The sequence below is a fragment of the Lissotriton vulgaris genome, chromosome 7 (genome assembly GCF_964263255.1).
Source record: "Lissotriton vulgaris chromosome 7, aLisVul1.2, whole genome shotgun sequence".
In the NCBI taxonomy this organism is placed as follows: Eukaryota; Metazoa; Chordata; class Amphibia; order Caudata; family Salamandridae; genus Lissotriton; species Lissotriton vulgaris.
Window position 1 is genome coordinate 1,156,156,965 of NC_141695.1, and position 144,179 is coordinate 1,156,301,143.

At 43.9% G+C, this 144,179-nt stretch overlaps 1 protein-coding gene across 1 annotated transcript; it reads left to right on the forward strand.

Moving 5' to 3' along the window:
• Window positions 1-1,241: 1,241 nt before the first annotated feature.
• LOC147703076 (sulfate transporter-like) lies at window positions 1,242-96,612 on the forward strand. Its single transcript, XM_086928872.1, has 2 exons — window positions 1,242-1,853; window positions 94,990-96,612. Exons 1-2 carry the CDS (start codon window positions 1,242-1,244, stop codon window positions 96,610-96,612), a joined length of 2,235 nt encoding a protein of 744 aa, XP_086784998.1.
• Window positions 96,613-144,179: the final 47,567 nt, after the last annotated feature.

Below are 144,179 nucleotides of genomic sequence, written 5' to 3' on the forward strand. Positions count from 1 at the left end.
ACTCAAGTAGAGAGACAGAGGCTCTAATGTGTAGTGGGAGGTCGTTCCATGCTATAGGAGTGACGTATGAGAAAGCTTGACCTCCAGCTCTTTTCTGTGTGTGGGTGGGATGTGTGCCATTAAGGGTCTGGAAGAGTGGAGGTATCTAGCTGGGTGATGGAAGGAGATGCATCTGTTCAGGTAATCCAGGCTGGTCTTGTGTAGTGCTTTCAATGTGAGGGTAAGGAGTCTGAAATGCACTTAGAGCACACACCTATTGTGGGAGGTTACATGCTGGATACATCATTCCTTAATCTACTTATCTTGTTGGGGACATTCCCCATGATTGACCAGAGATTGATATAATCTAAATTCAAGGGTCTCCCAATTCTGTTCTTATTAGTGACATCTTTACACGTTGGATGATACAAACCTTTTGGATCGACAGTTTTGTACATATAAGCCATGAAGAAGTTACAATTGTAACAAAACACGTGTCAGCTGTGTCCATCATTGCCAACAGGAAGGTTTCAAGAATAGGACCTCTGTGGAATAGCTAGCAATAATAGCATTTTATGTAAAACAATATATGTCTCTGTTTTGGGTTGTATCTTAAGTGTTGGGCATTCACAACTTGAATGAAACATTGCCACTTGTAATTAAATAGAATTTTGCAGAATTGATTTCTGAGGAGTACTCTGCTAGGCTAACCATTGCAGTTCTTTCCATCAGAAAGGAGCAGATCTAGCGGAGAGCGGATTCTTGAATGCTAATTCTCTTGTAGGCATCTGATGATAGTGGGGTGTGATACCATGTCGGAGGCTGCCTAGAGGTCCAGAAGGATGCGGTTGCAATACATCCGTACATCAGCGTCATTTACAATTCTGGTCTATGACTGTTGCTGTCACTGTAGCACTATCTCTGGCATGCATCCTTAGTGTCTTGCATTGTGATGGTACTGTATGCCTACCCTCTACCTGAAGTTTCAAGCAGACTTGTATCATCAATGGGTAAATTGAAAGATCAATGAGAAATTTTCATAATAGTCTAGGACTTAAGAAATCTGTGTTTTCACAATAGTAAATGTGGCTTCACACTGCTGGATTGTCACTAGTGAATACGGGCATCAGCAAATGTCTGGTTGAAGACGAAATACATTATCACTGCTTTAGAAGGTCTGGATGCTTGGAATAATATGGTAGAACTGACTTTATTCCTCATGATGCTCTCCTTTCCTTCCTTTATTTAGTTGACACCACAAGATGACATCCCAGCAAAAAGAGTTCTCTGAGCAGGACGCAGATTTCCCGTCTTTTCATCGCACGCCCTTAGCTTACATGCAAGTCCGTCTGGAGGAGCATGAGCAATGCAAGCCCAGCACTAAGGAGTTGATCCTCAAGAAGGCCAAGGAGATCTGCACGTGCACCCCAAAAATGATCACAAAATCCCTCATTCAGACCCTTCCTGTGCTGGAATGGGTCCCTCGTTATAAGATCAAACAGCAGCTCCTGAATGACATTGTGTCAGGGCTTATCGTTGGAGTTGTCACCATTCCGCAGTCTATTGCATATGCCCTCTTAGCCAACGTGGATCCTATTTATGGACTATACACAAACTTCTTTTGCTGCCTTGTTTACATTGCCTTTGGCACATCACGCCATAACTGTGTTGGGACCTATGGGGTGCTTGGCCTGATGATTGGCCAGTCAGTTAGCAAACAGTTGAAAGCTGCTGGATATGCGACAGATGGAGGAACTGTTGCTGGGGCATTTATAAACTCATCCGTACCAATCAATGCCACTGACTTCTGTGACAAAAGCTGTTTTGAGATCAAGGTTGCCACATCCTTGACTTTTCTTGTTGGGGTTTACCAGGTAAATTGCAAGAATTAATTCTGTTGGCATAGTCTAGTCACCAGTGGTGAAGGAAAGCTGCCATAGTCCAGTAAGTGATCGAAGAAATTGGTCCCTTTTCTCCTGTTGAGCATTAAAAGTCATCAATAATTAAGCTTCTGTGGGTCCAGCAAACCAATAGTCCCTTGCACCTGCTGCACTCATGATAGATAACCCCCAGAAAGTCACTGGCCGCTCATATGTTCTTACCAATATCACCATTTGAGTATTACCCTGCATCAGAATGGGCTGGAACCGGCAGTCCAGGACATTTGGCAGTTCTCAAAGGGTAATGTATTATAACCTCTTCTAATTAATTAATGGTATTTCTTTCAGACGAATAGCAAAGCATCTCCTTTTAGAAGCATCAGTTTCTTGTAACATAATATTTTGTTCTTTCAAGTTCAGTGTGCCCCCTTTTTATTGTAGGCCTCCGAACTTGATTAAAGTTATCCTCCCTTAACCACAGGGACTTTGACCTCCACCGAAAGTGATTTTAACCTAATATTCTGGCTATCCACTGTACTGAAGCTCAGACCCAGTAGTAAGTGGAGAAATGAGCGTAAATAAGCTTGGCTTCAATTATTTGAAATGAGGTTTAGGGGAGTGCCCTGACACGTACAGCGAGGAAAGGCCAATACCTCGCCTTTTCCAAGAATATGACAGGGAGAGTGTCTTCTTGACATTAATAGTGAGCACTTATTTATCAAGTTTTGTGCCCTAATGATTGTCTGGTTATTAATTTACATGTCATATGGGGGCTGGTAAAAGCTGCTCAAGAGCTTGTGGGATGAAATAACTAATTGGAAAGGTGCCTAGTGTTTACCTCAGAAATGTAAAGGGATCACCTGTGATATAGTTGCCTAATCAGAGGGTCTAAGAAGTTGGCACAGATCCACTACATTTAAATGCTTGTTCAGTGAAGTCAAGCTTGTGAGAAGTGACTTCCAGTATAGCCTCTGTCAGGATTTCTCTCAGATTCTGAGGTTGTAAGTACCACCCTAGCAGCACAAAAATGAGGCTTCATGTGCTAAATTCTTATAGAAGTACTAGATTCTTTATCTGTGATTTAAATCCACATGCCTCCTTAAACTTTCTGGTTACCTTGGTGCTCAATGCCACTGATGGGAGGTGTTGTGATTGTTAAGCAAGACACAGTATAGTGCAATGAATCGTTTAAGTGATATGCATTCCCCCACCAGCTCTCCTTGTTCCAAGACTGTTTTTACATTTGGGAAATTTCAATCTTACAATCTTAGATCTTGATAGGTTTTATTACACAAATGATAGCCAAGCCAAGTTGCAGCATTTTTTCAAACAAGTTGGAAATTGTAAAGATACCCAGGGATTGTGATTTTCCTTTTAGCAGTCTAAGAGAACAGTACAAATCTGGTCCAATTTAGTTTTAAAAAAAAAATCAAAAATAAGTGCTGTGCAAGAAAGTGCCAGGACAGTTCCTTGCAAGATGGGAATAGAAACAACGCCATCTCCGTTTGAGCCTACTAAGGCGTTATCAGTGAGGTATAGCTTACGACCAATGTTACATTGCTCTTTGGATCAATGTCTGAGCAACCATCACACGTGGGGTGTCTACCCATACCGTGCAGCTGGAGATTGTGCACGACATGGAATACAGGGAATTATTTTTTCTTTTGGTGATTTAAGGCTGCCCTGATGGGGATAAACCACAGCTGCTGGTTAGCAGCCATATTCTTTATGCCCCGCTGAGAGAGGTCAAGCCCTAGGTATACTGGAAGCGGAAATGGGATCTATACAACACTACAAAAGTAGGCAGAAGATATGTGGCTGCTTAGTGGTATGATCTTGGACCTGTGAGGCACTAAGATTAGTCACACTACATAGGAGAGTACCTTTATTGCCTCTCCCCCAATTTGTTTAAAGTTTTCTGGCTTATTGCTTCGCACATCTAGCAAAGTTTAAAACATGTTTGTGAGGATTCATGCTTCAGAACTTTATACAACACTCCCTAAAATTGTACTCTTTCTACCTCATTGGACCAGGCTGAGAAGAAAAGGGGGTTTCAGTCTTATTTTTGAATATCTAGTAGTGGTAAGTGGTAGTCTATACTTCCTATTTTTGTGGATTTTGCATGCTTGTAGTTTGTAGGAAATATAAGTATGAACCCCAGAGGTGAACCCAGAGAGCTATGCAGGTCTGAAAACTTGACAATAGTTAAGGGTTTCCCAAACTAATCTCTCATTGAAAATACAAAACAGTGAATGTACATTTTACCCATTTTTCAAAGTTAGACACCCTGAGGAAAATGAGGATGGCTAATCTAACAAACAAAATGTCCTCAGAATAATGTGAAAGAATATAGAGAAATGTATGACCAATTCAAAAGAATCCACTTTCCACAATTCTACCAATAAAATCCAATCATGTTGATTGGCATATTTTACAGGAGGAGATTAGGACACAATTGTAACCATGTCAAGTCCATATCTTGAAAATGGACTTTGTGTGTCACCTATGTGTTATGTTATGTTACTATATTTTGTAGAGCATGCACATACCAAAAGGGGCATCTTGCTGGTGTGTCTGAACGGTATCTGACTGAAAAATAAAGAAAAGTAAAAAAGACTTACTTTAAAGATACTCAAGATCATCCAGGTCTTTAATTGCTTTCTAAAACTAGTCATAATAGTCTGTGCTCTAACGTGATCTGGCAGTGCATTCCACCATTTAGAGGTAGTGTGGGAGAAACTTCTCCCTCCTCAAGGGGCCTTCTTGATTTTAGGAACCACTACCTTGTTGGCAGTTGAGGATTGAAACTGGAGGTAAAGAGGGTCAACCTTGTGAAGGGTCTCCCCAGAATAGGTCTTTGGATTTAATTCACTCCCTGACAGGTAACCAATGCAAATTGCAAATGACATGAGAGATAGAAATGAATTTTGAAGATTCAATAGAATTCGGGCTGCTGCGTTTTGGAACATTAGCAACTTACTGAGTAGGCACTGCTGAGAGCCCACATACAGAGCATTAAAGTAATCAAGTCTCGAGGTTACCAGGGCCACAATTAGTTTTCTTTAGCTCAAGGAAAAGAAAACAAATACTTTTTTCAGCACCTTCAAAGTAAAAAACAGGCAGAAGCTACCTGATTTACATGATCAGAAAACACCAACTTGGTGTCAAACATGACCCCTACGTGTCTCAGTTTTTGAATCGCCACTGGGAGAAAGCCCAAATTGGCGGGCCACCAAGTTGTACTCCAGAAGGAGGTATCATTGCCAAAGATTGTTAGCTCTGTTTTTGAAGCAGATTCTTTTGCATCTGTTCCACAACAGTTCTCATACAAAGATTACTTTGAGGCGCAACCATTTTGGGATTATATATATCTAGATCACTGATTTTATCAGGAGAACTGGTAAAATACTAAATGATGAGAATTTTGCAATTGACAGCAAATATTGGTCTTTTACAGCACATGGTACCATAAAATAGTTTTTTCTCTGCCCTAGTTTGACATTTGTAGGGTGGCATAAGTAAGAGAAGCTTGTGCTTTCCAGGTAAGGAACATTATCTTAGTTTCTTTCTGGTTTCTAATTTTGAAGATTGTGTTCGGCTGGCAAGTTTCTATGTGTGTCAAACAAAAAATCATCCAGTAGAGTAGTCACATTTGTCCTTGGCCCTAGAGTAAGGCATGGAAATGGGCCCCTGTTTGAATTATAAAGTACAGCATTAATCAGGGTACAGTGGGGTCCTCAGGGCTGCACCTGCTGCACCAATGGAAGCTACACCCATTAACACACCGCCATAAAGGACAGACGTCACACACGCCCCAATTTAAAAAAAAAGATCCTCCAAAAGCAGCTGACATTCCATATTTTCAGGCCAGATAATCTTCTATGAGGTACGTTTATTTACATACATGAGGTTCCATTTTTAACATTCTCAAAGGCAAGCTTTTGCAATTCAGGCAAGTCAAATCTCTTTAGTTTTTCCTAGTTTGATTGTCCATAAAAATGTCTGAAATTAGCAGGACTCCCGGGATACAATGTTCTGGAAACTGCAAACATAGTACATCTGAAATCTTAATGCCAAATCATATATACAAAAATGATCTACACATGGGTGCAGTTGTGAATTAAAAAAAAAGCGCTTGCATTCATCGAGGCTATATAGAATGCAAAAAGAAACTAATGTTGCATGGCTATGATTGGGATATAACAAAATTCTTGGGATATAGCTGTAACAAATCTATGTTTTACCCTGTGTTCCTCTGAACTTGGGCTTGTCAAAGTATATATATATATATATATATATATATATATATATATATATATATATATATATATATATATATATATATATATATATATATTACCTACTGGCGATAGCCAGTAGGTATATATAGTTAGGATTAGCTACCATAGGAAATCCGCAACATTCTATTGGGAATAACTTTGGCGCCGGTTGAGGAATTTGCGTGTCATTTTTCAAAATTTTTGCCAGCTCCGCTCCGCTACTTCCCTGAAAGTTTCGGGGGATTCGTGAAGTGGGGGCTGAGAAAAAAGGGGGGTCCCAAAACATGTTTTCCCCATGTTAATTTCCATAGGACGGTCTGACAAGTCTAGAGCCCGAACAGCTGAACGGAATAACGCCAAACTTTGCAAAATTGTAGGGACTGGTACGCAGATGTGCCTTTGCTATGTTTGGTGAAAATTGCTCCAGTGGTTTTTATGAATATTAACTTCAAAAACACATATATCTGGGCTGAGCCTAACCACACATCTGATCTGATTGGCTGTCAGCACTTCATCCAAGAAGTGTTGGCAGCCATCTTGGGACCAATATACATGATAGCACCTCATTAAAAAGCATTGTAGTTAATAGAGGGTTTTAGGACTTTAGTTACATTATAAATCATTTTTTGATGGTACCATACTCATTTTAGGAATTGTGGTGTTTTCTAAGGTGATTTTACCATGTGAAAAAGCCTTCTGCTGTGATATCATGAATCATGTTTGAGAGAAAACTATTATCTCATGCTTTTCCGACAGTAGTTTGGAAGGGGATCTATAAGCTAAACTGAAAGCATATTTTCTGTAAATTCACATTATCTTTCTCAGTCATTTGAGAATGAAGTCTGACATTCTCAGTAAAACATGTACATCCAACAAGGACAGAGACTGTCAGTTGATTCCTTTGTGTTCTACTGCAGCCTCCTAGAGTGTTCTAAAGAACAACTAGAGCGCTAACAGTCCTACTTATTACAAAGGTGTAGCACACCTGAAGCCATCTTGATTGGAATAAAGTGGTAACTCTTAAAACATTTAATTTAAAAAGGAACAAAATGAGGGGGTATATTTTGCCATAGAAAGTATTATTAGTGCTGCAGAAAGAAAAATTAAGGCACATTTTGAGTGATTTCTCAAATCCTCTTCTATTTCATTAAAAAATTCTGACATGCAGTCTCCCAAGATGGCCACCAGAGACAAAAGAGCCCAAATGTAGCCCAAATATCACCCAGATGTAGCCCAAGTATAGCCCAATGACAGAATGTCCCAGAGTGTTCTAAAGAACAACTAGAGCGCTAACAGTCCTACTTATTACAAAGGTATGGCACACCAGAAGCCATCTTGATTGGAATGAAGTGGTAAGTCTGAAAACATTTAATTTAAAAAGGAACAAAATGAGGGGGTTCATTTTGCCATAGAAAGTATGATTAGTGCTTCTTAAAGAAAAATTAGGGCACATTTTGAGTGACTTCTCAAATCCTCTTCTATTTCATTAAAAAAATTCTGACATGCAGACTGAAACATTCACTTTGAATAACAGCAGCAGACTTCCCTGGTGAGCAGTAGCTTTACTACAGTGATCTAATGAGCAACTAGAGTGCTAACATTCAGAATTTTTGGCAAATGTGTGACACATCTGAATGCCTTCTTGATGAAACCAAAGTAAACAAGCATTGAAAATGCAATAGATCTCGCCCTCGTTTGAGTTAAAGCCATTCTGTTTGTAATGAGGTGGCTTTTTAGCTTTGCTTTTATTAGTATTTTCCAAACTTTCATGTAAATAACATGCATATGTATGCATATATTTATATGTATGCATGCATTTATATTTGTATTTATATAGATATACAGATTATATATGTTTATATATGTATGTATATATATATTTATATATACACATACATATATATAAATGCATATGCATAAATATATATATGTGTATATGTGTGCGTGTATAGAGAGGTAGAGGTGTAGAGGTAGAGGAAGAGAGGTAGCGGTAGAGAGGTAGAGACTAGTAGAGAGAGAAGTAGATAGAGGTAGAGAGTAGAGAGTGAGTAATAGAGAGTAGAGAGTGAGTAGTAGAGAGTAGTAGAGAGCAGTAGAGAGAGTAGCAGAGAGTGAGTAGTAGAGAGTAGTAGAGTGAATAGTAGAGTGAGTAGTAGAGAGTAGTAGAGAGTGAGTAGTAGAGAGTGAGTAGTAGAGAGTAGTAGAGAGTAAGTAGTAGAGTGAGTAGTAGAGAGCAGTAGAGAGTGAGTAGTAGAGAGTAGTAAAGAGTGAGTAGTAGAGAGTAGTAGAGAGTGAGTAGTAGAGAGTGAGTAGTAGAGAGTAGTAGAGAGTGAGTAGTAGAGAGAGAGAATAGTAGAGAGTAGTAGAGAGTGAGTAGTAGAGTGAGTAGTAGAGACTAGTAGAGAGAGAGTAGTAGAGAGTGAGTAGTAGAGAGTAGTAGAGTGAGAAGTAGAGTGAGTAGTAGAGAGTGAGTAGTAGAGAGTAGTAGAGAGAGAGTAGTAGAGAGTGAGTAGTAGAGAGTAGTAGAGAGTGAGAAGCAGAGAGTGAGTAGTAGAGTGTAGCAGAGAGTGAGTAGAAAAGAGTGAGTAGTATAGAGAGAGTAGTAGAGAGTGAGTAGTAGAGAGTAGAGAGTAGTAGAGAGTGAGTAGTAGAGAGTAGTAGATAGTGAGTAGTAGGGAGTGAGTTGTAGAGAGAGAGTAGTAGAGTAGTAGAGAATGAGTAGTAGAGATTGAGTATTAGAGAGTAGTGGAGTAGGAGAGAGTAAGTAGTAGAGAGTAGTGGAGAATATTCCAAAGTTTGGCACAGCACCACTTGCACAATAAGTCCAATCAAATCATATCACTTAGAGTCCTTATTGAAGCACTGAATCTTGGTGTATATTCAAATGCTTTTATTTTCTTTGAGTTTATGTACCACAGCCAGCCGAAACGTTTCGTTCTGTACAACAGAACTTCTTCAGGGCGTTCTTATTTCCTTCAAGATATGTCGGTATCCTGTTGTCATATAACTAGATATTTCTTCCAAATGTTAGACGAAACGTAAGTACATTCTTATTCAAAGTGACTAGGTATCAATTTTACCCACACAATTCGGGCAGACTTGAGTAATTTATAGCATCCTCAAAGTCAGTCTTTCAAAAATTCCAAAGTATAGGACATGATAATGCAAATCCAAATGTTTCTCAAGAAAAGTAATTTTCAATCGTTCGGAATATCGATGTTTGGGCAGATATGACCCAGGGACCCCCAGTATGCAAGGGGAATTAGTCCCCCCTCTGCAAACACACCAGTGGCCTGCGTTGCAGAGAGGTGTAAAAAGGGGCATAGCCTCATTACACTTCTGTGTAATGCAGCCCCCTGGTGCATACTGGAGGTTCCAGGTGGGCTAGTTGGCCCCCAGGGACCCCTAGTATGCAAGAGGAATTAGTTCCCCCTCGTCAAATATGCACCGGGGCTGCGTTGCAGAGAGGTGTAAAAAAGGGTGTGGCCTCATTACACCTCTCTGCAATGCAGCCCCCTGGCGCATACTGGAGGCTCCTGGTGGGCTAGTTGGCCCCCAGGGACCCCAAGTATGCAAGGGGAATTAGTTCCCCCTCTGCAAACGCGGCAGGGGGCTGCGTTGCAGAGAGGTGTAACAAGGGGCATAGCCTCATTACACCTCTGCAATGCAGCCGCCTGGCGCATACTGGAGGTTCCAGGTGGGCTAGTTGGCCCCCAGGGGCCCCCAGTATGCAAGGGGAATTAGTTCCCCCTCTTCAAACATGCACGGGGGCTGCGTTGCAGAGAGGTGTAAAAAGGGGTGTGGCTTCATTACACCTCTCTGCAATGCAGTCCCCTGGCGCATACTGGAGATTCCTGGTGGACTTTCAGGTCTTATATAGTTAGGAATTAGCATTAAAAAAAACTTTGAAATTCACTGAAAAAAACATAGGTTTCAGGCCTCATATAGTTAGGAATGAGCATTTAAAAAAAACTTGCAAATTCACTGAAAAAAACCATAGGTTTCAGGCCTTATATAGTTAGAAATTAGCATTTAAAAAACCTTTGAAATTCACTGAAAAAACCATAGGTTTCAGGCCTTATATAGTTAGGAATTAGCATTTAAAAAACCTTTAAAATTCACTCAAAAAACTATACGTTTTAGGGGTGTTATAGTTAGCTGGACATTTCACTCATACAAAAACATTGAAATTGCTCCTATATAGTTAGTTGTACTAACTATATTTCGCGCATCCGCAATCCACTGTTGATGATGTCACATATTACATCATTCATGACAAGGTCAGTGACATCACTGATGACATCTCAAATGATATCACTGATGACATCATCCATGTGACAATCACATGCACCTTTTCATACACTAGTAAAATCTTTCATCACTCTTTGTAAAATACAGAGTATGATGTATGATACAGCACACATCCTATTCGCATATGAAGTCATCCTACTCACTTATGCAAACAATGGATCATACTTACATATTTACTTAGCTACACACTTATACAAACACAACTTCATCTATTCATTTAGATAATAAGTCATACTTAGTGAATTATAAAATCATTATTACAAGTATAAAGTTATCCATACAGTCACTCACACAATCATTGAGTCTTATGTATACTTATTTATATACAACAACTGACACATACACTGCCTTTTATTTTTCTAGTTTGTTGGACATGTACCATTGAGAAATATATTTGCTCATCACCACACCCATAAAGATATTCACTCACCCAAACAACTGTTAGAACATGTAGTTTTAACTTCATATATCTAGTGCATCAACTATTCACACATCTTTGGGCAGTCACACACCCCCACCGTACCACACACACATTCACTCTCCCATACAAATACTCAGTTAACTAATCAATAACTAATACAGACTTTCACATAGCTAGTTACCAACTGGAGTACCTGTTTACACAACAACTGACAAAGTGATACAGATATTCAAACAGTTTAGTCACTATCCACTATATTTAGTGAGACACTATAAATTGGTCAATAAAACAGTCAATTACACTGCTACTAAATCCTCCATCCAAATATTTATTTTAATATTTCCACTCATTCTTCAATGCAAATTGCTATATATATAATGCATCTTTAAATAACGAAGCAAACCACTTTCACTGGATGATGTCATCAGTGATGTCATTTGAGATGTCATCAGTGATGTCACTGACCTTGTCATGAATGATGTAATATGTGACATCATCAGCAGTGGATTGCGGGTTCGCGAAATATAGTTAGTATAACTAACTATATAGGAGCAATTTCAATGGTTTTGTATGAGTGAAATGTCCAGCTAACTATAACACCCCTAAAACGTATAGTTTTTTGAGTGAATTTTAAAGGTTTTTTAAATGCTAATTCCTAACTATATAAGGCCTAAAACCTATGGTTTTTTCAGTGAATATATAAATATATCCATTTTTTTAGCTCTTTCTGTTCACTTCTTATAGATAATGTGTTTTTGAATATATGTTTATTTTGATGGATTATAGATAAGGCATAATAAATCGCACAGTTAGCTATATCTCATACAGGTATGAATTTTTAATACTGTATATTTTAGCATCGACTTACTTTTTTTGTACAGCACTCAGCACTTTATTTGATATTGGAATTGAAGTGAGCTCTTTTTAACAACTGGGATCAGTTGTTAGGAATTTAAGATAATTGAATCTAGTAATGTTTTGCACATGGATATATGTATATGGATATTTTTGCACATTTTTACTTATTTGCACATGTGTAACTGCATTTACGCAGGAGATTTGCACAAAAGGTAGTACCGGCTAGAGCACTACAGAATACAAAATAGTGAAGTTTACAGATTGGCATAATTTTGCACATATTTAAAATAGCATTCATGCTGTTAGAATTCATAATTATTTATAATTAGGTGTAATAGATGTGCATATATTTTTCTATAAATAGTATAAATTTTCTATATAGATATATATATTTTTATACAGTTTTTAAGGTGTACATAGTAAATGGTTTTAGATTTCCATTTTAGATGATTTACAATGTAATAACATATGCCAAATTAATTCATTCATGTAAATTTATATAAATTGAGTCCAGGTTTACCGCAAATGCATTTATGCTGTTATTATGTGTATAAGCTTGAAACAACAAAGGTTTAAAAAGAAATATATTACATAATGTGCTTTAAAATTAATGAAGTAGCCACTTACCCTATTTTTTTAAAAGTGTGTTTTCACTTTCCATTAATCACGTGGTGTGCCTAGCCAAAAAGTTAAAAAAATGAGTATTTAAAGGTTCTCTGTACCAATGTACCGTTATGTGATCAAGGGTAGTTTCTACCCGAAACGCGTCATGCCATATAGAAACAGAAGGAGATGATAAACTGACCTTTTGAACTGGGAAAACTGTGTGGTGGTCCTTGTGTCCTGCATGCCGAGCTTGGAGAAGTAGGAAGGAGTGGAATATATATATATATAACATCAACGTAACGTTTCGCGTAGCCGTGTCCGCGTGATATGCACGGCGTAAGCGCACCCGGAAGCACCCTCGCGCATACGAACGCGCAACGTAAGCGCCGCTGGGCGTGCCCCGGTGCGCGCCCCCGGGCGCGCACCGAGGCGCGTAGCGTAAGCGCGTCGGGTCATGTGACCTGAAAATAACACTTTTCACGTGAATGGGATTCTGGCTGATCATCTCGCCAAAGCCAACATCTTGGATCCCACTCAAAATGGATTTCGTGCAGGCCACAGCACGGAGACTGCTTTGTTGTTTATGGTTGAACATCTGCGCTCCGTGCTGGATACCGGACGAACAGCGGCACTCCTGTTATTAGATCTGAGTGCCACGTTCGATACAGTGTCTCACGAGATCCTGTTGCGGCGGCTAGAGGAAGCAGGCGTTAGGGGGTCTGCTTTGTGTTGGTTCCGGTCCTTCCTCTCTGACAAATCATTCCAGGTCGCGATCCCACCCGGTAAATCTACCTCTTACCCGCTGACACTGGGGGTCCCACAGGGATCATCTTTGAGCCCCACTTTATTCAACCTATACGTCAGACCGCTGGCTGTGGTAGTCAAACGCTGGGGCCAGACAATGGTATCCTATGCGGATGACACGCAGCTGGGGGTCACGTTGAGTGGGGACTCAGCTGTGGAGGCCCTCAAGTTTTGCGAGGGGCTACGTGCGGTGGCCAATTGGATGAATCAGAACTGTCTCCAATTGAACACTAAGAAGACAGAGGTCATGGTGGTCGGAAAGCAGACAGGATGGTGGAATGATAACTGGTGGCCTCCCGAATTAGGAATGACCCCTTCTCCTGTAATGGAGATAAAAAATCTTGGGGTCTGGCTGGATCCTACCCTTAGTTTCACCTGCCATACTAAGAGGGTGGCAGCCTCTTGTTTTGGCATCATCAGGGGCATCAGACCTGTACTTAAATTCTTCGATGCCCCCACCAGACAGCTTGTGGTCCAAGCCTCAGTACTATCTAGGATAGACTATGCCAGTGCGCTGCTAGCAGGAACAAACTAGGCTGAACTCACGCGGCTGCAGCGAGTGCAGAACGCCGCAGCCAGAGCGGTGGTAGGACTGCCTAGGCGTTGTTCGGTTTCAAGAACACTGCAAGCGCTCCACTGGCTGCCTGTTGCTTGGAGGATCGAGTTTAAGGTGCTTTGCCTGGCTTTTAAAATTTTAAAAGGCACGGCCCCCCCTGTACTGATGAACTTACTGACCCCTTATGTCCCCTCTCGATCCCTGAGATCAATGGGTCAGAACCTGTCTGTTGTCCCACGTTTCTTGTTGAGTAGGACTGGCGGCCGCTCCTTTCGAGTAGTGGCCGCAAAACTGTGGAACTCTCTTCTTGTTGAAATTCGAGCACTGGACGACTTACTCCAGTTCAGACGTGCCATTAAAACCTTTCTTTTTAATAAAAATCTCTGATTCAGCGTCTTTATTGCGGTGTTGTGTATACCTTCTTTTGGCGCCAGGACGCCCCTTTGCTGGGGCAGCTGTGCGCGGTACAAAAAAAGTTAACATAACATAACATAACATAACATAACATAACATAACATAACATTGGTTCAGAACAGTTTTGGTTTCCAAATGGTGAAAGCCCGGCTCATGTGACCTGAAAATAACACTTTTCATTGGTTCAGAACAGTTTTGTTTTCCAAATGATGAAAGCCCCCACCTTTTTTCCTCATTCTCACTTTATTCTTTGAGTGAGGAAGACCTGCTTTTTTCTTACAGATATGGCTACAGTACTATCAGCAGCTGGAGCATCTGCCCCACCACCACCACCCCCACCACCACAAGGACCACCAGAAGATCACATTGGTGGTCAAGAAGAAGAGGAGGAGGAGGAGGAAGAGGAGGAAGGGACAAGGCCGTTCCTGCAGGAAGACAATCCCCCATACAAACCAAAAGAGCACTTCATATGGGAGTTTTTCAAAATCCCAAGGGGTTCCAAAAAAGTAAACGCTGCAAAGGTGACTTGTCTCATCTGTAAAGCTGTGCTATCCAGGGGGAACCCTGCTAAAAAATGTTCCTTTGGGAATCATACTATGATACGACACATGCAGCGTTTACACCCTGCTAACTATTCTGCAGCAGAGGTGAGGGAAATCTGCAGTAACCTACCCCAATCATCATCCAGAACCTCTACAACTAAAGAACCCACACCATCGGGTCCAGAAGCAAGTGAGGTGATTTCAAATATACAAACAAAGTTTGGGGATACAAAATTGTTTGTATTTATTGTAACAAAACCATTAGTTATGGTGAAAAAAGCATTACACTAATCTCTGTTGCTATGGATCACCACAAATGCCCGAGGAAACCATAATTTTTCCTGTATTTTTTTGTGCTCCAGTTGAGACATTTTCAATTCCCTTTTTTTTGTTTCTCCCCATAAAAAATACAAAAAAATATAAAACTGTTCAGAAAAAACAAAAAAGAAAAAAATGTTCAAAAAAACACTAAAAAAATTATAAAACAACAAAAAGAATAAAAAAACAGTTCTTTTTAGAACTACCTCCAATTTATAAAAAAAGGCTTCATTTTTAAAAAACATTCTTTTTTCATCATGGTGCGCTCCCCGGTCCGCTCCCCGATGCGCGTACTGGGCGCTCCCCCCGCAAAAATCGGGGGGGTCTACTCTACCCCCTTATGGTCAATTCCCCCTTTGATTTTAGGACCGAGACACAAGATGGCGGCCGCTCCGGACTGTTAAGAATGTTTACAGACACCCGAGAGCCAATCATCTTTCCGCGCGCAAGTCGCGTACCGCGCCCGGAGCGCTCCCAGCCATAGATATATATATATTTTTTTACCTAAATTACTCAAAATCCACTGCAGCACATATCTTGAGACATAGCAAAGGCACATCGGGCTACCAGTCCCTACAATTTTGCCAAGTTTGGTGGAAATCCATTCAGCCGTTCGGGCTAAAAGTGAGGTTGACCGCCCCATGGAAATTAACATGGGGAAAACATGTTTTGGGACCCCCCTTTTATCTCAGCCCCCACTTGACGAATCCCCCCCAAACTTTCAGGGAAGGACCGGGGCGCCGCGAGGCAAATTTGAGGAAATGTTCAGGCAGGTTCCTCATCCGACGCCAAAGTTATTCACAATAGAATGTTGAGATTTTGCATAGAAAATAATCCTAACTATAACTACCTACTGGCAACCGCCAGTAGGTAATATATATATATATATTGGACGTGGAGATCTATGTGTCTGATGCCAAGCTTTGTACTACACTCCATAGGAAGGCCACTGCTGGTAATATGACCTTACACACTGCCAGTATGCACCCCAAAGATACCATCATGGGAATACCCTATGGAGAGATATTAAGATTAAAGAGAATCTGCAGTTCCCCAACTGACTTTGAACAATGTTTAGATGAATTGCTGGCACGATTAAAAGTCAGGGGTTATTCTGACAAGATTCTCAGGGAAGCAGTGGAAAAATCTAAACTTAGATCTAGAGAAAGTCTATTTCCTTCCCCCCAGACACAGTCAGAAATTAGCGAAATTCCTGAGACTCAACAAGATGGCCCAAGAATGATCACAGCTTTTAGCAGCGAAGACAGGAAATTAAAAGCAATTTTTAAAAAGAATTGGCCTATAGTATTAAGTGACCACATATTAAATACCAGGTTACCAGCCAATCCCATCATCACTTTCAGACGGGCGAAAAGTATGGGGTCCGCATTGGACAAACCTGCCCCTGAATTGAAAACTAAAACCCCTTGGTTGAAACCTTCAAGAGGTTTTTTCAAATGCTCCAGCTGCCGCGCTTGTAGATTTGGCATCAACACCTCACAATATTTAACTCCTTTTGCTACAGAGCCAAAAAAGATCACAGGCAATTTTAATTGCAAAACAGACTTTGCCGTGTATGTCCTGACGTGTACCTGCGGTTTACAATATGTTGGTAGTACCAAGCTGCAGGTGCACGTCAGGATCCTACAACATTTGCGCGCGATTTTGCACAGTGACCCTGCCTATCCGGTGGCCCGACATTTTAAAAGAGTACACAACAAAGATCTATCGTGCTTAAAGTACTTTGTTATCGGTGCCATACCACCCCTGAAAAGAGGAGGAGACAGGGAATCACTTTTAAGACAGCTGGAGACTAGGATGATACTAGAGCTTGACACACGTTGGCCGAACAGATTGAACAATATTGATGAGATGCATCACTTTTTGTAATATATATTATTGTTCTTCCGCCTATATTTCCTGTATATTGCCCCAGACCCATACCCACTATCCTTACCTCCCTCTGAGTTAGGTTCCCTATTTTGAGGTTGAGGATGGGTCTGAGTATATTTCTTGCTGCTTGTTGTAAATAATCACATGAAACCTTTCCTTTTTGTAAATATGATCATGTAGATATCTCATATATATATATATATATATATATATATATATATTTTTTTTTTTTTATATATATGTATATTTGTATTTTTCTACTTTTCTACTTTTCTACATCGTTTACTACTTGATAAGATGACAGATATCTCAGATATAGACATGAAATTACCACATATAAATTGTTGTGGGTTGTAAATATGTAATATAGAGGTGTATATATATGCTATTTAAACTTGTGTGTATATATATCATCAATTGATTATCACAAACCTAGGTGTATTTATTGATGTTCATTGTGTTTTAACTATTTGTGCTATTTATTATTATTAAGGTACGAAATATGCACATAGAATGTTGTGGTAATAAGTTATACCCATATGAAACTGAGGTGTGCTTAGATATATTCCTTCGTACTAGAGCTAATGAATGGTATTGCACTTTATCTCGTACAGCTTTCTCTTCCTGCACACTTTTTTCATAACCTTGCACTTTATTTTTAATCTTCACTTAGCACTTTATCATAACTGCCATGGTTATGTGATCAGACACACTACTTGTACATTTGTTGATGAGGGAGTTTCCCAGCATTTACAGCTTGTCAATATTCTCCCAGAGAAAGTAGGTTGGGTCATATTTAGATATGATATGATGTAAAATTGTTGAAATATATTGACAGCCTTAAAATGTACATTTACATTTATGGATTTGGATTTAACCAGTGATGTATCTTTATGGTATATTACCATCAGATGTACTCACACTTACTGTGGCAGCATGTTTTCTATATTTATTAAGTCACATGACTCACCACGTCACTGTGAAGGGGGGGTCACTGTTTGAAACTGCATTTAAAAAAGCATTGAGTCTTATGTACATGTTGCAGCGTGAACAAGGGCATACCTTGCCAGAAACGCGTAGCTGCTTTCTGTGTACCGAATAAAACAACGATATGCTGAGGTTACGTGGTCCGTCTCCTTTCTGTTTGCTGGTGTGCTGAATGTGCTGAGCAGGCGCTGGAAACACCGAGCAATCCAGAGGAGTCACGTGGTTCATATATATATATATATATATATATATATATATATATATATATATGTATATATATATATGTATTAACTTGAAAAACCATAGGTTTCAGGCCTTATATAGTTAGGAATTAGCATTTAAAAAACCATTGAAATTGGAGTAATCTGTGCTGCTGGTCTTTCAAATTAAACTGCCACGAATCCGGAACTGGGCCTCTGTGTTCTTTTCTTGTGATTGATGGGCTTCTCCGTGCCCATTGTTTTAAGAGGCCGCCCTGAAGGGTTGGGGGCTCCTTGCTCGGAGGATGTTGTGTGAATATATATATATATATATATATATATATATATATATATATATATATATATATATATATATATATATATATATATATATATGTATTCACTTGAAAAACCATAGGTTTCAGGCCTTATATAGTTAGGAATTAGCATTTAAAAAACCATTGAAATTGCTCCAATATAGTTAGTTGTACTAACTATATTTCGCGCACCCGCAATTCACTGCTGATGATGTCACATATTACATCATTCATGACATGGTCAGTGACATCAGTGGTGTGGCTCACTGGTTAGAGGCGGCAGACCCGGAAGCAGAGAACAGCCCGGGACCAGGGTTCAATTCCCGACGCGGCAGGGTCGTGGACCAGGGTCCGCGGACTTGATAATTCTCGCCTCGGTGCCTACTCTAACCAGGGATCACACTCGGCAACTCTGGGCATTAGCTTGCCTCATCTCTACAACGGCCCCCCACATTCGCCGGGGATGCCTGGTTTCACCTTGGATATACCCAGTAGGGACCATCTCACAGGGATAGCCAGGATGGGTTCCCCAGCGGTCTACAGCGCCACAACGCCTCAGGGCAGCAGTGAGCTTTACAAGACACATTACATTACATTACACATTACATCACTGATGACATCTCAAATGACATCACTGATGACATCACTGATGACATCTCATCTGACATCAATGATGACATCACTGATGACATCATCCAGTGACTGTGTGTTTCTGTAAAGTTTAAATATGTTTTACATATTGAAGAATGAGTGGATGTATAAGTGTCTGGATGAAGGATTTAGTAGGTGCGTGACTGACTGTATGAGTGAGTGATTAAATGTGACTTACTAAATGCATGGGTTAGTGACTAAACTGTCTGAATGTGTGCATCAGTATGTCTGTTGTTGAGTAAGCTGCTGCATGTGTTGATCAGTAGCTATATGAGTGGCTATATGGGTTATTGATTGTTGCCCAAGTATTTGAATGGGAGACTGAGTGTGTGTGTGGGTGGCTGGGAGGTTTGTGACTCTGTGCATAGATGTGTGAGCAGTTGATTCACTAGGTGTATGAATTCAAGAGTGCATGTGGAAACAGCTATATGGGCGGATGATTGTGTGCATGGGTGTGTTGGTGAGTGAATGGATATCTCAGTGCTACATGTCCAAGTAAGTACATATGTAAAACACAGTGCACGTGAGAGTTGGCATATATAAATGACTATACATGAGAGCCAGTGAATGTGCGAGTGGCTGTATGGATCATTGTGTACTTGTATCAATGATTGTATAAGAAAATAAGGATGTGTTAGTATATGTTTGAATAAGTAAGGTGTTGTGTGTATAACTGTATAGTTGAGGAAATGGAAGTGTGATTGATTCTTTGCATGACTGACTAGGTGTGTGAGTAACTCCATGGATGAGTAGCAGTGTGTGAGTGTCTGTATAGGTGTATGAGTGCATATGATAGTGTTGTATTGATGAGTGACTGTATGTATGAGTGATTCTATGGGTGATTGAGTGAATGTGTGTGTAGACCTAGGAATCAGTGAGTGCGTCTGTAGTTTCTGGTATTGGTGTGTCATTGGTTTCAAGAATGGAAGTCTGTATTTAACACTGGGTGTATCAAAGGTTATATTAGAGTGTGAGGAGGTGCATCATATTATCACATGAATGATATCATCAGTGATGTGATCAGTGATGTCAAATGAGATGTCATCAGTGATGTCATCAGTTATGTCATTTGAGATGTCATCAGTGATGTCATCAGTGATATCACTGACCATGTCATGAATGATGTAATATGTGACATCATCAGCAGTGGATTGCGGGTGCGCAAAATATAGTTAGTACAACTAACTATATAGAAGCAATTTCAATGGTTTTTTAAATGCTAATTCCTAACTATATAAGGCCTGAAACCTATGGTTTTTTAAGTGAATTTACAAGGTTTTTAAAATGCTAATTCCTAACTATAAAAGGCCTGAAACCTATGTTTTTTTAAGCGAATTTGCAAGGTTTTTTAAATGCTAATTCCTACCTATATAAGGCCTGAAACCTATGGTTTTTTAAGTGAATTTGCAAGGTTTTTTAAATGCTAATTCCTAACTATATAAGGCTTGAAACCTATGGTTTTTTCAGTGAATTTGCAAGGTTTTTTAAATGCTTATTCCTAACTATATCAGGCGTGAAACCTATATTTTTTTTCAATAAATTTCAAAGGTTTTGTAAATGCTAATTCTATTAGCGGATAACGTTTATATATGTTATTATCCTTCTGGGACCACCTGAGCAGCCATCTTGTTTCTCAGGAGAAGTGAGGTACAAGAGAGCACAAAACAAGAGTGGAAAACTCGAAAAGGGGGCAGGGTTGAGACCCCCTGACCCCCTAGCCCTTCTCAGGGGGTCTCAGAAGGACCACCAAGTGCAAAAATGTTTTTTTTTTTTTTTAAATAGCGGGGTATGCACACGGTACGCGTACCGTATGCATACGGTGCGCGTACCCCACAATTTTTTTTTTTTGCCCTTGGGGGTCCTTTTGGGACCCCCTGAGAAGGGCTAGAGGGTTGAGTGGTCTCTACCCGGCCCCCTTTGCGTGTTTTCCACTCTTGTTTTGGGCTCTCTTGTGCCTCAGTTCTCCTGAAAGACAAGATGGTGGCCAACACGTACTGGTTTGGACAGTTTGGAATGTTGACAGTCGACTGCCAGCCAATCAGAAACTCGCTCGCACACAAAAGGGTACGCGCAGGTACTCGTACGGTACGTGTACCGTACACGTACGGTCCGCGTACTGTGAGCGCATACGCCACGGCGGACACGCCCACCTCAGCTGGCCACACCCCCATGACGCCCATTCCCACAGACATAAATTATGTGTCTCGCTAGGAAGCGCAGCGGACGGGCGCAGCGGGCGCGCCGTCAGCGCGCCGTCAGCGCGCCGAAGGCGCGCCAAAGGCAAGCCCGTCTGGGCCCGTCCGGGCCTGGACCGGGCCCAGGGCCAGACCCCCTGCCTTTTCCACTGACTCTGTCCGTACGTGTTGGACCAACACCCAACTACACCTACTAAACCCCCTCCCTTGCTCGACTATCACTCGCTGCATCCCAAACCACCATGAGTCTGCTCATTTCCATTGCCCGCAGTGCAACTTCACTCTCCCGCCCTACCAACCCTGTCTCCCTTCTCGTCCCCCTTCGCAGCCTCCCTCCTCTAATTACCGGACCCTGAAAGCTGGCTTGATCAATTGCCGCTCTCTCCCCCGTCATGCCAATGACATCTGGATGTCTATCTCCTCAGACGAATGGGATATTTTATTCCTCACTGAGTCCTGGATCACTGACTCCTCCTCTCCGGATCTCTATCTGGCCATACCCCCAGGATATGATATAAAATGCTTGAACCGGGCTGGTGGTAAATCTGGAGGCGGTCTAGCCGTCATTCTCAAATCCTATCTCCAGTTGACCTTTACCAAACTTACTAATATTGGTATAATTGAAGCCATGTACTTCTCTATATCTGACTCCGCGGCAGTTATACTGGCTGGCACATTAGTTTACAACCCCCCTACCGCCACCTCCCCTTCTCTCACTGCCCTCTCCCACCAACTGGCTGATCTATCCCTCAAACACCAATATTTCTTAGTCCTTGGTGATTTTAACCTCCACGTAGACAACCCTCTCTGCGTGAAGGCGAACAATCTGTTGGAAACTATGGAAAGCCTGAATCTCAAACAATTAGTCGCAGGTCCCACTCATGTGGCTGGTCACACTTTGGACCTCATATTCGCCAATTTTTCGAATATCACTGTCCTCCCACCCCTCCCTCTCACCTGGTCTGACCATTACCTCATCCCCTTCTCTCTTGCCCTCGGACGAAAAACTGCCCCCGTGGCCCCTAGGAAGGAGTTGGGAAGAAAGTGGCACAAGGTTACATGTGCCACCTTGGACCCGGTATTCCACTTTCAGACGGAGTACCTCTCCTCTGATATAGATGGAAATGTTTCTAGGCTAAATGCTGCTCTTGTCAATGCTATTGACTCCATTGCTCCTCAGAAAATCATTACCTCCACTAGATCGCGACCCTCCGCTCCCTGGTTCTCTACCTCCCTCCGTGAGGAGAAAAGCAGATGCAAAGCTCTCGAACGTAAGTGGAGACTAAAATACGACCCTGAAGCCAAACTTTTATACAGATCTGCCCTGAAAAAATTCCTCAAACAAAAAAAAATCGCTATGAAAGATCATTTTTCCTCTCAAATTACCAAGGCCAAAAACTCATCTAAAACCCTTTTCACCATTGTTAAAGACTTTATTAATCCTCCGGCCAGGGCCCCTCAGAACACTGCGAGTCAGGCTCTATGCGAGGGACTTTCAGACTACTTCCTCGAAAAGATAAATAAACTCTGTGTCTCCTTCCCTATAGGGCTAGTCCCCCTGCCTACCCCCACTAGTCCCCCAGATTCTCCCTCCTTTCTCTCTTTTAATAAACTCAACCGGGATGATGCTATTAGGTTACTCACCCATTGCAAATCCGGCGCCCCCTCTGATCCTGTCCCTGCGAAACTCATGGGAGAACTGGCGTCTTCGCTAGCCTGCCCCTTCCTTTCCATCTGGAACGCCTCCCTCCACCATGGCTTCTTCCCTACCACCTGGAAGGAGGCCTTGGTGATTCCCATCCTAAAAAAAGCGGATGCAGATCCCACTGTTTTTGCCAACTATCGCCCCATCTCCCTTCTCCCTAAACCCGCAAAGGTCCTGGAAAAGGCCGTGCAGCTGCAACTCACGGAATATCTGGAAAACCACTCTCTACTGCACGAATCACAATCCGGATTTAGAGCTGGATTCAGCACTGAGACGGCATTGTTGGAAGTATCGGAGACTATTCGGGAATGCGTGGACAGGGGCGAGGAGGCCATGCTGGTCCTCCTCGACCTGTCCGCAGCTTTCGATACGGTCTCCCACCCCATCCTCCTTGACCGACTTAAACAGATAGGCATTGGCGGCACCGCTTTCAGCTGGATCGAGTCCTTCCTCTCGACAAGAAGTCAGAGGGTTTTGTTGCGGCCTTTCAAGTCGGAGAAAAAACCCCTGTCATGCGGTGTGCCACAAGGTTCCGCCCTCAGCCCCCTGTTTTTCAACGTCTATCTTGCCCCACTGGCCGACGTTGTGGAGTCCTACGGAGTCAGGGTGGTCTCTTATGCTGACGACACTCAGCTGGTGTTTTCCTTCAGAGACCACTCGGACTCCGCATTCACCAACTTCCGCCAGTGCCTCAACAACATCAGTGCCTGGATGACCGCTAACCACCTCAGACTGAATGCAGACAAAACGGAGGTACTGTTTTTCAATCAGAAAGCTTCCATCCCCTCTTCTTGGTGGTGGCCCACGGCGCTTGATCCCGCCCCCTCTCCCGTTCACTCTGCTCGGAATCTGGGTTTCCAGTTTGATGACTCCCTCTCATGCAAAACTCAGGTCAATAAAGTGACCTCTGCCTGTTTCCTGAAGTTGCGCATGATCAAAAAAATTCTTCCCTATCTCCCTCTGGATTCCCGCCGTACAGTTACCCAAGCCCTCATCACGTCCCACCTGGACTATGCTAACAGCCTCTATGCTGGTGCCCCCCAGTATCTGGTAGGCCGGCTGCAGATTGTCCAGAATGCTGCGGCCAGATTGATTGGTAATATCCCCTACCGCCAATCTGTTTCTGCGTATCGTAAGGAACTCCACTGGCTACCAGTGGCTAGCCGTATTCAGTTCAAGGTCCTTACCCTCACCTATCGAGCCGTCAATGACCGCGGACCCAACTACCTGAAAAAACGTGTCTCGATATCCCGCTCCATCAGATCCTTGAGATCCAATGACCTCCGCCTCCTGATCTCCCCCCGTTTTAGATTATCTAGAATGGGTGGCAGAGGGTTCAGTATCATTGCTGCTAAACTATGGAACTCTCTGCCAATCGAGTTGAGATTCTGTCCCTCCGAACCCATCTTCCGAGCCAAACTCAAAACCTGGCTCTTCTCCGGACTCTGATTCACCCTACTGTTTCTCCTTGCTCTATGCTCTCTCTTCTCCCATGGAGGCTCAGGTTTTTAGCGCCGGGACACCCCTTCGGGGGTAGCTGTGCGCTCTATAAACTACATAAAATAAATAAATAAATTTGCTCAAATTCAATTTTCTCAACAACTACTGGAGGGATTTTCACCAAATATAGAAAAGGCACTACTGCATACCTTTCCCTACCATTTTGCCAAGTTTGGTGTAATTCCTTTCAGCCGTTCGGGCTGTAGCCGTGTCTAAAGGTCCCATAGAAAAAGCCATTTGAAAAATTTCAAATTCAATTTTCTCAAGAACTACTGGAGGGATTTTCACCAAGCATAGCAAAGGCACGTCTGCATACCAGGCCCTACCGTTTTGACAAGTTTGGTGTAATTCCATTCAGCCGTTCGGGCTATAGCTGTGTCTAAAGGTCCCTATGGAAATTAACATGGGGAAAACACGTTTTGGGACCCCCCTTTCGGCCCCTGCTTGATGAATCCCCCGAAACTTGCAGGGAAGGAGCGGAGCGGAGCTGGCCAAAATTCTGGAAAATTACACACAGATTCCTCAATCGGCGCCAAAGGTATTCCCAATAGAATGTTGAGCGCATACAGATATATAATTTGCTCAAATTCAATTTTCCCAACAACTACTGGAGGGATTTTCACCAAATATAGCAAAGGCACTACTGCATACCTGTCCCTAGCATTTTGCCAGGTTTGGTGTAATTCCATTCAGCCGTTCGGGCTGCAGCCGTGTCTAAAGGTCCCATAGAAAATGCCATTTGAAAATTTTCAAATTCAATTTTCTCAAGATCTCAAGAACTACTGGAGGGATTTTGTACCACACATAGCAAAGGCACATCTGCATACCAGGCCCTACCATTTTGCAAAGTTTGGTGTAATTCCATTCAGCCGTTCGGGCTGTAGCCGTGTCTAAAGGTCCCTATGGAAATTAACATGGGGAAAACACGTTTTGGGACCCCCCTTTTTTCTCGGCCCCGCTTGACGAATCCCCCCGAAACTTTCAGGGAAGGAGCGGAGCGAAGTGAAGCAATTTTAAGGAAAATTACATGCAGATTCCTCAATCGGCACCAAAGTTATTCCCAATAGAATGTTGGGGATTTCCTATGGTAACTAGGTCCTAACTATATGTACCTACTGGCGACCGCCAGTAGGTTATGTATATATATGTATATATATATCCAAGAGATCCACACACGATTTCCAAAAGGTGAGGCGTCCTCCCACACCTTAGAAAGACGCAGACACGGTCCAAATGTGTGCAGATCAATTTATTTCGAGCAGGCACATCGCATGACGTTTCGGCTCCTGGGAGCCTTGTTCACATGACAGTGTCATTCATCATGAGCCGTTCTTTTAAAGCAACAGCCACTGGTTGAAAAAAGGTTTTTGATCACATGCTCTGTTTAAACATAGACATGGAAGAAATATTTTCCGCTTTGACTTGCATGACAAAATATCACATTTGTGTAATGGATGGCAAATCAGAAGCACAATTAATTCATGATATCATGGTAAAATACTCTTTGGTATATAATGGGTAAAATTATCTGAATTTGATAGTTATGGGTCAAATACAAAAATATAAATCACTCTATAATAGAAAAATGCCTCATGATACTTCTATATACAAAAATAGAATAAATACTATTATTATACATCCATATTTTTACATCTTTACATAGTTACATTATTAACAACAAAGTGCTTGTGCTTCAAGGCTTCAACGCTTGATTTAAATTTCTGCATTTATGCAAAAATAAATAACCATCTATGTGATAACTATCCGTCGATAGGTTATAACATCAGTAGTGCAAATCAAAGCAAGCTTATAATGTAAATGTAACTGTGTTTTAATCCTGAGGCGCTTCATTTAATTAATTTTTCGCAACCCACTAGAAAATCATTCAATACCCATTAAATCATTTTCCAATTGTTACACATTTATATACTCCCATGTCAATAATAAAGTGAAAATATAGTGCAAAACAAATCAGAACAAGTCTAACTGAATTAGATCAGCGCCAGGAATAAGGACCTGTTAGCTGGATCATTCAGATACTTGTATTTATTGTAATTTATTGTTTACTTTTTTTGTATCTGTTTTTTTACTTTTTTTCTATTTTTCTTTTCTTATCTCATTGTTATCTTTCTATTTGGTAGCAGCTACAGTTTCATTTTGCAGTACCTGAATAGTTAATGCCAGACGCTACCTATTATCCTATAGAAGCAATTGGGGCAGATTTCTGTCCCAGCCCAGATAATCCCTCATTGCCATAGGGGGGTGATGTAATATCCTAGGTGTCAGAGTGTTAGATTAATTATAATAAACATGTATACAGATCTTCAGTGATGTTCAATCCTGTTGGGGCCTTAGTATTTAGCATGAGGATATACTTAGTTTCAAGTTTTCTCAAATTCGTTTCTCTGTCTCCTCCCCGTCTATTTGTATTTACACTATCTATCACAAAGTACGACAATGTTTTGTTGTTACTCTGGTGTACTTCTCGATAGTGGCGGGCAACATGGATAAGTATTGTCTCCATTTGAGATCTCCCTCAAATGCTGGAGAATTCGCTGATGTACGGGGAGTTTTGTACTTCCTACGTACATCAGAGGACAAGGGCATTGTAATATGTACACCACATGGTCGGTCTTGCACGTCAATACTTGTGATATTAGGTGAACTGTGTCACTAAACCCATCTTTGTAGCATTTAGTATTGACACCATGGGTGCAGGCTTTGCATGTTTTACATTTATAGAAGCCTCTGCCTGTTTGTCACCAGCTACTGCCTCTGATTGGTTCAGGATTGGTGTCCACAATTTGGTCCCTCAGGGAAGGCGCCCTGCTGTAAGTGAGAGAGACCCTAGTAGGCAAATCCTTGCCTATAATAGGATCTTTCATAACCAGTGGCCAATGTTTATTAACAATCCGATAGATCTCCTTTGATTGTCTACTAAATCCTGTAATTATTCTGAACTCATTTTTATTGGGATCAGTTTGTTTTTGTCTTTTTTGGTGATTGCCTGTTAGCAACTCATCCCTGGGTATTAAATCAGATTTAGCAATAGCCGTGTCCACAATTTTAGCTGAATATCCTCTGTCTAGAAATCTTTTTTTACTTTCTTGTTGTGCCAGTTTTAATTCCACAGGGTCACTGCATCCTCTTTTCATCCTCAGCATCTCCCCATAGGGGATGCTTGCTATGAGGTGCCTGGGATGGCTACTCGCAGCGTGTAGACTGCTGTTTCCAGCAGTTTTTTTTTCGGAAAATCTTAGTGTGCAGTTCGTTGTTTTTAGTATATACCTCTGTGTCTAAAAAGGTAACATCACTTTGACTTAGTGTTGCAGTGAACTTTAGATTTAGTTTGTTTACATTGATTTCAGTGATGAATTTCTCGGCAGATTCCTTGCTACCCCGCCAAATAATAAACAAATCATCAATGAAACGAAACCAAACAATAACGTTGTCCCTCATCTCATTCAGGTAGGTGGTTTCAAGGACCAACTCCTCCCAAGCTCCCATGTGCAAACATGCAAAACTTGGAGAGAAGCTGGCCCCCATTGCCACCCCCTGTATTTGACTGTAAATCAAATGATTGAACATAAAAAATGTTATTAGATAAACAAAAATCCAGCATGTCTAACAACATAGCATGGTGGGCTTCACATTCTTCAGATCTCCTAGAGAGGTAGTATTTGACCGCTTCCATACCCTGAGTGTGAGATATGCTGGTATACAGCGATGTTACGTCCAAGGCCAAAAGCCAATCACCCTGTCTCCAATCTGCCTCTTTAAGTTTTAACAAAAAATCACTAGTATCACGTACATATGATTTTAATTTCTGTACATAACCCTGTAGGAAATAATCAATGTAATTTGATGTCCGTTCCAATAAACTTCCCCTGGCAGAGATGATTGGCCTGCCAGGCGGTTTGAGGGGGTCCTTGTGAATTTTTGGGATGAAATACATGATTGGTAGTACAGGATTGTTGACCTTGAGATACTTGTATTCATCTCCACCTATCAAGTTCGCTGATTTCCATCCAGACAATTTTTTATGGTAATCACTTTTGATTGTGGTCAATTTTTGTGGTGGAATACGTTCATAGCAGTTTCTGTCGTTGATCTGAGTATAAGCCTCTTTATCATAGTCTGATTTAGTCATTAGTACTATGTTGCCCCCTTTGTCACTCCCATGGATCACGATGTTTTTATCCTTGGTTAGGCGGGCAACCAGTGTCTTGTAGCCATGGGATAGTCTGTTGAATTTCCATTTAGGCATATTTGACTTAAGGTCTTTCAAGTCACTCACCACGTTCTCATGAAAGATATCTATTGAGTCTCGTGGGAGTATTGGTGTGAAGCTTGATGGGGGTTTGAATGGAGAAACCTTCACAGTACGATTACCACTTTCATCCATGTCCCTCTGACTTAGTGCCTCAATATTGTCACCATATCCTGCTCCATCCGTTTTCCAAAGCTCAGTGATATCACGTGTGCCCTGGCTCAACATAGATTCATGCTCACTTGTTGGGTCAACAGTAGTAGATAGTATTTTCTCTTTCTGTTTGGTTTTAGTTGCAAAGAACTTGCGTAATTTTAGTTTTCTCACTGCTTTGTACATGTCGCACCTGGTTGCTGGGTAGTTGAAGTTACATTGTGGTGCAAATGATAGGCCAAGTTGTAGTATCTTTTCCTCCTCTGATGTTAGTGTTACGGGAGTCAAATTCACTATAGTTTTATTATTAGTAGTGATTAATTGGACTGGTTTCCCGGGTTCCTGTTTTGGCCTTTCCCTCGCTTTTTCCCTTGATAACCTCTTTTTGCTGGCCCTTGCCCTCTGGCGCCTCCTGAAGTTTGCTCGCTGCTTATATGTTTTTGCTGCGTGCTTGCCCTCAGTGTTTGCAGTCTCTGCTGACATAAAAAAACCATCTCCTGCCCAGGTGACGGTTTAACGTTTCCAGCCTTTTGTGCCTGGTTTATGCGCTCTGATTCAGAACCTGAATCCGGGTCCGAACTGAATGTTGAGTTCGTGGTGTCATTTTGCTCCCTTAGTTGTTTATTGGGTTTGTGTTTGGGTTGAGACTGAGTTTTATTTCCTCCACCACGTAGGGCATCGTATTTTCTGGCAAAAGTAAATATTTGACCAAGTTCATAGTCATTACGATCCCTTTGGAATTTAAATGTCTTCCTTTCAATGATTTTAGCCTCCTCCTTTTTCAGGCGGGTCTGCATGGCCTTTAGAAGCTGTTCTTTCTCCTCACTCTCACCCAAACTCGTCAATTGTTCATTAATGTCATCTATTTCAACTAGCAATTTAGCGCGGTCTATGTCAGCATATTTAATTAAAATTAATACTTGGCGTCGAGAGGCATCAAGATTACACTCCGCCCACTCTTTCATTAACTCGGGGTTGGGGTCATCGTATGTGGGTGTTGTTAAAATGCGCAACCCCCGCGGGATTCGATTGACTTCCACATACCTTTGCAACGATTTCGACTCCCACCATTTGGATTGTTCGCTTCGGGACTTCTTTTCCAAGGTCTTGATCAGGTCCCGCAAGACGTTACTGCTGCTGCTACTGGCAGCAATGTCAGGTGTCTCCCTGTTGTCGGACGGGAGCGGAGAACTGTCGGAGAACATTGTAAGCGCCAATGCCTCCCGGTCTCGGACACTGTCAGCCGACATGCCTGCTAATGCTGTTAACAATATTTGCTGCGCTTCTGGAGTTCACAATTTCAATCGTTGTTTCTCTCCTCAGCGTCGCTGCACAAAGCCCCTTTCCTGATAAAATCCGCTTATCCGTTGATTAGGTTACACAGAGTCAATTGCATCGGCTTGTTACCGCAATTCAATGCGCAACTTGTGCTGTCTCTGTTTTCCGCTTCGAAGTTCAATGTAGTTTTTTTGGGCGGACTCAGGGGTCAGTTAGCCTAACTCCTTCCGGGGTACAATTCAAATCCAGGCACAGGGTCCAGAGATGTTTCCGATTAGGCGCCGACCAAGACAAGGGGGGTCCGTGTAAAAACCGGCTCGGAAGCTTGCCGGTTAAACATCCAAGAGATCCACGCACGATTTCCAAAAGGTGAGGCGTCCTCCCACACCTTAGAAAGACGCAGACACGGTCCAAATGTGTGCAGATCAATTTATTTCGAGCAGGCACATCGCATGACGTTTCGGCTCCTGGGAGCCTTGTTCACATGACAGTGTCATTCATCATGAGCCGTTCTTTTAAAGCAACAGCCACTGGTTGAAAAAAAGTTTTTGATCACATGCTCTGTTTAAACATAGACATGGAAGAAATATTTTCCGCTTTGACTTGCATGACAAAATATCACATTGTGTAATGGATGGCAAATCAGAAGCACAATTAATTCATGATATCATGGTAAAATACTCTTTGGTATATAATGGGTAAAATTATCTGAATTTATATATATATATATATCGTCAGTAGGTAGTAATAGTTAGGACCATGTTTCTATAAGTAAAGCGTTTTTTGATGCCGTTTGATGAATCTTCACAACATTTCCCAAAACAAGGGTCAAGTTAAGTCTTGTTGGGCTTGAAAAGTCTCAGGGTGATCCGACAAGTGTAGACCGAGAAAAATGGTGGGGTAAAATAGTGCATTTCCCATATTAATTCTCATAGAGTCTTTATACATGCCTGCAGCCTGAACCGCTGCAAGAAATTACACCACATTTGGCAGAAAGGTAGTTCCAGAGTTTACTCTTTTTAAGTCTCGCCTACGCGGCCCGCATGCGGTGTGTAGGCAAAAAGACCTTTTGGGATCGCTTTGGCTTTTCAGCCAAAAACGTGCACGCGTTTAATTGCCTTCGATGGCAACGCGTGCACATGTGGCTATTCACTTGCAGGAGCGTGGGGCCCCATAGGGGAGCAATTATCGCTCCTGGTGCTGCTCGCTTTCACAGGTGAAATGCTTTAACGCACTCGCTCCCACCTCTCGCCCCTCCCCCTGCTGCCTCCTTTCAGTGAGAAGAACACGCTTGCTTGTCTTTGCCAGAGAAGTTTTACATTGAGTAACATTATTATTTTTAAACACGTTTTTGTTTAATGCAGTTCATAGTGGATGAGTGGACTCATTTGACTGTTTTCAGTCATACACACTTGAGTGGTCGACTTCTTAAAAACAATTCCTCCTATCTGTCTTATTGTTAACACCACATACAAGCTCATAATTTCGGAATGTCGGAGGCATAACCTGACGGTTCTGTTTGGATATTATTTAGTCCTACAGCAGAATATATTTCCAGTTCATTTTCCTTGGATCTGTATTATACCTCCATATTTTAAAGATAGTTTGGCGGCATTAGGTAGAAAGATGGCATTATATGGTTAATGTCAATAACACATAAAGAAAGATGCAGAGTGATCATAACTAAAGCTGCCAGACTTGAGGTTTTGCACAGAACATGAGTTCACAACCTAATATTCTGGAAAACCTAGGCCACTTCCTACTTTTTGCATGTAGGTATGAGATACATCAGAGGTCTTTTCCAGATGACCTGTACCTTGTTACATGTTACAGCATGTTGTTTGGCTCTCCAGCTCACTTGTGAGTTGCTCACCCATCACATAGCAAATGCCTACCTAGAGTGCTTATTTGCTTATCCATCCTTGGTACCTGCCCCCCGCATGCTGCCCTTTTGGCTGTAAACCTCATTGCGTGTCCTTTGGCACCTCTGCCAAATCTTGCTTACATGTTGTTTGACCATTTGTCACATGTGCTTTGTTTGGCAACTCCCCCATACCTCACTTGTTGTTCTTCTTTTGATAAATAGAAGAGAATCGGGACTCCACAAAATGGTTGCATATAATCTGAAGGCTGGTGCCGTGGATTAAATCGGAGTCGGAATACGCTTAGAATTGGCCGGCTCTGAATGGCGCGATTTACCAGAACTCACTAGAAAGTTTATAATTGGTGTGAGAGGTGTGTCTGTCTGAACGATAAATGCCTGCTGGCACCAAAGTTACCTTTATGTGCACAATGGATAAACAACAGTCACTGAAAAAAGTTTTACGGCCCTAAACAAATGCATTTATTTTGCTGCTCAACGAGCTGTAATTAGTTCCAATCAAAACCTTCTGGCCCAATCGTTTTGTTGTCCTTACCAGTTGTCCCACCATCTCTGGTTGGGAGTAGGACGGTTTCTCCACTCGCTGCAGCAGACATGCGAGCCTGCAGCTGCATGCCTTAAAGGCCTCAGCTGTATGCAGATCTCAACACGTGTGTCTGATTCAGTTGTTCGAGTTGGAAAATGTCTGTGAAAAAGCATAACGGCCCGCCCTCCTTTGTGTTCCGAGCTTCATTTTAGGAGGCTAGCATCTTCAGAAGACTTCATGTTTGGACAACGAAGGGCATTGTTGACTTGGGGCGTTACCTGGACACAGAGATTTAAATGGGAAAATTAAGTGCACTTGGAGTCGGGCTGAGGGGCAAGGCTGCAAGCCTTTAATGGGATCAATAATTTCTCGCTATGGTGTGCAATTATGCGTAACGATGCAGTAAATCTTTACGTCAGGACAGTATTATATGTTTTCCCTTGCATGTCCAAAAATTTATATTTAATGTTATCTTTATTTCTCTTGTGTGGCTTCATTTATATGGTACATTAAAGAGATATGAATTTTCACGTTATACAAAAAAAATAAGTGTTTGCCAATTTTGAGAAAGAAATCTGTAAAATCTCTGTCCCTCTCTTCTAGCTCATCGCAGGCCTTCGCTCAGTGCTCTGGACCTCCCTCCGCTCTTTCGCCTGTTCCTCCTCTTGGTCTCTCACAGACCCATCAAAATCAGAGAGGTCTCTCCTGCTCGTGGGCTTTTGCAAACCTCGGCCTGCATTGGTCTTTCCTCTGGTCTAACCCTTAAGATGCAGGCTTCCTCGATCACAATTCAGTTTTTAGTGGATAGACAGCCTCATAGATATTAAACAATGGTTGTGACTTGTGTGCTAACACACTGTAGGCATTGACACAGTCTTTTAAAAATTGGGACAATGGGAAGGGAGAACAGTCATCCCCAAATACACACTAAGCAGAAAGATGCTGAGGTATGGAAACTGTAGAGTTGCACACATCAGGTCTTTATTAAAACAAGCACTGGTATAGCCAATAGGTCTCGCTTGGGACTTTATAAGTTTTTAGTTATCAAGCACAATATACTTGGCGCAACAACATCAATTAAGTGTTGCATGGCTAAACCTTATAAGGTCCCAAAGGCGAGACCTATTGGCTATGCCAATGCTTGTTTTATTTGGTATAAATCTGTTAAGTAGTTTTGGATATAATTAAGGAAAACCACATTTGTATATCTGGTCGGAGCCTAAATACAGATCACATGGTGGGATCTGATTGGCTGCCAACACTTCAACCAGGAAGTAGTGGCAGCCTTCTTGGGACCAATATACATGATAGTACCCTATTGAAATGCATTATAGTGAATGACAGGTTTTGAGGGTCACAAAAAGGAGAGTACGTAATGGGTGGTAACAGAGTTTAGTTGCAATATAAATCATTTGCTGATGGTGCCATACTAAAATTTAGGTATTGTGGTGTTTTCTAAAGTGATTTTACTCAGTGAAAAATCCTTCTACTGGAATTTTAATAATCATGTTTTAGAGGAAACTGTTTTCTCCATAGAGGTTATGGAAGGTGCTCCTGGGTCTAAAATGAGAGCATATTTTTTGTAAAAGAGACACTATCATTCTCAGCCATATGAGAATGAAGTCTGACATTCTCAGTAAAACATGTACTTACAACAGGAGCAGCCTGTCAGTTGATCCTCTTGTTTTCTACTGCAGCCTCCCAGAGTATTCTAAAGAACAACTAGAGCGCTAGTAGTCTTTATTATGAGAAAAACATGGGACTCCTGAAGCCATCTTGATTTAATCAAACTGGTAAAACATAATACTTTTAATTTAGAAAAGAACAAAATGAGTGAGTACATTTTGTCATAGAATTTATGGTTAGTGCTGTAAAAAGAAAAATTTGGACACCTTTTAAGTGAGTTTTTAAATATCTCAAATATGTTCTACTTCTAATTTATTAAAACATTCTGACATGCAGATTGAAACATGCTCTTTCAACATGAGCAGCAAACTGCCAGTTAACTCCTTGGAGATAAGCAGCTTTACTACAGTGTTCTAATGAGCAACTAGAGTGCTAACATTCTAAATTTAGTAAAAAGTGTAGCACTTCTGAACTCTATCTTGATGGAATCGAAGTGTAAAAACTGAAAGGATATTGCATTAAATGAGAAATTATGGAGCTTCATAACAAATAAGTCTCCCAAGATGGCCACCAAAGGACCAAATGACCAAATGTAGCACAAATATCACCCAAATGTAGCCCAAGAATAGCCCAATGAAAGCAGTGTGCAAAAGACATAGTTTTTTGTGTGCAGATTTCTAGAGTGCAGTCTTGACCTGAAGGTATTGGAGTTCTTTAAATGAGCATCAGTTATATTACACAAGGACACATTAATTTTGGTTTTAGGCATGGGAAGATTAAGTGATTGCCCAGAATCACAGGATGTCGGGCTGACGCAAAAACTCGACCAGGGTTCCCCAGTTTCAAAGTCGGTAGTTCTGGCCATAATGCCACAAACTTCTTTCCCCCTTCAGTGTACATATAATCAAGTGATCAAGTGGATAAAAAACATAAAGATAGCAAATAATTTAAATTGCTTTGTCGCTATTTGATAACTCAGAAAGCAAGCCTGCATTTCAGTTTTTTAGAGCACAAACTATAATTTCCATGGGAATAAGAACCTCTCATTTTTATAATTTCTAAAGGAAATGCTTTAAGTATTACCGTTTTGATTGCATCAAGATAACATCCGGTGTGTCACACTTTGGTAATATATACAGAGTGTTAAAACTCTAGATGTTCATTAGAATACTGTTGGGAGGCAGAGGTCAGGGGCACGATTTCGATAACTGAGTGCAGGGAAGAAGGTGCAAAGGCAACACGTTTTTGTTTTAAATAATATATCTTAATTTGCATTTTAATTCACATACTTCTTTGCATTTACAAGTGCAAGAGTCAAATGAGTAAATCCATAACATGTCATTATTCGTTGCTTATACATAATCATCTAGAATACATTTCTGTCACGTCTTCTTGTCAGCTGTTTGTGGGCTTTTGTTTTACTCCACTCCGTAACCACCGTATATTGCTATACAATCTACTAAACATATCGGGACCCTCAGGGAGTCACAAGTATTATCATCTTTTACAAACATAGTAATCAGGCAATATAAAATCCATGAATTCTGAACCTTTAAAAAACAAATTAACAGTGAGTTGTCCAGTGGGCCTACTTGTCATTTACTTCTGTAGGATCTTATCATTTCTCAGGGGGGATGCTTACAAATTACTATGATAAGGAGCTTTACATTTCTATTGGGAGGAAAGGGGGTTCCACACCTAGGCCCCTATCCTCACCAAATGCACCTAATGAGGTTGATGCACTCTGTCCACTTTGTTTCTACTATCCCAGGCTTGCAGTACCTTTGCCCACATTCCCACCTGTGGGCGGCGTCGAACCCCTAGGGCATTCTCCCTCATCAGAGCCCTCTCTTCTGCTTTGGCCCACATGTAAAAATAATTTCCCCGTGCTATCACTGTACAGTCCATCCCGGCCATCCATGTCAGTGCCATCAGCCTCCGTGATAGGACCAGGGCCATGTGCACCAACCTAGATCCTACCTTTCTGGCCTTGGGTATGGGAAACAGGCCCAACAGACAAACCTTCGCCAAGCAAAGGCGTGTGCGAGCCAGTACATTATTGGTGATGGCTATCACCGACTCCCAAAAGCCCTCCAACCCTGAACATTCCCATGTCATGTTTGCAAACCCAGCCTATGGCTCTCTAAGTCTAGGGCAGCAACAGTCCTCCCCCACGCCCATACATAACTCTCGATTTGTGGGGGGTCAAATAGGCCATGTGTAGATAGTTGTTTTGGATAAGCTTACATTTTGTGTTTTTAAGCACCTTTCTTTGGCTCCACAGTACTCAACTCTACTCCTTGTCCTTTAAATCCCTCCCTATTATTGTGACCCATTTTTCAGATGTCTAATCTAAGGATTTTGTGATCATCTCTAGCTGAGCCTTGTATAGCCATTTCATCATGTGTCGAGCAGCCGCTAGCGTCACTAGTGCCTTAAGTACCCCATGTGTCTTCGGTTCCTGCATCCACTCTTCCACAGATCACCAGATGTCCTCACTGAGGCATGATAGGTCAGTAACTGACCCTGGGTCAGAGCATTTTGGGTAAAAAAAATAAACCAGTGAGATGAGTTCTCCTTGTTGGAAGCAGTCACTCACCGTAATCACCCCGGCTAATGTCCAGTCTGACAACTGACCTCTTGTAAATGGGGAGAGGGTGTCACCATGCAGGAGCCCGACCAGGGGCTAATCTGGAGCATAGAGGGGAGTCCCGGCTGTGCGCTGGATGCACCTCCTCCAGCATTTCAGTGCTAAGCGCAGCAACACTCCTGGCTCCAGGATGGCTACCTGCGGTGTAGAGGTTTTTCCAATAACAGTCCCCGATTGTCTACCAAGTCTATGGGACACAGGGTCTCCTGGCTCCTCTTGTTCAGCAACTGAGCCAACCACTGGAGTTGGGTGGCTAGATAGTACAATTCAAAATCAGGGGTACAGTCCCCCTTCCTCTGGTGCCCTCTGCAACACCGCCAAGGATACTCTATTCCATCCCTCATCCCATATAACTCTCAGAGCAGTGTGTCTAGGCTCGCAAACCAAGAGGGTGGAACCACTACAGGGAGTTTCACAAAAAAGTACAAAAGCTTAGGGATCATGACCATTTTGGACAGCGGTATGTGGGCCATAAGGGGCAGTTTCAGGGAGTGCCAAAAAGGTACAATCGGCTTGAGGGATCTTACTACTGGTTTTAAATTGCCGTATTGAATATCCTCTGAAATGTATGAAATACTTGCACACCCAGGTCTTTAAAGGATTGGAGAGACCAGCCAAGGCCCCAGGGAGGCCGGCTGGGCACTGGCATCTGTATATTAATGGGGAAATATGAGTCTTTAATTTATTCAGTTTACGGCCAGCAAAACCAGAATTATCCTTCAGGTGGGCGAGGACCACAGTCACCCCTTGGCATCCATCACTCAAATACAGCAATAACCCATCAGCATAGAGAGATATGATATGGTCTTCTCCTTGAAAGTGCAAGCCGTGGCGCCCTCCCTATTGTCGAAAGAGTTCCACCAGAGGCTTAATGGCCAAAGCAAACATAAGTGGTGACAATGGGCACCCGTGTCTGGTACCCTTAGGTATGTTATGGAAGTCTAAGATCAATACACCTCTCTGGACCCTTGCTGTTGGGCGTGTGTATAATAAGCGTACCCATCTAATCCATTCTTCCCCTAATCCCATCTGGCTCATCATTGCATACAAAATGTCCCACCTCACAGAGATGAATGCCTTCTCTAATTCAACCAATGTTGTTAGAGCCTCTGGGTAAAGGACTTCGTCAGGGTGGTGCATGACATGCAAAAGTCTAAAAATGTTCTAGGAGGTTGACCTTGCTGGTAAGAGTCCATTTTGGTCATTAAATATGAAGTGTGCCTTGTGAGGTAAGAGCCTCATGGGCAGTATTTTGCTCAAAATCCTAGTGCATCTCTAGTGGAATCCAGCAACAGTCCCCTATTCAGTGCCTCTGCATACAGTGCCTCCAATTTAGGGGCTATGGTCTGTGCGAAGGCAGTGTAAATGTACGCCGGTAGGCCATCGGCTCCAGGGTCTTCCCAGTAACCATCTCCTTAATGGACGCTCACACTTATTGCACCGTCACCGTTCCCTCCAGTTCCTCCCGCATCTAGTGTCCTCATTGTCAGGGGTGTCAAGAACTCTGTTAGAATCTCTGGCTGCTGAGGCTGCGGTTCCTCACATAGAGTCCCATAATAAGCTCCAAAGACCACATTGATGGACTTAGGTGTATTACTGTGCCCACAACTGTCGTGATATTTTGTGAATGGGGAGCCCCTGGATTCAGGGCACACCAACTATGCCAGGAGTCTACTCGATTTGCCTCTCTCTGCGCACACTCTTGCTTGATATTCATGCAGGCATAAGCATCTTAGTAGGTTTTCGGCATTATTGCATTTACCCCCTGTGTCTTCAAGTTGTTTATGAGGAAACGTCGCGGCTGTCAAATTGGTGCCCTTGTCAAGTAGGCTTTTCACAAGTGTGTCGAGTTCCCCAAGCAGTTCTCTCCTCACCTCTACAACTTGTCCAGTACAGTGTCCTCTTATCACCACCTTAAAGGCCCCCACTCTATCACTGGGGAACTGGCTGTGCCAAGTTAGGCTGGAAATATTCTGAGATCATCATCTGTGGGTAATCCATAAAGCATGTGTCTTCGAGGAAGGCAGGGTTAAGTTGCCATTTAGGGGTCACCGTGGGCTCCTCAATAGGGTGGAGGCACAGCGGAAGTGGGTTGTGGTCTGACAGACTGCACCCTAGCTATTCAGTGTGTGTCACAGAGGGGCTCAGGTGAGTAGAACAGACAAACATATCCAGTCTAGTGTGCAGGCTATAAAGATAGGAGTAATAGAAGTAATCTCTCGATAGCCTATGTTGTACCCTCAAAATATCTTGCAAGTCCCAGTGTTCCCTCTAATCTTGGAATCCCATCGTTGTTTTAGACACCCATGTGCTATGAAATGAGGGAGTCAAACTATCTGGATCTACATTTGCTATGCAGTTGAAATCGCCCCCTAGGAGATCATTTGTACCCATGAATGAAAGGGGCGTGGAAAGATTCAGTAGATACTGAAGCTGGTCCTTGTTCAGGACATAAATACTTCCCAATTTAATCTCCTTTCCCTGTAGTCTGCCTTTCACTTGCACATAGCGGCTCTCTGGGTCAATACTTGAATGCTCTACCTAAAAAGGGGTCCCGGATCTGCTCCACAACAATGCTCCTCTCAAAAATGCAGAATAAGAGGTAGCATTCAACTGGCCTTGCCATCTCCAATGCAAACAAATACCCTCCTCCGCTCCGAGGTGGGTCTCCTGTAGCAATATTATATGTGCCCCTCGCGACTGATGTAGCTATGTATTTTATGACGTTTAACCTGGGTCCCCATCCCTCTCAATTTCGAGGACAAGAATTTCACCTCATGGTGTAATTGCTACGCATGCGTCATAAGGTTAAGTACTGGTCCACATGGCGCCCAAATCCCCTCCTTCCCATTGAAATCTCCCCTTGCCTGTAGCAGGACCCTCTGCGGCCCCCGGACAACTCCCAGGGCAGCTTCGCAACTGCTGGCCGTACCTGTAATAGAAAAAACATTAAGATTAGATAGCCATTTTAGTTTCCTAGTGGGGACAATCTGATCGGGGGTAGACTACGGAGTGTTGTGTGTGTTACCACCTCTAGCCCATTATACATCTGTATCGCCTGCTGGTTGTGTCCCATGCCCACAGTCTATTGTGTGTCCCCTCTCCAGTGTTAGTAGTCCCAGCATTCACAAATATGTTCACAGTACAACCCTGCTTGTACCTATCTGTTCTCCGCTCAATAAGCAGGTAAAGTCTTGCAGTACCCACGCACCACACCTCAAGGAGGTCCCAGGCCACCCAATGTGATAGTTAGATCCTTTGAAGCAGTTTGATTGCCTGTACTTGGATTTTGAAGGAGCGCGGTATCTCTGCTTGCCTTAGCAGAATGGACCCACGCCACCACTCCCTTCACAACTCGCCGGACCCGCTTCGCGGGTCCCGCAGCGCGTCATCTGTTCCTGGAGGCTGCTGGCTGCTGTGGGACTATCAGGAGGAGCACGGGGAAAGGCGAGTGAACCAGCGGGGCTGCGAGCATAGGCAGGGACTTCAGCGTCCAGGAGCCCCTGCGCGCCCAACCTGCAACACCTGGGCTGCTCTCCCCGCTGGCCACGCCCCCCGCCGACGGAGTGAAAAGCGGGCTTCACTCTCGCCCCTGTGGGACCCTTTGAAGCAGGTTGGTTGCCTGTACTTGGATTTTGAAGGAGCGCGGTATCTCTGCTTGCCTTAGCAGAACGGACCCACGCCACCACTCCCTTCACAACTCGCCGGACCCGCTTCGCGGGTCCCGCAGCGCGTCATCTGTTCCTGGAGGCTGCTGGCTGCTGTGGGACTATCAGGAGGAGCACGGGGAAAGGCGAGTGAACCAGCGGGGCTGCGAGCATAGGCAGGGACTCCAGCGTCCAGGAGCCCCTGCGCGCCCACCCTGCAACACCTGGGCTGCTCTCCCCGCTGGCCACGCCTCCCGCCTATCAGCTCACAAAACACACAGTTGTAGAGTTATAAGGAGAGCAGTGCCACCGCTTTGCGGGAGCGAGCGGGAGCGACCGGGAGAAGCCCGGGACAAGGGCGGGACCATCTGTGGCCGTCCGGGGCCGAAGGAGGCCGGGCAGGGCTCACTCCCTTATTCCCAGCCTCCAACACAAACAAGGCAATGCCCTCACCACCACCACGAGGAACTCCATCAAGGGAGGGGGCCTCCAGCACAGGGACTTTGGACAATTACTTTAAATCTGCTAAGGGAGATGTGGGTAAGGAAAGTTCACTAGAGAAACGTAGGGCGGAGCGTAGGCGCTCCATAGAATCCATGAAAAACAGACCCTTGACTGAGATTATCCCCTACCCTATCTCCCAAGAGGAAGGTACGCCCCCTAACAGCCCAAATCCCCCGACCCTTGAGGACTTTCCCCTTCTACTTAGGGATATACCCTCCACCCCAGGGAGAGTGCCCGGAAAGCACGCAGACCCAACCCCCCCATTGTTATCCGATACTCCTGTCAACTTGGTAACCCAAACTCCCCCTCTGCAAATAGCGAAGAAGAGTAAGCCCAAACCAAACGCTGTGGTGGAGGTGCATAGGCCTCCGCCTAGTAAACGCACTAGGAAGTCAATAGGGGGACGGGGGAAATCTAGATTATCTCATCTTGACTTCGGCAAGAAACACACTAACATACTCCTACCAGGGAAGGTTAATGAGATCGTGCCTACCATTCCACCCCCTAAGGCTCAAAGCCCCACCATAGCTGTCACTACCAAGGAACCAGAGGCTAATACATCGAATAAAATCCCTACACTGACAGCCACAGGGAGTATCGAATTTTTATTCCGCTCCCTCCTGCAGCCCATTAGCGATGGTTTGAAAAAAGTTGAGATTAGGCTCACTTTATTAGAAACATCTCTTACTACCCTGAACACCTTAGTTAGTAAGCAAACTAAGCTAGTGGGAACTCACCTTTCCGTAGGGGACCCTCCAAAAGTAGGAGCTTCAACAATTGCCAATAAGCCCCCCCCCCCAGATCACGCCATCTGCCCCCCCTCTGCAACCACTAATGGCTATCCAACTCCACGCACAGCATAACAACCACACTAATGGACCTACACAATCAGCAGACCGTGCCCCTCTTAGATCCCAGGCGGAGACTAATGCAAGATGCCAAGAAGACGGTAAAGCCCCCCCACACTCTCCCCAAGCCCCAAGACCACGGCGGCCAGACCTCCCGCCAGAAGCCAATAGCCTAACGGTGGTTTTAGCAGGTGCCCCCCATCTAAGATCAGGGGAAAATGAAGATTATCAATCCCTTAAGAAAAAGGTCATCAAATGGCTTAATTGGAACCGACCCCTACCATCCCATTTTAACAATGAGATTATAATGGTGAGAAGGGTCCCTTGGTTAGGGAAGACCAGAAAAACTATAATAGGGGACTGTATTCTGGTAACTTTTAAAGATCCGGGCACTGTTCTGCACATCTGTGAAGGAGTAAATAGATCACTGGATTCCACCATCCAGACCCTCCCAGTATCCTTCTTCTTCCCCCCCATTCGCATGCACCAGGCTCCAACGCATGATGAATGGACAAGGGTGGAACGCAGACGCAGACACAAGGACTATGCACAACGCCCGCATTTCCAACCACCGGACACACCCTATTTCCATTTTAATCGTTTTAACTGCTTGAACGGCTTGGACGGGGTTGACTGACTCACTGTACATAAGTCAGTGACCTGGGACAATGGCTCCTCCGGACTTTCTGAACTTCCCACCGTGGCTACTGGCATAACCCCTGGCCTATTGAACGATCCAGTGACCAACGATTATGGAATCAGTGGACCTCCCCAGCTATCCGCCAATAGTGTAGCCACAGCTGAGGGGATAGCCAATGACTTTTTGCCTGCGGACAACGGTTCGCCTAGACTCTCCGAGCCACCTGCACCCACTGCTGCCCTTGACTCTGGCCTTGCGACAGAAGTGGTGCCCGGAACTATCCCACCTAACCCCTATGGCATGACAACTGACACCCCTGAACATCTGAAGCTAATCTGCTGGAACATCGCGGGATTGGCCAACATACTGGGTGAGCCGGACTGGGCAAACTACATCGAGACTGGCGACGTATGTATGTTCCAGGAAACCTGGGCCAGAGAGGACTACGGGCATCAAGGCTTTACATCATTCTCCATCCCAGCAAGGTGGGAAGGCAAAGATCGTCCATCAGGGGGGCTCACGACGTGGGTTGCATCTCATTTGGGCTGCGTGGCCACACGGTGGCCGTTTAACTCTGATGATATCCTGGTGGTCTCACTATTATGGCCAAACAAAGTTAAACTCGTGCTGGTTAACATCTATTCCAGGCCGATGGGAATGGCAAAGGAATCACCAACCATTGATGAACTTTCGAATTTTTTATCTGAACTCCCGAATGATTCATATTATGTGGTGGGTGGGGATTTTAATTCTCATTTTGAGCCACTCCCCGGCCTTCTGGAAGGGTTCATATCGGAAGAAGAGGCTAGGTGGGCAGTACCCGCGGTGGAAGCTCCACCCCCGAAAGCCTGGACCCCACTAGCACTGCAAATTACTGCCCTCACTCTAAGGTTTGGACTCAGAGCCTGTAACGGGCGAACGAAATCTGACAAACCCAGTAAAAATACTTACAATAGACTGGGGAGAGAGTCCCATTTGGACTATGTCTTGGTCCAACTAGTGACGTGGCCGACAATCCAGGATTTTAGGGTGATGGAAAGGACCGATAGCGACCACAACGCCCTTGAGCTAGACCTTCTTCATCCAGGCCCCCAAGCTTCAGTGTCTAAAGTGGAAGGGAACAACCCCGCGCTTCTCCTGGATAATAGCAGGAGAAGAATCAGGTGGGAGCACCTGGTAACAAACAAGGATAAACTCCCTCTGCTTTATGCGGAGATTACTCCCATCTTGGAAATCATGGGGAGCCTTGACATCGAGGCAAACAATAGACTCACAGATCAAACTGTATAAAGCCCATGAGGAACCTATAAATGCTGCGGCACCTCACTTCACTTGTAGTTTACGAAAGCCAAGGGAGAGGCACCAAGGCAAAACACAGTGGTACAATACAGCATGTAGACGGGCCAAAACAGAACTTCTTGGAGTAATTAAGGAGGGTATAGGAGGGGAACGCCTTAAGCAAAGTAGGCGAGCCTACAAGAAGCTTCTTGTCCAGGCCAAAGCAGAATGGGAGGAAAACCAGTGGGAAGAACTCAGTAAGGCCTTAGCGACCCAAGATCAACGCTTGTTCTGGAGGACCGTGAATGGGGGATCAGGGAGTTTACATTCGGCACTAGAGCCTAATATAGCACCTGGGGTGTGGCAGGCCCATTTCGAGTCCCTATATAGCCCCGAGCCGGGAGAACTTCCTGCTCCTATTGAGGTGGATTGGCCGGGCTGCCAAGGGGATCCAATAACACTAGGTGAGGTTAATGCTGCTATCTCAGGTCTGGCCTCGGGGAAGGCGCCGGGACTGGACGGCTTACCGGGGGACTTGTTTAAACAGGAGCCCACTGTCTGGGCACCTTACCTTGTTGCCCTTTTCAACAGTGTTCTCGGTGGGAAGGAAATACCTAGTACTTGGCTGGGGGCAGAGGTGGTCCCCATCTTTAAAAAGGGCTCGCCCCTCCTCCCAGCCAACTACAGACCGATTAGCCTGATAGATGTGGCACAGAAGCTGTTCGGTAGGGTTTTGTTGAACAGGCTTCAGGATTGGATGGAGGAGGTGGGCGCCCTCAGTCCCTACCAGGCTGGATTTAGGAAGGGGGTATCCACAGTGGATCAGGTTTTTAGATTGAATTTGATCTATTGGAGGACAGCAAACTTCGAGGGCGGCAGTTTGTACACACTTTTTGTGGACCTATGGGCTGCCTTCGACTTGGTGCCCAGGGGGAAACTTTGGAGCGTCCTGGCAGAGATGGGTGTCCCCCCAGACATCCTAGTGATCTTGCAGAGGCTGCATCACAACAATTACGCCCGCGTGAGGTGTGGGAGGTCGGGGGAATTGACTGACAGATTCCCCGTTGGCCGAGGGGTAAGACAGGGCTGCGTGTTGGCGCCTACCCTGTTTTGCCTCTTTGTCAACGGGGTAATCGCCCATCTCAATGCCACTGACTATACTGACGCCCCCAAATTAAATGGCAGCAGGGTGCCCGCAATTATGTTTGCGGACGACACACTGTTGCTATCTAAAACCCCCATGGGTATACAAAGGATACTTGATTCCTTCGTGGCTTTCTGCCTTGATAGAGGGTTAGAAATTAATGCTACAAAAACCAAATTCATGGTTTTGAACCCGAGTCAGAAACAGCGCCCGAATCCACAACTGGGAGCTGAGCGGCTTGAGAGAGTAGCCACCTTTAAATATCTTGGTGTGACCCTCAACAAATCCATGACCTGGGGATCCCACCAGAGTAGGGCAAACCTTAAACTAATACAAACTACTGGGGGCATCTCCCGGATGATGACCGGCTCGTCATACCGCCCTTTGGGGGCTTTAATCCAGATATATAAGGCCCAGGCTAGGGGGGCGATTATGTACGGGGCTGAATTGTGGGGCCATATACCCTGCCGGAACCTGTCACTAACAGAAAATAAGTTCATAAGACAGATAGCTGCACTCCCACCTAGTACCCCGCTCCTCCCCTTGAGGCTTGATTTAGGGCTACGACCATTAGCTGACAAGATAAGTCTGAGACCCATAGCCTTTTGGCGTAGGCTGTGGAGCAGCAACGATCTCGCCGACTATAGGGCGGAACTGGTCGAAATACTGAATCATCCCAAGGCGCTTAGCATTCCCTGGGTCAAAAATATTCAAGTTATCTGTCTCGAACTGGGGCTCCCCGACTTGTGGACTGAGCCGGCGATTGCAGCATCAAACATCTCCAAGAGGTCCTTGGCGAATTTGTACCATGAACACAAATGGGCAGGGGCCCAAGCTACACAGCCAGATGGGTCCCTATCATCTGTGTTCCTGCAAAGCAAGGATCTCTATAGATTTGAGAAAGCATTGGATCCTATCTATCCCATACTTGCTAGGAAGCTGTTTCTCCAATGGAGATACGGCACATTGCCCTTTCGGTCCTTTACAAGCTCCTGGTCATCGCCTTCCTTCACAAAGTACTGTCCTGTTTGCGCTGACAAGGAGGAAAACGACTTGCACGTGGCCTTCTTTTGCCCAGCCTACAAGGCAGCTAGAAAATACTGGCTCCTCCCTCTGATAAGGAATTTGGGTGGCAGGGAATATGCACCAATGTACAGGATTTTAAAATCCGATGTTTCCGGCCCAACCGTTTTTGCACTTTCCAAATTCCTTACTAATGTTTGGTATACGCGTAATCGCTTTTTAAAAATGCTGGGTAGTACCTAGAAATTCTTCTCTTTTTTAAGATGTTTTAATTCTGTATAAGATCCTTTTTAATATATGTACTTAATATTTTACCTGTTTATGACAGAGTCACATGTGATTTTTATTTTGTACTGTGTATCTTTTATGACCGAATGGTCGAAATAAAGATTAAAAGAAGAAGAAGATAGTTAGATCAGTTCATCCACTAATTTTGAGGTATTGACAGGCTGTGCTGTGCTGCTTGGGTCTGACCCCCAGAGTATGAATTTCCTGATGTATGGTCTGAGGACTCATCCTTGCCCCCCCTCTCTGTCTGTGTCGACATGATCCCTGCCACAGCCTGTAGCGCTGCCATTCTCTCACATCTATCTCGGATGAAGTGGGTTTTTTCAGTGAGGCCCCAGTGCCAAGGGGTGCGATGGCACTTGGTGTGCCCTTTCCAGGGCAAAGAACTGTGTGAGCAACCCTGGACATGAATACATACAGTCACACTCACATAATATTTGTTAGAAATAGTATCACTCATTAGAAGTCCCCAAAGTATAACAATTTAACTTTTATAGTAGTTTAGTATATATGTTTAACACTCTTAAACTTTCAGAAAACACTCACAATCACTGGATGATGTCATCAATGATGTCATCAGTGATGTTACTGACCATGTCATGAGTGATGTAATATGTGAGGTCATAAGCAGTGAGTGCATTGTGGGAGTGTTAGTTATAGTTAACCCAGGTAACTATAAATCTGAATTTCACCAGTTTTTGTATGAGTGAATTTTGAACCGAACTATAATGTCCCTGTAACCTTTGTTTTTTTCAATGAATTTAACCATAATATATATATCTATATACTAGCAGCCCTTCCCGACCTTGTCCGGGAGCAATCAGGCTTCCCCGACCCCCGCCTGCCCCGACATTGCCCAGCAGCCCGGGCCCCCGGACGCCCCGTCCCCCGCCTGCCCCGACATTGTCCCCTGGAGGTCTACTCCTTTCTGCCCAGCATCTACTTTCAAATACCTTTCCAGCTTTAATAAAGCCGACCGCTGGTTTGCGTCCGTTTATATCCCCTCAGCGTGACATGCCTCGTTACCATGCTGATGAGAGGATAGTCTTTCTCCTCAAGAGCGCTTACTTCTCCGTGTCCGACAGCATTCACTGGCGAATAGCCTTGCCCACAGCAGCCTGTAGCCCACCTTCAGTCACCTCCCGCTTCCAGTCTAACGCCCGCCACCAGCCCTTCAAACATACCTCCAGTCTGCCTCTCCTTTCTAATACGTTTTACTCCTCAGTTCGAGACTTACTCCTCAGTTCGAGACTGCAGGGATACTCCCCGTCTCCCGCCTGGCCCGACACCCGCCTGCCCCGACATTGTCCCCGGAGCCTTACCTCAGCTGCCGCTCCTCAGTTCACCGGCTCTCGCCGCTCTGCTCCTCACCACCTGTCCGACGCCGCCGCTCTTCCCCCACGCCATGTCCGCCTCTCCGCTGCTCGCACAGCCGCTGGCCTGTCCACTGCTCCTCACGTCACCCATCCTCCCCGGTGCCATGTCCGCCGCTCCTTGTACGCCGCTCCTCCCCGTGCTCCTGACGTGAGCACGCAAATCGCGGCCGGCACTACTTTGGAGGGACTACTTTTTAAAAAATATATAAATATTGTAAATAATGTTTATTGTTTTAATTTATATAGCCTATAACCATCTACACACCCTGACAATTTCAACGGTGTATCAGGTGTGTAGATTGGCGCTGTGGTTCCCGAGTGTACCCACCTCAAAGCCTGAAAGTTCTTACTTTATTACAGTAGTATATATATATATATATATATTACCTACTGGCGGTCGCCAGTAGGTATATATAGTTAGGATTTTTTCTCTATGGGATTTTTGAAAATTCTATGTCTAATAACTTTGGCGTTTGTGGACGGAATCGGCTGAAATTTTCAGGAAAATTGCACATTTTGTTTCTGAGCAGCCCCTGAAAATTTGAGGGGGTTCGTCAAGGGGGGGCCGAGAAAAAAGGGGGGTCCTAAAACACGTTTTTCCCATGTTAATTTCCATAAGGCGGTTGGCCTCACTTTTAGCTCGAACGGCTGAATGGATTTGCATGAAACTTGGCAAAATTGTAGGGACTGTTAGCCCGATGTGCCTTTGCTAGGTCTCAATATATGTGCTCCAGTGGATTTTGATAAATTATTGTTCAAAAAAATATATATATCTGTGACAGCGCTCCGGGTAGCGCTCCGGTTCGCGTACTTGACGCGAAACGGAACTTCGCGAAGCGAAGCTGATTGGCTCTCCGGTGTCTGTCAACATTCTAAACAGTCCGGAGCGGCCGGCATCTTGTCTCTCGGTAGGATCGAGAGACAAGAGGAGGCCAAAACGAAGGGGGAAATTACCATAAGGGGGCATAGTAGATCCTCCCTGACACCCTAGGTTTGATGTGGAGGCTTTAAAAGGGCAACAAAAAAATTTTTTTTTTTTTGCGTGGGGAGCGCCCGGTATGCTTTTGTGCAATGGGCGGTGGTAATCTAAATGATGAGGAGGGGGGGCATCGTTCAAAGCACATCAGCGTGCATAAACACGAAAGTGTTTTTATCTACCACTTACTTGACTTATCTCTCTGAGATGCATTCCCTTGTGTTTCGGCAATGGTAGTCTGTTCATTACATAGATCGCCCGAGGGCGGTAGTACAGACCGCACGTAGGAAAGGGTCAAAAGCCAGGGGTATAGGAGTATGTAACAAGTTTCAGTGAAGGTTGATTTTATAATTGAAAGTATAATAGGATCAGTTACAATAAAATCGTCCATACACACACCATGGGCGAGTATCATGGGTAACATTATTTCGAAGCTTTATTAATACAATAATCAATAATGAAAAATCGACATCAATAGGGTTGTCTGTATTCACAGTCAGTACCCTTCCCCGCCCGCCATGTGCACAAAGACCGCATACATCCCCCATAACGTCAAGGCTAAGTATCTAGAACGTCATAAGGAGTTGCAAGTCGCTCCCATACTGGTGCCATTTTGGTCGAGGCCAGGCAGGTTCAGAGTATAGTTTAATGTCTCCAATAAGTAGCGGCAGGACCAGAATTACATTTATGAAGAATGTTGAAGAGTAGTATGTTGAAAATCTGAAGCCATCGCTCTACAAACTCTCAACCAGCCTTGGATAGAAAAATCCTGAAGAATGTACAAACTGAAAACCAGTTTTTGTCTGCATAGCATCAGCAGCAACACTTGAGTCAGCTTTGTGTGATGCCGCCATCTTGATCCAATCAATACCGTCCCCTTGCACACATTCAGGGACCAGGCCGCAGGACGTGTCTTCAGATCAAACGGATTGTGGGACAAGGTCCAGAATGGAAGAGTCACCAAAAGGCAAAAAGTTCTGCAGGACTCCAGGAGCCGGCCGCCTATGTCGGGAGCGATCTCAGGCCACACCAGGGCAACAAGACTTGGGGAGGGGGCAGGAGCCAAGCGCCCCCTCCAAGTCCCCGCTACCACACCGCCCCTCGGGGGCCTTTCTCAAGTAGTTCAGGGAGGCACCGCAGGCAGCTGTTCTTCAGATCAGTGGCTCTCACCGGCAAGGCTCCCCTCCTTTAGCAGCGATCGTTGGTGCTGTGGTTGCGGCCGGAGGCCCCGCCTAGTCAATGCCCCGGCCTCTCCATGTCGTAGGCCACAAGAGTGGTCGCAACTCCGCTGGCCGAGCGAGAAATACCATCCCCCTGCACACATTCAGGGACCAGGCCGCATTGCGAGGGCACCGCAGGACGTGTCTTCAGGTCAAAGGGATTGTGGGACAAGGTCCAGAATGGAAGAGTCTTTGTATCGCAAGAGTGGGTAAAATTTAGCCGGATGGCGGGTGAGACGCTGTAATAGCAAGAGCAGGCGCAACTCAGCTGGCCGAGAGAGACTTGGGGAGGGGGCAGGAGCTAAGCGCCCCCTCCCAGTCCAAACCAATGAAAAGTGTTATTTTTAGGTCACATGACCTAGTCTTACATCATTAGGAAACCAAAAGTGAAATGAACCAATGAAAAGTTTTATTAACAAGTCACATGACCTGTTATGCTTACGTTACGCGCTCCGCGCCGCGCCCCGGATCGCTTCCGGGAAGCTGCGCTTCGCGCCTCGCGCACCGGAGCACTTCCGGGTGCGCTAACGCGGTGCGTCATATGACAGAAGGGACAGGCAACAAGAACCATCAATCAAAGAGGGGAGGGCAAGTTCTTCTCTACCGGGTCACGTTGGGGCTCCACCGGAACTGATCGAATTGGTAGTCTACAGTGTTTCTGGATGTTTCAGACTGAAGCTGGCGTCAGCATGAGAGCATTCCGTGGCTACGTCGTGGCCATTCCACGAGCAATCATGGCAGTCGCTCCCCACCGGAAGTCTGCGGGAGTCGGGGGCCCCGGTGACTCTTGTAGAATCTTCAAGGCTGAGGGGACGCTTTTGGGAATGGGGCCCATGCCCTAGCAGTCAATCGTCCGAGTTCCAGGGTTGCCCAGAGCCATCCTTGCAGGCCAGGCCCAAGTCTGTGGAGCCGACCGCCATTTCCTGAGCTCCGTGGCAGCCGCCTGTCTCTGTACTGCAAGAGTGGGTGCAATTCATCCGGATGGCGGGTGAGACGCTGTAATAACAAGAGCAGGCGCAATTCAGCTGGCCGAGCGAGGCCCTGTGCCGCAGGAGCGGGCGCAACTCAGGTGGCCGAGTGAAGCGCTGGAGTGTAGCTGAGAAACCTCCACCTGGGGAGGTGGGGGAGGCTCGTTCGCGCCGCCTCTCCCTTCCAGTGCACCCCACGCCGTCTCCTGGCGCAGGTATATGTGATGGTTGGACCAGGGCACCGCAGGACGTGTCTTCAGGTCAAACGGATTGTGGGACAAGGTCCAGAATGGAAGAGTCACCAAAAGGCAACAAGTTCCGCCTGACCCCGGGAGCCGACCGCCTATGTCTGGGGCAATCTCAGGCCACACCAGGGCAACAAGACTTGGGGAGGGGGAAGGAGTCAAGCGCCCCCTCCGAGTCCTCGCCAGCACACCTCCCCTCGGGGGCCTCCGTCAGCGGCTCAGGGAGGCACCGCAGGCAGCGGTTCTTCAGATCAGTGGCTGTCACCGGCAAGGCTCCCCTCCGTCAGCAGCGATCGTTGGCGCTGTGGTTGCGGCCGGAGGCCCCGCCTAGTCAACGCCCCCTCCTCTCCATCTCGTAGGACGCAGAGTAGTCCGGGAGAAATCCCGGGAATGGCGGCATGCATTTAGATCGATGTTGCAGCAGGCTGCCATGTAAATAGTTATTTAATAAAACGTTTTACCCTGTTACTTTGCTGGTGTGTTGTATATATTTATAATATTTGCATAGGGTTTGTCTTTGTTTTGGGCGGAGTGGGCGGCGGAGCCGAGCTGTCTTGCAGCCATCATGGCGTCGAGCTCAGTTCCTCTCACTAGTTTCATATTTCTCATGAGGGGTTGTTCCTAATGTTTCTATTTTAGCGAGGTCAAAAAGAGATCCCATTAGTGGCCTACTGATTTTGCTTGATTCCTTTTGTTTTTTCTAACGATTTTTCACTATCTGCAAAGACTAAACAGAGTATTGCGACTCTGTGCTTGTTTGTAAATAGAGAATGAACCAAAGAGAACCAATTCCAAAACAGTAAATGCTTGGATAACAATCAATCAAATGGAGAGGGAAGCAGGCACGACGGATTACAACGGGGGCAAAGGCCTGCGTTACCTACCCTTCACTATCTGCAAAGAGAGAATACTCCTAAAAGAAAAGAGGGGGGGGGGCAGCGTTCAAAGCACATCAGCGTGCATAGACACGAAAATGTTTTTACCTACCACGTACTTGACATTTTAAAGCTTTTGATATTTGCTAATAAAAAACCATTGAAATTCACTGAAAAAACCATAGGTTATAGACCATATATAGTTAGGAATTAGCATTTACAAAACCTTGAAAATTCACTGAAAAAACCATGGGTTATAGACCATATATAGTTAGGAATTAGTGTTTACAAAACCTTATTTTACTCACACAAAACCATTGAAATTCCATATATAGTTAGTTGCACTAACTATATATCGCGCACCCGCAATCCACTGCTGATGATGTCACATATTACATCATTCATGACATGGTCAGTGACATCACTGATGACATCACTGATGACAACTCAAATGACATCACTGACAACATCACTGATAATATAATTCATGTGATAATACGATGAACCTCTTCAGACTCTAATATAACCTTAGATACAATCAGTGTAAACAGACACTCACAGATTGTCACTCATCCATGGAGTTACTCATACATCTAGTCAGTCATGCAAAGAATCAATCACACCTCCATTTCCTCAACTATACAGTTATACACACCTTACTAATTCAAACATATTCTAACACATATTTACTCTCCAATACAATCCCTGATACAAGTTCACAATGATCCACAGTTATTTATATATGTCAACTCTCACATGTACTGTGTTTTACATATGTACTTACTTTGACATGTAGGACTGAGATATCCATTCACTCACCAATACACTCATGCACACAGTCAACTGCCCATGCAGCTGTTTCCACATGCACTTTTGAACCCATACATCTAGTGAATCAACTGCTCACACATCTATGCACCTCCCAGCCACTCACACACATACTCAGTCTCCCATACAAATACTTGGGCAACCAATGAATAACCCATATAGTTACTCATATAGCTACTGATTAACACATTCAGCAGTTTACAGAACAGACATAATGATGAACAAATTAGGACAGTTTAATCACTAACCCATGCACTCAGTGAGACACATTTAATCACTCTCTCATACAGTCAGTCATGCACCTACTAACTCCTTCATCCAGACACTTATACATCCACTCATTCTTCAATATGTAAGACATATTTTAACTTTACAGAAACATACATTCATTGGATATTGTCATCAGTGATGTCATTTGAGTTGTCATCAGTGATGTCATCAGTGATGTCACTGACCATGTCATGAATGATGTAATATGTGACATCATCAGCAGTGGATTGAGGGTGCGCGATATATAGTTAGTGCAACTAACTATATATGGAATTTCAATGGTTTTGTGTGAGTAAAATAAGGTTTTGTAAATGCTAATTCCTAACTATATATGGACTATAACCCATGGTTTTTTCAGTGAATATATATTTATATATATATACATATACATATACATATACATATACATATATATATATATATATATATATATATATATATATATATATATATATATATATATATATATATATATATATATATATATATATATATATATATATATATATATATATATATATATATATATAACCTACTGGCGGTCGCCAGTAGGTAGTTATAGTTAGGATCTACTTTCCATAGGAAATCCGCAACATTCTATTGGGAATAACTTTGGCGCCGGTGGACGAATCTCCGCGAATTTCTCCAAGAAAATGGCCCGCTCCGCTCCTTCCCTGAAAGTTTGGGGGGGATTCGTCAAGCGGGGGCCGAGATAAAGGGGGGTCCCAAAACATGTTTTCTCCATGTTAATTTCCATAGGGCGGTCGAACTCACTTTTAGCCTGAACGGCTGAATGGATTTCCACCAAACTTGCCAAAATTGTAGGGATTGGTAGCCCGATGTGCCTTTGCTATGTCTCAAGATATGTGCTCCAGTGGATTTTGAGTAATTTAGGTTAAAAAAAATATATATATCTATAAGCGCGCCCCGGTACGCGCACCGGGGAGCGCACCGGGCGTGCTACGCGACTTGTGCAAGGAAAGCTGATTGCCTCTCAGGTGTCTATAAACATTCCAAACAGTCCGGAGCGGCCGCCATCTTGTGTCTTGGTAAAATCGAGACACAAGAGGTGGCAAAAACAAAGGAGGAAATGACCATAAGGGGGCAGAGTAGACCCCCCCTGACCCCCTAGGTTTGATGTGGGGGCCATAAAAGGGCCCAGCGGGGCAAAAAAAAATAATTTTTCTTTTTTCGATTTGCGCGGGGGGAGCGCCCGGTAATCGCACCGTGGAGCGTACCATAGGGAAAAAAGAATGACAGAGTTTTCAAAAAATGTAGCATTTTTTTTATAAATTGGAGGTAGTTCTAAAAAGAACTGTTTTTTTTCTTCTTTTTGTTGTTTTATATTTTTTTATTGTTTTTTGGAACATTTTTTACTTTTTTGGCTTTTCTGAACACTTTTATATTTTTTTTGTATTTTTTATGGGGAGAAACAAAAAACAGGGAATTGTAAATGGCTCAACTGGAGCAAAAAAAAAATCAGGAACAATTAGGGTTTTCTTGGACACTTATGGTTATCACCAGCAACCATAATAAGTTCGATACTTTGCTCACCATAGCAAAGTGTCTTGTTACAATATTTGCACACGATTTTGTAATCGACAAACTTAGGTTGAATAGTAGCCAATGTGTCTCTTGCCCCCGGACCCGATGGAGTGGGTTGTTTTGATGTTGAGGGTCTAGACGTTGATGGGGGTAGCTTACTGCAGAGGCCCCTTAACTCTGCATTAGAATAAATGTTTGGATGCCAACGCATTATGTGGCGAATCATTGTATGATTCCCGAAGGAATACTTTTTGTTAGGGTTCCCCCTGGACAACTCAGCATCACAAATTAAACAAGTCACCTTTGCAGCGTTGACTTTTTAAAAACCCCTTGGGATTTTGTAGAAATGCCAAATAAAGTGCTCTTTTGGTTGGTAGGGCTGTTTATTTTCAGGCAGGAATTCCCTTCTCTGTTCCTCCTCTTCATCATTCTCCTCCTCATCCTCTTGACCACCAATGTAATCTTCTGGTGGTCTTTTAGATGGTGGTGGTGGTGGTGGTGGTGGGGCAGATCCTCCAGCTGCTGCTGCTAATGTAGCCATTTCAAACTAGTAAAGAGTAGAGATAGAACTCCAAAAAGGTCTTCCTCAGTCAAAAGACAAAGTCAGAATAAGGAAAAAAGGTGGGGGCTTTCATCATTTGGAAAACAAAACTGTTCTGGACCAATGAAAAGTGTTATTTTCAAGTCACATGACACAGGCTTTCATCATTTGGAAACCAAAACTGATCTGCACCATTGAAAAGTGTTATTTTCAGATCACATGACCTGCCGCGCTTATCTTACGCGCCCCGGGGCGCGCCCCGGGGCGCGTGGCGTAAGCGCGTCGAGACGTTGCGCGATCGTATGCGATCACGTGCTGCCGGGTGCGCTTACGCAGTTCGTCATATGACGCATCACGCGACTGCGCGAAACGTCACGATGTTGTTTTCGTTCGCGGAAATAGCGCTAACGGGACGCTCCCCGGTACGCGCCCCTGGAGCGCTCCGGGGCAAAAAAAAAAAAGTAAAAATATAAAAAATATTATTACATAATTATACAATATAAAATTCGTTATAAAAAATATTACTTTTCATACCTATAGAGATTAGCTTTTAAAAAACCTTTGAAATTCACTGAAAAAAACAGGTTTCACACCAGTTATAGTTAGGAATTAGCATTTAAAAAACCTATTAAGTTCACTGAAAAAACCATAGGTTTCTCACCAGTTATAGTTAGCTGGAAATTTTACTGGCATAAAAAGATTGAAATTCCCACGTTATAGTTAGTTGGACTCACTATAACTTGCGCGTGCAATGCACTGCTGATTACATCACTCATGACATGGTCAGTGACATCACTCATGACATCACTGATGACACCATCCTTGCGACAGAGTGACAGATATCCTTTCACTGTAATGTAACTCTTGAAACACATATGTAATACAAAATGACCAGAAAGCTATCCTCATTCCGGTCAACATAAGAAAAACTATAACTATAAAACTTATGGAAAATCGACTGACAGCACGAGGTGATACAGTCATTTTCGTGATAGAGGCACACGAATATCGGCAGACAGAGATATTCTATTCATGGATAAACTTTCCAGCGGCAAACGCAACAACACACGAATTCCACTATTACAAAATAGAGGAACCACCGGAATAATATACTCCTTTCGAGGAGATTGAAATTCCATTAAAATACCAAGAGCACCTGCTCTGGTTTAAAGGCGCCCTAAAACATAATGATCACATTACCAGGCTCAGTCCACTAGGTAGACCAGGAGCAAAGTGGCCGGTTCTAGCCAGCTACACACCACATCCAGACATTGATAAAATGTCAAAAGAAGAACTTTTAGCACAGCTAAAATTACTAATTAAAATACACAGACAATATGTAATGCGGACCGCAACAGTCCAAACAGCTGTTAATATTCCACAGCTGACCCCTCATCAGGGGAACACAAATAAAATTACACCACAGGACATACAATCATGTCTTGGTAAAACACCCATAAAACGGGAACAAATTCCATTCTGGCTAGCACAGAAAATTACTCAAATAGAGGCAGTATTCCCGAATACTACCCCTATTGAGAAACACAGAATTCTGACTATCTGCCTTCCAATGGGGGTCGCACCACATGTGGAGGACTGTGACACTTGGGGCACAGTCTTTGCTTCCATATACACAAAAACACATGGTGTTCCGTCCATGGCGGTAATACCAGATGTGCTAAAACAAATTCAGAATGAATACGGTCCAGAACCCGCTTTAACTCTTGGTATGAAATTACTGAAAAACTTCAAGCAGGTCTCGGCTATATTATTAGCCAACATAAAAGGAGAAGCAGCATCTGTGGCGATCCACCAGAAATTGAAAGAAACAGATATAACAGATCAACCAATTGAACTTGCCAAAATCATAGAAAAATGCTATAAAGAATTAGGAAGAGATAGTTTGGGTGGGAATCCAGTGAAACCCCAACTACTTGAAAATCCTGAAAAATTATTTATTAAAAATAATCTAAACACTCCTAAAAAGAACTGGGATGGAAATAAAACAATCCACTCCCAAAGAAAACATTTTCCAGTCCAGAAGAAGGTCTCCTTGGCGGAGGGAAAGAACTCCGACTCGAGAACACCAGTCTCCCCAGAGGGAGCACTCTGAAAAAAGATATAACCTTAGAAATAGGGATAACTTGAAAAAGCCTGATAGATATCAAAGTATTGACACACGTCCCGCTCGATCTTTTCGCAGAAATCGGAAAGAAGAGGACGGTCAGACCCATGGGAAGAGCACGTCAAGTCCAAAGACAAGGAACCTGCTCAAAGTAAAAAATTACAATTCCCGAGGAAGAAGGTAGCCAGTATAAGAGTAATTGAACATGCCGAGAATACTGAGGACACAGCTGAAAAACGGAGAGTGGGCACAGACAATGCTAGACAGTGCAGCAGAAATCAGCATAGCTCGCAAGATCCTGATGAATCATCTGGAGACAGTGGACACGAATGAATACATTCAAGTGGAAACTGCAGATACCAGAGTTAGCGAACCTCATAAGATATACGAAATAACACTGCGTATAGAGGGAGATAAGACTAGGAAAATAAGGGGTATATTTTGGGATAACCTCTCAAAAGGCTATGACATCCTGTTAGCAGAAAAAGACTGGCCACCAGAGTTTGTCAGGGAGTGCCCTCATGGCGAAGAAATGATTATGCCTGCCTTCTCAAATCACATTCCAATTCACACTAAATATATATATGCAAGGAAATGGGAAGTAGCTCAAGCACCTGCATTATATAAGAATCATGTAGAATGGGATGAGGACTCTCCTCCTCACAAAATCCACTTAAAAAGTCAACCTACTGCACAAAGGCAGTATCCAATTAAGCAAGAAGCTAAAAAACAGGTCAGTGAGATTTCAGATCAACTTGAATACCAAGGGGTGATTGAAACATGCACCTCTCAAATGAACAATCCTTTGTTTCCTGTCTCCAAACCAGACAATTCATATCGTCTAGTCTTGGACTACAGACATCTTAACTCGTGTTTCAAAACATTTGTGGTACAGAACTCGCACAGTGCGGCACTGATGAATAACATAGTTCGCAAAAAATACAAAACAACATTAGACATTTCTAATGGATTCTTTTGTCAAAATATTGCACCTGAAAGCAGATATTTGACCGCTTTCTCAATAGTGGGTTCACAGAAAAATTTCTGTCGACTCCCACAGGGATTCAAGAACAGCCCAGGATTATTCTCAGCCAGAGTAACAGAGTTACTACAAATATATGATGATGAGGCATTATCTTATGTCGATGACATCTATCTCACAGACGACGACTGGGATACTCACTTGAAAAGAGTGAACACCATAATACTTGGGTTCGCAGCAGAGGGTTACAAATTTAACTTTAAAAAGTCACGAATTGCCCATCTGACAATCTTATTTTTAGGATACGAATTATCAAGTGAAGGAAAATGCCTAGCGGACAACTTCTTAGAGAAGTGTGCTGTACTCCAAGCACCGAAAACGTTGAAGAACTTACAATAGATTCTAGGCTTCCTGCATTTCGGAAGCACTAACATTCTAAACTATGCAGAGAGGATTAAACCTCTCTACGAATTATTAAAACCTGATTTTAAACCAATCAACTGGACTCAAAAACACACAGAAATTTTGAGATCACTACAAACAGACATGTTAGCTAAAACAAAATTAGAAACACGTGACAATACACGCAACCTTGTAATCCGGGTCATCCCAGGAAGATGCGGATTCACGTACCTGACCTCTAACGAGTGAGAAACGGTACCAGTAGCTTAGAAATCACATTTGTACACACAAGCGGAAAAAACATTCAGTCTAACAGAAAATACTATAAAGGCAGTTCAGACGGCTGTAGCAAGAGAAAGATCACAAGCACAAGGCAAAGGAATAACTGTTTTTACAGCAGAATCAGCCTTCGAGGCGCTATTCAGCCCAGTGGATCTAAAAACCGTGGCACTAGATCCGAAATGGCTACAGTGGGAAAATTCTCTCGAAACTGAAAGAGTGAAATACTATTATGTGCCGAACATGAAAAAACTGAATGATTTAAGATATAAAAAAGAATATCCTCTGCCAAAGGAAATTCTGCCTCTCCAACAGTACTCATGTATAATCTATACAGACAGATTTGTACAACACTACAATGTAGATGATAAATCCTACAATGCAGCCTGCGTGATTGTAAACGGTCGCTGGCTCTGCGGTAAATTCAGACCAAAAATAACAAAAACTGAATCACTGAGAAAATGTTCGGCTCAGCGAGCTGAAATCAGAGCTTTAAAGATGGCGCTTGAAAATGCAGAACGTGAATTCCCGACACTAATCGTTTGTAATTCGCATTTTTCCGTCAATTCTTACAATAATGATTTGCAGAACTGGATTCAAAATGATTACAAAGAGGACACAGGTGCCACAATCAAGCATAAAATGCTTTGGTACAAGTAGTTCTTTTACAGAAGGAACTACAAAAGACTCATGTGATACACACTCTGAGTAATCAACGTGATGGCGTTCACGTTGTTGGGAATTCATTGGCTAATACAGCCACAGCGGAAGCAACTAAACCGGCTTCCGTAGCCACAAAAAAGCGTTCAGAAAAATACATAGACGGGGAAACCATGCTGGCGGTAAAAACGTCTTTATCGTGCATGAAGCTATCTATGAGTAAAATCCAGCGTCCTATTAATTTCTTTTTAAGACTATATTCACTTAAAAATATGGCCCCAGCGCTCGGCTGACGCCAGAACTGTTATAAAAGATTTGTGAGTCTTTATCGGCACATAGGCAATTGCCATGCTTCATTCTGACCAGGGTCCTGCTTTTAGCTCTCGAGCTTATAAGGAGGCCATGACCAGCATGGGCATTGGATTGCGATTCTCTTGTCCCTTCCATCCTGAGGGAAATGGGTTAGTGGAAAGAAAAAACCGAGACATAAAGCAATCTATAACGGCAAAGGTATTAGGTTCGGGTGATGGGTGGCTCCAGCATTTAATAAGTGTCCAACGTAGTCTTAACAACTTGCCAAGAAAGTCTCTAAAAGGTTTCAGCCCGTACAAACTATTGTTCGGAACTAGAATGTATGTTCAGGATCTAGATAGTCTTGCTTCAGTGGTAGAAGATAAGAATAAAGACTTTGACATCAAAGATCGTTTGGCTGTTTTACAGGACTTAAATGAAACAAGAAAAGCCCTGAGCAACATAAAGTTAAAACAACAGCCAACAACCACTGAAGACACACCACCTGTCCCAGCAAGACCTGTCTGGATTCCAAAGATTGGGGATCTGGTCAGAGAAAAAATAGCGGTGAAGAAGGAATTTGGGCCTTCTTACAGAAAAGCAGTACCTGTCTTAGCAATCAACGGAACAAGGTCATTAGTACTACCGCCCCTTGCTGGTAAAAAGGAGAACCGAGTTGTATCCATCGACCTGGTAAAACCACAATCATGTGGCCTATAATAAATAGTAGGCCTAGTGGACTCCCAAGAAGTAACAGAATACCCAAATTTACTACAATCCAAGAGGTTCAAACTGAAAGACTAATCACATTTGATAAACCTGCAGTGAACAAAAAAGGACTATGCAACAATGCCATGAAACTTGTGCCTCTTGAAACACAAATTGAAACAGTTCGTCAAGAAACACCAGTCTACAACGATGTAGCATCAGAATGTGGTGATGAAAGACAAATTGGAAAAACAATCCCAACAATTGACAGAACTGCATCTGGCTACTTCATCAATTTCGACAACTTTTCTGAAGATGAAAGCAACCCTGAAGTGAGGCCAGAAACAAACACTTTTAAAGAAAAAGCAACGGAACTCTATCATCAACTCAAAGAAACATATCTTATTTCTCCATGGTTAGAATTTTGGTTTAGGCTAGGTGTATTTTTCCTCCTTCTTTGGCTCATCATGATACTTTGTTTGGGAATATTCATTGAAGATTTATTACAGTTCAATGGACACAGCAAGTCAGAACATCAACTTAGTTCTGAAGCTACACAAATCACCTCATGTTGAGAAAAGAGAACTTTCATCAGTGAATGTCACAGCCATTCCAATACCCGGCGGGGTAGTTTGGGACAAAACAGACTATGAAATATATGGACCGGTAGAAATCTTGAAATATCCTCACCAATTTAAGGGTTCATTAAGTGACTTTGTAAAACCAAGTAAATTCTCTGATGATTGGGATTTTGAAAGTATAAATAATATGATGTCGGATTTAGTGTTATCAGCAAAATTTACAGAACATGATTATTTACAAGGTTCATCTAATTATGAACAGATGTACTGTTTTACACATTACGCAGATCACTATTTACATAAATCTGCTCAACCTAGAAATATTTTTAAATATAACCAATGGGAACATTGTGCTACTCCACCTAAAAGCAGTTCAAAAACATTCTATGAGAAATTCCAATACTTCTCAGGGTTTAACTCAAGTGATGCTGAAACATTTTATTACAAACTGTTAGATAAAACAGGGACAAAAACAATGCTGACAAATGCTAAATTGATATATTCGGAAGCATTTTATGAAAAAATTATTACATTTCGTTTTGATTTCTGGAAAAATAACATTGAAACAAAAACCATCTGGGGTACAAAAGAGTGGCAGGTACAAGGCCTAGAAGCATTATTTCGAGCCTGCATGATCCCAGAACAAATAACGTTCTTGAATGACACAGTTCAACAAACAACCTGTCTTGGCTTAGCTAAGATTAAAGACCTTAACAAACCGTCTATACCAAAGCCAATACCTGATAATGCAACCACAGATATTGAAATAGACGTATCCCAAATTTTACATCAAAACAGAACACATCCTGATTGGGAAAAGTGGTTAATCTGGCCAACAGACACTAATACTGTCAAGATAGATTCCTGAATAAAATACAGGGGTTGAAAATGACCAGACCAGACCCTAGATACTCCCAGAGACAACATCCAGGGATAGTAACAACATACAGTGTAGGGAAACTATGCCTTGAATGGCTACAAACATCCACACTGGCAGAAATTAAGCAACACCTTTCTTTTCTTAAAGATGGTGCTGACTTGCGTGATTTCATTATGGGACCACGCAAACAGCGTCATAAACGTTTCATAGCGGCAAGTGTATATGCAGCATACAACGAGGCATGGAAAGCAATGCAAATTGAAACAGCAGAAAAAATAAGAGAAATTGATCGTATTAATTTGGAAAAATCACTTTCTGTTGTAGACAATGGGTTAATGACTCTGTCTTCCAGAATATATTCACTGGACAGTATTTTATCTTCTGCTATCGATATAATAGATCAGGACTTGCTAATGTTACAACATGGCCAGTCCAAATTGCGTTCTATTGTACAGCTAGGCTGGACGTTGCAAAATCTTTGTTCGGGCTATGTGCCATGGTGTTTAATCAACACTACGTCTTTGTTTTCTGTCTTTAACCTTACTGATAAACAAATCAGTTTGGCACAGAAAGGAGCAGACTATACAATTCTGAGCATTGAAAAACTTGAGAGATTACCATTGACAATGTCAGAAAGGCCTGTCATTGAATGGATAATACACGGGATTATCACAATTCTGATAACAACTTTCCAGTTTAAAAATTGTCTTGAGTATATACCAGCAGGCCAGTATGAAAGGTTGGGTAAAGGATACGTTAAGTCATCATGGAAATTACCTTATACGCACACATGTTACAGTGACAAGGACAAAAATGTATTTCTTAGTGGTAAGAATTGCAAACATTCACTAAGTGGTATACTTTTGTGCCAGAGTATTAATTTACATGGGGCCTGTGAAGGGACTTCAAACAACCTCTCATGCCACCAGCACGTCACACCTGCAATCCGGATAGAGCCTTTCTTTAGACAGCTTTCTAACGGGAGTTACATTCTAATAACGGACCACAGCTGTTGTGGCTTGGTGCCAGGGAAAGCATATCTCTTAAGCGTGAGTTCCATGGTCACTTGCTGTATGCAAGCATTGTATCCAAATGACCCTGGAGACTCAGAGACTCCGATTTGGCCTCCTTTGAATATCTCTTCTATACGAATTGATACTTTAAGCAGAATGAAGTCTGTGCTTTTGCAGACAACAGTGCCCATCATGTCCTCAAAAGAGACGTATGATCTCCAAGTTGCAAGGACGGCGGCAGAGATACATACACTTTAATCAACAAATTGCCCCGTGCATTTCACAGAAATGCTCAGCCAAATCCTAAATATGTCGAATGCCAGTGGTATCTCGAATGTATTTAAGACAATTTTTACGGGACTGTTAACACCCTTCAAAGCAGTCCTGGGCATTATTCCCAATTTTGCCCATTCGGTCTTTGGCGGCCTACCACTTCTTTTGGGACTCGTAGCAGGGATTTTATTTTTGACCCTTCTGCTCCGATATGGCAAGCCAAAACACAGACATGACTCCGGCAAGGATGGAAGAAACGATCCTAGCAATGCGCTACCGGGACCGCATAACTAAAGTCCTTGGATTAGCCCGGCTGAGAGATCTGAATATGACCTGTTTTCTTTCATTCAGACCTATATGGCAGACCTGCATCTTACCTGTGCTTCGATGTATGCTATACGGAGAAGAATGCATGTTAGACACCTGTCTGGCACTACAATCAGCAGTACCTATGGATATCGATACTTTGCTAAGTCCAGTAACGGCTCATGCATCGTGTTGTCCCCAGCGGTTACCAATCCTGAGGACGGCATTCGTTGAGACTCCTGCGCTACGATTAGGTGGTGGCAGTGAAGCAGGAAATGTAAGCAACATCACCCAGGTACGACCTTCAGTGAGCATTGCTGATACTGAGATCGATGATAGCAATCATTCTCACAACTGCCAAGTTACAGCATTATCGAACTTGGTTGAACTGTCACCTGAATATGTAGACCAATTTTTTGCGAGTCTGTGTGAAATGATGTTCTCCCCTGAACAGAAACAATAACTTTTTGGGAAAACAATCTGGCACATAGCGGTCCCATGAACTCTGAATTCGGCCTTCGGCTTTGATAAACAAAAGCTACTGAAAAACGTTTGGAACTATTTTTTCCTCCTTGATCATGAAATTATTTTTTTCCAAATTCCAAAATATTTACCTTTTTTCTGGCACGAATACTTTGCTTAAAGTAGAACTATTCATAAAGAACAGAGCTTCTATTTTTAGTGGATCTAGAGAGAATATTACCTCAGCCTCTAGCACATTTTACAGCAACTGTATTTCTATGTGATGAAATAGTCTTGCCCTTCTTTTCTGTATTAAGAGACATTTCATGTGTACTTTTTTCGCAAATCATTCAGTTGATATATATATGCAATTTTTCTGAATGATTATTACTGCTTAGAACGTACAGTACCTATTATCATTTTCATGTATTTCGTATACACCATTTCAAATGCAAAAAAAAAAAAAATGTTTTCTGAGATGGGTTTGGAATACACATGCATCTTGATTGCTTAAGTTTTTAGCAATTGATGGACATAAAACCATGGAGTGGGTGATGTGTTTTATCTAGGAACCCGATCAATATTATGACCTTATGCCCCTATACGGCTATAATCAATACATATACCTATAATGGCATAATAATCAGAAGCCATATTTCCAGCAAGTCGCCTCTGCAGTCCGTGACACAGCAGAAGCTACTTTCTCAGATTTCTAGAGAGCACACCGAGTTCTTACGACACACCAAACCACCAGCAACCTGGGAAAGCCGCACTTGCTTTGTTTTGATTTGTAATAGAACTCCTGCGAGCACTGTAAGAACGACCAGTTCTTAGTGATATCTTTATTGACGTCTTATGTCCAACACCTACGTCAAACTCGGCACCTTTCAGGTATAAATATACCAACGTTGCCTTAAGCAAACACACGGTGGTGGTGAATACTGGCGCAGAACAGCTGTCCCCTTGCAGAGAGCCCAGCAGATGCGAGAAGCCCATGGACGCTGCCCCTCCTCCTCTTTGACGCGCTGAGAAAGACACTGTCTTTTCTCCTGCTGAGAAAATCCAGCTCTGGCGCTTCCAGCCTACCCTTGCGGGTGACTGGGATATCGGGTCCTGAGAGGAGATACCCGACCTCCTACATTCTGTTCCAGAGGTACGGTGCTGACTAAACCCTTAGAGAGAATTCTTGAATCAGACTCTTGGCAAAACCAACTTAACTTAAACTGCTACTTACTTACTCCCTCCCACGTATTAGGCTTAGGTCAGGTACACCGGGGTAGGCGTAGTTAGAAGCACCAGTTGAGGTCGTTAGCCAATGTATATATGAATGTATATATTGTATATATTTTATTCATCTTAACAACCGTATGGCTAAGAAACCATATCAATGCTTTTACAGTATTACTTCGTGATACTCCTTTTACTGTACGCACTTTTCATTATAACACGTCTTGCAATTGTGGCAATTCCTTTCTCTTGCATGAGAAGTAAGACTGCTCAATAAATAATATCTTTTATTGAACACGCCTGTCTCTCTGTTCTCTGCACCCTGGTGAAATTAAATCTGCACAACTGACTGGGTGAAATAGCTGTATATTGTTTCACACGACTCTAGAGATTGACTCTTATTCTGAAGAGCAAAGTTGTCATGTTTATGCGGTTGTCGGAAGCTGAATTCCTTCTAGTCTGAGCAAGGGAAGCTGATCACTTCCTATTCAGTCAAGAAAGTTTCCAGTGACCTCTGAGCTAGCTGGCGCAAACCTAAATTAAGTCTAACATAGTCAGTAGAGATCTAGAAGACCTCAGTCCTACGTCTACACTGCTGTTTATGTTATGCCAATGCGCAGGGCCTATAGGGAAAATAGGAACTACACTACAACCTCAGCCATGAAAAAAGGCAAAACAACACACAAAGAGGCAGGGTAGGAATACCCTGACCCCTAGACCTTGAATTGGTGTACTAGATGGACGACTTGTTGGCCCAAAACATTTCGAATCTGTTTCAACTTTTGCCCTGACTTTGCAAAGGATCTTCAGCAAAATAAAGAAAAAAAACAAGTGTGGTGTTCTGTGCTTGTATTTTTTTAAACGGATTGAAGGTGTGCCAGGCCACGAACCGGGGGATAGATATATTTGGGGGACGGGTGCACATGTTGTCTAACTTCCTTTGCTGTTTTTGGTCCCAGGGGGAGGGGTGGCCCCCTCCCACGCCAATTTCAGCCCTGCGGACCCCATCTCATGGGGCCTGGCCATATCAAAAAAGAAGGAGGGACACACTGGTTGCTAAATAAAGGGGGATGGGGTATCCGGGTCCCATCCCTGGGTCGTGTTTGGCTCCCATCAGCGGGCCCCGTTCGACCCCTGGGGCCGCCTCCCCCATGGCCTGGCCGTGCATGAACTGGGGAGGGGCCCCCTCCCTGACCCATTAATGGCCAGGGGGACCGCATCCCCCAGGGCCAATTCAGGCATTGTCCCGGAGCATAGACATAGGCCTTCCGCAGGGAATAGCGGTTTCCCTGCCCCCATTTGTGTGGGCAGGAAAACCTGGTTGCTCTCGCTTGGGAAGAGAAATTCTAAACTCCCACCAAGTGGGAGCAAACACCAAGTCCGCTCAAAGTGGGCGGGAGCATGAAAAATAGTTCTTGCCGCTAGGAGCGGAGTTTTTATCTGTTTTCTGCGAGCAAGGAAACAGATGAAAAGATTTCTTCTGCCTGCATGGAGCGGCATCTTAGCTGCTCACTGCCAGCTGAGGCTGTAGGGTCCTCTACCCCTAAATAAAATGTAGTGGGTGCCCTGGGTGGGCACCAGGGCACCCCCCCTTTGTTGACTGGCCCCAAGGAATGGGGTTCCAGGGTCAAATTAAGCCTGGTAGGCGGGCTGCCTGCCCTCCTTCCAATTTAGTATGGTGCCAGACCCCGTGGGTGGGGTCCAAAAGCCTGAATTAGGCCTGAGGAGTGAAGCTGCATCTCACCTCCCTCCTGAAATATGTTGTTGGGCCCCAGAAGATGGGGTTACTGGGCCAAAAGTGGCCCAGGGAGGGAGTACCCATGCCACTTCCCCCTAAAGAATGTACCGGGCCCCCGGAGATGGGGACCCTGGGGCTAAAAGCAGTCTGGGGATAGTTGGCTTCCTTTGGGGGTTGGTCATAGGGTATGGCTACAGGCCAAGTCCTGTAGCCAACCCCCACAGCACACACTCAAAGCCTGAGCGCAGCATCGGATTGGCTGTATGTAGGGGTTGGCCACAGGACCATGCATGGCAGCGCTTAGATTAACGTATGGTAGTTAGATCTTACTTTACGTGAAAAAGAAACTAGACATTGTTCTAAAACAACCAAAGGAAACAGGGATGTTATAGTTAGGAATTAACTTTAAAAAACTGTAAAAATTCACACACAAAAAACACGGTTTACAGAGACATTATAGATAGTTTCAGATTTACATTGGTAAAACCATAGAAATTCAGCATTTTATAGTTATAGTTATCTCAAGAAAGTATAACTCGTGCCCTAACGTAATTATAACTCACGCCCTTGCTGTGCACTGCTAATTACTCCACAAACTGCATCAGTCATGTCTTCTAGAACATAATTGATAATATCACTGCAACTTTTGCAATAAAATTATTGATGAGAAAACTATGCATGGTGAGGGAGGGAGTTATAGTTCCCTGGGGGCATGAGTTATAGTTTCTTGAGATAACTATTACTGCTGCATTTCTATGGTTTTATGAGGGTAAAAGCTGAACCTAGCTATAATGACGCTGTAAACTTTGGTTTGTTAGTGAATTTCTAAGGTTTTTTACATTCTATTTCCTGATTATAACAGCAGATAAATACTTCAGTTAAATTAATCACTGTTGATGCATAGTGCTTGTAGAAATCAGCTTCATAATTATTTACAAGTGGAACAGGAAATCTAATCCCTCAAAATACTGATGTAAATTAAGCTTACCCATTCATAGGCATTATTTTGTGACAGATATACAAAAAATACTTTGGATCATTGTTCGTATGAAGCATATAAAAATCAATTAATATAAATTGATCATGATAAAATATAAACAGTGTTGTGTATCTAACCAGCATTATACTGATTAAACCATTTACATAATTTTCCACAATACCTTTATGTTTACATGTATTGCAATTTACTACTTGCTTGTTATAGAGCACTCAATCGAGGTATAGCAGCTGGGGAAAATCCTTTTGTCCCAATGCATAGCACATCATCATTAAGCCCCAGTAGCACCCTTGTGGCTTGTGAACATCTGATGACCCTAGTGGGTAGTAGGGACTTGATTTATGTGCAGGATACAATGAAGTTAATTACGAAAATAATACTTTCTTAAGCGGGCAAACTAACAAAACCACAATTATAATTATATTAGCCAGTGGGCATGTGAACTAATGGTTTGAAATCCAGTTAACTCTATTGACTCAAGAAGGGGAGAGAGGTTAACAGTGTCTGTTCAGTTTCCTTTTCGGTATTTGAGGGTATTGAATATATCACAAAATATTTCAGTTTTTGATCATTGCTTTTATGTTTCTTAAAAGTGTCTGGCAACAGAGTAACTCTGATCATTGTTTTTTAATAACCCGTACATGTTGTAATATTCTCTTGTGCACCTGGAGAATTGTCTCCCCACATACATTTTGGGACACGGTCACTGCAAGAAACATCATTCCTCCTCACTTTTACAGTGGATTGCCCCAAGTATTTTTATGGTGTTTTAGTGAGAGATGATGTCACCTCAGATTTATTGATGCCATCCCTTTAAGCCTTACAGTTATTACAGTTACGAAAACTCTTGCTTTCTGTTAGACAGTTTTTCATGATCGTCATCTCAGGGGTACTGCTGACAAGTTCCTACCTCATAGTCTTTGCTCCTCTGAAGGTCATTTGGGGCAGATTATGCATGATTTGGGCGATATCTGGATCACTTTTAATCAAATGACAATGTTTGGTCAGAATTTTTCTTATTGCCCAGTAGTCCATGCAATAGCCTGTGATCATTTTAATCTCTTGGCTCAGACCCTTCCCTTGGACTTTATTGGAGAACAACAAGTCTGTTTACATTTTGGTGTTAGGTTTTTCTTTAGTTGCTTGAATGGTCTCTACTCTATAGCCCCTTAAAATAAATCTGGTACTCAATTCTTTCTGTGCTCGTAACAATTCCTGCTCATCACTACAATTATGTCTTATGCGTATGTTTTTTGCATTAGGAATGCTGTTGTTTAGCTTCTGTGGATGGAATCTCTAAACATGTAGTATCGTATTGCCTGCTGTTGGCTTTTTTTATGCTTTCGTATTCAACCTTCCATTTTTTACATAAATGGTCAGATCTAAAAATAAACTTCATGGGTGCTGACTTAATGGCCAAATTGCAAGTTTAAACAAATATCATTGTTCTTTTTGACAAACTGTTCTGTGGAGCTTGTAGACCCCTCCAAATTATAAACAAAGGAGCTTTCTCTTTCTTTCGTTCCTGTGAGGCAACTGTCACTAACTCTTGTGGCTTCCTTGTCTGCCATCCAATGCAGATAGTCATCAACCAAATGGCTTCTATCATTTAATAACAATCTGAGCACCTACAGCTTTCCTGAGCCACCTCAATCAGACAGGCAATGCCCGAATATCTTCAAACGCATCCTTAAGTTTGTCTAAATAATTAGCCAGTGCTTCTCCCTCATTTTGCTTACATTTTGAATTTCTGGTCCGATCTCTGTCTTCACTGGACACACTTCAACAACCACATTCAACAATGCATCCTTCACTGCATTCAACTCTTCTTCACTTGCCACTTTCAACCTCAGAAACTGATTCACATCTGCCCAATCAGGTCGGTACATTTCAAGCTCACTCTGCAATTCCTCTCGAAATTGATTAGAATCTTTCTTTAAATTTGGGAACTGTTTCTCAGTGCAACGAGCACCACCACACTCCGCACCGCAACCCTTGTCTCACAAACGCTGCTGGACAACCATCACTGAGCCTTTGCCTGCACCACAACTTGAGGGTGCTGCATCGTGTGCTTCACATCTCAACAACAACGGTTGCCATGACCGGGCAGCACCGATGGGTTTGGCCGGAACCAAAGGTACTGTTTACGAGTGAGCTGACACTAAAGCCAGTCCGCAAAAACGCGGTCGGCCGGAACTGTTAAATTCTGTTGTTTTCAGCTCCGCAGTAGCCACAGACAATGCTACTGGCTTCAATGAACTGCATTTTAAAGTTATTCTTGCAAAGTGCATATTTTTGATTACTATATGTTGGTCCTTTATCATGTTGGTCTTGTTTGCACAGATAAATATTGGTTATTTTGCTAAAACTGGTGTGGTGTCCTTTTGTATTGTTTTCACTGTATCACTGTGGGTTATATGCAAATGCTTTAGACACTACCTCTGAGATAAGCCTGACTGCTCGTGCCAAGCTACCAAGGGGGTAAGCAGGGGTTAGTTCAGTAGAGTAACCCCTTATCCTGACTAGAAGGAAGGGACCCTATTTGAACAAAGATTCAAACCATTGCCAACTAGAGACTCCCATTTCTAACAACCCTAATCAGAAGACTACATGACACAGGCATACAAGGAACCACCATCAACTTTATCTGTTCCTTCCTCATGAACTTTCTACCTCAGAAACTGATACACATCTGCCCAATTAGGTCGGTACATTTCAAGCTCACTCTGCAATTCCTCTCGAAATTGATTAGAATCTTTCTTTAAATTTGGGAACTGTTTCTCAGTGCAACGAGCACCACCACACTCCGCACCGCAGCCCTTGTCTCACAAACGCTGCTGGACAACCATCACTGAGCCTTTGCCCGCACCACAACTTAAGGGTGCTGCATCGATGTGCTTCACATCCCAACAACAACGGTTGCCATGACCTGGCAGCACCGATGGGTTTGGCCGGAACCAAAGGAACTGTTTACGAGTGAGCTGACACTAAAGCCAGTCCGCAACAACGCGGTCGGCCGGAACTGTTAAATTCTGTTGTTTTCAGCTCCGCAGTAGCCACAGACAATGCTACTGGCTTCAAGGAACTGCATTTTAAAGTTATTCTTGCAAAGTGCATATTTTTGATTACTATATGTTGGTCCTTTATCATGTTGGTCTTGTTTGCACAGATAAATATTGGTTATTTTGCTAAAACTGGTGTGGTGTCCTTTTGTATTGTTTTCACTGTATCACTGTGGGTTATATGCAAATGCTTTAGACACTACCTCTGAGATAAGCCTGACTGCTTGTGCCAAGCTACCAAGTGGGTAAGCAGGGGTTAGTTCAGTAGAGTAACCCCTTATCCTGACTAGAAGGAAGGGACCCTATTTGAACAAAGATTCGAACCATTGCCAACTAGAGACTCCCATTTCTAACAACCCTAATCAGAAGACTACATGACACAGGCATACAAGGAACCACCATCAACTTTATCTGTTCCTTCCTCATGAAAAGGACACAGAGAATCAACCTACCACCCTACACATCAAAGGCCAAAAGATTAATCTGTGGAGGATCATCCGTTAGCCCAACACCATTCAATATTCACGAGATATCCACTGATGGAGCTCATCGGATCTTACAACATCAACATACTCTCCTACGCAGATGACACCCAGCTGACCTCAGTCGGACAAAGACTCCCATCACGAAAACCAACTCTGCCACATCCAGGATTGTCGTAATTCATGGATGAAAACAAACTGCATGAAACAACACAGACTAAACTGACGTAGTGATCTTTGGAAAGAAAACATTCCCCTGGGACTTCACATGGTGGCCTAGTAACCTGGGACATCCCAACCACATGCACTATAAAGTAAGAAATTTGAGACTCATTTTAGACGACAAGCTCGCCATGACAGCCAAAGTAAACACAGCGAGCTCCACCTGCTTCCACATCCTCAAGATGCTAGGAAGGATATTCAAGCAGCCTCTGTAAAACACTATATAAACATGCATCAGGCCTTGATCACCAGCAGACTGGACTACGGCAATACACTCTACGCAGGAAGCACTACAAAGGTACTAAACCAGCTCCAGTCCATTCAAAACACTGCAGCAAGTCTCATGCTTGACCTTCCTGGCCGAACACACATCAAACTACACCTCAGGGAACTACACGGACCCCCAATCCACAACCACATCCAATTCAAGTTGCTAACACACATACAAAGTCTTGGATAAAATCAGCCCTGCATAGCTGAACAGCAGCATACACTAATACGCACCTCCCAGAGACCACCAGTTAGCTGGGCTATCACTAACAAGCATACTACAACTCTAGCAAGCCACAGCCAGGAGCTGTGCCTTCTCTTATCTCACTCCTAAAGCTTGAAACAACCTCCCTCACCTCATCAGAGCCTCATCTTCGCTTTCTGATTTCTACAAAAAGCTGAAAACTTGGCTCTTTGACTAACCTCTCCAGGCGTCCGCTGCCTGGCCTCCTGCTAAAGCCTTGGATACCCTTAAGGGTGATTAGCATGCTCTGCAAATAACTATAACCTACCAACATAACTTAGTTGCAATTATTCGAAGTGACGCCATGCTTCTACTGAAATCTGCAATACTGGAGTCCGAAAACCCAGCATGTTTATTAAGACTCAAATTTCTTTAACACAATACAGAACAATCTAAATATTGTTACATAAAATGGAAGTGCATGATTCCACATACACGCATGAAGCATTAATATAGGAGTACATAATTATGTTTTTTTCACACAGGTTTGTTTATCCTAACCTGTATATATTAAATTGTTTGTTACTACATTGCCATCTTGTTCAGGAGAAACGTGTCTCCCACTTTCCTGAACCCAAGCTACTCTATTTCACACTGACACAAACAGGGGCTGATGCTCACGTAGAATGCCTTGATGACACATGTTCAGTCCCTATCATTCCCATCACGGGTGTCATAGAGAGATCATTCATATGCTGGTAAGTGCTGACATATGTTGAAAGCGCTGCAGACCTGAATATATAGTTGAAGAGACGGCTGCTTCCTTTTGAGTCAAAACATGAGGGCTGACCCACGGGTGGCTTTGCCATATGTAAACAAAGCACTCTGTAATGTTGTATATTTGTCCCCACAAAGCACATGAAGCATAGGTAGATGAACTGCTTACTTTATTCACTGTTAAACAAGATTCACTTTCTCATAGAGCGCCGAGCGTCTAACCCTATCTAGCTCCGGTCGCTTCTGCCTTTAGCCTAGCTCGCGCGCTTTCCTTATCCTCTACCCGCATGCGTCCGTCTCCCGCTCTAGCTCCTGCGCAGCACGTCATCGCGCTGGCCGCCGAAAGCTAGAGCGCAACACCACATATCTCCTCCTTTTACAAATCAAACAACAACAACAAGAGTCCCAACTCAATAGTCACTCATATCATAGTCTTTGAATCGAGGAGGCAAGATGACTGCTCTCCTGGTACGGGTGCGCCTTACCAGGTTGGACTCTTCACTGTTACTTCCACCGGGGAGACTCCTAGTGTCCATCTGGGTACCTTTCTCCATTTCCCCAGCAGGGGTTCCGTTGCTTCCTGCTTCTTCCAATGTCCGTGATTCTCCGTTCCCTTCATTGTCCTTCACCACAAGTCTTTCCTTCAGCTCTTCCTCACTTATCTCCATCTCACCCTCTCCACCGGGTTGCTGCTGCTCTTCAGCCTCCTCTACCTTGACCGCCGGCCACTGCATGATCCTGTTGACTCTTGCCATGCGGTCTTGGGACCACACTCTCCCATCGCTGAGTAAGGCCGCTCTTCCATAAACTTCTCAAACCTGCAAGGGTTTGCTGTACTTGCTTTCTCCCTTCTTTTGGAGAGTTGGGAGTTTGACTCTAACCCACTCCCCTTTTTCCAGAATGCCGTCCTTGGTGTTGTGCCGCTTGTTGTAATGTGCAGCATACACTTTTTGAGCTTTTTCCAGATTGTGCTGCACCACTGCCGGTGACCATTTACTAGTCACTGTCTTCTCTCTCCACACCACATTGTCCCTTGTGAAGGGGAACCTGCCTCTCAGGATTTGGAAAGGGCTGTATCCTAGCACCGTCGGAGTAATCCTGTATGCCCATAGCATGTTTTGGACTTCTACTTCCCACTCCTTCCCTTGCATTATGGTGGCTTGTATTGACCCCATCAGTACGCGGTTGAACCGCTCCACTTGCCCGTTACACGCTGGGTGATAGACTGCAGTGTGCTTAGACTTTATTCCATTTCTCTTCATGTACCTGGTCCATTTGTCCGAGGTGAACTGTGGCCCATTGTTACTCAATATTGTCTTTGGTATTCCTTCCCTCAAGAACAGTGAGGTGAGGAATTTCAACACCGTGTCCGTGTCCATGGATTCCTGCACATCTATCTCGGCATTTCGAGTATTTATCAATGACCACACACAGGTATTTGCCAATACCTCTGTTGTCGAGAACGGGTCCTAGAATGTCCACAGCAATATCTTCCCATGGGTTTCGGGGAAGGCCAAATTCCCCCAGCGCAGGTCTCAATGGTCTCAGTATTTTATCAGCTCCTTGGCACTGGACGCATTCCCTCACCTGCCTTTTCGATCTGACTGTCCATTCCGGGCCACCAGTACATCTGTTTCACCCTGACTTTCGTCTTCACAACGCCTAGGTGTCCGTCGTGAAGTTGGTTCAATAGCACTGGGATTATAGCCACCGGTGGTATCACTCTGTCACCTCGGTACATGAAGATTCCTGAGTCACTCAACGACAACTCTTCCCGAATCTCGTAATACTTCCTCAGGTCCGCTTTGAGATTCCGCTTTTCTGGCCATCCGGAGATGAGATATTGTTTGACTTCCACTATCTCACGGTCATTTTCATACGCCTCAGTCCATTCTTGCCTGCTTATCGTTGTCTCCATGTCAGCCATGTCTGCTACCATCTCGTCCGCATCTGGTAGGGTCACAGGTGCGTCTTCCATGGCGGAGGCTCTGCTTAGGTAGTCCGCTACCTTATTCTGTGTCCCTGGCAGGTATTCTACATCATACGTGTAGTCCAGCAGCTTAAGCGTCATCTTGGCAATGCGTGGTGTGGCCGTGTCGTGGCCGCAAGATGTCAGCACCTTGACCAACGGTTTGTGGTCAGTTTGTAGCTTGAAACGGGTGCCCCAGATGAATTGCCTAAATTTTCCCATGGCCCATGTGACCGCCAGCATTTCTTTTTCGATGACGCTATAATTCTGTTCAGTGGGGGATAGTGCCCGGGACGCAAAGCTGATAGTCTCTACTGTGCCATACCTCCTTTCTTGTGCGAGCACCGCCCCTAATCCTTTGTCACTGGCATCAGTTGTCAATATGGTGCTGCCTGTGGGGTCATATCCATGTAGGGGTACTGCCCCACTGATGTCTTTCTTCAATCCTTCAAACTCGCTTTTTGCCTCTGCATCCCACTTGAACATCGATTTGTCTCTGATGAGCTGACGAAGTTTATGAGTCTTGGTAGCAAAGTGCCTTACAAATTTGCTGTAGTATTCAGCCATCCAGAGGAATGACCGAACTTCCTCCTTGTTGACTGGGGCCCTGGCATCACAAATGGCTCTCACGTTCTGTCTTTTGAGTGATATGCCATGACTCCCGATCTCGTGGCCCAGGTATGTGACTGATGACATGCCTAGCTTGCACTTGCTCCACTCCGCCGTGAGACCCTTATCTTGGAGTACTGTTAGCATGTTTGTCAGTTTACTGTTGTGGTCTTCTTGGTTCGTTCCCATGATCAGGATGTCGTCCTGGAAATACTGGATCCCGGTAGATCCTTAAATAGACGATGCATCAGTTTCTGGAACACTGCAGCCGCAGAGGCCAGCCCAAAGGGCATGCGGCGAAACTGATAGCACCCGAAGGGTGTGATGAACGAGGTGTATTTTCTGCTCGATGGGTGCAGGTCGATCTGATGATACGCCGACGTGAGGTCGATAGTGGAAAACCATGACACTCCTTTCGTTCTCGCCAACATTTCCTCAATCCTCGGTAGGGGAAACTTCTCCACTATTAGGCACTTGTTGAGCTCATGGAGGTCCACACATAAACGACCTTGCCATTGGGTTTCCTGGCTACGACCAAGGGAGCCAACCATTCGGAAATGTCAATCGGTTCGATGATCCCCTGGTCTTCTAACCTTTGGAGTTCCAGCTGGACCGCTTCTTTAATGGCGATGGGGATGTTCCTGACCTTGTGGGACACCGGGCGGGCACCATCCTTGAGTAGTATCTTATGTACAAACTTTTCTAATTTTCCTACTGTGCCTCCGAAGACTTTCGGGAAGGCTTGCTTCAGTTCGTCTCGTTGGGGCGATTGGCCATCTTCTGTTAGTAGGATTTGCTCTTTGCCGCCGGGATCTAACTTAATTCCTAGGTCGCCTTGGTCTCTCCAGCCTAGTACAGAGGGCCCCTTCTCCGCCACGTATAGCTTGCAGGTGGCTGATCTACCTCTGAATTCGAACTTCAGTGCGCAGAAACCCACTATGGGGATTGCGTTGCTGGTGTATGAAATGGGACGGATATCTGGTGGGTGTAGCATCGGCCCCAGGGTGGGTACAAAGTCTTCTTCCCACACAGATCGCTGTACTATGGTCCACGGGGATCCTGAGTCGATTGCTATGTGCACCTTTACTCCACCGGTGAACATGTCCGTGCGCGGCTTGTCTGAGCGTTTGCCTGTCACATCCAGCACTTGATCATCTACACACAAGACCATGTCGTCGTCCTCCAGGTCTTCTTCCGTCAGGTCCTCCGACTGGGGTACCTCAATGCACTTCACCATGGCCTTCTTCCCCTTTTTGCGGCACACCTTTTCAAAATGGCCGACCAGGCCACAGAAGGTGCATCTGACGCGAAACGCCGGGCACCGTTTGTCCTGCGCCGAGTGGGCCGTACTTCCACACCTGTAGCATGAAAATTTGTTGTCCGTGGGCTGTCTTCCTGGTACCGTTTGCTTCCCTGTCCACCTCGAATCCTGCCTTCGTTCGCTTGTCGACCCCTTTTGCTTGTAGGCTGCAGGAGCCTCGTCGATCTTGTTGACCATCTGCTTCTGCGCGCTTTCTCTTTTAGCCGCGTCTGCACAGCGTCTCGCCAGTTCCGCCTTTTTCACCATGGCTATAACGTCTTTGAGCGACGCTTCTCCTTGTGCCCACAGCTTGTCCTGGACCGACTTGTTTGTTGTGTGCATGACTATCTGGTCCTTGATGTACTCGTCCTGTAGCTGCCCGTATTTGCATGTGATTGCAAGGCGTCTCAGGGCTGCTACGTAGTCATCTATCGACTCTCCTTCCTCCTGTTTCCTTTGCTAGAAGTTGTACCGGTCGATGGATACACACACCGCTGGGCGATAGTGGTTGTCTAGGTCTTCCAGAGCGTTCTTGAAGACATCAACGTCCGTGTCGGGCCTCTCTTTAGGTACAATGTTCGCAAATACTCGCACGCCCTCCGGGCCCTGGTTGTGCAGTAGCAGCCTTTTCTTCGGAGCACTGGGGAATGGCTCACCGTTCTCATCCTCTAAGGCCTCACGTAGTTCTTGAAGTACTCCCGCCAGTCCTCCCACTTCATCAGGGGTTCACCCGGTCTGGGTAGAAAGGGGACGGGAGCAGTTAGTGAAGTCGCCTGGTTGGCCATTCTGGGCTCTGTTCTGGGTCCCCCTGTCTGGTTCCCCGGGCTGCCTGGCGCACTTGGGGATCCTTCCCCAACTGAGACGTCTCCTCGGCCTCTGGGACTGCTCGGTGCGCTGTTGATAGCACCCTGTGTGGTGCTGGGGGGAAGTAGTCCCTCTTCCTCCGTCTCAGTGTCCCTTCTTTCAGCCAGGATCCTGGCTTAGGGCCCCTCTGCGCTCCGGGTCCGCACTGACCTTTTTTTTCTGTGGTCTGGTGCCACGTGTATGCCGGCTGCTCTGGATTCCCGCTGCTGCCACGCTCTATGGAGAAGAGCACTGCTGCACTGACCAGGTCGTCTCTGACCTGCTCCTGAGTTCTAGTGCTCCCGTTGCCGTTTCCCAGTGAAGCTGTGTGGAGACAGTGGGGTGCTCCCAGTCCTCGTCGCCACTGCAATGTTGTATATTTGTCCCCACAAAGCACATGAAGCATAGGTAGATTAACTGCTTACTTTATTCACTGTTAAACAAGATTCGCTTTCTCATAGAGCGCCGAGTGTCTAACCCTATCTAGCTCCGGTCGCTTCTGCCGTTAGCATTGCTTGCGCGCTTTCCTTATCCTCTACGTGCATGTGTCCGTCTCCCGCTCTAGCTCCTGCGCAGCACGTCATCGCGCTGGCCGCTGAAGGCTAGAGCACAACACCACACACTCTTGCATACATTACAGTAAATAGAATGAAGGGCAAGTCAGCAGCTGGGGTGTCTACTGTTTGGAATCGGAAACTCTCAGATTTGTGTAGTTTGACGTATAGTTGGGACGTTTATTTTGCCCAATGCCCAATTGCCTCGTTTGCAGGAGAAATAGGTTTTCGATGTTTCTTTAGGGTCTTAGCTTCCAGGCTGTCCAACTTATGAACAGACAACGCATGATGGCCTGCAAAAAAACTTTTGTATAACAAATCACTAACAACAACATAAATAACCGAATGTAGCAGATTGCAAAACCTGCTTTGAGGAGTGTCTTTCAAGCCTTTGCCAATCTTGTGTTAAAACCCTCCTGCAATTCCAAGATGCAGGTAAATAAAAACAGCATTTACTCATCAGGAAATGCTACAGCCGCAATCATTGATTAAGCCACAACTGGATTTGTCATAACAATAAGTTTTTTATGTGCAAAACTCTCGCAGATATACAAAGAAACAGGTATGTGCATAAACCACTTCTTTAGTTTATGTTTATTCCTACCACAGACGAATTTCAGAAGAACTTGAGAACAAATACAATTAGATTTAAAAAATATCTTTGAAGCTTTCAGTGATATGGAGCAACAGGCCTGAGAATACGCTTTGGTAATATGCCAAATTATATCATATTTTTTCAATTGTGTCAGTAAAACTGATAGTCTAAATAATAGATCACAGACTGTGTCACATTTATCAATTTTTTCATATATAGCTTTATTGGTTTTGCAATCAATATAACACATTTAGCATTACAAAAGTCTATGCATCAGGAATCAGAGCTCATTTGTTAGGTATCAGTTTATATCTGTGTCACTCGGAGTATTCCCAGCATTCATGCGCCTATAGTTAACATATGTACTTGAGACCCTCATGACACAATAACGCTTATTCAACATACAATCTGTCGAACGATAGTTCTGCATCCAATGAAGGACAATAAACACCAAGCATAACTTGTAACAAAAGTTTGCTCGATTTATTTCCCCGTAGGCGGTGTGCTGCAGGCAGGAGCAGTGTCTTCAGGTCTGTCTTTCATGTCATGTCAGTTAGAATGAGGCTAGTGACCAGTCAAGGGAGGGAAAAACCAGGACTATCAGTATGTGGGCCATCTTCTTACAAATGAGCGTAAACCTGTTTTGAGGTATTGGCACAGGGCAGTCCCACAAGGAATCTTGCTGCGCTGGCATGCGTCAAAACAAATGGGCAGGAATGTGCCGCATCTATGTGATACAGCGCATTCCTGTCCTTTTCCCGGGCGCTAGCGCAAAATGGGCTGCCATACATCAACACATGCACCTTTGAGCCATGGTGCAAGAGTGCCTTCTTTGCGGGGTTGGTTGATTTTGTGCAGGGAGGGACACCTTCTTGCACAAAATCAATCAACTCAGGCGATTTCCTCTTCCTATGTGTGCTGCAGAATGTTCCTTTCATGCAGTGTTCTGCGTGGTTCTGCTGAAAGTAGTACAGTGTTGTTGAGTGGAGTTGCATGCAGTGAAGTGGAGTGCTAGACAGTGGAGTGACATAGAGTGAAGTATAGTGCAGTTTTGTAGAGTCTTATAAAGTGTAGTAGAGTAGTGTAGAGGGGGTGCAATATACTGGAATGGGGTAGCAAAGAGTGGAGAAAAGTGTCAGAGTGGAGTGGCGTTTCATAGGAGTATAGTTGTTCAAAGTGGAGTGTCGCACTGAACAGTCAAGTACAGTGCCATATATTAGAGTACTGTGTTTAACACTACAGTACAGTACAGTTGTGTGTTCTATGGTATTGGAAAGAGTTGTAGACTACAGTAGAGTAGAGTGCCATAGAGCCTAGTAAAGGTTTGTGGAGTGGAGTGGTGTACAGTACAGTGCTGTAGTACGGATTGGCATTTATTGTTATAAAGTAGAATGGCATAGAGTGACATACAGTGTAGTAGCACATGGTGGAGTAGAGTGGACTAGACTGGAGTTCTGTGTCATAGAGTAGACTGGTGTAAAGTAGGGTGCAGTGGCATACAGAGAGTTGCATACATTGTTGTATAGTTAAAATTATTAAGGACCTCTCCTCCCCTACATGCATGGAAAACAAAGTGGCAGCATCCCAAAAATTATGTGATGAGATTGCTCTACATTTTCAGGATAAGATTGCAAAAATCGCGGATACTCTCCATGATAATGATAATGTTGGACAACTTCATCCTGAACAATTGATAGATGAAGCTCAACAACAGTCGGTATCTTTGGATAACTTCCAGACTTTAACAGAAGCGGCTTTTGATAGCTTGGTGGACAGCGTATTCTCAGGCTCCCCGCTTGATCCCTTCCCTCATAAAATATGGAAGTCACTTGGGGGAGACACCTTTTCCGGGCTGAGACAGATATGCAATCAGTCCTTGGAAGAAGGAATGGTCCCGGAAGGCTGGAAACTGGCGGTGGTGACTCCACTGATTAAAAAGCCTTCTCTGGATCCATCAATACCGGCAAATTTTAGGCCTATCTCACTCCTACCCTATCCGGTGAAAATTCTAGAAAAAGCAGTCAGTAGGTCACTGTCGTGCTTTTTGGAGGAGATCTCCCTACTTGATAAAGACCAGTTTGGTTTTCGCCCAGGTCATGGCACTGAGACTGCTCTGGTCACACAGCTGGATAATTTGCGTATGCGAGCCGACAACGGGAATGCCACTGTTTTAGTGCTTCTCAATATGTCGGCTGCATTCGACACGGTGAACCAGCTCATTTTATTGGAAAGACTTAAGAAGATAGGAGTGAAGGGTCAGGCACTGCAATGGCTTCAATCTTATCTATTAGGACGGCAACAGGTGGTAACATTAGCACCGTTCTCATCTAGTAAATCACCAGTAATCCATGGAGTGCCGAAGGGATCTGCGATTAGTCCTATCCTTTTTAATGTCTATCTGCAGCCCTTGCTCCCCATCATAAAGTCCTCCGGAGTCTGCCTTGTCAACTATGCCAATGATACGCAATTGGCTTTTTCTTTAGAAGGTGACCATGCGGTAGACAGACAAAATATCGAAATTAAAATATCGATATACAATAATATTGATGTTTTATTTCGATGGTATAGAATATCGATGTGCAAAATATCGACAGACAGAATATCGATTTTATGGTATGTATGTTACTAATGTCGAAATTTACTAATATCGAAATTTTGTTTAGTGTTATGTATTTTATTATATTGTTTATGTTTTTTTAATGTATGTTTGAAAATTAGTAAATTTGTTTACATTTTGCGTTTTAGTATCAGAGCAGGTTGTGGGTTTATAGGGGAATAGGGTGGGAAGTAATTTAATAATAATTAATTAATTAATATATTTTTTAAAATATTTTTAATTAATAATTAATTGGTAATTAATTAATATTAATTAGGTAATTACATTAATTAGAGTTAATGTGCTAATATATGTAAATTGTAGTTATTGTTAATTATTAATTAATTGGTAATTAATTAATATTAATTAGTTAATTACATTAATTACACTTAATATGCTAATCTATTTAAATTTTTGTTTTGTTAATTAATAATTAATTGGTAATTAATTAATAATAATTAGTTAATTAAAATTATTAGAGTTAATGTGCTAATATATTACATTTTTAGTTTTTGTTAATTAATAATTATTTAGTAATAAAAAAATATTAGTTAGTTAATTAAATTAATTAGAGTTAATGTGCTAATATATTTAATTTTTTGTTATTGGCAAATAATAATTAATTGGTAATTAAATAATAATAATAATTTAATTACATTAATTAGAGTTAATGTGCTAATATATTTACATTTTTGTTATTGTTAATTAATAATTATTTGGTAATTATTAATTATTAAGTGATTTAATGATGTGATGTGTTTATGTGTAGTGGGTTGTGTGTTTATAGGGGAATAGGGTGTGATATAATTAAATGTAATTAATTAAAGAGATTGTATTAATTTATTGGTATTTATTGTTAATTAATTGGTAATTAATATGTGTTAATTAGTTCATTTATAATTACATCAATTTAATAATATTAATTGTTATTAATTGATTAATTGATATTTATATTAATTGTGTTTTTTTGATTGTGTACTGTGTTGTGTGTTATAGGGGGAGTAGTGTGTGAAGTAATTTTTAGCCCCTATGCTATCCAGCGCTTTCCCTACTGTAGCACCCTTTTGAGTGGGAATAGTAATTTTTACCCCTACGCTATCCAACGCTTTCCCTACTGTTGCACTCTCTGGAGTGGGAATAGTAATGTTTACCCCTACGCTATCCAACGCTTTCCCTACTGTTGCACCCTCTGGAGTGGGAATAGTAATTTAAACTCCTACGCAATCCAACGCTTTCCCTACTGTTGCATCCTTTGGAGTGAGAATAGTAATTTTTACCCCTACGCTATCCAACGCTTTCCCTACTGTTGCACCCTCTGGAGTGGGAATAGTAATTTAAACCCCTACGCTATCCAACGCTTTCCCTACTGTTGCACCCTCTGGAGTGGGGATAGTAATTTTTGCCCCTACGCTATCCAACTATTTCCCTATTGTTGCACCCTCTGGAGTGGGAATAGTAATTTTTACCCCTACGCTATCCAACGCTTTCCATACTGTTGCATCCTCTGGAGTGGGAATAGTAATTTTTACCCCTACGCTATCCAACAGTTTTCCTACTGTTGCAATATGTGGAGTAAGTATATATATATCAATTTATATGTAGACTTTTTATTTATTTTAAATGTATATGTATTAGTTATAATTTTAAAAATATGTTTTAAAGTTTTTATTTAATATTTGTAAAATTATATGTATTTTAAAATTATTTTTACATTATTATTAATACATTTTAAAAAAACGATATATTAAATTTTGATATTTTTTTACTACGATATTTTTTTTTCCGATATTTTTGTACTTACCTTCATGTAGATATAACTCCGATATTTTTGATGTCGATATTTTTGTGTCGATAATTTTGTATGTAGATATTCTGTCTGTCGATATTATGTCATAGATCCCATACACTATCTCTGGACATGTTCCAGCAATGCATGCGGCGGACGTCTGACTGGCTTAGAAGAAACTCTTTGCAATTTGATAGTGGAAAGACCGAGGTGGTATATTGCTCCTCTGGTAGATGCCTAGACAATTTCCATCTGCGTTCAGGCTTACTCCAGAGGAGGAACCACTATCTCCGGCCAGTAAGGTACGTAACCTGGGGTTGCTGATCGATGATGATCTTCAGATGGAATCTCAGGCAAGCAAGACCGCCAGTGTATGCTTTGCCTTAATAGGTATGCTACGCAAAATACTCCCTCTACTACCTAAAGCGTTGTGCTCACTGGTGGTAAGAAGTACAGTGGGAAGCAGGGTAGACTATTGCAATTCTCTGTATCTGGGGGCCCCACTATACATCCTTCAGGGGTTGCAAAGAATCCAGTCTGCAGCAGCTAAACTGGCCCTTGGTAGGCAATGGAGTTCCTCTACAACTCAGGATTTGAGAGAGCTACACTGGTTGCCTCTAAGGGAAAGAGTTCACTTTAAGTCCCTCTGTCTGGTTTTTAGAGCGGTGCATGAGCTAGGTCCTTCCTGCAAAGATTGGAACTAATTTTATTTGAAGATGACCATGAAGGAAACACGGAGCAAAAGCAGCTTGGCAGCAGCGGGAGCTGCCAAAGGTACGATGGAAAATTATTTTGCTAAGGCTGGTTCACAACTGATCGATGAAATCACGGTCCTAGAGAGGCATATTTCACAAGAATTAGACTGGGCAAGGAGATCTTCTATGGGCCCTTTGGCACTTGCCAAGTCCCCTGCCAACAGAGATGATCATATATTGAACATTGAAAACATTGAGCCTAATAATGAGACATCTAGTGCTGTCAATTCTCCCGCGAACCGAGATACATTAAATTCGACCTCATTTAGTATTGCAAAGGACCTTAGCGAATATGTTGACTTGAGCATGCTAAATTTGCCTCCGATTCAACCGCACCCCTTTCCACCTCCCACAGTAGCCCTCGCTCCAGATGTCAATATTGACAAAGGCATAGTTAATAACCCATTGCAGGGGGCAAGGGAAGGAGCTATTCCCAAAAAGAAAGGAGAAGTCCAAAACAAAGGGAAAAAGAAGGCAAAAATTCCCAAGCTAAATCCCATCCCTGAGGTTAACAGACCTGGTTCAATCTGTACAAAGGATAGGCCCACTGATGCAACCGAGATAACATCTTCTGAGGTATTGCTTGTAGAGGCAATAGAACATAACAACATGAACCCCCTCGATACCTCTAGTGAGGATATTACGCTTGCAGATATAGGTGCTCTTATGAGGTCCCTACTAAGCCCTCTAGAAGCACGGTTAATTAAGATGGAAGCTAGGCTAGTGTCCATAGAGAAATCGACGGTTCAGCTAGCCGATAGCTTAAAAGTAGACAGTGGCGGTGGCAGAGGTGCCGCAGAGACAAAGAATAGGAGGGATCTCCTAGCTACTTCTAAAAAGGACAATAGGGTAGTACCTGTGGTCCAAAAGGCCAAACCAACCCCCCCCCCAAGCGCGATCAAGCATCCCAAGGCCAAGGTAGCCAATCCCAATCCACCCACAAACCAACAAGTATTGCATCCCCCCCCCCATACTAACCCCAACCAGACTAAGGATAATACACATGTTTCTAACGAGCCCCAGAAATCAACACTACCAACAGTTGAGGCACCTGTGAATCCTAAGAAGTTCAGAGCAGTGTATTTGCCTACGGAGGTGAGCCCTTATAAAGTAATTCTAGCAAGGGTTCCTGAGTTGAAAACCACCTTCAAGGAATCAACTCCTTCTCTAAAGAATAAGGTGGTTAGTTGGCTATCCATGTATAGACGTCTACCGCAAGGTATAGCCAGTGAAGTCCTGATGGTTAGAAGGGTTCCATGGGTAGGCAGCTCAAAGAAAACCATCCATGGAGATTGTGTCCTGATTAATTTTAGAGACCCCAGGACTGTCTCCCATATCTGTGGATGACTCCCGGATGACCAAGGGAGTAACATCAAGTCACTACCCCTTTCTTTCTTCTATCCCCCGTCGAACTGTGGAAGGGACGTGGAGAGATGGGGTAGCTTCCTAGAGAGGGGGGTTGGGTGGGATCATAGTGGGAGAGGAAATTTCAACTACCCCAGAATCCAACAACAAGCGATTCTCAGAACAAATTTGGAGGAGGAGGGTTGGGAAACTTACCATGGTAGGGGAGGCGTTTGGGGTGGAAGAAACAGAGGAGACTACCATCCTAGATTTCACCACCGTACATACTTTTCACCATTCAATAGATACAGCGAATTAGAAATGGTGGATTGACAGTTCCGGCCCCACGGCAACGAGTATTACCCTTGCCACAGAGAGGGTGTCGAGATAACTAGCACACCCCCTAGATCTATAAGTGAATCATTGACAGAGACAGGGCAGAATGAATAAATGAGCCATAGTAGGGAGCAAACAAAACTATCACTAAGTCCCCCAATAGTAGTAGGGAACCAGGAGAAGCACGAGGAGTTTTGACCATAGCAACAACGCCCATGGGTAACTTAAACGACTACGCTCCCTCTCCCATTCTATCTGCAAACCCCAGGCCACCATTCTTGAAAATAATATCATGGAATGTGGCAGGCCTGGGAAATAAGTTGGATCAACAGGATTGGATATCCTTTATTGACTCTAAAGACATATGTCTTTTTCAAGAAACCTGGGCGAGGGATGAGCACTCTCCCCTTGGTTTTGCGACATTTTAAATCCCTGCGAATTGGGGGGGGCCGGGTGCCTCCATCTGGAGGCCTTGCAGTATGGGTGGCAACCCACCTGGGATGCCAGGCCACACGACTCCCGCTGATTTCTGAAGACATATTAGTTGTGCTGCTTGAATGGACAAATTCCTGTAGACTCGCCTTGATAAATGTTCACTCCAGACCAGTAACTATATCAGGAGAATTGTCTACTATTGAGGAACTGTCAGCTTTCCTTAATGAATTACCCACCGAGATCCCAATTGTGGTGGGTGGGGATCTGAACTGACACTTTGAGCTTCTTGCAGGCCTCCTGGATGGGTCCTCACTAGAGGAGGATGCTAGATGGCTAGTTCCCCCTATGGAAGCTCCTCCCCTAGAGCATGGACCCCACTTGCTTTACAGATTACCGCCCTGACCCTCAAACACGGACTCAGGGCTTGTAATGGTCGCACTAAATCTGATAACCCCAGCAAATATACTTTTAATAGAGCGGGAAGGTAGTCAAGAATAGACTATGTCCTAGTCCAACTGTGCTCGTGGCAGTATATTATTGATTTTAGGGTCCTAGATGGAACAGATAGTGACCATAACGCCCTAGAATTGGACTACGCCGTCCCTGGCAAGGAGGGTAGGGACCATGCTACGGTGGCGGCAAATTCAGGCCTCCTTCTTGAAAACAATAGAAAGAGAGTAAGGTGGGAAAAATTGGCTACCAGTAGAGAAAAATTATCCAGCCTTTATACGAGACTTATTCCAATACTAGAAAAAGTCGGTTCCCTTAGTGTGGAACCCAGCTCCCGGGAAACTCACAAATCATTGTGGCTGGCACATGAGGAACTCGTTAGGACCTTGGCGATAGATCTCTTTTCCAAGGTTCATAGCAAAGGTGTTGCCTCCCACCGTTCCACATGGTACAATGCCACATGTCGCAAGACAAAGGGGGATCTCCTCTCTTCCATTAAGGAGGGCAAAAATAGACTAGAGATACAGACCAGAAGACGGGCATACAAGAAATTGGTCAATAATGCTAAGATGGAATGGGAGCAAAATAAATGGGAGGAACTTTCTAGTTCTTTAGCCGCTAGGGACTCCCGTAAGTTTTGGCGTATTGTCAACACGGGGTCCGAAGACTTAGCACCTGCTATAGTACCCAATATCGTACCAAGTGTATGGCAAGAACACCTTCAGTCCCTCTGTACAGAGGAAAATGGGGCCAAATGTTATTCATCTCCATCTGTCATTAATCATCTAGAGGGGGACCTCTTTACAGAAAAGGAGGTCAGAATTGCGTTTGCGCGCCTGCCATTGGGCAAAGCGCCGGGGTTGGACGGTATTCCAGGTGACCCGTTTAAACAGGAGCCTGATGTATGGGCCCCCTACCTATTGGTATTGTTCAATGCGGTTCTGAAGGGCATGGATGTGCCTTGCACTTGGCTGGGAGTGGAGGTTGTGCCTATATTTAAGAAGGGCTCGCCTTTGCTCCCAGCCAATTACAGGCCCATCAGCCTTATAGATGTGGCTCAGAAGCATTTTGGGCGGCTCATATTAGATCGGCTTCAGAATTGGCTTGAGGAAAGTGCTATTCTGAGCCCATATCAGGCGGGTTTTAGAAGGGGGGTATCCACAACTGACCAAATATTCCGTCTAAACCTCATTTATTGGAGAACTGCACTAATCGAGGGGGGCAGCTTGTACACTGTGTTTGTGGACTTGCGAGCCGCCTTCGATTTGGTGCCAAGATCAAAATAATGGAGTGTCTTGGCAGACATAGGTGTCCCGGCAGACATTCTATCCATCCTAATCAGATTACACCAGAATAACTTTGCACGTGTCAGGTGTGGCAGGAATGGGGACCTCACAGATAGATTCCCCGTTGACAGAGGGGTGAGACAGGGTTGTGTGCTCGCACCGACCCTGTTCTGCCTCTTTGTGAACGGGGTAATTGCCCACCTGACCAGGATCGGTGACATCGACGCCCCCAAATTGGATGGCAGCAGGGTGCCCGCTATTATGTTGCCGGACGACACCCTGCTGCTGTCGAAATCCCCTATGGGAATCCAAAGGGTACTGGATGGTTTTTTGGAATTCTGTACGGACAGGGGACTTGAGATCAACGCCTTAAAAACAAAATATATGATCCTAAACCCCACTCTCTCAGCACGTCCTAACCCCATGCTTGGCTCAGTCCGATTGGAGAGGGTCTCCACGTTCCAGTACCTGGGGGTAACTCTAAATGGGAAAATGACCTGGGCAACACATAAGACCAAAGTCAACATGAAACTGGTGAAGCTAGTGGGTGGTATCTCAAGGATGGTGGAGAACTCTACATACCGCCCAAATTTATAAATCACAGGCCCGGGGGGCAGTTTCATATGGGGGTAAACTGTGGGGTCACACCTCTGCCCAAAAACTGACGTGTACAGAAAATAAATTCATCAGGCAGATGGTAGCCCTCCCCTCAAGCACGCCGCTGTTTCATCTGAGACTCGACTTGGATATCAGGCCAATCTCAGATGAATTGGGACTCAAGCCATTAACTTTTTGGCGACGGCTCTGGAGCAGCAAAGAACTTATTAACTATAGGTCTGAGCTTCAGGAGTTTTTAAATGTACCAAATTTTACTTATATCCCATGGTTAAGTTATATAAAAAGGTCACTTGAGACCCTAGGTTTATCAGAACTTTGGACTGACCCGGCAAATGCAAGTATCAGGATCTCACGCAAAGTATTATCAAAAGCTTACTACGACCTAAAGCTTACTGCTGCCTTGGATGAGACGCGGGTGGGATCTCTACCAAACCTATTCATCCAAAGCAAAGACTACTATTCTTTCGAATGTGTTTTGGATGGTATGACTCCCCCGCTAACCATGAAGCTCTTTCTGCAGTGGCGGTATGGTACACTACCTTTAAGGTCATTCACAAGTTCCTGGACTTCGCCCCCGACCACTGAGTGCTGCCCGGCATGCGCGCATCCCCAAGAAAATGACTCACACCTGGTATTTTTCTGCAAACCCTACCGAAAAATCAGGAAATACTGGCTCATTCCCCTTCTTAAAAACATGGGCTTCAGACACTTTTTACCTGCGTATAGAATCCTGAAGACTGATCTCTCCCCCCAGATAGTGTTCGCAATGGCGAAGTATCTAACGGCAAAGTGGCATGCACGTTCACGCTTTCTCAAGCTGGACCCGGATTTTTAATTTCTTTTAACAACTTTAGTTCGTCAATTGGTTTTAGGTACCATTGAGGATAATCTGATTTATATCGTAAAGACCAAGTTTTATAATCACTGTTTTATTGTATTGTGTAAATTTCATATGATTGTGATGTATGTATCTCTTTTATGATCTTATTGGTCGAAATAAAGATTTAAAATGAAACGGAATAGTGCTGAGTGAAGTACAGTGGAGTGATAGAGTGGAAAATTATAGAATGAAATAGCATACAGTGAAATGGCATACAGTGGAGGGGCGTTCAGTGGAAGGGCATGGACCTGTGTGACAGAGTGGTGGGCATCCAATGGACTGGTGTAGAATGGAGTAGCGTATAGTGGAGTGGCATACATGGAAAGCAGCATACACTGCAGTCATAGAGTGGATTGCTATACAGTGGAACAGTTTAGAGTGGAGTGGCGTACAGGGGAGTGGTGTACATTGAAGTAGTGTAGACTGGAGTTGCATACACTGGAGTGGGATAGAGTGTAATAGTATACTGTGAAGTGGTGTACAGTGGAGTGACATCTGATGGAACAGTGTAAAATAGAGTGGCGTGGAGTGGCATAGAGTGGAATGGCATACAGTGGACCAGTGCAGAGTGGCATGGCGTACATGGGAGTGGTGTACATTGAAGTAGTGCAGACCAGAGTGGCATACACTGGAGTGGGATAAGAGTGTAATAGCATACAGTGAAGTGGTGTACAGTCGAATGACCTCTGATGGAACAGTGTAGAATAGACTGGCATAGAGTGGAGTGGCATCCAGTGGAGTGGCATACAGTGGTGAGGCGTACAGCGGAGTGGCGTGCAGTGGAATAGGGTGCAGTGGAGTGTTATAGAGCGAAGTGGCATACAGTGGAATAATGTAGAGGAGTTGTGTAGAGTAGAGTGGCATAGAGTGGAATAGTGTATAGAGAATTATTGTACAGGGGAGTGGCATACAGTGGAGTGGTGTAGACTGGAGGGACATTCAATGGAGTGGGGTAGAGTGTCATTGCATACAGAGGAGTGGCACAGAGTGGAGTGGCATCCAATGGAATAATGTTGAATGGAGTGTCAGAGTGGAGTGGCATACACTGGCGGGGCGTAGAGTGAGGTAGCGTACAGTGAGGTGGGATAGAGTACAGTGGAGTGTTGTAGAGTGGAGTGGCATTTTGTGGAATAGCTTAGAGTAGGATGGCGTAGAGTGGAATAGCATATAGTGGAGTAGCATACAGTGGAGTGGCGTACAGTGGATTGTCACAGACCAGAGTGGCAAAGAGTGGAGTTGCATACACTTAAATTGCGCAGAGTGGACTGGAGTACTGTGGTGTTGCATACAATGTAAAAGCATAGAGTGGAGTTTTGTACAGTGGAGTGGCGTAGGGTGGAATAATGTATATTTGAGTGGCGTTGAGTGAAGGGATTGGCGTGCTGTACACAAGAGTGGCGTATATAGGAATACCATAGAGAGATGTGGTGTATAGTCTAGTGGTATACAGTAAAGTGGCTGTACACAAGAGAGGCGTATACTGGAATACCATAGAATGAAGTGGTGTATAGTCTAGTGGCGTACAGTAGAGTGGCAGACTGAGCAACACAGGGCCATGCAAGGTGGTCTTACATTGCTATGCAAATTTGACATGCATGAGGGAAGTGTACCACATACAATAATTCAGCTAGGCCTTAGTCATATTTTGGGCCATGGTATACAGTGGTAACTTCAAGGTATACCATGGTTGATGGCAATGATAAGCCAGCATATTATTTTTTTGTCAGTCAGAAAACTTTGTTTCACCAACACAGTAGGCATAAAAAGTGTACTACATATAAAAGACAGTTCACAACATTTCAACACTCATGAGAAAAAATCGATAGTTTAAGAACACAGATAGAAGTTCATGATCATTTACACAATCATAAAATCATTTCATTTTATAGAAATATAGTTTCAGGTAGTTATAGATCTCTTTTTTAGTGCCAGTAGTAAAAAAGATGCTAAAGGGAAACAGATTAAAGGATCAGGAAGTAGCTGGAGATAATAAAGTGCCACGCGACACTGTTTAAAATTAATTTTTCGCATAATAGGGATAATGAAACGTTTCCTTTCATTATAATTGAATTTACAGAAATTTTTTTGTGTCATCCTGCTTAGATTGATTATCACATGTGCAAAATAGGAGTTCAGAAACAATAAAAACATTGTGAGGAGTACCCAGCATTAACGGAATATAATTTAGACGAAACCTCACCAAGACATATCTATGTTGCAGATTATTAACAAAGGTTAGATATGTTCTATTTGACTTTGTTAATTCTAAGGTGGGGCACGCCAGGTAGGATTCAACAGTTGGGAGATTAATATTTTTAATCTCCCTTTTTATCTTGCAATTTGAAAGCAGTTGAGGTTTTAGGTCAGTTTGGATATAGAACTGCAGTTAGAAGGTTCCAAAAAGAGGTAATGAAGCCCAGCTTCCTTCGATGGTATTTTGACATAAATTAGCCAAGCAATATTACCTACTCCATCTAGTTCCAGGATATCTTTGATAATCTCTCTTGTCAAGACAAGGGAATCCTTTCGCCATATTGAGTGCCACATTAGGATAGGGGCCATTGCAATTATATCAGTTATATAAGGGGCACCTAGTTCCATGTGACACTTGCAGTTGGCACATGACTGTGGTAATGAAAGGACCCTTTTCAGGAAATTATCTTCGATAATCTGCAGTTATGTACAGTCTTTCATGCCTCAAACAGCTGCCCCATAGGTAGCAGTAGCTACAGTCTTGGCTTGGTACACTGTTTTTATTAGATCTGTTAGTTTTAAACCAGTTATTTTTATAAACCTAGTTAGAGGCCCAACATTTTTTTCAGTCTGTGTTCTTCTATTAGTAATCATCTTTTGCCATTTTGTTTGAGAATCAAACTTAAGCCCTAAATAATAAAAAGAATCGATAACCCCCATTTTTCCCTCTTCAGTACTAATTTGTGGATATTTTCAATATTTTGAACCTGCTACTAAGATTAATGACTTTGAATAATTCTTCATGCTTAAATTACACATAAATTGTGTATAATCCTGGACTAGACGACGTAGTGCATTAGCAGTATGAGCTAAGAGTACAGCGTCATCTGCATATAATAAACTTAGCACTTGCACTGAATTAATATAAGAGACATCTGGTATAGAGCCCAACAGTGTGGATTCCACACCATTAATATAGAGTGCGAAAAAGAAGGGGGCGAGAACGCACCCCTGCCTCACTCCTCTTGCAATTTTAAAAGGCCTTGTGCACTCGCCATTCGTCCCATAACGAACACAGGTGGAAGCAATTTTCTTTAAAACATTTGTTAAAAGTGGAGCGCATAGATCTTGATTATCTAAAAATAAATCTATAAGAACGCCATCTGGTCCTGGAGCCTTTGCTCGTTTACATTGATTTTAAACATGTTTTGCTTCAATGAGTGTAAAGCTGACAGGAGGCTCATCAGTCTCCAAAACATGGGGAAAAGATTGGGTGGTTGTCATATCCTCCGTTCCAAAGAGGACTGTGTGTTACCCATGCCTCTTGGTCAACATTAGTATCTTTGGTCATAGCCTGCTCATCCTTTAAAAACGGGGCATTAATCAAAGACCAGAAAGCTTATGAACTTTTTAGTATAACAGCCTTTTGCAAGTTTTCCCACCACTCTTCTTTTATAAACTTCAACCTAGTGGTCTTTGCATTTAGGCTTGACGCAAGCCTTTTACCAGCAAGGGTTGGAAACGAAAAATGATTTAAAAAAGTATGTTCAAACTGACCAGTTAAGTTATCAACAACTTAAAAAAAAGCAAGATTATTTATCATTACTAATCTATTTAAGGTATTACCATAATTAAGTATGATAGAAATGGGGGACACAGTCTTCTTCCTCATCCTGTATTCCACAAATTAATGCATTGAGCTTTGAAATCCCCAAGCCAGAATATATTACAAGGTGTACTGGATTTATCCTGTAGCTCAGTAGCATCTCTTTCTAGCGAATCCAACAAGGCTGATTGGTTACTACCAACATTATAATTGTAATAATTAATAAAAAGCCAACAATAATCCAGAGAATATTCAAATAAGATAGTGTGATAATAAGGAGAATCATTTAAAAATGCCTTCACCTTAAACGGAAAAGTATTAGAGAACAATGTCAGAAGCCCACCCTTAGCCCGACCAGCAGATGATAGAGCAGCTTCAGTATAAAAGGAGTGGTACCCATTCAGATATATTGGGACCCTTTCCCAGGTCTCTTGTAGACACACTATATCAGTGGAAGTTAAGAAGGAAAGCCAATCATTATCAGTAGTAGTAGATTTTATTGTTGTTCCATACCTATTTCCACTTTATTAACATGGTAATAGGTTAGGAAATGTACGTATAGTACTTTACGGAGTACCGTGCTATTACTTAGTAAGTCCCATATTTTCTGGGAAATGTTTCTTTTTTAATTTTTTTAAATTGTGCCGTAATTATGTAGTATTTATTCGGTATTTGTGCAGTACTCTATACACTTTTTTATTTAGAAAATTAAATATGTTAAAAATTGTAAATACTTTGTACTACTCTATATTTGTAAACTATAGTGTATTACAATGTGTTTGCGATTTTTTAAGATATATATATATATTTTTTTTTTTCAAGTGCTGGGGTTCTTCCTAGGTAGGATCAATATACTTAGTAAAAATTTTTTTTAAATATATAGAAACTTATCATTATTTTTCCCATCTATTATCACTTTACTAAAGTGGCAATAGGTTGCGAAAAAACATAATCTTAATGCCTATATCTAAGACCCTAAACCAGAACACAGGCATGATGGCTTTGAAATAAAATGGTTGCCTTAAAGTTTAGTAAAGGTAGTCATTATCTAATCAGCTAATGACTTATCATCGACTTGTGCCAAGTTAGGTTTGTGGAATTTAGAGAAATTTCATAAAAGTGCCGTGGTCACAGATCTCACTACCCTTAAATGATTTTGCCTGTAATGCCAAAAACAATTCATCTGTACACCATAATCTCTAATACTGCCAAATTTAATCAAAATCTGACTGCCCGTTTTTGTGCTAAGCGAGATACAGTATGTCTGTGAAAAATGCATTAGTGGAAAAATGTGCTTGGGCCCCCCTTTTTTCTTTGCAACCCCTTCGCAAATCACCATGAAACTTTGCTTCCTCTGTCACTCTACAAAAAGCTACAGGTTTGCAAAGTCAGTGGGGATTCCTCAAATGGGCGCAAATAGATTAACATGCAAAAATGCATAGTATTCCTATACCTGGCGATCCTAACTATAACACCATATATAAAAAAAATAGGTTAAAATGTAATTTAGGTAGGAATTTAAATAACATAAAAACGAATGTTTACAAATCAATAACCACTAAAATTCACTAGTTGTTCTTTACTGATCTAAATAGAACTTGGTCCCCTGCCATGCACTACTTATCAACTCACATATTACATCACTCCTGGCATGTTAAATGTCATCTCCAATGAGGCCCTGTGCAAAAGCCCCTGCAGGAGGCCATTTTTCAATGCTCATGACCTATGACTAAGCTCAGCACGGGGATGATGGCAGGCCCTTTATATAGAATGTATTGTATATATATTTGTAATTTATTTGTGCTTCTTACACCTGTAATGACTTTTAGAAAATGTCTTTCTATATTTTTAGCACAGCTGTTAAAAGTTTAACATAATTTCCTTTGTATTTTTAGATCCTATGTTGGATGTTCCAGCTGGGCTTCATAGCTGTGTATTTGTCTGAGCCTCTGCTAAGCGGATTTGTGACAGGATCTTCCCTGACAATCCTCACGTCCCAGGTGAAATATCTCTTTGGACTGACAATTCCAAGCCATGACGGAGCAGGGGCTCTGGTACTCACCTGGATTGACATCTTCACACACATTGAAAAGACAAATGTTTGTGACCTCATTACCAGCATTGTTGCATTGGCTGTCATCGTACCTGTTAAGGAGATCAATGACCGATTCAAAAGCAAAATGAAGGTTCCATTCCCTGTGGAGTTTTTGATCCTTGTTGTAGCCACACTGTTTTCCCACTACTTTAACTTCAAGGGAAAATACAATTCTTCTATCTGTGGGAAGATCCCTACAGGCTTCCTGCCACCCAAGGCAGCAGATGTTAGCCTCATTCCCAGCTTAGCTATAGATGCTTTTCCCATAGCTGTCATCAGCTTTGCAATGACGGTCTCGTTGGCTGAGATGTTTGGCAGAAAGCATGGATACCCTACCAGGGCAAATCAGGAGATGTTAGCTATAGGCATGTGCAACTTCATCCCATCTTTCTTCCACTCTTTTGCATGCTCTGCAGCATTGGCTAAAACACTTCTTAGAGAATCAACGGGAGCCAAGACTCAAATCACTGGTTTGGTCACTGCCCTGGTTCTTTTGCTAACACTATTGGCCATTGCCCCACTCTTCTACTCCTTGCAGAATTGCATTCTAGCTGTCATCACAATTGCAAATCTCAGGGGGGCTCTGAGAAAGTTTGCAGACACACCAAACATGTGGCGTCTCAGCAAAATTGACACTATCATCTGGTGGGTCAGCATGCTTGCCTCTTCTCTTATTTCCACTGAAATTGGTCTGCTGGTGGCGGTTTGTTTCTCCATACTCTGCGTCATCTTCCGCACCCAGAGACCCAGAGCTACCCTCTTGGCTAAAGTAAGTGACACTGAGATCTATGAGGACCAGATCACTTACAAAGAGCTCATCGACATTCCAAATATCAAAATCTTTCGTTTTGATGCTTCCCTGTATTATGCCAACAAGGCCTATTTCAAGAGTATGCTCTACGAGAAGACAAAGGTGAACCCTTTAGACATTGCGGTATTGCAACGAAAGGCCAGAAAAGCTCAGGAGGCAGTTGCCAAATCCACTGATTGTGGTTTCTTCTCCAAGTATATTGCCACAAAATCATCCAGCAGACACCAGAAGAATTCAGTTGAGATCCCCATGCCAAAGATTGGCATGCATTCCCTGATCATTGAATGTGGAGCTATGCAGTTCATAGACACAGTTGGCCTCTTCATGCTAAAGGAGATCTACAGCGACTATAACAACATTGATGTGCATGTATTCCTTGTCAATTGCAATCCTTCAGTGAGACGTTCCCTTCAAGAGGGTGGCTACTTCATCAAGTGTGGTTCTGAAAAAGACCCAGAGCAGCTGGCTTTTCACAGTGTTCACGAAGCTGTGCAGTTTGCCGAGAGAAAGTATGCTGATAAGCAGAGGGAGATTCAATTAATCAACGCTACCCTCTCCTTCAACCCCAGCCAGACTATCACCGAAGACATATGTGAACAAACTAAATTCTAGCAAGTGGTGGTAGAGATGCGCTGCAAGGTGTGTGGGTTCATCCAAAGCCTACAGTTTGCTCATGCTACACTGTCCATCATCTGTTTTGCAAACAATCTGGGCGACTGAAGGAAGGGCATATATATATTTATCACAGTTTTTGGAAGAAGAAAGTGGAAAATAATATTATTCATGTTCTGGCATTAGTATTCTGAGGAAATGTAAGATATCAATTTAACAAATCCTTCTCCCTTAATCTATGGTCTTTAGCTTTATTCGCTTTATTAGGATCAACACACAGAATAATCATATACAGAAATTCCTACCATGCAATTAAATGTGTGAAACTGCATCTCAGAAATATGAGTGACAATTTTCGTACATAATAGCACCTCGTAAAATACACAAACAACAAACTCCATATAGGGAAAGTAATGAAGCGAAGAGAGGACCCTTGGAATAATGTAGACAACAAGGTACAACCAGGAAAAACACAGGCACAGGGGACAATTTGGGGTAGTACCTTGGGTCTTCTCAAGGAATATTCCTGAGAAAGTCCTCTCCACCCAAGTCCAATGGTCCAAGCAGAGCAATCTAGCAGTGAGCAAACAAATCTGTTCCATGAATTCACTCTATTATTAGCTTCTTCATGATAGGATCTCCCTCCGTCCCCATGCTTAAAGTCATATGTTGTACCCTGCCTCATTACATGGCGTCTGACTGGACAGCAACCAGAAGAGGAAATACTAAGAGTTAGAAACTCCTTTGGAACCAACAGAAGCTCCCTTCTCCTGTCTGTGTCGTTCAGCAGTAATCAGGAAAAAGAGAAAATTCACTTGTAAATGCTGCTTTGGGAGGGTCATATTTCAGTATTCCTGAGAGTCTAATCCTTCAGTGTGCTCTGACTACCAGCAGGCTTCCACCAGCACCATCAGGAAGTGACAGATGTCCAGAGAACAACACCATCACTTCTGCCACAGAGGTCAGAGAGTCGAACACTGGATATTCCAACACCCTAATATGATCACATCATTTCAGGTTCTCTAGTGTCTCCAACTGAGTGTCCAAGCTCCACTATGCACCAGAGAATTGACGTCAGAATTCTCACTGGTCCATAAACCTCTCACTTAGAACCCTACCACATTCAAGCTCCCGTCTGATGAGCCTTTGTGCCAAATTCAGTCATAGAGGCCTCCATTTTGACTACGCATGCCTTTTTCACCATAGAAGTCTTTTCCACCTTATCCAATTTGTTTTTAACTCGGGTCCAGCGCCTCCATCATCTCTTACTCCTCTTTAATTATAGCTACAACTGATGTCAGAGGATCCACATGTTCAGCTTTTGGAAGTTCTTCAACTACATTTTTGGGTGTGATACCATGTCATGATTCAGGCCACACCACCAGCAGTGCCTAGGTGGCTCAGCTGCCAGCTGTTAACTTCCTCTTCTCTTGGGATTTTTCCCAGTATGCCTTCTCGCTGGAGTCACAAACGCTGCTGTGAGGGTGCATTTGCACTAGCTCTAGTGAAGCCAATTCCCACATACTATTCAGGGAGGGCCATACTCTCCTCTACACATGGCAGCCCAGGCGAGTGGGGGCCCTACGTAAAGGCGGAGGAGCATTGCCCCACTCCTTTTTTTGCAGTGAAAAAAAGGGAAAATAAAATGATAATAACTCGAGTTATTATCATTTTATGTTCTCCAACTAACGCAGCTTTGAGTGAGCGAATGGGGGCAGGGGCTGAGTAGTAGGACTCTCCTAAGTGCACAATGTTTGCTTGGCCGGCCCTCTCGGGCCACTCCGAACATTCTTGTGCCCTTCGCATGTTCTCCATGCAGGTTGCAGTACAGCCTGCATCGTGAACATGCCCTGGGTCCCACTTAGCGTCTGAGCACCGAAACATGGTGCTCAGACCAATCACAGTGCTGCTAAGGCAGTGTTGTGATTGGCTGACTCGGAGCCTGGGTGTGCTTCCTGTTGAGGCCGAGTGAGGGAGGACTGAGGAGGAGAGACACAGCTTGACAAGGCGAGGAAGAGGCAAAAAGGTATGTATTGAATTGTTATTTTATTTTTTATACCCACTTCCCTCCCGTCCTCCCCACTCACGCCACCGCCCTATACCTTGGAACCGTACCAGTGGCTGCTGGCCCAGGCTGTCTGTAAGCGAACTCCCCTGCCTTTCACACCAGTGAGGTAGAGTCTCTGGCATTCTGCAGCTCTGTCGGTGCCTTTTAGTAAGAAATGTTCCAATACACAGATCTGCACCTCCTGTTCCTTGGCTATGGGCCCACACTTCAGCCTGAGGCTTCAGAATGGCACCCATCTGGTTACCACTCAGCCAGAGTCTGTGTCAAAAGTTGCATAAATTAGAGGCTGTGAACTGAGTGATACAAGGAACGGCTTCCCCAATGATGGGCTCCACCACAATCCATGAGAATAGATACATTTGCTCTCTCAACTTTAATTTCAGTGCCAGCATAGTATTATTAATAGTGAAACAGAAGGAGCGCATTGTAATTACACAAATCAACAATCAAATATTGAAGTCCATAAATAATCCAGTTCCACTGCAAGCTTCCTGTTTTCTATAACCAGTCTTTTATTGGTATACGCTGTTTTCATTTTTTCATCTCCTTTTAATTCACAATTAGTTCTTCAAGAAGACATTCACAGAATGTGTTATTAAACATACAATCCACAGCCTATGCATTTTGTCCCTCATGGGACATCATCAGGGCTGTAAAGAAAAGAACATAATAAGGAATTCTGTACTCCAATACCTTACTTCGACAAATACTTAATTAGTATTTAGTTTCTTCATCTACACCATAACTGTAAATACAAGTATCTTATAAAGTAGAGGCCTGCCTATATACCACACTTACAACAGTTTTTAACATTCAGGTACCTGCCTATATAACAATTTACTTCACCAATATCCCTTAATAAATCACTAAATGGTTGGAAAATACAAATCATAATCTGCATTAAAACCAATTCTCATAATAGCATCATCCAAAACATTTGAGACTTCTTCTTAACCGTGAATGGCCTTATCATGACATTCCTCCCCTTTAAATTAATACTAATACTGCGTACCTTCAAAAATTGACTAGTCCTTGGATGGAAGAAAAATATATATTTGTGTCTCTGTTAGTGTATCCTTCCGTTCCTGATACCTTTTCCTGGTCTTAGATCATGGCCACTTTGAACTTGTGGAGGCTTGGCTCAGCAGGCGAGCGAGCAGCGCACTGTGGAAAAGCGGCAAACAAACAAATGCTGCTGAAAGGCTACCGCAGATCGCATACCACGTACTAGTAAGCCGTTTGAATCCTGCAGCAGATACATACAGTTTTCATGATTGTATGTAGCCAAGGAATGAGGAGGAGTCACGTATCGCCGTAGCTGCTCTCACCGCAGTTGTTGCTGTTGCTGCTCGCGGCCCGCTTGACTTTTGAGCCACCTGGTTTCCGGTGTGCCTGCTGCTCTTGTTGTTGCTCTTGTTGCAGCTCCGGTCCGGTGACATCGGGCCCTCGCAGGCGGCCGTGTAATCAGGGCTGCAGTCTTGCCACGGTCTTGCCACGGAACAAGGAACAAACTACCAGCTGGGAGCAGCAAGGTCTGCAGTGAAAGTGCGGGAGTGCCGGCAAAAGCTGGTGGAATCACGAGGTGAGCATTGCGGGGGGAGCTGCGTCTGCTGGTGAGCAACAAGGCCTGTGGGATTTGCGTAGTTAGTAAATTGCCATCTGACATTTGATATCTGGGGGGGGGGTCAAAGGAGCCAAGGGAAGTTGAGGGTCTGCTTTATCCTTTTTACGGGCTGCTTCCCCTTGCCTCCCCTTGCTGACCTCCTGTTAGCTCATCAGGACTTCAGGACATCAGTACTTCAGGGCTTTGACTACTCCAACACCCCAAGCTCACACTCACCCCCGCTACCCATTGGAGGTCCCTGGTTCTTGGTCCTGGTCTGCACATTGCATTTCTGGGGTCGGACGCTGAGTGCTTGCTGTTTACCTCGGAGCTGGAGCTGGTGCCCACTTGCGGCGGACATGGCGGCGACTATGCAACAGTACTGGCAATCAGAGAGTGGCCAGCTACAGGGTGTTTCAGGGTGCCACAGGCAGACCTGCTACGGCCCGCTTCAACTCAGCCACCATTCACAACCTGAGTTCACAATAGTGACAGCTAGAGGCAGATCTGTACCAGCGTTTGGGACACCAGGGTTTGGGATGATAACGCAAAGAGAAAGTGAAAGTGATTAACAAAGACATTTTAACAGGCAAAGAGAAAAAGAGAAAGAATAAGAGAGAGTGGTCATCTCAAAGGTGCTGGATGAATTTGGGTAAGGCAAGGAGCCGCAAATTCCATCTCAATTTTATTTCAACTTCATTTCAATCTCTTTAACCTCACTCCTCACGCTTTTCTGCTACCTTACCACCTTGCTCCACTGAGATGAGATCAGGCAAGTTGAGGTCTAAAGCCCCACAAAATGGAAAGAAACGGAGAGGCAAACCAGAGACATCAACTGTTGACACTGACCAGACACTAAACCTGTCGCCAAGTGTTTTTGGAAACAGTACGGTCAGCACGACCCAACTACTCTTGAAGGGAGCAGACGCGGCGGACCATAACTCATTCAGTAACCAACCAAAAATAACAACAAAATTTGCTTTCCTTATATACGCTGGTTCAGTCGTCTTTTCAAGCAATATGAAAATTATGGGTCTACCCATTCCTTTGAGCCCCACAGTAACTATCAGTAAGGGAAGCTCAGGCGGCAACAACGAGATAGGCAAATCTCAAATCAACCAAAAGTTAGTCTCCAGCAAATTTGAAGAGCCAATTCCAGTACAGGTGGACAGAGCCCATAACTCATCCATGCAGAGTAATATAGGGGTTCTCGCAGCTATGACTTTGGAAAGTCCAAACACAAAGACCACTCCAACTCACTTAGTGCACAAGTGTGTCTTTATAGCCACTCCTGCAGGTAGACCAAATTCTACCTTTAACAACATTGATCCCTTAATAGAATCTAACAGTGTGACAACGAGCGATCCTGCAGCGACCAACACTGTCCCTCACGATGCCAGCCTGAACACACTGAGCAATCATAACGGACTACCAGCAAATCCTGCCAAAAAGGACAGCCCAACCATGATGATGGAGGAGGAAGAAGTCACCCTAGCCCTCATACCATCGGCACTACCAGAGCACTCACCTCCTTTGGGGGACGGAGGAATAGAATCTGCCCAACGGGTACAGCACGTCTCAAGAGGGTCTGCGCCCACGCTATCCACAGAGGAAGTTCACGCAGTAAAGAGAGATCTTTCCTTTCTAGAGTCAAAGGAATGGGAAAAAATGCTGTTTTCATACAGCAATTAGGCCCCTGGCCACCCTCGGCCATCATCTTCTCCAATGGAGGAGAAAAAAGAGGACTTCATGCAAGAGAAGGCATGGGCCACAGGCCTGGACATTCTACAAAGGTCAGCCGATGCAATGACTTATCGATCCAACAAAATGGACATACAAATCAGCCTACTGAACACACTGGCTGTGTATGTAGTCAAAATAGACAACAAGAATACAAATCTGAACAGCTTGATTAGACGGGCCCAAGCAGCAGCAGACCGCCCGCAACAAGGATGTGATTGTTCACCAACAGTCAAGAAACTGAGCATGCTCCCAGTGATGATGGAAAAACTATTGGTAGACTTAAAAGAAATCACAAACACAAAGTCATTCCCTACAAAAGATAGAGACGGCGACTTAAGTCCTGGAAACAAAGCTAAAGTGGTAGCAAACTCAGGGACACGAGGGCCAGAGGAAAATTACTCGCCTTCACCCCAGGATTCATCGGCCACTGGCAGCTCAATGAGTGATCAACAAAAATCCCCAACTGCAGGCAAAGCAAAGTCCACTCTACCATCCTCAACTGAACAAGACGTGAAAGACCAGATTGCAAGGGGAAAAGACAAAGGAAGAGAAAAGGCCGCAATAAGATAGGTAGGGTCAAACAAGACCTGAGCCTTTACCCGATGTTTAACACCTTTGGACGACCAGCACCTACAGAGTGTTATGACTCAAAAAGAACCGATGAGCCAAAAATACAATCAGAGGACCAACTAACCTTACTGGAATGCAGCAAACAAAAGAAGATTGGCACTCTGCTACCAGCAATAGAAAAGGACGTAGCAGGGGCAGCGAAGGCCCATCTGGTATACAGGGGGATAATGGAGCCAACTACAATCACTCTAATGGCTCTTTCTGACCCAACGCCTCTGCAGAAGGCAGAGGGTCAAAGTTCCACTGGGTCCATCAACCCGGTCGGCAGCACCAACTCATCGAACCAAGCTCATAACAAATCAACCGGGCAATTCTACACCACCAGCGAAGGATAAATGAGCCGAAGCACCAATAGCCCGCGGCAAAAATCAAAAGTGCCCCAGTACACGGAATACACCTATTCACACATCAATGAACGAGCAAACATTAGGACCCTTGACAGGAACAGATCAAACGCTTGTGCTCAAAGATTAGAGCCAAATTCAAGGCCGACAATGGCCCCTTCTCATGGTGATCCAACCTTTAAGCTTTTCTACCAAGAGTACAAGTCTAAAGGTATATGCGATATACTAAATCGAGGGAACATCATTAAATTGATCGAAGCCAGGGCCAAATAAACGAAACCATGAAGGTCACTTGGAGCTGGAAAGAGACAATGAACAATATCTTAGGGCACACAGAAACCTTCAAGCAGTGGAGTATACTCATTTTACCCGGAAGGGAATCAGGTTACCCATATGTTCTGCAAGCAAGCCGAGGCACTGAGCGTACACGTGCAGAAAAAGGAGCAGTATAATCAGTCCTGAGAGTGCTTGCAACAAAACTCCCACTTCGGACTCTAAAGCAAGAAAAGTAAGAGACGACCGGCTCACACTCAATAGGGATCGGGAAGAGGACGGAACATGGTCATGGCTGGCGGGCTCCCTAAACTCAACCCGGCTACTACGGTGACATCACAACAGCGAAAAGGGTAATAACACTTGTCCTTTAAGGATTTGATCCTAGAACATTAATGGGCTAACAAACAAACTGGAGGACAAAGCAATAATCTCCTATTTTCGATCATTCGAGATAATATTACTACAAGAGACATTGCTTGTGGTGCCGCAGCAAATAGAAGGTTTCAAAACTCATCATATTCCAGCCCAGAAACTGAAATCTTTGGGAAGAGGCAGTGGCGGCTTAGCAATATATATATATCAATAAATAACGCAATTGCTTGATGGGATCTAGTGAGCTCATCTCATTTCCTCCAGTCCGTGGGAATCTCCTTCACCACAAACAATGGCCAGCCCAGGTCCATCACTCTAATGAATGCCTATGTTCACCCAAATTCAGTGTCAAGGCAATCCTTTTCAGATGAGGTGACAGCGACAGTATTCAGAACGAAATTTGGATCCCGAACGCAGATATAATACTATCTGGTGACTTTAACATGTGGCTAATGTCTGACCTACAGAAAAACGAGGTAACCAAATCACAGGAAAGCATTTAGGATGGCACAAGGAAGACACAAAGGGACGCTCCTTACAAGGTATCCTTGAACATCTAGGCCTTAGACCCCTCAATGGGCGCTTTCTCCGAGACAAGCCACCGGGCCTTTCATACCTATCGAAAAATGGCGCTTCCTTAATCGACTACACCGTTGTCAGCCTCTCCCTCCTGTACCAAATGCTAGGCTTCGGATTCGGCAATAGAACAGAAAGCGATCATAGTCCCCAAGAGATATTTCTCAGCACCAGACTAATGCAACCCGAAGAGGTAAGGGCACTGGCATCTGACAGCTACACGATCAATTTAAAACAAATCAAGTGCTCGGTTAGTAAACTACAAGTAGCCACAGAGGCAAAAAAAATCTTTGAGAGTACCAGTAGGTCTACTGACGACCAAATTGCCAACTGGACAACATTTGCAACTAAATTGACAGACAGACACGCAAAACCAATAACGTATGGAAAACCAAACGGGAAACAACAGCCGACCTCCTGGAATCCCGTGATACAATTCGCAAAATGTACTAGGAATCGGTTATGGTGGGAACTAAAAACAACCCCCAACGGACCCTCAAACAATAACAAGACTGAGAGAGGCCCGCAGCCACCTGAAGAAGGTAAAAAGAGAACAACACAGAGCTCACTGGAACTCCTTCTGGGCCAAATTACACCAAGACATAAAAACAAATAATTCTGCAAGGTTCTGGCGTACCATCAATAGTCTTGGAGGGTGTACCCCGAAAGTTGCGTTGTCAAACATATTAGAGTCTGAGTGGGCCGCTTTTTTGCACACTCACTTCAATGACCACCAAGACAACATTTCTTATCAGAATACCAGCGAAGAATGCAGCAAAGCTCAAAAAGCGGCAATTTGGCCCTCAGATCGAAACTTCAAAACACTAATAAAGGATGAATTTCCCAACGTAGGTCAAAAAATTGAAAAACCAACAGAGAGCTTAATCCATCAAAGCAGTATCATACATAGAACAGTCCAGAAGGACCAAATTGAAAATCAGATCAAAAAGGGTCGGAAGGATGTAGCCCCAGGTCCAGGAGGCTGCCCTCCGGCTTTGTTCACGAAGGATTCAGCCTTTAGGGCTTCTAAGCTATCTCCACTTTTCAATTCCATCTTACAAAATAGCATCATTCCGCCCTCTTGGCAAGGATCAATTCTTGCACCAATTCTCAAAGGTGGGGATAAACAATCTCCAGGGAATTACCGTCTAATCGCCCTTATTGACAATGAAGCAAAGTATTTTGCTGGGATACTGCTCAACTCACTTCGGGCATGGGCGGACGACCATTCCACAATTCCTCCGAATCAAACCGGTTTTATAAGCGACACTGGCACCTCGGTCAATCTTATGTCTCTCCGCTGCTTGATAGATCAGGCGGAGATCAGCACTAGCTCGTTTTACATGGGATTCATAGATTACAAAGCTGCTTTTGACAACATCAATGTGGCCAAACTCTGGCAGAAGCTTTCCAGACGAACATCCCATATGGCCTTTCAAGAGCCATACAGCTCCTGCATCAGGACACATGGGTCAGGATCAAGATTGGGGATGGCTCCAGACTATAATGCCTAATCCTAACGTCCTAACGACAAAAGGTCTTAAACAAGGATGCGTCCTGGCCCCCACACTTTTTTACCTATTTTTATCAGACTTACCGGAAGCCTTAAACAAGGTAAACTCTACTGCTCCCAAACTAGCTGGGTTCTGACTATCAAATTTTCTCTATGCCGACGACGTGGTTCTTCTAAGTAAAACAAAGATTGGCCTGCAAAGACTCATGGACGCTACCACCGAATATTCAAACAAGAACGAGCTCCTGATAAATAACAAGAAAATAAAAATCTTGGCGGTACGTCCAGAAAGGCCAAAGAAGCTGGCATGGGTCTTAAATCGTGAAAGTATTGAAGAATCCAACTGCCACATGTATCTAGGTGTTCTCTTCAACAATAATGGAAGATATAAAACCCACTTAGAAGAACAAAAAAAGAAGGGTGCAGCACTAGCTTTTGCAATCAGTTCTATTCACAAGAAGCTACTCTGCCCAACATTCGCTCCAACATTGCAGGCAGCACAGGCAAAAGTCATTCCTACATTAACATATGGAAGTGAGGTGCTAAAAGGATTGGATAGTGGCCAATTAGACTAAATTATGGCAATAATCTATAGAACAGTGTTCAAGTTACCTGTGCAAACGTGACCAGCCCAAATTAGGCTGGAACTGGGCATTTGTAACCAATCATTGGCCAGATCAATGAGTTTCTTAATGTGCTGTCACAAACTGAGGTCGTCAAAGGAAGGCAGCCTAGCGCTACACCTATGGTCTTGCCTTAACACGAAACTATGGCGAGCAGGGCATGAATATTGGGCAAGAGGTCTAAAAATTCTAGGCTTGAACGAAGTTTGGAACCTTCAAGTCAGCCATAACAAATTTAAAAGGCTAGCAAAAATAAGCGTAAAAAAACTCTCCTCACTGGAAGATAAGGCACGCCTAGCAAAAAGAAGCCACGGCCGGATGACCCTGTTATCATACGTCCACCTGACACCTCAGAGGTATCTAACCCTGCCATTTACCGCAAGTACCAAATTAAGTTTTTTAAAATTGAGAATGGGAGTAATCAACTTGTCGTGTCATTTGCCTAAATGGAAAAGAGACCATGGCCAGGAACATTGTCGACTTTGTGGAAATCATAAGGAGGACATAACACATATCCTATGCCTTTGTCCAAACCTGTTGAAGAAAAGACGGTCCCTCTTACGGAAAGGCTGGAACATCAACAAGGTCAGATCATGCAGAGCCGCAGTGCTGGCCTGCTTTGACCCACGGAACACCAATTTAAACTGTGCACTAGTAAGGTTTATGGATCGAGCTGTAAAAAAAACAGGGGAGGGGACCCATGAACAGGATCCTTCATCAGAAAAATAACTGGCAAGTTCCACCTGCAGACACCCAGAAAAGGATAAACTGTTAGAGTCATCACACTAACTGACTAAAGGGGCACCCAGGCTGGACTACTCAAGGACCAAAAAAAAAAAGTTTCAAAATTGGGCACGATCACCATAGCCCCAAAGGGGCCGCCTCCAATGCTTTGGTGACAGGGCAGCTACAAGAGACCTCCTGACAATCGGGGGGGAGGGCGGGGGTCTTTTACTATAAGGACTTGGGGTTCCACCTTCTTTTAATACGTACATTTTAATCTTTTGTAACTTGCAAAGGTTTTTTAAATCATGCAATAAAGTTTCTATTAGTCTTATATCCAAATGTACCACTATCTGTGAATAGAAAGCTTTGCATGAGGTCGAGAGGAAAAGGACTGCCTTTTTTCACCAAAAAAACACATTATCTTACTTTATCATATACCGCCCAAGACCTCACCTTGGGTCCTTAATATGACGATTTTTGTTATAAGCTTTGTCCATTCTTTTTGTCTTCAATGTTGCCCACCTAATCAATATTTCCCTGAAACCTATTATGTGAAAACGAAACTCGATTTTCATATACCTATATGGATTAAATGGATATCATTGATCCTCATTCCCCTCCTAAGTTCACTCACCTAAGAAAAGCTTACCTTGATGCTCCACCATTCATATTCATTGTTTTATAAACAATGCACCTCTATCTGTGAAACAAACAAGCTATTGAAAATGTTCTGTAAGCTGCCTATATCTCCTTCCTTTGTTCTCTACCTCCACCTCAGACAACCATCTCACCTCTCATCAGCGATAAGATATCCTTGGTAAGTCTCCTCTACTAATGTTCAATCTTCTTAAATCACAGTGTTAGTTCTAAAGCACCTATAAAGCACAAGGAGACAACCCTTTCAGGCACAAAGCAGCCATATACTGTATTAATTAATTACTACACTCTAAACTCACTCACCTCCATGTGACCAATTTCATAGAACTATGGTCCAAATACATCCAATCTCTAATTCAAAGTGCCTATTATTTGTCAATAGCGTCCAATCTGTATTTAAAATATAAACAAAATAGCTCATTTTACTATGCTTATCACTTGCCCCAATATCAGGCAATCGACAATCCAATGTTTTAGAAAGCTCTCCACCTCCCACCTTCTGAAAGTTCTACTCGCCGTGCATCCTCCGTCCGCGACAGGCTGGCCCGATAAATCCCGCTGCGAATACTGGCCTGTGACATTACCATTTTTAAACCCCTATTAACCAATCATAATCCCGCTATTCAGGCCCTAGTTTGAGCTGATAAATCCTCCCGGTGCTTATTCTGGTCCGCTAGAAAGTGCATCCGGTATCCTCCCCATTAGGTTCCGGAAATACATGGTGATTTATCCAGGCCTCACGCATTGTCCAATCACCTTCTAATCTTTCAAGCCTCCAACTGGTTTCCTCTCCGGTCCTCTCCCACTTCTGTTTACCAGGACCATTTCTTGCCCTACCAATCATACTATTGCTCGACATTTCTGCCTCATCCAATCACCTTGCCATGTAGCTCAGCCTGCCTCCTCGCATCTTGAACGGTCCCATACGTCTCACACAGATTATTGCGATTTTCATTCACACTGCTTCTTCTTTTTCCGCAATGCTTAAAAAACGTCAACCTTCAATTTTCATCCCTAATAGATAGAGTCTAAAAAAAGGACAACACTGGTTGCCTCTTTCACCTCCAGTATTAATTACCGTCCCAACGGAGGTGTATGCAATATTTTGACGTTTGCATCAGCAACAAATCCATTCCAACCTTAAAATCCTCATGCAGTCCACATCTCCTATCACCACTGCTGTTCATGTGTTTGTGCCTGATTAACTTCCAAACAACATATATAGTATTAGCATAATGTTTCGTGTTACCCATCATTACGTCATTAGTTCTATATCTCACCCTTGTAGCTGTGCTTCCCAGCTAACAAACAATCCATTAAATTAGTACTTCCTTCTTCATTCATTCCAAAATTTCCTAAGAATAACTCCATACCCTGTGCCATCTTGAGGGTAAAACCACAATATTTATTAGCATCTATCAATGAGTGCCATTCTCAACCCTTACTACTGTGTGTTATGCTATTGCTACTGTGAACAGTGCTAAAGGTGATTTCCACCATTAGTACCATAAATATGAATTTCCACACAATTTATCAATCCAATCATTTGTTTCTAACCATTCACTCCACCACGCACAGAGAGTACCCGGGTTCAGACTTGCAGAAAAACCAAATTAACCATTATGATCTGTTAACAACCAAATATTACTAAAAAAAGTAGTGCAGTTCAGAATCGGTATTCAATCACAAAGTAACTGCTCTACAACGGCTGATCCACCTTACTTCCTGTTTTCTAATCGTGAGTTCCCAGTCACCTCCTCTAGTCCTAGGAATTCTTTTCTGTATTCCATGAAACTTAAACTCCTTTAGTGTACTATGATGTTCCATTAGGTGCTGGTAAATGGGTGATTTAAGATCTTGATTCACTATAGCTTGTGCTCCTGAATCTTGATTTTCAGATTTCTTTTGGTACTACCAATGTAGATTTAACTACTACAATTCATGAATTCATCAATTTGATAGCATCTATCTATATTGTAACAGAACTCTTGATTGATGCCCAAGTTACAAATACTGCAAGAACCGCAAATATAAAAACCTTTCGGCAGCTGCAGTAACCAGTTGGTGTTGATTCCTACTGTAAGTTCAATGTAATTCCTCATTATCAAACTTCCTATGGTGGTGCTTTTTCTGTAACTTATTCCTAGTTTATCTCCAATTACGTTCACTAAACCAGGAACTTCTTTAATTAAATGCCAGTTTTTTCTCAGTCCTCTAAAAATGTGGTCTTTTTGTGTACAAAATGTAGTCACAAAAGTCAATCGTTGATTGGATTGTGACCTGTCCTTCTGCACCAGCGTGGTCTCTCTCTTAATAGACATAACTCTATTTTTAGCTCTTTCTAAATTTGTTTTCGCGTAACCTCTGTTTAGTAGTCTGTGATTTAATTTGTCCAGTTCTTCTCTAAAATCACTTTCCGAGCTACAGTTCCTACGAGTTCTCACCATCTGCCCAAACGGTATTCCATTAATTACTGATGCCGGAGTTCAGCTCTTTGGCACCCGCAGGATCAATCCTATCACTTTTAATGAAAGAAAGATGTCTCATATTTGGAGGCAGGACACAAGTCTTAAAAATCGAAGTGGAGATACTAACCAAGTTAGGCAGTATGTAAGTGACATCACAGCGCATGACATCACAGAGCGTGACATCACAGCAAATGCATTCACAACCCATTACCTCACAAGAAGTGACATCAGATGTTTAAGACCTCACACATATGTTTAGCTGGTCTATCATAACTACATTTTAGTGCATTGCTGTAATTAACAAATGAGATTGAGTTGGGCCAAAAAATTTACACAACTCTGAAGCAAAATAGTGGCCTCAACATAAATCTTTATTTTTTTAAACTCTGCCACATAGAAGTTAATAACAAGGAGAAAAGTGGCAGTAAATCTGTTCTGCTTAATTAGTTACAAAGTCTGCATTTAAAAAATACCTTATGGGCTCAAGGCACCTGCTTCATAGATCGTTATGTGCTCAGTAAATCTCTGGGAATAATAATAAAGGTACAACTTCTCTGGAAGTTAATGCACTTGCTGGTGATATCTGTGTTTTGTCTTGTCCCAGTTATGAATTAAAGTAGCATAGATGGTTACTATGTCTCCTGCAGTTGACACATTTTTATTTTATGTAGATAGGCAAATGTGTTACTGCTTCTAACCCATAGATTCTTTTGTTACTTTCAGTTCATAAATTGCAATCCTTCTAATATATCACTGTGAGCAATAAAGGAAATTTGGCCCCTATGGCTTGTATTTCATGGTTTTATATAACACAACCTATAAATTGATTTACACACATATGATTTATTGTCAATGTATAATCTTTTTTTTTAAGTTTGAAGTTTATTGAAATAAAAAGAAGCAAAGACAGAAAATGAAGAAACAATCAAGAGTTATAAGAAAACATGAAATCATTCGTACATATTGGCGAAATTAGTGGATGTTATCTTATGCATAAAAAATGAAATAAGCAATGAATGTGAGGAACATAGGGGGATGAGGAAACATCGCAAATTATAAAAGTATATAAATAATATGGTAAAACAGTAGATGAAAAGGAGAACATGATAATCAAAATAGGAAAATGCATTCATGGTGGTTTACAAACTTCAACAGTACGTATCGGAGATGAGGGAGGAGGCCTAGCAACTTTGGATAAATATTCAGTGAGAGGGAGCTATAAAAGATCACGTTTAATTGCTAAGGAAATGGGAGAAACAAAATTAGTGTCAAGTCTGTGGTTAAAGAAAACTGCGTTCCACCAGGCAGTAAAAGAAACATCATTAGCTTGTTTCCAGTGTGATGTAATATGGTGAAAAGCAATGGCTATAAAGAGGTCAAGTAATTTATGTTTGTGATGTGATTCTGCAAAAACAGGAGAGAGGGAACCTAAGAAAATGTGTATAATGGAAAAAGAAACTGTAAAATTGAAAATCTTTTGCAATTGAGACCAAACTAAGTGCCAGAAACGTAAAATGTGAGGACATTTGAATAACATGTGTTTCAGATCAGCCATAGGGGATGGGCAGGACCAACAAGTAGAGGGAGTGTCTGGGGAGAAGGATGACAGAATTAATGGAGTGAATAGTGTACGATTATAAATAAAGAATAAGGTTTGTGTAGTGTTTACAGCTCTGGATGTACTGTGAATCTTAGACCAAATTTTTTCCCATAAAATGAGGGACCATGTGTGAGACAAATCGTTTTCCCAAGCCAACTCAACTTTAGATTTTGTACGATCAGTAGAGGACTGCAAAGATTTATAAATAAATGAAGCAGAAAGAGATTGGTCGATAGCATTAGAAATTGAAAGATGTGTGATAGGAATAGAGTTGGAGGTCGGAAGCGAAGAAAGATATTGGGTAAGGGACGGAAGCAGTGATAAATACTGTTTATGGGATGAGGAAGGTAGTGAGAATTGTGATTGGAGTTCATGAAAAGGAAGAGGTTGATTGTCCGAGAGAAGTTGAGAGATCCATTTTAGACCGAGGGAATGCCAGGTTTTCCAATATAAGGATCGGTTACGGATTTTGAGGAGTTTATTATGCCAGATAGGTTGGGTGTGAGTGGAGGAGGCAGAGGGATATGTGGATAATATATATGGACGAAGAAGAGAGCAAGAGTGAGAAATGATCGGGGAACATAGGGATGATACCTTAGAGGAAAAGGAGAGAACTTCTTCGAATTCATAAGGATGAAGTAAAGAAGATTCTAATGTGAGCCATAGGGGGGGAATTTGAGGAAGATCAGAAGAAATCCACCTCATGGCTTGTTTTAAAGAAAATGCGTTGTGATATGATTTAAAGTGAGGGAATTTAACGCCGCCGAGGGATTTATCTTTTTTCAAGGAAGAAAGAGCTATCCGGGATTTTTTGCCTTTCCACAAAAATTTTAATAGAAGGGAGTCTATCGACTTGAAATAATGATCTGGGATACGGATGGGGATCATGGAAACAGAGTAGAGAACTAGGGGCGCTAGCATCATTTTGATGGATTCCAATCGACCCCACCAAGAAAGGAAGAGAGGGTTCCAACGATTTATCGATGTAGTGATTTTATTAGAGAGAGATTCGAAATTAAATTTAAGAGTGTCTGGAATACGGGGAGCAAACCAAATACCTAGATACTTAATCTTCGTGGGTTGCCAGGAAAAGCCAGAGGAATCAAAGAGATGTTTTTGACATAAAGGGTTTAAGGGTAGAATTTCGCATTTGTCGGTGTTGAGGCGATAACCTGAAACAGTTGAAAAAGAAGAAACTTGATGGAGGAAGGAAGGGAGAGTTGTTTGAGGGTTTGAACAATAAAATAAGATATAATCAGCGTAAACCGATAACTTAGCTTGTTTTTGAGGACTATATTGAAAACCAGTAATTGTATCATCGAGTCTGATTTTAGTTAAAAAGGGTTCTAAGGCTATAATAAACAAAAGAGGGGATAGGGGGCATCCTTGACGTACCCCTCTTTGAAGAGGAAAGTAATCGGAAATCATACCATTTGCAAAGATTGAAGCGTGGGGGCTAGAATAGAGTAAGGATATTAGAGATATGAATTTAGGGGGAAAACCAAACCATCGAAGTGCTTGAAACATAAAATCCCACCCTATCCTATCGAATGCTTTCTCAGCATCTAGGGAAATAGCAGCGAGGGGGGTAGAAAGGGAGGGAGCTTTACTCAAAATATTAAAGAAGACACGAGAGTTGTCTGATGATAGGCGACCTTTAACGAATCCAGACTGTTCAGGGCCTATAAGTTCTGGTAGTAAGGGATCTAATCGGAGAGCTATAATTTTGGCGAAGATTTTATAATCAGTGTTTACTAGTGATATAGGGCGATAATTTTTACAAAGGGTATGATCTTTATCTGGTTTAGGTATTAAACAAATTAATGCTTCTTGGAAAGTACCCTGAGAGGAGCCGGAAGCCGCAAAGGATTGGAATAACAAATGTAATTTCGGGAGAAGAAGGGGGGAAAAGTGATTGAAGAACTCAATGGTAAAACCATCGGGCCCTGGTGCTTTACCTCGACGAAGGATAGAGATTGCATGAGAGATTTCCGAAGGGGTAATGTCCAAATCTAATGAATGGAAGTCAAGATGAGAAGATTCTGGAGGAGGGATGTCTTGAATTTACGTAAGAAGATCATTAGGGTCGGGAATAGATTCGGGAGTGTAGAGAGTTTGGTAGAAGGAAACGAATTGAGCTAATATGTCCTTATCTTTAAAGAAAGATACACCAGCTGGGCCTTGTAAGGATTCAATTTTCGTTCTTTCTTTTTGTATCTTGAGATAATTGGCCAGAAGTTTGCCCATCTTGTTCTGTCCACCGTAATAGCGGGAATTGCATTTTAGAAGAGAATTTGAGGCGGCGTTGGTGGTATATTTATTAAAATCAAATTTGGCAGAAATAAGTTCACGAAGAGAAGATTCAGATTTTGAATTATAGTAAGCATATTCTAACTTCTTAATTTTATCTAAGAGTTGAGTTGATTTAGAGATTGATTGCTTTTTCTTTTGAGAGACGAAATTAATGATGAATCCCCGTGCAGCTGCTTTAAACGAGTCCCATATCATGACAAAGGAAGATTCTGGAAGATGGTTAAGAGTAAAAAATTTAGTAGAAAAATGTGTAAATTGGGTGCAAAAATTAGAATCATGGAGTAAAGAATTATTAAATCTCCAGCGGCCTGAGTGAGGGGAGTAGGGGATAAGGTCAATGTCCACAAAAACGGGAGGGTGGTCTGAAATTAGAATGGAGCCTATGTCTGAATGAATGGCGAGTTGTGCTAATGGTTTGCTGAGGAAGAGGTAATCAATACGTGATTGGGAGTGATGAGTGGGGGAATAGAAAGTGTATTCTCTGAGATCTGGGTTACATAGCCTCCAAATGTCAACTAAGGCATTATTCTGTATAGAAGAGACGAACTGGGAATGCATTTTGGAAGGAACAAATTTAACTTTTGAATTTCTATCTATAAAGGGGTCAAATACTTGGTTGCAGTCACCGCCTAGAATAACATATTGGTCATTGAGGGTAACAAGTTTATCAGAAATAGCAGGCCAGAACAATTTATCAACACCTGTAGGAGCATAAATATTGAAAATAACTATAGGGATTTTATCTATAAGAAGATTAACGATAACCCAACGACCATTATCGTCGCATTCTTGAGAAACAATTGAAACATTTAACTTTTTATGACAAAGTATAACTGTACCATTTTTCTTACCTATAGCAGGAGAGTAAAAAATGTGACCCACCCAACAACGCTTACGTTTGGTAGCCTCCAATTCTGTAAGGTGGGATTCTTGGAGGAGTGCTACATCTGCTTTAAGTCTGGTTAAATGCGTTAAAACTCTTTGACGTTTAATGGGGTTATTTAACCCCTTAACATTCCAGGTGACTACTCGGAATATAAAGTATCAGGAGAATGATATAAAAGAGAAGATGTATTAGAAAAGAAGTTGAGAAAGGCTGAGAAAAGTAGTAAGAATGCAAAAACGAATTTATGAGAGAAATAGAGAGAGAGAAAAGTTGAGAATAAGAGAAGTGAGAGATAGAGAAAAGAGTAAAGAAAGAAAATAGTAAGAGGAGTAATAGTAAAATAGGTAGCATAGAGAAAATAGGAAAAGGTAGGAGGAAAAGAGAAAACATACCAACAAATACAGCAGAAGAAGAGGGGTGACGACGCCAAAAGAGGACGACATCGACAACTGAAACTCACGCGACCGAACACTCGAGGAACCAGCATAGGAGCAATTGAGAAGAGCGAAAATACACCAGGGTGAGGTACGTGAGGAGGGGATCTGTAGGAAGACAAAAATTGAAAAGGGGAAGTTAAGGAGACATATGAGAACCAAATATATAAATGCACAATAATAGACACAATAAATGAGGATTAAGTAGAACCACTGGGATGAAGAAAACAATTAGATACATTAGGATACGAAAGAGATAAATACTGTTGTCAAACAGGGAAGACACATGAAAAATTAAACTGGTCTTGCAGTGTCCATGTTTTCGGCTTCATGAAAACGAAGAAACTCTTCAAGGGCGTGTGATTCTTCAAAAGTTGTGGTCTTTTCTTTGTAGGTCACCTTGAAGAGGCAAGGGTGAAGTAAGCCAAACCTGGCACCAAGATCCCGAAGTCATGGTCGTAAGTCAAGGAACTGCTTCCGACGATCAGCTGTTGGTTTAGCTACATCTTGAGAAAGATATAAACAATGACCTTCCCACATAATTTGTTTTTTCGCTTTTGCTGCAGAAAGTACTTGAAGGAGATCAGTATATTGCAAGAACAACATGATAACTCCGCGGGGTTTGGTGGAAACTTTCGGACCAAGTCTATGTGCGCGTTGAATGTTGAGGGAAGAAGAAGGAGGAAGATCTAGAATTTTCTGTAAGAAGGTTTGGAAGAATTCGGTTGGATTTGACCCTTCTGTGTGTTCCGGAAGATTATAAAGGCGTAGGTTATTTCTACGATTTTTATTTTCCAACTCTTCCGTCTGCCTTCTTAAGAGAGAAACATCCTTCTCTAACATCGAAATTCTTGCGCAAGAAGCCTGAAGAGATTCCGTAGATTGTTCCACCAAAAGAACCCTTGATTCAAGTGTAGACCATTTATCATGGAGAAATTGCAAAGTTTTGGTGGTTTCGGCCATGAAGGGTTTAAGCGCCCGAAGTTCTTCAAGGATAAGATCCATGGACGCTGAGTGCGACGAGGAACCTGGAGAGGGAGGGTCTTTCTTCAGACGTTTAGTAGAACCAGGTTGCAGAAGCTTACTGGAAATATTAGCTTTAGGAATTGCTCCCTGTGTAGCCTCTGGTTTATGAGGAGCTTGATCATCCATGGTATGCGTCGTAGAGTCAGAGTCTGAGGATTGACGAGAAATGACCTTGGGAGCAGTAAGCTTGAGGTTGCGCAATTTCCCCATATAAGGCAAGAGAAAAGTATAGCAGTGCTGCTACAGAATCCCAAAAAAGTTGATTATATGGAGAACTCTGCCTTAGAAGTATAACTTTGAAGGAGTATCAAAGGTTGCGTGAAGCAAGGAGCAAAAGTTAATTAGGTATAGCACTTGACCTCTTTTATATGAAAATCCTCTTCAAAGGAAGTAAAATAGAGTAGAGTACGCCAGAAGCATGGAAGCCGTGAAGAAAAGGCGCCAATCACGTTGAGAGGTCATTTAGTTGAGGAGGTAGGCTAGTGAAAACAACGTGGAGCCTCAAAGACACAGAGGACGAGAAATTGCAGCTTTATGAGCATGTTGTAAGAGCAAGTGGCTGATTGAGGCGGAGGATTCACAGAACAGTTCGTATGATGAGGTTCACATGAGTGAAAACCGCTGTTGAAAGGATCACGGTAAAAGAAAATGGCGGCCGCCAGAATAGCGAACCGCGTCACTTGGAAAAATAGCACATTCCGGTGGAATTGAGAGACAGGGAATATAGCGTCCTGCTCACCTCACATTCCGATTGCCGATTATGTGCAGTGGTCCGGAGAAGCCTTGGTGTATGTTGAGATAATTGCCGGTGCTCGAGCTTCGTCAGCGGAGCTTCGCCGTCAAGCCGCCATCTTGTGCGGCGCTCAAGCCACGCCGTCAATGTATAATCTGAACATGTGATGTAAAGCACTCTGACACCATGGATTAGGATGAGCATTGCTATAAAAGAAATAAAACAAAATAATGGTATTTTCATTGTTATTTCTGTAAATACAGGGCAGATCAACACATATTTGTGTAAATACTGGGACAGACCAACACATCTGACATTGTTACAGTGCATGCATATGTCTTATTTATAGGGACTGAACAAAGTCAAAAGCATGCCTCCCAAGTACTGTGAAGTAATAACAATATGTGTGCCTTTGTTTCCCCCCTATTGCATAAAGGTGTGGAACTCCCTGTAGCTCCCAGCCAGAATACTCCAACAAAAGGAGACCTGAAGGCCCCTTAACCTTTGCCTTTGTTATGGGCCCAGATGGACTCTGATAAGCCCTCTCCCCGAATGAACGTTGCTGCTCGGAATGAAAGCAGAAAAAAAATCACACCGGGATGACTTCAGCATATTTCCGTGTGTCCCAACTTCTTGGCAGGTGAAATGACATCACCCCTGTGAAAAGAGTGGGTAGACATTGTCTACCCGCGTATACCATCGACTTGTGGCCTGTTTGGAGTGCTTCCACTGCCCATCCAGATTTAAAGCAAGTATCAAATAGTATTCTGGGAATAGGAGACACATGGTTTAGTATCTTAATGAGTCTCACACATAACACTAGCCAGGGTAATCGGTGTAGCAGACAAACACAGAAGAACCCAAAAATGTACAACATTGTGAGGATACCCCCGTGTTTTGAAAGTGAATCAGCCAGGTTGATCCTGGGCGATCAATGAAGGGAGCAGTTACAGGGTTAATACTGTGAGAAGGGGAGGGGCTCAAACTATAGGCTACTAAAAGGCTTCCAAAATGTCCACAGTAACCATTGTGGCCTTCAAAGCTCATCGTCGAGCACCTTTCCTCTCACCACCCTCGACAAGTACAAAAGTCAAGTGTGCTAGGCTGAATCAACCGGCTTTGTAAAAACTAAAATTAAGGTTATAAATCTAACTGAGTTCTGAAAAAAAACTACTGTAGAAGATGCGCTGCGGAATGTGGAGTCTGGGCGCTTTTCATACACCTGCTAATTTGACCTCGCATCATCTGTTGTTGGTAAGAGGAGTCAGAGACACGTTTTAGAAGCACAAACATTTGCCACCAAAGATCACACCAACTGTTCAAAGAAACTTACATTCCATATTTTCTGTAACTCTCGACTTTGGAAACCAAAGGAAACACAATATAAACAGACAATGACACACTCAACCAATCTGGCTTGTAATGAATTCTTGAGTTACACGCAGGAGACACACAGTTGGGCCAGTGTAACATGCATGTAAAACAATGCAGTGGAGCATCACGGGTGTCACGTCACCTGTGACATAATAAGGCCAATGGCATTGTAACCATCTAATAAATGTTGTTTCTCTGTATTGTTGATCTCAGGTTTGGCAACAGATAGCTAAAGTTGCCTTTAGCCAGATGCTAAAAATGTCCATCTGTTTGCCTTTACACATAAACATTACACTTAATAAAACTATGGAGAAATGTTTATTTTGTTTGTTATAATTACTGTAAAATAGGTAGCCTAAATTTAAGCAATATATATATTAAGCAATAAGAATATTCTTTCTACGTGTCTTCGCCCATTTCTATTCAGTACAATTCTGCTTCAATGTTCAGTAAGTATAAACCGTCACTAGTATATTTTGTGGGTAACTTGCATTTATTTAGTTTATTACTTCATGCAGTTGACTTGAGTAAGACCTTTACTGTCTTGGTGACTACTGATAACATCCAGGAACACACAGCTTTTCAATAAAAGTTTTACACAGAAACCTGGAATGAGTATCTTATCTAAATGCATCACTTGTAGGTCAAGATCTGGTGGATTCTACACTCTCTAGTCTGCCATGCGCATCCCGCTGGCCCCATATGTTAATTAAACACATGGGGGTAGATTTACAAACATTTTGCGCTGGGTTAGCATCACAAAAGTGATTCTAACCAGTGCAAAATGCATTTTTTGCTATTTACTTTCCGGCGCAAAACTTGTTTTCCACTGGAAAGCACACTCAAAGTAGCGCAAAGCAGCTCGAAGCACTTCTCTTGGCGCAAAATTTTATTTACAAAGATTTGTAAACATGGTTTTGCGGCAAAAGTTAACGCCCCTTCAAAGGAGGTGCTAAGAGAAGAAATGGTTTAATTTCTCCATGCTTTTCTGACTTTGCATGCATGCTGCACTGTGCAGCCTGCATACAATGTGGGAAAAGCTTTCCATCGGGTCTAGGCATAGTATTTTTTACAAGTAAAGTACCCTTCCTGTACAAAACAGATGCTAGACTCATGCACACACCCTAGCGCTATGGTGCTAAGGTGTGTGCATGCACACGGCCGCTGAAATCAGTGCTGGCGCAAGGGAATGGGGTGGAGGGAGCCATATCTCTGATGATAAGGTGCTCTCCTGCTGCCTCCCCATTGCGCAACGCAGCACAGCCGTGCAGGGGGCTGCGCTGCATTGTGTGACTTTTTTGTAAATCTCCCTCATTGTGTGTTAATAGATGCACTCAACTAGAGAAAAAGCACTACAAGAACCAGGTCATTAGTTCGTCAGAAAGCTTTTCATGGAGGAAAGCCATAATGTGTAGATTTACAGATGAATTTTTGAAAGACATATCAGCAAATTATATAGTAGTGAACAGTTTTGATTGTACTGTAATTATCCTCCGCTGCCAGACCATAAGATTTGCTCTGCAGCCGAGTATGACAAGGATGATTCCTTTGAGGTGTAATTGGAAGTGTGCTGCTAGTGTTATGTTATTTAAATGGAGCTCTCAGTGCAGCTTTGCATTAGAGACTATTGTTGGTGTCACCTGCACCAAAGTGAGAGCCGACATCCAGTTCTCTATTTGAACAATGGTGGGAAACCAAAATGGGAGGATGTATCCAGATTTACTCAGATCCACCGTCGGGTAGTTTGATCACATTCAGTTTTGACTGTGCTCCAGAACGTTGGCAAGACATATGAAACCCTGTTCTTTGAGATATTGAGCTACTGTTGGATTTCAACTGAAAATGGTGGTTGTTATAATCCCAAGTTAGGCCCACATAGCGAAGCATTTCTTACATTGTCCTTACAATAACATTTCAGCTGTGACCTTTGGCTTGTGTTTGCGTGCACAACAATGTTGGATTAGTTTCCCTTCAAGTAAACTTGTTCACACATCTAGCTGCGCACCACATTATCACAATGCCCTGAACATCATGAACATGGTCTCTTTTGCACTACTTACAAATGTCATCTCTATCTTTATCCATAGGGAGACAGGGCTATCTACATATCCATAACATCATTAATCTATACACACATTGCAAGGCTGCTTTCTTTTATAAAAGATGAGCAGCCCAATAGATTAGTAGAGGAGGCAATTCAGCTAACACAGAGAGTCCCTACATGCTGAGACTTCACCACACAGCGGTCTGGCATCTCGTAAGGGTTGTCCAGTTTGTGACCAAGATGGGGTCCTTCATTCTATCCCACCAGGTAATAGGGTTAGATCGTCCATTGAGGGGATTCTTGGCTCTACACTTACACACACTCTGTGTACATTTAGAGTTGGGTTTGCATTGGAAGAGTACGCTTGATTACTGCCTTGTTATATATGCCTGCATATAAAAATTGTTTTAGCACCATGGTAGAACTACATCTATTATTCATGCTTTTGGTGCTTGTTATCATATGTATCTGCTTCTGTTTATAAATCATTGTGGCACGCATATTTTATGCAAGAATAACATTGGTTAAATAAATGTATTGAAAACGTCTCACTGTGTATTCCCTGAATATTTCTGAGAATAAGAGAGCAGGAGTGACTGAGCAAAAGGTTCTGTACTGTTTCCATGAACCCTGAGGGGTCAGGGTTGTTTTGTTCAGTGGATACCAAAAACCATTTGCTCCCTGGTTTGTTAGGGGGGCTTACAGTGGCACTGTGAGCTAGCTGGTTTATAGGTTGACATAACTTGCGGGGGTGTCCGGAATCAGTCCTGGCACCAAGCCCCTAGTTTATGTTGTCCAAACAAATGCACAGATTCTACAGATTAGTAGGAACTACATGACATGTCACTGCAAGTGTTGGTTAGGATCCTATTTAAAGGTCAAACCGAGTAGTTTAGTCATGCTTTCTCAGAGACCCCTACTCACATTTAAACCGGAGACGTCCGATGTGGGAAGGGAAACAAATCTGCTTCAGCTGAGGAGGTATTCCCTATGTATGGGCTGTGGGTAATTCAAGCTTTGAGGATTAGAAGTTCCCACATTGTGCATACCATATCTCTATAAATATTTTAACTAAATACTTCTTCTCTGACAATGACTGAACAAGCTGAGGATGTTGAAGCAGCTCTAAATATTACAGAAAAATGCAGACATGCAATTACTAAGAAATTATTACAACATTGCCTCCCGACAATAGGTGGAGATGTTACCTTTGTGGTTGAGGCACATGAAACATGCGGTACAGAGGTATTCTACTCCTAGGTTAAATTCCTGCCTGCAGATACACGTAGACAGTTGTTCAATTCTTACATCAAAGATCAACCACCTGGGACATAGAAGTCCCATTAACTTACCAAGAGCATAATATTTGGATTAAACGCGCTCTACCCCATACCAAAGAAAACGTAAGACTCGGTCTGCTCAGCAAGGAAGGAGCTACCTGGCTGCTCTTAGCTTCATGTACACCACATCCAGACATTGCTACTTTAACAGCTGCAGGAATGCAAACACTTAATAGAGATTTAGTAAAAATGTACATGAATCTTACACAATACACAATGAGAACATTGACAGTTCAACCTGCAAGGGATGAACATGCTGAAGAACCTCAAATTACTACTACAGGCATTAGCCCCCAAACACTGAACGCTGTAATTAGAAAGATTTCCACCAGCTGGGGGCAAATCCCATTCTGGATAGCACAGAAAACAGCAGAGCTTTGAAGCAGGTTTTCCCCATAAAGGCCCGCAGGAAAAACACAGAATACTAACAATTTGCTTGCCAATGGGGATGGCTCCCCGATAGAAGATTGTGTCGCTTGGGGTACAATCTTTGCTGCAGTTTATACCAGAACTCATGGTACCCCCTCTATAGCAGTTATACCTGATGAACTAAAAAAAATACCGAATGAGTACAGGACAGAGCCTGCCCTAGATCTGGGGATGAAACTGATAGGCAATTTAGCCCAGGCACCTGCCATTATGTTAAGTAACATAAAATGAGGGGCAGCTGCAGTGGCTATATGCTAATGCCTGGGAATATTCGCTCCAGTACAGCAGGAGCAAGAATTGCCTAAGATTATAGAAGATACATATGCTTAACTAGGTAGAGATAATCTGGGAGACAGTATTGGGAAACCAATGGTTGAGAGCAATTCTGAAATGGATAACTCTAAGCAAGCACCCGATCCTTCAAAGTAGAAATGGGATAATAAAAAATAAAATAAACGGAACAAAACACAGTCTCCTCAACAGGAACACACCAAGAGAAAATACAATTTGAGAAACCGTGACAATATTAGGAAGCCTGAAAGATATCAGGAAACTGATACACTTTCCTCTCGTTCCTTTCAGAAGTCATCCGAAAAACGTTTTGAGAGAGACGGATGGTCAGAGCACAGATCAGAAGAATGAGTCAAGCCAAAAGGGAGACACATCACACTTCGGACTACATCATAAAACAGGGAGACAAACAAAAGGCTTCTAAACCTCAATTTAAAAAGAAGAAGGGAGCTGGCATTAAAATTAGAAATGCCCAAGCTACTGAGGACTCTGCTGCAGAATGGGGAATGGGCAGTGACTTTGCAAGACAGTGCGGCAGAGGTCACAATAGCTTGCCGGAACCTAATTGCTTATCTGGCAGCAGTAGCGCTGAGTAAGCATATCACAGTGGAAATAACCTAAACAAGGGTAAGTGTCCCACATCGTTTGAACGAAAAAACACTCCAAATTGAGGGGGACATACCCAGGTAAGTGAAAGGTCTCTTACACCATTCTTTTGGCCGAAAAGGATTGGCCACCTGATTTGGTAGTGGATTGCCCAATGGGAGAAGAAGGTATTTTACCTGCTTTCTCTGACCCTATACCAGAATCAGTTAAGAATTCATGCGTTGGTGGCTAAGATGGCAGCCTGAGAGGACGCTGAATCGCCTCCTCCAGTCCGGAACCCAATATAGCCCAAATACCTGCGTGCAAATCCCCAGCGAAGTCGGCGATCGCCACTGTTGGCCGGCAGACCTGCTTAGCCCGCTCTTGGTTCGGACTAGAGGTCCAGGAGAGCCCACAGAGCGCCATTCCGTCGGGGACCCGAGACCTGCCCGAGAGCTGCGGTGTCATGGCGGCAGAACTACGGAAGGACGAACGCTGAGCTCCGGAGGCGGGAGCAACGAGGTCTCTGCCGCTGGTCGAAGGCAAGACACAGAGAGACCCGAGGGCAGCCAGGACCCAGTCCGTGAAGGTAGGTTCCACCACGGGTAGCACCGCAACGCAGGCGGTGGGGTTGGCGGTGACCCGCGAACACTGCCCAGGAGCCGCGCAAATTGAGGCCCGGGTTTCGGGCCTGGGGAAAGCAGCAAAGCAGGCCTCACAGCGCCTCAGAAACAGCAGCGGGCCCCAATGAGCGGACCCTATGCCCAGAATCAGCACCAAGGCAGCGACGCGGACCCCTGCAGCGGGAGAGCATAGAGAATATGCGCTGAAGGTGCAGGGACCAACGTCGACGGCGTGGCCCTGCGAGAAAATCGAGGCCCAGACTTGGAGACCTACAGCACAGGGCAGACACCCAGAAGGCCGCAGCCTACCCGGATATCCCGAGAACTCACGGGGTTGGGACTGCACAGTGCTATAAGCAGCCCGGGGAAGGAGCAAGCGTACACAAGGTGAGGAGAGGCACGGAGGTTCCGGGGGTGCCCAGTGACTAGACACAACAGAAAGGGCCCGGGCCCACCGGGGGAAGTGCAGGATCAGGGGGAGGTGACCCCCCCTTGTGAAGTGACCCCACTGAAGAAATACGGGCCAATTGCAAACGGCCAAACTGCACCTAGACCTGCCTGGCCGTCTTGGGGGAGCGTCACTGGTCACCGCAGACCCGGTCGGTGGACAGAACATAGTGAGAATGCCAACAAGGGGCCCAGAGGAGGCCGCACATTTACAGATATGCTTACCAAGACGATGGAGGGGCCCCCATCACCAAGGGCTTCCTCGAGTCCCTCCTCAATTCCCTGAGGGAGGACTTTCAGACCCTGAAGCAAGAACTGGCCGGGGAACAGCGCAAACTCCGCCGCGATGCGGACAGCCTGTGGGATAGAGTAGTGACGGTGGAGGAGGCGGTCCAGACACAGAGCGAGGAGGTGGAACATCTACAACAAGAGGTCATCCATCTCCGGGAGCAGCAGGTGGACCTCCAAGCACATGCGGAGGGCCTGGAGAACCGCTCCCGGAGGAATAACATTGGCATCTGGGGAGTGCCATCTAAAGCGGAGGGGAACGGCGCAACCGAATACCTACAGGGTTTGTTCAAAGACTTTATAGGCGAAACTGCAGACTTTGAAATCTGCATAGACAGAGCGCACAGTGTTGGCCTGGCAAGACATCTTAGCCTTTCTACCTGATTTCCCCTTGAAGGAAAGGATCTTCAAGGAAGCCCGGCTGAAACAACCCCTTCACTTTCAGGGCTACCCGGTGGCCTTGTACGGAGACCTCTGTGCCATCACCCTGCAAAAGCGTAAAGCCTTACGGGTGGCCACACCGTTCCTGCGGGACAACGGGATCCCCTACTCCTGAGGTCATCCCTTCCGGCTAGTCTTTAAATGGAAAGGAGCCCTGCACCAACTCCGCTCCCTTCGGGACACTTGCACACTACTGGGAATCGACCCTGAGGAGGACGAGCACGAGGGCAAAACATCACTGTGGCGTTTCTCAGGAGGGGCCCAAGTAGCAAACAAGAGGCGAATGGCAACGAGTGGGGCACCAACGCTTCTCGAGGGCGGAACTTAAACCGGATCCGACGACCATGACTCAGGAACAAGCGGCGGCCATACAAGAGGTGGTCAAGGAAACGACGGCCGTGCATTGAGGCAGCATCAACACGGGATTTGCATTCATCGCTCTACGCCCATACGGGCTAGTGGGCTGGGCGGGGGGCAATCGAGGTCGCCACTGCCACACTACCCTCCATACGACTTTACCACAGGCCTGAACTGGTTTCGATAGGCCTGGAACTATGGTTTGCAGTTTGGGGTTCCCAGTTGGGGTTAGGGGTGGGGGGAGTTGGAGTTTGGGGGAGCGAGGTTGAGGGTAGGAGGGCGGCGGGTGTGGAGGTTCAGGGATTGGGGGGCACAGTTGGGGATCGGGTTGGGGGGAGGAAGGGCTCCGGTGTGGTGCACTGTAGGCAGCGCAAGGAGGGTGGTACGGCTAGAGATGCCTAGGAGCGACGAGACATTCACCCGCAATGCCCAGGCGACTGACTCCACTTTGCAGATCATCTCCATCAATGTCAAGAAGCTTAACAACCCCATCAAATGCAGGGCCGTCTTATCCTTCCTGGAAAACTCCAGGGCGGAGATATGCCTACTACAAGAAACGCACCTACTGTCCAAAGACTGGCATTGCATGCGATCTAGGGCATTTCCAACACAATACTATTCCTCCACCACAGAGAAAAAAGCTGGAGTAGCCATTCGGTTTGCGCGCCACTTCAAGGACTTGATGGGGGACAAAGTTGCAGACATTGAAGGGAGGCTCCTCGCTAACAAAACTCAACAGGGAGGGTGGTCAGCCGTGATCGGGTCGATATATGCACCCAACACCAAACGGGAATCCTTTCTCACAGGGGTCTGGCAGATATGCTCACTCACAACATCAAATCCACGTTAGTTGGGGGTGACATTAACCTAGTGATGGACTCCCACAAAGACAGGTCGGGCCATAGATTCGGTTCCACAGGGGCGATCTCTAAAGAGGGGGAGTAATGGTTGGAAAGTAGGGGATTTGGAGACCTCTGGAGGATGATACACACAGATAGCCCGGGATATACTTTCTACTCACACGTACATCACTCATACGCCCTATAGACCATTTCCTGGGATCCTCGGAAGTGGCGTCTCTGATCGCGGACACTGATGTCGTCCCTGCAGCACTCTCTGACCACGACGCACTAGCGCTACACATACAAGTTCCCAGAACCAAGTTACGGAAAGGTAAATGGCACCTTAAGGAAACTCTCTTGCACCGTAAAGGGGTCACACAACAAATCCACATGTGCATCACTGAATATTTAGCTACAAACGACACAGCAGACATATCATTGACAGCGCTGTGGGGGCATTGAAGGTGGTGGTACGTGGGGAGCTAATTGTGATAGCAGCAGCTGAGGCCCGGGAACGCCGAGATAAAAGGCAGACACTGTCTGACCAAGTGCTTGAGCTCAAGCGGGTCCATAGCAGTACAGGTGCCCCAAGGATATGGCGCAAGCTTAAAGCAAAGTGGTACAAAAGGGGGTGGTGATGGACGGAGCATCTGAACCAATCAAACACTCACACCCAGTCAACAGATCTGGGTTTATTCCATCACCTTTCTTTATCCCACTCTGCCACCCCAGTTCAGACATGGCCATATGCAAATCAGTCTGACCCTGTGCCTCATGGGAACAGTCCAGCACGAACTGCCAAGCCATGCCTTCCCTGGACCGGAAACAAGCTTCTGAGGACCGGTTTCTGGCATTTCAGCCGTCTTCAGCCCGGCTTGCTTGAATCCAGTGGCAAAGTGAGCAAGGGACTCAAGTCTGAGCATACCCAGCCAACTTATGGAGAACAAAGCTGTACAAAAGGGGGTGGTGATGGACGGAGCATCTGAACCAATCAAACACTCACACCCAGTCAACAGATCTGGGTTTAATCCATCATCGTTCTTTAGTCCACTCTGCCACCCCAGTTAAGACATGGCCATATGCAAATCAATCTGACCCTGCGCCTCATTGGAACAATCCAGCCCGAACTGCCAAGCCATGCCTTCCCTGGGCCGGAAACAAGCTTCTGAGGACCGGTTTCTGGCATTTCAGCCATCTTCAGCCCAGCTTGCTTGAATCCAGATGCAAAGTGAGCAAGGGACTCACATCTGAGCATACCCTGCCAACTTATGGCGAACAAAGCGGTACAAAAGGGGGTGGTGATGGACGGAGCATCTGAACCAATCAAACACTCACACCCAGTCAACAGATCTGGGTTTAATCCATCACCGTTCTTTAGCCCACTCTGCCACCCCAGTTCAGACATGGTCATATGCAAATCAGTCTGACCCCGTGCCTCATGGGAACAGTCCAGCCCGAACTGCCAAGCCATGCCTTCCCTGGACCGAAAACAATCTTCCGAGGACCGGTTTCTGGCATTTCAGCCGTCTTCAGCCCGGCTTGCTTGAATCCAGTGGCAAAGTGAGCTAAGGGACTCACATCTGAGCATACCCTGCCAACTTATGGTGAACAAAGCGGTACAAAAGGGGGTGGTGATGGACGGAGCATCTGAACCAATCAAACACTCATACCCAGTCAACAGATCTGGGTTTAATCCATCACTTGTTCTTTAGCCCACTCTGCCACCCCAGTTCAGATATGGCCATATGCAAATCAGTCTGACCCTGTGCCTCATGGGAACAGTCCAGCCCGAACTGCCAAGCCATGCCTTACCTGGACCGGAAACAAGCTTCCGAGGACCGGTTTCTGGCATTTGAGTCGTCTTCAGCACCGCTTGCTTGAATCCAGTGGCAAAGTGAGCACGGGACTCACGTCTGAGCATACCCTGCCAACTTATGGCGAACAAAGCGGTACAAAAGGGGGTGGTGATGGACGGAGCATCTGAACCAATCAAACACTCACACCCAGTCAACAGATCTGGGTTTAATCCATCACCGTTCTTTAGCCCACTCTGCCACCCCAGTTCAGACATGGTCATATGCAAATCAGTCTGACCCCGTGCCTCATGGGAACAGTCCAGCCCAAACTGCCAAGCCATGCCTTCCCTGGAATGGAAAGAAGCTTCCGAGGACCGGTTTCTGGCATTTCAGCCGTCTTCAGCCCGGCTTGCTTGAATCCAGTGGCAAAGTAATGTAATGTAATGTAAAATGTAATGTGAAAATTATTTCTAAAGCGCAACTAACACCTAGCGGTTTCTTGGCGCTCGAGCAACAGGGGGAAAACAGTCCGCAAGACGAAAGGCGTTAGTGATAAGCATTACAGAACAAGTGAGTTTTGAGAAGGGACCTACAACGTGCATAGGGAAAGGCAGATCTAATGCTTAAAGGGAGTGAATTCCAAAAGGAAGGAGCAAGAAATGAAAATCTCAATCCTCCATGTTTCTTACGTTTAAAAACCGGGACCTTGAGTAGGGCCAGGTAGGAGGAACTAAGATTACGAGAGGGAACATAAGGGTGTAGTAGTGAAGAAATAAAAGATGGACTCGCACCGGCGAGGGACTTAAAAATAGTACAACCTAGCTTAAATTTGCACCGCTCGGACACGGGGAGCCAGTGGAGGGACTTTAACCACATCGATGCTATGCATTTTCCCCTGCTGTGCTGGGGATGATCCAAAGTAATGGTTTCATGACGAGCTCAGCTCGTCATCAGTGTACGAGGCAGGTGTTAACAAAGGACTAACATGTTGGTGCCTAGGTTGATGATGAATGAGGCGTGCAGCCTGGTTCTGAACGAGCTGCAGCCTCTTCAATAAATAGGCCAGAATACCTGCATAAAGGGAATAGGCATAGTCAATCCTCGAGATGACTAAAGCTAACAGGTCTAGGATGAGGGCCTCAGTGGTCAAAAAACGGGTTATCTACTGGACTTTTCGCAGCTGGAAGAAGCTAGACGAGACTACAGCAGTGATCTGGGGCTTCATTGTGAGATCATTGCTGATGATAACTCCCAGACTTTTTGCTGAGTTGACTGGACTAGGGGGAAGACCTAAACTCACAGGCCAAAAAGTAGATTTCCATGGGTTGGCAGCTCCCCCGACAAGAACCAGTTCTGTCTTGTAGGGGTTAAGCTTGAGGTGGTTGACCCCCATCCAGTCACTGATGCGACAGAGGGTAGACTGGAAATTAAAAATGGACTCCGCCGAGCCATCAATGTTAAAAATCAACTGAATGTCATCCGCGCAATTAAACGCGGTGACATGATTGCCTCGCAAGGACCGGATAAGGGGGGTCAGGTATAAATTAAAAAGAAGAGGGGATAAGGAGAAACCCTGCGGGACGCCACATGTTGAACTGAGAGAATACAAATCAGTCTGACCCTGTTCCTCATGGGAACAGTCCAGCCTGAAATGCCAAGACATGCCTTCCCTGGACCGTAAACAAGCTTCCGAGGACCGGGTTCTGGCCTTTCAAAACAATGGATTCAGGCCCAGATCTCTGTACTGGGGTGAATGTAGGGGTGAATGTATAACATTGTTCAGCATTCTGTCCATCAACTGTTGTTTTTGCATTTGTCACCTCGAGTGGGATGGGTATGCTCAGACGTGAGTCCCATGCTCTCGACACCACTGGAGTCAAGCTATCCTGGCTGAAGACGGCTGATAGCCAGAAACCGGTCCTAGGATGCTCGATTCCAGTCCAGGAAAGACATGGCTTGGCAGTTCGGGCTGGACTGTTCCCATGAGGCACAGGGTCAAGGCTGATTTGCATATGGCCATGTCTGAACTGGGGTGGTGTGGAGTGCAAAAAAACGATGGATTTAGGCCCAGATCTCTGTACAGGGGTGAATGTATGAGATTGTTCTGCATTCTGTCCATCAACTGTTGTTTTTGCATTTGTCACCTCGACTGGGATGGGTATGCCCAGACGTGAGTCCCATGCTCTCCACACCATTGGAGTCAAGCTATCCTGGCTGAAGAGGGCTGATAGCTAGAAACCGGTCCTAGGATGCTTGATTTCGGTCCAGGAAAGACATGGCTTGGCAGTTCGGGCTGGACTGTTCCCATGAGGCGCAGGGTCAAGGCTGATTTGCATATGGCCATGTCTGAACTGGGGTGGTGAAGAGTGCAAGAAAACAATGGATTTAGGCCCAGATCCCTGTACTGAGGTGAATGTATGACATTGTTCTGCATTCTGTCCATAAACTGTTGTTTTTGCATTTGTCACCTCGAGTGGGATGGGTATGCTCAGACGTGAGTCTCATGCTCTCCACACCATTGGAGTCAAGCTATCCTGGCTGAAACGGCTGATAGCAAGAAACCGGTCCTAGGATGCTTGAGTTGGGTCCAGGAAAGACATGGCTTGGCAGTTCGGGCTGGACTGTTCCCATGAGGCACAAGGTCAAGGCTGATTTGCATAGGGCCATGTATGAACTGGGGTTGTGTGGAGTGTAAAAAAACGATGGATTTAGGCCCAGATCTCTGTACTGGGTTGAATGTATGACATTGTTCTGCATTCTGTCCATCAACTGTTGTTTTTGCAAGCTTAAAGCAGCCTGGGCCCAACTGGCGAGCCTTGACCTGGACCGAGCAGAATATGCGGCACTACACCTGTGCCACACCTATAACGTGGGCGGAGATAGGACAGGCCGCCTGCTAGCCAGCAACTCAAAGCCAAGGTCCTTCGCTCGAAAATCACATCCATCCGGGATACTAGCGGGCGGGAGCAGCAGGACTACGAACAGATCGGCGAAACGTTTCAAGCCTTTTATGCGTCGATATACACTGCAGAGCCTAGCCGGAATGAAGGGAAAGCAGACGCGTATCTTAAGACAGCGGCCATCACGGCCCTCAACGAGGTAAGCGCGCTCTCTCTTGAGGCACCGATCAGGACACGAGGTCATTACTGCAATAGCGCGACTTAAACTGCTCAAGTCGCCAGGACCGGACGGCTTCTCGGGGGGCTTCTATAAAACGTTTTGCCCTCTGATAGGCCCGATACTGACTAGACTATTTAACTCTTTCGAGGGTCCAGGCTCCATCCCCCGTTACATGCTAGGGGCCGACGTAATCATCCTGCCGAAACCAGGGGAGGACAAGACCAATTGTGCAGCCTATAGGCCAATGTCACTGCTCAACCTAGACCTAAAGCTATTTACAGGCATACTGGCCGCGAGATTGGGCCCATGCCTTCCAGGCATCATCGAACCTGATCAAGCAGGATTTATCCCCAATAGACAATGTGCAGACAACACGAAACGCCTGCTGCATGTTATAGACAAGGCCCACTTCAATGATTCGGACGCGGCCCTCGTATGGGTCGACGCTGAGAAAGCGTTTGACAGGGTCGACTGGGGGTACTTAGATGCCACCCTGGCGCGCTTCAGGGTGGGAGAACGCTTCCGTACCTGGGTCGCTAGTTGTTACGCTGCCCGCAAGCGGTCATTAGGGTTAATGGGGTGTGTTCCAAACCATTTGACATCCAAAGAGGGACCAGACAGGGGTGTCCCCTCTCTCCATTGCTCTTCGCCCTCTACATCGAACCGTTCGCACAAAAGGTCAGGGACAACCCAGCGATTGCCGGAGTCAAGTTTGGGGGGAAGCACAGACCATAAGCCTCTACGCTGATGATATCCTTGCTGCATTGGAGGACCCTATTAATTTGATCCCAGCCTTTTTATCGGAAATGGAGACATTCAGGCAAGTTTTGGGGTTTAAAATAAATGTCGGAAAGTCTCTGATTCTACCGCTTGGGCGTAATGCTCGGGCATCTAGCAGACTGCCTCACAACCTAGAGGGGTTTTCCTCCAGCATGTCGGTTCCCTATTTGGGCATATCACTAACACCTAGTACGGCACAAACAGTGGACCAGAACTTCTCGACCCTCCTTAGTCAATTACTGGGCGACCTAAGAAGATTGCGCTAACACTCGCTCTCCTGGTTAGGGCGCGTGGCATCAATTAAAATGTCTCTGCTGCCAAGAGTCCTATATCTATTCCAGACACTGCCTGTCACACCTCCAACTGTCTGCTAACAAAACTTCAGGATGCCATCTGACAATTCGCCTGGGCCGGCAAGAGCCCGCGGCTACGCAGGGACCTCACCGGACACACCACGTCGGTGGGCGGGCTGGGAGTTCCGGACCTCCAGAGATATTTTCAAGCGGCACAACTCAGATATCTCTTGGAATGGCACCGCCCTGAATCTGAAGAGAGATGGCTGTTCCAAGACCAGGCAATGGCCCAAATGCCATTGTGGTGGATCCCCTTCCTTAGGCGGCAGGATCGGCCCACATACATGAAGAAATCACCTATCACTCGCACTATATTGCAGGTGTGGGACAAGGTGGCGGTTACTCTGGGACTCACTACTTTTCCATCGCCATTGACACCCTTATTCGACAACCCAGCCTTTGAACCGGGTAGGGTTCATGGATCGTTCCCTCACTGGAGGTCATCGGACTGTAGGTTGGCTGGTCACCTTTTCGATCTAGAAGCCTTTATGACGCTGCAATCCCTACAGGACACCTACGCGCTTACGTGGATTCCGCGCTTCCAATACTGTCAAATTTGTCACTGGCTCACGAGCAGGGGCATGTTACCACAGGTCAGTAGACACCTCACCCCGATTGAAAAATGGCTCCACACCAAGAAGTCAGATAAACAGGCGATAACAGAACTATACAAAATGCTATGCTCCCCTCCTCGCGCTCAGCGGGTCAGAAGAGATGGGAACGAGAAATAGGCCGATCTCTCACTGACAAAGAGTGGCAAGACATATATTACAGGGCACACCACACCGCTAGGAATGTGGCTAGCAAGGAATCAGCAGTCAAGATTGCTTACTATTGGCACCTGACACCGGCACGACTTTACCAAAGTAACACGTGTCGCGATCCTTTGTGTTGGAGAGGGTGTGGCCACATAGGCACTCTAACTCACATACTGTGGAAATGCACAGAGGTGCAGGAATTCTGGGAACAAGTAATTTAGGACATTGACAAATACTTTGAAACCGAAATCCAGAGTTTCCTGGCTTACACACTGCTGGGATTACCCAACAAAATCACCTTCCCACTCAAATCACTCAGAGGCAAACAAATGGGTCTGGCAATGGGGGCGGCGACACTGCACGTCCTATTGTTATGGGGCTCCACATGGAAACCCACACACACTGGGTGGCTTCACAGGCTGTGGTACACGATGGGTATGGAAAGGATACAGGCCTCCCTCACCCAGACGCAAGACACGTTCCTCGATATTTGGCAACTCCTGGTAGATCTCCTATCCGATGAATTCAACGAGCTCACCTGCCCAAAATACCTCAGGGTTCTTCGACTGGCGGACGTGTTCCGGGGACTGGGGGGAGGGGGGGTTGTTCCATTGGGGTTGTTCAGGGCATGGCCGTTCAGCAGTCAAAGCCCACCCGCATGAACACATTTTCCTACCCCAGCCGCACCAGACCACCCTGGGGGTGGGTGGGTGCTGGCCAGAAGAGGGGTGAGTCCCCGAGATGAATACTGTCCGATCTGCGCTGTGTCTTATTTCTTGAAATGCAATAAAAATGATTTAAACCAAAAATTCATGCGTTGAGGATATGGCGTTAGGGCTAGCTTCACTACTTTACCGCAATCGTGTTGGGTGGGATAATGAGTCACCTCATCACAAAACCTCAATAAAATTGATTCCTAAACCAAAGGGACAATACCCTATTAAGCATGAGGCAAAGAGACAAGTCAGGGATATCTAGAGCAACTTGAATACCAGGGTGTGATAGAGAACTGCACCTCTCCTATGAATAACCCCTAGTTACGGTGATGTAACCCGACAATTCGTATAGTCTAGTCTTAGATTATAGACATTTAAACGCATCCACATGTACTTTTTCAGCACAAAATTCACTTAGTGGCACACTAATGAATAATCTAGTGTGGAGAAAATGAAAAACAACACTAGTCATCTCAAATAGACATTTCTGCCAAAATATAGCACCTGGGAGCAGATATTTGACAGCATTCTCAGCGCTAGGTTCCTAATGCCAATTTTGTTGATTACCACAGGGATATGAGAATAGCCCTGGGCTGTTTCCAGCTAGAGTAACAGAGTTACTTCAAAATGTTGAAGAGGAGGCATTGTCCTATGTAGATGATATCTATCTGAGGGACAATGAATTAATGGAACCCTTGTCTAGGGTGAACTACATAATTCTTGGGTTGGCCCACCTGGGATATAAATTTAATTTCAAAAATTGACAACCTCAATGTCCTATTTCTAGGATACGAGTTGTCAAGTGAAGGAAAAAGCCTGGTGGCACAGTTTTTAGAAAAATGTACACTGTTCCAGCCTCCAGCGACTCTGAAAAGACTCCAATCCCCTTTAGGATTTTTTACATTTTGACAGGACAAACATTTTGAATTACGCAGAAAGGGTGAAGCCTTTCTACAACTTAATTAGAACTGATTTTTCAGTACATCATTGGTCACAGTAACATACAGATATTTTGTGTTCCATACAATCTGACATGATAGTTTCCAAACATTTACATACATGTGTTAACACAAGTAACCTGGTGTTGTGCTTAGTTGTTGGACCAACTGAGTACAGATATATCACTTTCAATGAAGCTAATACAGTCTCTATTGCATACAAACCACATTTGTACACAAACGCTGAAATGCACTTTGAACCAACTGAGTAAATACTTACAGCAGTACAGACTGCTGTACTGAGAGAGTGTGCAATAGCGCAGGGGAAACGCATATTTGTCATGACGAAGGTAACGACCCTAGAGGCCGTTGCAAAAGCAAGCATCCCAAATACTAAATCATTACATCCGCAATGGATTCAATGGGCTAACTCTCTCACTGCAACAGATGTAGATTACAGATTAGACTCTACAATGCAAACACAAGCATTCCTGCAGTACGGGCAAGAATATTCTCTGCCAAATGAAATGATGCCTCTAGAACGATATGAATGCATAATTTTTACCAATGGTTCAGCCCAGTCGGCTGTAGGAATAAAACAGTAGTATTCCGCGACATGCAATTGTGAAAGGGGGCATGCATGATGGAAAGTTCTGTCCTGAGAAAACACACACTCTGTCCCTAGGGGACTGCACAGCGCAGTTGGCGGAACTAAAAACTCAGATACTGGTATACAAAATACGGATTGTGAATTTCCCACACCAATTGTGTGTGATTCATTTTACTTTGTCCAGTCCTATAATGAATATTTAAACTATTTATACTAGTGTGTAACTCCTATGCATTGGGAGATGAAGAGCGTGGCGGTCAGCAGGAGGTATGTTTTATTAATTTATTTCGTTTTTTGTCCTCAGTGCTCCCCCAACACTTTTCCATGCTAGCGGCTGCCACTGCTTTTCATATTTCTATTTGATCCAATATTATTTCTCACATCCAGATACTTGATCCTGTACTAGAAACATATCTTCCAGAGATGGTATCAGAAACAAATCAGTTCTCACAACATACAAGGCAACATCAGCATGTTCAGACCAGGCAGCATTTTTAGCAGCTTATCCAGTCAGGGTGTTCCCTTCAGAAACCTTGTCAGGTGAGTGTAGGTATGCACTGCGCTCAATCATCACCACCTTCTTTGGTAATTACAGTGCACTGAGAAGATTTTGAACATACTACCCTTTATTAAAGTGGTTTCCAGCATTTGTGAAGAACTTCCTTACCATCCAAAGTAGCTCAAAGGCATTGCCTGTCTAAAAACATACTTTGAGTCTGTGTGTACAGTCACAATCTTTTCTTTGGCTAAATGCAGACTCTGGTAAGAGCGACAAGCTCAACCATTTGGTAAGAAATTACTTTTGATAAGTGGAAACTCTCCACAATAAGGTATACCATACACACAGTATACCATATAACTAGAATACCATCATTATTTCTTTTTTTAAGTTAAAAGTTTATTTGAAAGAAAAATATATATTTGCGTACATAAGAAGTTATATCATATACAAATAATCATATAATATGCATGTTAAAAAATACAAATTGGAAACAATACAAAAGACCTAGACTATTACATGACCAGAGGGAAGGGAAGAGGAAAATATGGGGTGAAAAGAGGGAGGAGGAAAAAGTCAAAGATTCCTATTACAATGTTATTTTGAAGTAATAATAAAAACAACATTAGTATGCGAGACTAGTTCATATATCAAAATTAATTAATTACAACGACAACAGCAATCTATGGAGGTTTTTTAACCTTATCAGGAATGTTAACTAAAGTTGCGGATTTAGCAGCAATATCAGTTAAATAAGTGGTTAAAGGAATCCATGAAAGATCGCTTTTAATGGAGAGAGATATGGGTGAAACGTTGCAAGTGTCCAGTCTATGATGAAAGCAAACAGCATTCCACCAGGCTCTGAAGGTAACTTTGTCAGCCTGTTTCCAATTAGAAGGTATTAAGTGAAGGGCTATTGCTAATAACAGGTCAACTAATGAAGAATTAGGAGATGGGTGAGGCCAGGGGGGTGATAAGGAGCATAAAAAGATATTGGATATGGAGAAAGGAATTTTAGTATTGAATAATTTATTAATTTGGGACCAGACTAAGGACCAAAAATGGGACATGGAAGGGCATTCAAAGAGCATGTGTTTTACGTCAGCTGAAATAGCAGCACATGACCAGCAGGCCGAAGAAACATCTGCAGAAAAAGAGGCTAATTTCAAGGGTGTTATGAAAAGGTGTTTGTAAATTTAAAAAAAGGATCTGGGAGGTGTTAGCTGCTCTGGATGTTTTGTGAATTTTTAGCAATAACTTATCCCAAAAGGGAATAGACCAACATTCTACAAGATCTCGTTCCCAAACCAATTCAGCCTTCCCCTTATTTCTATCAGATAAGAAAAACAAATTTCTATATAAAGAGGAAGCTGTGGAAGAAGAAGATATTAAAGGGTAAAGAGTGGAGCATTTGGTATGTAAAGTAGGGCTAGACAGTAAGGAAAGAAGATATTGTATAAGAGGAGGAAGAAGTGAGTCATATTGGGACTTACAAGCAGAGGATAAGGAATATTTTAATTGAAGTTCTGAAAAAGATAATGGACTATCATTAAAAACCAATTGTGATATCCAAAGAAGACCCTTGAGTCTCCAAGCTTTCCAATAAATAGTACGCCCTTTAATAAGTAAAAGATGATTGTGCCAAATGGGTTGCTGATTTAGCGAGGAAGATGAAAGATAAAAGGAAGGGAGAAGAGGTCTCAATAATGTGCGTGTATGCGAGAGAACTTGTGAGCGAAAAGAAGAGATAGTTTTGGAAAAGGCAAGAGATTCTTTAAAGTGAAAAGGAGCTATAAAGAATTTTACAATATTCAACCAAACGGGAGGATGGACACACTGATCCAGAGAGAGCCAACGCGAGGATTGTCTGAGAGAGAAGGCATAATGATAGGATTTAAAATCCGGAAATTTGAGACCGGCAGAAGACTTGTCAGCTTTAAGTGCATTAAGCGCTATTCTAGGAATTTTATTTTCCAAAGGAATTTGTTAAGCAGAGAGTCAATTCTTTTAAAATAGAAGCCCGGATATGGACTGGAATCATAGACAACAGATATAGAATTAACGGAGCGAGCATCATCTTAATGGAGTCTAAGCGACCCCACCATCTGTCAATGGAAGTAGACAGATTTTTAGTAAGTACATCAAAATTTTCTTTTAAGGTTTCTGAAATAGTAGGAGAAAACCACAAACCTAAATATTTTATTTTAGAGGAGTTCCAGGAAAAACCAGTGGAAACAAAGTCCTGTTATTGACAAAGAACATTCAAAGGAAGAGCCTCACATTTATCAGAATTAAGACGATAACCTGATAAGCGAGAAAAAGTGTCAACTTGAGAAAGAAAGGCAGGAAGAGAACAAGAAGGGTTGGAGCAGTACAAATAAATATCATCGGCATAGATAGATAATTTAACCTGGGAATTGGCAAGTTTAAAACCACTAATTCCATCATCTAGCCTTATTTTCGTTAAGAAAGGTTCTGATGCAATTATAAAAAGAAGAGGAGAAAGTGGACATCCTTGACGTACACCTTTGGAAAGTGAGAAATAATCAGAGATTCTGCCTTTAATAAAAATAGAAGCTTTAGGACCAGAATAAAGTAAAGAAATGAAAGAAATAATTTTAGAAGGAAATTCGATCCATTTAAGGGCATGAAACATGAAATCCCAACCAATCCTGTCAAATGCTTTCTCAGCATCCAAAGCAATCGCAGCGATGGGGTAGTAGAGTGAAGAGGCTTTACTTAAAATGTTAAAGAAGGGGTGCGTGGCTAGCAGCTGAGGGAGATGGCTGCTGCCTAAACGAGCTCTCGCCCTTACATGGCGAGTTAACAGATATACTACCAACAAAGACCAAGTGCATGCAGTGGAAAGCTTGGGGCATTGCTCTGGTGCCCTCCCCCTGCTAAAAATAAGCCCAGGAGGGCCCCTGGGGGACAGGACGATGCTGGGAGAGCCCGGGCCAAAGACGCTGTGATTTTTGAATGGCGGAGCTGGCCTGTGCTGGCTGGTGACGGAGCCTGGCGTCTTTCATTGCACGGAGTCTGTGGAGGCGTCAGAGGACCGGTGCAAGACTCTGGTGAGGGGGGGCCGGAGGGGAGATCGCTGTGTGCCGCGTGGCCCCCGGCCCCTCTGGAGGATGATCTGCACGCTGTGATGCAGGGGCCTGCCCTAATCGAGGCCCCGGCTTCAGGGCCTACACGCTACTGGTGTGTTGGATCGGGCGGCGGAGAAGTAAGGACATGCCTGAGGAGCGCGCCTTCCCCCCCACGTCATTGGGTCCAGGAGGTAAATCTTTGGCTGCCGAGTGGCCGGGCAGCGGGGGGGCTTGTGAGGGCGGGGCTAGGCCGCTCGTCGTTCCGTAGAGCTGCCACACGTTGGGACACTGTTGAAAATGAGGCCTTGGCTTTGGGCCTGGTCGACCCTCTCGCTGGGTCCGCCGCGGGGCTGCCCCCCCCTCCCACCCCTGAGGAGGAAGAAGATATATTTGGAGCTTGAGAGGAAGGGGAAAGAGGTAGATACGTCGGACACAGCTTGTTGGTGGGTGCTCCCCCTCACTGGACTATTGGAGCACGAGGCGAGGTGCACTAGGTGGACGTGCACGCGGTGATCAGCGCGTCTGGGCCTTAGGGGAAGAACATTGAGGGACTGAAGGGAGAACGAAGGGACGATGAGGTGTGGTGCTTGGTCCCCTGGAGATCCCTGACTGTGGCTGGATGTTAATGGAAGTGCTAGGGCCTATATAACTCTGCTGAAACACATTACTGGACTGTGTATCGCGAGATGTTGCATTTGGACCTGGATGCCAGAGCTTATGTGTAATATCTGAAGAGCGACCTACCCCGTGGAGAGACAGAGTGCATAGTGAGTGCTAGGTGGGCGGATTGCGGTTACTTCGGAGTCCCAGGCGGCCGCCACCCTGATTGACCGGTGGAGAATGCTGCAGTGAGAGGGCAAGGCGTTCGTATTACACGTGGGAGGCTACACAAAAGTAAACGCGTGCGCTGCCGCTGACGACCCTGCTGCCTGCGTGGGTTTACGGCTCCTCCAGCAATGGCAACCGGGGGCAGAGGGGCGAGGGCCAATGTCCAGGATAAGTTAGCAAAATTTGCCTGGGCTAAAGGAGGGGAGAAAGGAGAGTTGCCAGGATCGAATAAGGAGAGTCAGGTAGCGGGAAACTCGACAGCTGCGGAGCCAACTCTACATGATGTTATGGCGGCAATTGGGGGAGTCCGCGCATCAGTGAATTCTGTCACGGTTGAAGTCTCACTTCTCAGAGACGATTTTAGAAAAATGGACGAGAAGGTGAAGCAATTGAAGATCGTGACGACTGCTCTATAAACGGATACCTCTGAATTACAAAGCCAGATGCTCGAGATGCAAAAGAAGCAGGACAGGATGGCGCAGCAGCTGGACGATTATGAAGGTAGGGCCCGCCGAAACAATATTCGGATACTAGGTGTTCCGGAGCGGATGGAGGAGCCGGCGGTGGACCTATTCGTGGAGGAATTAGTCACAAAACATTTGAAACCAAAGACGCTGTCCAGATACTTTTCTATTGAGCGGGCTCACAGAGTGCCTGGAGGTAAGCCTAAAGTAGGAGCTCCCCTGAGACCGCTGATCGCCAGAGTGTTCAACTATCAAGACAGAGATATCATATTACAGGCATCCAGGTCCGCTCCGCCATTGAAGATCGACAACTAAACAGTGACTTTCTTTCCAGATTTCACGGCTAAAGTCCAGGCGCAGGGACGGAGTTTCCAAGCAGTAAAGCGAGAACAGAGAGACCGAGAAGTGAAATATTCCATGTTCTTTCCGGCCTCTCTTACTGTTAAAATGATTGAAATTTAACTCATACAAATTGCATGGGGGTCCCCTGCTTCCAGTAGTAACTCAATGGGGGTCCTCAGGAGTCAAAAGTTTGGGAACCACTGATGCAGCTTACACTGACTCACTTGGACGCAGCATATTCCAAAGGATTGCACACCCTGCCTACCTCCAAGCTGACGTTGCGCAGGGCCTCACAACATGATGTTTCACCATAGTAGCGTCACAAAGCAGATGGTGAGAGTATCCTCTGATGTGAATATGTCCAACACCTATCCTGTTGTCCAATTTCCAATCTGCCACGCCATTACATCCCCAACACACCACTGCTCCTACCTGCCCCGTCTGCAGCAGTTCCACGCAATACTGTTATCACACAGAAGATATGGGCAAATCCCCGAAATGTTATACAAGCACATTTCCCATTTGTCTACTTTTCTCTCTTCTCACCCATTGACACATCCAGCCAGAGCACCGACAACTTCAGTAGCAGAGGTCACCGCTTTGCATAGGAGGAATCGGCAATGTACCGATGAAGGCATGTCAACCACACTAACTGGTAAGTCAAAGTGGACAGGAGATGGTCAAAATGCATACATCGTCAGAAGACAACAGAGGGACAAATAGTGCCCAGCTACGTAAGACAACCATTTATGCTACATTTGCTGCATTACAATTGGAGATGTCAATGGACATTCACCTTTAACATATGACATTTGTGAACAGCGAAAGACAAATTATAAAATGTCTTGCCTCATCATACCTTTGTAAATGTGGTACACAACATGTATTACACCAACAGACCCAGAACGGGGAAAGCAATCCTGTAATCGAGGGCCACAACAAGTCAAAAGGGTGTACACACCATATTGTAATAGTGTTTGTAGACCTAATCAATAAATAGCATTTGCACCGATACGGAAATGAAGAGCAAACGGGGAGATACCAGTCTCTGAAGTATTGACAATGCATACACTGTCCAACTTCTAATCTTTCATACATACTTAATTCAGCACAGTCCCCACAGCTGATCATGTACTGAGTACATTTGATGGATAATTTCCGGACATCAACAAAACACGATAGTGGACTTTACCTCTGCATTCGTAGGCATGGCATTGTGATAAAGGTGGGTTATAAATGAGGGGGTTACCCAATAGTAGTCACTGGGACCTGGGTTCAGTAGGTACTAGGGGGAAGGGGTCCCAGTGTGAACAAAGAACATATAACACAATTCAATGAATTAATCAAAAACAATTATTTTGATCCGCAAAGTTTTATTCACTGTGGGATCCAGTGTAATGACTACACATAGCATAGCAAACAGTCAGCTGTATTTGAGGTCATACAGTGCCCCAGGAAGGAGAAGGGAAGTGATGCCTTTTCAAAAATAATGTCGCCATCTTTCATGGCAGCTGTTGCTATACCAATTATAGCATGAAAAGTTCATTGAAAGATTGATTTTACTGTCACACAATCCCACCACTTCCCTTACCTCTTCACTATCACTTCCCTTCACTGTACGAAAATATGGACATGTATTTCTCATCACAGGTGCTGACAGGATGAGACCACTGCAGCGAACACCATCCCGGGGGATGCATGACATCCTGGCTGCAGCTGTGAAACTGTCACGCACCTGTCCCTCAGGTAAATCGGGCATGAGGAGTGTCAAAAGCTTAGATTACTAAGTCATTACAGAGATCGAGATCCCCTTCTACATGGAATCAACAGTTGTTCATTACAAAGTGAAATACAGACCAGGAGTGACACATATGCATGTCTGTCATTTGGTGAGGCAGATTGTTGAGAATGTTCTTTCTACCCTCTACAGCTATGTCTACAACTATGGTAAGACAGGTGCAGCAGGATACACCAGGAGGGAACGCAAAGGGACAGAGAGTTGTGGCTGGAACTGGTGAGTTTGCTAGTATCATGTAGATCTCCGTGTAACACCTCAGGGCTATGGTGTGAGCGGCCATTTGTGGTGGTACCCAAACCTGATCACATGATCCTCATCAGCTGATGCAAGGTGCAGTAAATACAACCCTGGTGTTGCTGCACATGTAATACCTGGTCAATCACCAATACAGTTGCAACCTCTGTGTTTCAGATGATGCTGAGGGAGAGGCTGACAGACCGACAACCAGTGCTGGCCGACGGGAAATCCGAGGGGAGAATCCCCTGATCCTCCAGGCAGCAATGTCGGCTGCAACTCATGCCCGAGAGGAGGAGGATCAAGATCAAGATGACGTTGCCTTTGAGGAGGATGATGAGTAAATTTTCATTGACTCCGGGGATAACAATACTGACGTCCCCGCCTCACATCCTCTGACAAGCAATGCCAGTCTGCCTCCTCTCAAACCATCAATACCACAGCATATATCAAACCAGCCACGGCTCCCACACATCCACTCACAGACATCACTCACTCACAGCCCTCACGTCCGGGACCGACATGGTGGTTCCCCTACCCACTCTTCCCTACGCAGTGAATCCCTGCCATTCTCTCCACCATCTGTGGGAAGTACCAGCCCTGCTGTGGACCAGGTATCCCCTGGGAACCCTTTTCCTGCCCACCGACTTCTACCTGCCACCCCCCCTGTGTTGGACCTGCTCATCTCATCCCTGGCAGACACCAGCAGAGGGGGCCTGCACATGACGATAGTGGCCAGTGGAGCAGGACTTCTTCCAACAGCAGGCAGATGTGAGGCAAGACATTCGGGCCATAGGGGCTACCCTGTCCGACATTTCTGGGTCCCTGCAGGTCATGCCCCAATTCCCTCAGGTGGTGGACAGGGTGGGCCAAGCTTTGGATAGGATGGATAGCCCTTGGCAGGAAATGTCTAGAAATATGAGAGACCTGATATCCATCCAAAGGGACGAGAGTGCAAGACACCATGCCTTGGCCATGAAGATGATGGAGGGCATGGTGAGAGTGATCCAAAGTCTTCCTTCACGGCCAACGTTGGGAGGGGAACAATCATGTCGGCCTGTAGGACAGCACATCCCCACACCTGTAACACAAACTGCACAGCACCACAGCCAAGGTACACAAACACACCCGCACCCTGAACAGTCACTCCCACCACCCCCACTACCTGCCCGAATACCACCAACCTCTGCACAGTCACTTCCACCACCCCCACTACCTGCCCAAACCCCACCAACCTCTGCACAGTCACTCCCACCACCCCCACTACCTGCCCAAACACCACCAACCTCTGCACAGTCACTTCAACCACTTGATCAACCAGCCCTTGTCCAGCCACAGACACCTAATGTGCAGACACCATCGGCACCTGCACCTATTGATCAGCCTGGACAACACCCACAGACACGAAGGCGACAACCTCAACCTCACCCCTCACCGCGTTCCTCCCCCCCACTATTGCGGAAACGCAAACATGTCCGCCATTGAAATGGCTTATTTGTTTTGGGCTCCTTAGGAGTATTTTGACAATAAATATCTACTAAAGTAATATCCTGTTGTGTACTATGTCTCTTCTGACGATGTAGGCAT

Excerpts from the sequence above, each read along its gene's own strand:
- LOC147703076 (XM_086928872.1), top strand. The coding sequence starts at position 1,242 with ATGACATCCCAGCAAAAAGAGTTCTCTGAGCAGGACGCAGATTTCCCG. Across the intron at positions 1,854-94,989 it reads TTCTTGTTGGGGTTTACCAG|ATCCTATGTTGGATGTTCCA; the intron begins GTAAATTGCAAG and ends TTGTATTTTTAG.